Source organism: Canis lupus, chromosome 23, assembly GCF_003254725.2.
Source record: "Canis lupus dingo isolate Sandy chromosome 23, ASM325472v2, whole genome shotgun sequence".
Taxonomy (NCBI): Eukaryota; Metazoa; Chordata; class Mammalia; order Carnivora; family Canidae; genus Canis; species Canis lupus.
Genome location: NC_064265.1, coordinates 10,491,288 through 10,635,466, shown reverse-complemented (window position 1 = coordinate 10,635,466; position 144,179 = coordinate 10,491,288). Strand labels below are relative to the sequence as shown.

The window sequence follows — 144,179 nt, the reverse complement described above, 5'->3', positions numbered from 1 at the left end:
AATGTTTTGATTCAACAGGACTAGAGTGGGGCATAGAAACCTAAATTTTTAATGAAGATTTCTACAGACCACACTTTAAGAAATACCCATGTTCTCTACTCACTGAAGCTGCATTTTAGCTTTTATTTTTCCACCTCTCTGGAAACTGAGAGCTCCACTCCAGCTCCCAGGTATATTTCCCGGAAAGGCGACTTAAAAAAAATATGTTCTATCTTGGGCTCCTCCTTTGGCTAATGCCACCGGGCTCAGAAACCAGTCACTATGATATACATACAAAATATGCATTACTCAACTGTTTATGTTATTGGTAAGGCTTCTGGTCAACAGTCAGCTATCAGTTAAGTTTTTGGCAAGTAAAAAGTTACACGCAGATTTCAGACTGTGCAGGGGTTGTGCCCCTAACTGCTACATTGTTCAAGATTCAAGTGAATATGGTTTTAAGGAAAAAAAAAAATTATAGTATTGTTTCCTTGTTGATGTAAATACAAGACATTTAACCATGTTACTGGGTAAAATCTGTTTATGGGGACTGACCTATATATTTTGACCATAATTTATAATGATTCAATGGAAAAAAAAAAGCAAGTTCCTATTACAAACTTACGATATCAATTTATATGTTGGGGTCTTGTAAATACTATTATTTTTATAGTACTTTAAAATTTATGGAGCATACATAAAAATTATTCTTGCTCTTCACTACAATTCTATGTAGTGAGGGAAGCCAAGTGTCATTCCAACGGGTTGAGAAATAGAAATAAGCAGGAAGGAAAATGGGGATCTACATAATTAACAGTATATACCAACTCACTCCCACATTATTCTGCAGACAAATCCAACTTACCAAAAATATGAGAACTATTCACTTTAGAAATTTCTTTAGAAATTGAATATACTGTCCAAAGAGAAGTAGGCCAGAATCTTGCCCAAAAAGAAAGCCTTCTTCATTCTTCCTATGGACAGCACTTTCACCTCAAGGGCTGGCTCCTCTCCACCACACCCTCCCAATCATCAGGGGCCCATTCCTAGAGCTCCCAATTAACCAAGGCTTACCAAATACATCAGGAAAACCTTCAAAATCAAAGGAAAAAGTTCAAGAAAAACCAACAGAAAAACTGACTCCAGAGTAACACAGAACTTTAAAATAGGAGTAAGGGTGGGGAAGGAAACACATTCGTTCCAATTACCCTCAAAAAGACTGGAGATAATAAAAGTTCACTAGATAACCAAAGTTGAGGAAAAAAAACTCCTAGAGCATAAAGGAGAAAGATGCTCAATATAAAAAGAAACAAGATGATTGATCTAGGGGATCTAAGCTCCACCTAATAGGCATTTCAGAAAGAATTAGGGGAAACAAAAATGGGGAGAAGTCCATTACATACCAGCTTAAGATAAAGGGGGGGAAGATGCTAACGAATCATGATGTACTAAATGTTCCTAGATACAAGTGATCACTAAGTACAAACTACATTAGAATCCTCTGGGTCTTGCCAGCTTTATCCCCACCAAGTGGTGCTTTTACAAAGAAAGAGGGTGATCAGGATTGCCCATTTATCCAATTTAGTGAGGTAATGGATACATACATCCTTCCTTTTTCTTTATGTTATTTAAACATGTATTCTTTCCAGTTACCTCAAAATTATTTTTTTTATTTAAAAATCTATAAAGGTTTAACAAGATATGGGATAGAAAAAATATATATCCTCTATATATAATAATAATTTCTACTTAGGTGAAAAGTTCAACCTGATCCATACCTTTATTCAAAGTATTACTTATGAGTAATTTTTCCTTCAGCTTTTCTAACATGACTACTTAAGCATTCTAGGTTTTTCTTTTTCATTAGGAAAAATTTCAAATATGCAGGAAAGTAGACACAATTATCTAATGAACACTCACATCACCTTAATGACCATTAATAATATGTAATATTTGTGCCCTCCTACAGAATAATTATAATTAATTACATAATTAATTCATTACGTGGCTACAAAAAGGATGGTGTTTCTTGCAAACACCACTTTTATAAAAGACTAGCCTTACTAGCTGCTACTCAATTTCACAAGGAGTGAACTGGAGCCTCTACTTCACCTAGTGTACTTGAAACAGCCTTCTGTCAGTCTACGTGAGAATTCTTGACATGATACATGTTTTACACTAAAGTTTACTTCTCCAGTTTCCATTAGGACAAATTATATTACCTTATATGTCACAAAATTCAAGTATTACTAACTAGGAGTGACTTTGCTATGTAAAAATAAAGCAGCGATGCCTGGGTGGCTCAGTGGTTGAGTGTCTGCCTTTGGCACAGGGCATGATCCCAGGATCCAGAATCCGGGATCGAGTCCCATATCGGGTTCCTTGAGGGGAGCCTGCTTATGTTCTCTGCCTCTCTCTCTCTCTCTCTCTGTAGGTCTCTCACAAATAAATAAATCTTTAAAAAAAATAATAAAGCAGATCTATTATAAAGTCACAGTTTTATACTGGCAGTTCATACCAACAATTCACTTTCCAATATCCTGCACTAGAAGAACCAAAGCCAATCACTAACTGTTTTCAAGTAAGAAAGCACAACTCTATTCAGGAGCATGATAAATTTATGAAAAATCCTCAGGGATTAAAAACAGTTCTAAGTAAAACTTGCTTTGTAAATCTAAAAGCACATACATACACATTTTTATTAACTGTCACTACTAAAACCTTGCCTGTTAAAAAATGTATAATCTCAAATCTTCTTGTTTGGGCACTTTTCATTCATCACTAACAATTCTAAATCACAACTCAACTCTAATTTCCTTCCTACTTTTACTCCTCAGCTATGTCTTTGTGTATTCAGAGAGGAGTCCTCCTACACCGGCCAATAAAAAACAAAGTTCTAATGCCACTTTTGCTCCTCCAAAAGTCCTAACATTAATGCCCTTTGTAGTAGCTTTAAATACATAGGTGTAAAAATGGCTATGAGAAAAAATATGAACTGCCTGTGACTAGGAAAAATTAAGACATTTCTCAAATGATCTCTTTTCTTCATTTTATTGTCTTCTCTATTCTCTACCCTACCTATAAAGTAATATATACACTTAGCATAAAGTAATGTTTTTGTCATTCCCATAATAATGATACTCACGGTTAATGACATTCTGGTAAATTCAGTATTTTACTAAACTTACTATTAGGTATACTTTCAATATAAACATAGGAAACTCCTAGTATTTTAGACCCTTAAAATATTTTCATCTGCACTGTATAATGTATCTGTGCTGTAATTTAACCTTATCTTCCATTTTCTTGAATATTTAAGTTTGTCCTCCCCCATTTAGTTTGCTATTCAAACAATGCTGAACAAACATGTTTCCATATAAATGATTCTCTTTGTTTCTTGCACTTCTCTTCCACATTAGGATTGCTCCAACTACTGGGTTAAAAGTTAAAGAACTTACAAGGCATTTGATACATAGCTCCATAATACTGATGGAGCATAAGCAGGCAATTTTCACAGAAGGCCCTGTATGAGTGGCCAGCCTACCAAGATGTGAGCAGCATCAACCATTACCTCAGGATAGTCTGTAATAGCCACATCCAACCATCTAATGTACACCCCACCCCACCTAGAAAGTTCTAAATTCTGAAGTTAAATGCTTAATTTTTTTATTTGCCAACATGTAGCCTTTCTAACTTGCCACATTCTTAATGCAATTCTTTTATATTTTTATAGAGTACATGTATACCTTGTATGTAAGAAACTCCTTGAATAATCATTGATAGCATATTTAGGCCTCCTGTGTCTGATAATATGACTTTACTATTTAAAATAATTCAACTATGGTAATTTCTTTTGCACTTCTCAAATATCCTCAATCTCACCAATGAGGAGCTTCACACAGCATCTTTGATGAGTAACAATCCTAAAATAGTCTTGATCCTTTAGAAAAAAAGAAAATGATTTAAAACACACTTTCACTTTATCCACTCTAAGAACAAATCACTACTACAAAAAGCAGATAGTTTTTCTCCAGCCCATATTAATATAGGCAACCAAAAAGATATTTTAAAACAGTTATTTCAAAGTACATAAGAAATAGCCTTTACCTACACCCACATTTTTATAGTTAACCAAATATAATTTTATGTCAGCTAAGTTAAAGAAACAAAATGTTTAATACTGTTTATGCAGTAAAAGTACAAAGGTGACATGCTAGCTCTTTAATACCTGGATGCAAAGGAAATCAGGAAGGAAGGGTATTAAAGATGGCTTCAACTTTTCAGCATTTTTTTTTTAATCAAATAAATACAGCAAAATTACATAGGTCTCTTAATCTGAGTCACCATGATTACATGGCTGTTTGTTAAATGTAACATTTAACATATTCTGCATAGCAAAAATAACTGATTGAAAATAAAATAGGGAAATAGCTCTTACTGGCATTTGAGATAAACTCCAAATATGATTTTAAAATAAGAAAATCTTTGTACTTTAATCTTTTCAATTAACTGTCCAAAAAAAGACACAAGTATTTCATGTATACTTTTGTTAAACTAGCTAATAAACCTTACAAACTCAAGTCTCAAAGATGAGAATAAAATAAATATTCCTGTTTCCTTACAGAGGCAGCAGTCACAAAAGCTTAAACAGGCTACAAGTCTATTTTAGAAGGCTAAAAACTATAAGCTCTGCAGGAGGGTCTGTTCCCATTACTGAAAATCCTATTTTTCTCCAGTTCACAAAAACGATGATTAGCTAAATACTTTTAAACTTGAGGACGTTCTTTGTTAAGACTCTAGAGACCCCTTTTACACTCATTTTAAGTTACAGTGTGATAAGGCTGCACAGAAAATGGTTAGGCTAAGTTTTTAATAAAAGGGGCCATTATACACAAATTCCTATATACAAAGAGATTAGAAAAACATTAATCGCAAAAAGATCTCATTCATAAAAGCAACTATAAAAACAAAGTACACACAAGAGGTAAACTTTTGTATTATACAAAGACACTGTTGGTTTTCTCTTACTTAGTTTACAAATTTAATGCATCCCCCCCAAATTCTCAGATTTCTTCAGCAGTGAAAATGAATGATTCTTAAGTTCATTTGGAATTGAAGTATAAAGATAATAATAAAAAAAAAAAGACTGAAATAACTATCAGATACTAAAATACATTATAAATCAACAGCCACAGCAATTAAAGATCTGTGTATTTGGGATATGAATGGCTAAGAGAGTACTGTGATCAAACACCAAGATATAATATGGTAATTTAATAAATGAAAGGGGGTAATACTTCAAGTAATGGGAGGCAGGATTATGTATTAGGTGGGCTTATCTTCTAAAAAAATTTCTTTTATCCTGTTTTCATCTATTTTTATTTCACTATATTAAAATTAAACCTACATTCATCAAATATTTACATGTAGGAAATAAAGCAATGAGATAAAACAAGATATATAAGCAAGGGCAGTATATACAGAAATAAACAATGGTAAGAAGCCAAATATAAGCATGACTTGAAACTCTGAAACCAGAAGGATCATTTGTGTACATAAAATGTTTAAATTCTACGCAAAAAACCCACTGCATACAAAGTCATTTAAAAAATGACATGCTGATCACAAGACAGGTGAATATGATTAAAGACATTAGTAGTATACAAAAAACTAAGGAAAATTATTAAGAAAATAAAAATCAGAGGAAGAGCAGGAACCATCGTTTCAAAGGAAAAATAGAAAATAAGCAATAAATATACACATATAATTGAAACTAATTTTTTTGCTTATCCAACTGGCAAAGATTGAAAAGATTAATACCCACTGCTAAGAATATACAGTTGACCCTTGAACAACAAGGATTGGAACTGCATGGTCCACTTACATATGATTTTTTTTTTTTTTAATCTTGATGCATGTACTCTTTAACCCTCACCTCCAATTTCACCCATCCCCACCCCCCACTCTGATAACGATCAGTTTGTTTTCTATGGTTAAGAGTGTTCCTTGGTTTGTCTTTTTTTTCCCTTTGCTCATTTGTTTTTTCAAATTCCACATGAGTGAGATCATATGGTATATCGTTCTCTGACTTATTTCACCTAGCATTATGCTCTTTAGCTCTCTCCATGTTGTTGCAGATGGCAAGATTTAATTCTTTTTAGGGCTCAATAATATTCCATTATATATATAAACTACATCTTTATCCAGTATCTATCAATGGACACTTGGTCTGCTTCCATTGTTTGGCTATTGTAAATAATGCTGCTATAAACATAGGGGTGCATATATCTTCTCAAATTTGTATTTCTGTATTCTTTGGGTAAATACCCAGTACTGGAATTACTAGATCATATGGTAGTTCTATTTTTAATTTTTTGAGGAAACTCCATACTGCTTTCCACAGTGGCTATACCAGTTTGCATTTCCACCAACAGCGCAAGGGGGTTCCTTTTTCTCCACATCCTTGCCAACATTTGTTTCTTGTATACATGGATTTTTTTAATAGTACAGTACTGTAATAAATGTGTTTCCTCTTAGGATTTTCTTCACATTTTCTTTCCCGTAGCTTACTTTATGGTAAGAATACAATATATAATACATACAACAAACTTTTAATCATCTGTTTATATTATTGGTAAGGCTTTTGTTTGTTTGTTTGTTTCTATAAACAGTAGGCTATTAGCAAGCTAAGCTTTGGAGGAATCAAAGTTATACAGAGACTTTGGACTGCATGGGGTCTGATGTCCCTAATTCCCACATTATTCAAGAGTTAACTGTAGTTAAACTGGCAGAAACTTTTTGGAAGTTGGCACTACCCATTATATATAAACACCCTCTCACTCTGAAATTCCATTTTTATATATTTTTTAAGTTTTTAATTTTTAAAAAAGATTTTATTTATTTATTCATGAGAGATAGAGAGAGAGAGAGAGAGAAAGAGAGAGGCAGAGACACAGGCAGAGGCAGAAGCAGACTCCATGCAGGGAGCTTGACGTGGGACTTGACCCTGGGTCTCCAGGATCATGCCCCAGGGCCAAAGGCAGGCGCTAAACCTCTGAGCCACCTGGGCTGCCCGCATTTTTAAAATATAAATGTAATCTGCAGGAATATTCACAGAAGCATGCCAAGAGGTCTACACAGTGAAGCATTCATAGAAATTGCTGGAAATTACCCAAATGCTCATCAACAAGGGAATAAATAAAAATAATTTATCCATTAAATGAAATATATTTTAATAACTGAACAAATTTAACACCTTTCATGTTACTGGCATTGCAATAACAGTGACGAAGAGTCACAGAATCAAGCTCATACATCTAGTAAAGCTTGCATTATTAGAAATTTAAGCAATAAAAACAAAACTTAAAGAGAACCGTTGTGAAGGAAATAAAGAAGGTGAGAACAGTGACTGGTTGAGGAGAAGGGCAACTCTAGGTAAGAGTGAGGTATGATGGAGGAACATTTGAGCAGAAGAGGAGTTGCAGCCAGCCAACTAAAGAAGGGGAAGAACACTTCATGCAGAGAAAATGTGTAAAGAAAGGTATGAACTTTGGGAAAGGTACTACAGATCACCAGCATAATGAGAAGTGAGGGAACTATGAAACGAGGAAAAGACCAGATGAATAAGGATGTTGAATGAAATCCAAAGTGCACTAGGAAGCCACTGGAGGTGAATGTACTGTGATTTAGGCCTTTTACAGTTCACTCTAGTGTCTGTATGTTAAAAAGATGGTAGGGGACCTGGGTGGCTCAGTCAGTTAAGTACCTGACTCTTGGTGTCAGCTCAGGTCATGTTATCAGGGTATTGAGATCAAGCCCTGCATCAGGCTCTGCACTTAGCAGAGTCTGCTTGAGATTCTCTCTCTCCCTCACCTTTTGCCCTTCCCCCTGCTCTCATTTTCTTTCTAAAATAAGTAAATGAAAATCCTTTAAAAAGAAAAAAAAAAGATGAGAGACCAAAAGAAAAGCAGGGAAGCCAATCAGGAAGCCACTAGAAATTGTACATCATCCAAGTGAGAAGGGGTAGTGGATAACTATGTAGCCATTAGAAAGAATGAAAAAAAGATACATAGGGAAAAAAATCAACACATATTTAATATGCACAGCATTTGCAAATTTTAAGATATCTTTGAATACACTCCCAGAATTAAATTTATATAAAGAAAACATTAGTATTAGAAATGATGCCTGCCCAAGAAAACTTATCATTTAGCCCCATTATGTGTTAACCAGTGATAGCATTAAGGAAATGTTTTTAAGCATAAAAGGTAAGTGGCCTATAAAAAAGACTTTCTGCTAAAGAAATGTAGAACCTTCTCAGGCAACCATTAGTAAAGGCAAAACAACAACAAAACCAAAAAACTTAAATCAAACTTACTGCATTTCAAAATATTTTGACAAATGAAATTTAATTTTATCAATAATTTTCCTATTTTCAGTAATTTAATACAGATTTTCATTCAGTTCTTTTTCTATCAAAATGGCACTATTCTAAGCATCACAATGTAATGACAGATTTGACGGACTTATTTTAAATATATTTTACAACATAATTTTAGGATATTGCCTTGTAGTATCTGGTAAACATCTAATTCTGCCCTTGACATATTTAATATTGTATCATATTTAAATGCTTAATAATTTTAGTTCTGAATCTAATGTTACCTCACTGAATCTTCCTAGAAACCTTATAATGTCTACATCATTTGCCAAATTATCAGATTAAAAGCCTGACTAGCAGCAGTTAATTTCAGAGTATAACTAATAAACAGCTCAGTATTTCACAATGTTGCAGATCAATGCAAGAGAAAGGTTAGGAAAAAATACATTCTTCCAATAGAGATTACAAGAAAAAGAAATACATCTAAGATGTGAATCATTATATGCTTCATACTTTGACTCTGTGCCTAGCTAGATAGCACTACTGCTGATAAAAAAATGAAAAATTTTCAAACATGAGTATATTATGCCAAGGAGATAGGAGTTTCTTTCAAGAAAGAATTTATTTCTAGATGTTAATCTCTAGGTTCAGGTTATAGACAGAATTAATGGCAGGGACTCACTGACTTCTAGAAGTAATTAATGCATTGCTTTATATTCCTTAGCAATAACCTTCCTCTTTTTCACTTGTTATAAGTTTCCCACCATACAGCACACAGGCCTTAAAAAAAAAGTTCAATGTGTGAACTCTGTGAGGGCTAGGGCTGTATCTTTAGTTTCTCATTGTATCTAACAAGTGCTTAGCACATAGTAAGTTTTTAAATATTTGATGGACTGAATGTGCCCATAAGAAAATGTTTAAAAACTAAGCTTAGGAAAAATGAAATGTAATATAAGGCTATAGCCAACAATTATGTATAACCTATGACACTTCGTAAATACCTTTAGGAACATGAATTTATGAAAAGTGTATCTTATCTGAAACAGGTCAGCAAACTTTTTCTGTAAAGGGCCAGATAGTAATTATTATAGGCTTTGTAGACCATAAAACTGGACTACACCAAAATAAAAAGCTTTGGGCAGCAAAGGAAACCACCAACAAAATGAAAAGGCAACCTACTAAATGGTAGAAAATGTTTTGCAAATGATACATCCAATAAAGGCTTAGTATCCAAAATATACAAAGAACTTACACAACTCAAGACTAAAAAAGCCCCCAAACGTCTAATTAAAAACTAGACAGAGGACCTGAACAAATATTTTTCCAAAGAAGACCTACAGATAGCCAACAGACACATGAAAAGATGCTCAACATCATTAATCATCAGGGAAATGCAAATCAAAACCACAATGTGTATCACCTCACACAAACCAGAATGGCTAATATCAAAAAGACAAACAATAAGTGCTGGCAAGAATATAGAGAAAAGGAAACCCTTGTTCACTGTTGGTGGCAGTGGAAATTGGTGCAACCACTGTGGAAAACAGTATAGAAGATTCCTCAAATAATTACAAATAGAAATATCATATGATCCAGTAACTCTACAACCAGATAGGTATTCAAGGAAAACAAAAACACTACTTGGAAAAGATACATGCACCCCATGTTCACTGCAGCATTATTTACAATAGTCAAGATGTGGGAGCAACCTAAATGTCCATCCACAGGTGAATGGATAAAGATGTGGTATATACACAAACACAATCGAATATTAACTCAGCCATTAAAAAAAAAAAAAAAAAAAAAGGAATCTTGCCATTCCTAACGACATGGATGCACCTTGCAGGAAGTATGCCAAGTGAACTAATTCAGACAAAGAAAAATACCGTATGATTTCACTTTTATGTGGAATCTAAAAAACAAATGAACAAAAAAACAAACACTCATAAATAAGGGGAACTAGTGGTTGCCAGAGAGAGGGAAGGAGTGGGGGATGGGTGAAATAGTTGAAGTGGATTAAGTAACAAATTCCCAGTTATATATTTGTATTTTTTTCTCAGTTATAAAATAAATACAACCCAGAGATGAAAAGTATAGCATTGGAAACACAGTTGATAATATTGTCATAGTGTTGTATGGTGTCAAACAGTGATTAGGCTTATCATCATGAGCAGTAATGTACAGAACTGTCAAATCACTATGTTGTACACATGAAACACAACACTATATGTCAACTATACCTCAACAATAAGAATGTTTTTTTAAAAAAGATCTTTGTTGCAACTACTCAACTATTACAGTGTGAAAACAGTCACAGACAATATGCACAGTAACAAGCATGGCTGTATTCCAATAAAACTTTACTCATGGAACTGCAAATTTGCAATGTCATGTAGTTTCACATGTCATAAGATCTTGTCCTTCTTTTGACTTTTTAATCAGCCCTTAAAAAACATAAAAATTATTCTTAGTTCTCAGGCCATACAAAAACAGGTGGAAGACAGTAGCTGCCCATTCTCATCTATTTATTACATATTTTCACTGAGAATAAAAAATGAGTTTATATTTTAATTAACTATGTTAAACCTAACGTGAAGACAAGTAACAGAAAGTGGTTTTAAGTAAGTGAATAGGTTACTGAGGTCATATACTGCCTCTGCCTGTATCTTCAGAAACAGGTTATATGAAAAACTAAACTGGTACAAATGACATATGAACACCACATCAAGACCATTTATTTGGGAAAAACATCTCAGGCTATTAAAACCAGCACGGACTAAACCAGAATTTGGCTTCAATATATGTATGGCTCTTAATTTTTTTTTTTTTCTATGAAGACCTCCAAGTTTGTTTGAAGGACCTTTTAAACTGGCTACCAGATCCTTCCAAAGGTTTCAACCTGGAAATTTAAAAAATAGAGAGGACTCTGAGCCATCCCCATGGTTCTCTAACCCAGGAGAGCTGGGACAGGACTCTGGCATTGCATTTTTAAATCTGTTAAAAATGCCATACATGTTGCTCACACTGCAAAGGGCTACCACTGCAGAAGAAGCATATGATCTAACTCTTATGTATATATTAGTCAGCAACTCAACTTAAGTATAAAACGAATGTGACTTCACAGAGTAACCACTCGATGAGCTCCTTAAGAAACACCTCATCAAAAAAATAAAAAAATAAAAATAAACACCTCATCATTAAGACAACACAGATTCTTACTGTAATCTGCTTTTTTAAAAAGATTTTATTTATTGAGAAAGAGTGGAAGCGAGTGCACAAGCAGGGGAGAGGCAGAGGGTAAGGGAGAGAGAGAATCTCAAGCATATTCTAGGCTAAGCACCAGAGCCCCCCATAAGGCTCGATCAATCTCAGGACCCTGAGGATCATGACCTGAGCTAAAATCAAGAGTTGTATGTTTAACTGACAGCCACCCAGGAACCCTGATTCTTACTTCATCTTTAGCAATCTTCTATACCCCACCATGCACATGAAGTTTATGTCACTCTCTCAAACAAAGAACAGTTTTGCTGCCTGTGACAGCCTTACCATAGTAACAGGTTTCATAATCATGAGGCTCTCATATTTAGAAAGAGTAGCAAATTACAGAAAGTAGAGTGAGCTAGAAAGCTTTTACTTCCAAAATGTGACTACTTTTATTATCTCAATACAAAAAAAAAAAAAAAAATTTCAAGGAATAGCTCTAAATCTCTGTTCTATTTTTAGTCCAAAAATACACCAGTATGAGTCATAACCTGGAGGTATACAGAATGCCTCACTGGTATATTATCTTGTTTTCTTGATTTGCCAACTCGTGATGTTAATCACGAATTTTCTGTTCCACAAGTTTCCCAACAATTCCTTCATTTTCTCAACAGTTCAAGAACATTATAATATCAAGGGCATAAATATAATATATGTATAAATTTCATTTATTCAACAAATGTTTATGCAAATGCTACAAGCAAGGAGGTGTAATAGATTCTGGGTAGACAGGGGCAATTAAAACACACATGGTCCTTGAATCCTTGATAGGGAGACAGATAATAACTGAATAAACAACTGCAAAGAGCTATAGGTGTATAACTAAGCAACAAGTGGGAGAAGGGAGTAGAATGACACGAGGAAAGTGGAAGGTTCCTACTTAAGAGTGGCCAAAGGCTTCTTGACGGTAACCTTCAAAAGCAGAGACCTGAAAAAGGATGTAAAACACAGCATGTAAGGAATAGAGCAGAACATTCCAGAAACAAGAAATAACATGTGAAGAAGCCCAGAATCATGAAGACCTGATCACTTTTAAGAACAAAACCTTGAAACCAGTGTGTTTAATTATAGTGGAAAAGTGGGTACAATGAGATGAGGCTGAAAATAGCCAAATCATGTAGGGCTCTCTTGCCTTTCATAAGGAATTCATTTTTTTCCCCTAAGTGCTACTGAAAGTCCATGAAAGGTTGCAAGCTGGTAAATAAGAAAATCCCATGGAGTTTTTAAAGATTTTATTTTACTTGAGAGAGTGAGCACGTGCACGGGAAGGAGAAAAAGGGGAGGATGGGGAAAGAATCTCAAGCAGACTCCTGCTGATCTCAGAGCTTGAGGTAGGTCTCAATCCCAGGACCCTGAGATCATCACCTGAGCTGAAACCAAGTGTGTATGTGAATGCTTAATTGACTGAGCCACCCAGATGCCCCAAGATCCACTGAGTTTTTAAAAACTGATTTTGGTTATAATGGAAAAAACTGAAAGGGGACAAGAAATAAAGAAAGGAAACCTATAAAGAAACTATAACAAATAGTCCAGGTGATAGATGGTGGTGGCTTAGGGTAGTCACACAAAGCACAAAAAATACCTACACTGAAGACATACTCTAAAGTATGTCTCTAGTACTAGTACTAGATAGAGTACTAGTACTCTATCTAAAGATAGATTACAATAGGCTGGTTATAATAAATGAGAGAAATTAAAGTAGTATAAGAGGCATTAAAGAAGAATCTTGGGGATGCCTGGGTGGCTCAGTGGTTGAGTGTCTGCCTTAAGCTCAGGGTGTGATCCTGGAGTCCTAGGATCGAGTCCCACATCAGGCTCCCTGCATGGAGCCTGCTTCTCCCTCTGCCTATGTCTCTGCCTCTGTCTCTCTGTGTGTCTCTCAAGAATAAATAAATAAAATCTTTAAAAAAAAAAAAAGAATCATCATCTTGGGTTGCACAATTAGGTTGTGATACTGAGTTTATCGCTAAAGGGGAAGAGAAGGAGGAATATTTCTAGAACTCCACTGTCCAATACGTTACCTACTTGTCACATGTGGTTATTTACATTTACATCTTATTTTATTAAAAAAATGTAGTTTCTTCAGATTACCATATTTCAAATGCTCAATAGCCACATACTGGACAACCACCACAGAAAATTCAACTGGTGAGTGCTGTCATAGAAGGAAAAACGAAAAAATAAATTAAAAAAAAGATACCAAATGCTAAGCAGTCCAGCAAGACTAAAGCTAAAAAGCATTCACATAGTTGGGTCAACACGCAGGTCCAATAGGGAGCTCTATGGAGCATATTTACTGGAATAACGATAGCAGAACATGAACTAGAATGGGAGATGAAAAGTGGAGACAAATCCATAGGGACACACTGTGAAATGGAGCAGTGAAATAAATGGGGCATTAGCTGGAGGAAAATAAAGGGTGTCCAATTCTAGAACATTCCCCCAGCCAACAAACCTTTATTGAACACCTGTAACTTCCAGACACTCTTCTGGGTACCAGGGACACAAAATTAAGACAAGACCAGGAGAGGAAGAAAGAACAAACAATGTTACTTCAGAGTATAATTAAATGCCACAAACCAAATAAAAGAATATGATGAAATGAAAACGAGTGAACAGAAAGACCTAATGTGGAAGTGATATCTGAACATGAGCCATAAATGACAAGAAGGAACCATCTCTGCAAAGGTCTGGAATATCCAAATGAGGTAATGATTCACTCAGCACTCATTTACCAAGTAACTACTATGTAGTATGACTTTAGGCATTGGGAAGGAACAGTCAAGGGCACAGACAAAAATCCGTCTTTCTGGAGCTTACATTCTGGTAGGCTAAGAAAAAAGAAAACAAAAATAAAATGTGTTATCTATTATGTTACAGAGTGATAAAAGATAAGAAGAAACATAAAGCAAGAAAGGAGATAGGAAGTTAGGGAAGGACTATAATTTCAGACAGGACGGCAAGAAAAAGCCTGAAAGAGGTGACGAAGGGAACCAAGCTTGACCAGTTGGAGGAAAAAACTAAGCACAGAAGAGGAGGGGGGAAGTAGTAGGTGATAGTGCTGAAAAGAGGGGCTTGTGCCTTTCCTGAATGAGATGGTAAGCACCTGGAGGTTTCTGGACAGAAAAGTTACATGATCTATTGCTTTAAAAGGATTACTCTGGCTACTGTGTTCCTCTACATTTTAGAGGAACAAAGGTGTAAGCAGGGAGACCTGTGAGAAAGCATGTGCAGTAATCCAGGCAAATGATTACAATGGCATGGCTATGGTAAGAAATGATGAGGTTTGGGATATTTTCAAAGGGAGAACACACAAGATTTGCAGACAGGGTTTAGTTATACTGTGTGAGTCAAGGACAATCAGGTTAGAAGCTTGAGTAACCAGAAAGAATCCGTTGCATTTAGGAACCAAGAGAAGCAGCCTTAGGGGAAACTGGGAACTCAGTTTTAGATACGTTAAGTTTGTGATGTCTCTTAGACACCCCTAATTTTTTTCAAAATAGTTAGGTATTAGCATTAGAGTTCAGGGGAGAAACCCATTCTAGGGATATAAATTTGTAAGTTATCAGCAAAATAATGTTATCTGTTTAAAGCTGTGAAACTAGGTTTTTTTTTTTTTTTTTTTTAAGGTGGTCCTAAAACAAACTCTTAGCCACATAAACAAAGAGGTCGGAGAGAGAACAGAAAAAGTAAAGGAGACTAAGAAGGAACTGACAATGAAGTACAAAAAAAACCTGCTAGCAGACACGGTGGCCTAGAAGCCAAAGAAAAAGTGTTTCAAGCAACTATGCCAAATGTTACTCATAGAATAAATGAAATGAGGACTAAAATTCTTTAATAATGGTTGCTGGTAGCAGTTCAAAAGAAAAGTGTATATAAGCAAATTTTTTCAAGGTATTTTGTGTAGGTGGTGTGTGAATAGGGAGACAGGAAGAAAAATGTTTTAAAATGAGATAAACACTACAGTTCATCCACAGTGACAGAGAAAGTAAAGGGAACAGTCACAGATATGGGAACATGCAGGAATCCTTTCAATTATTCAATATGCTTAGTGAAATAGAAAACAAGGGCATTAGATGAGTGAGAACAGGGGAGGAGGTACTGGGATGTTTGAGAAAAAAAGAAATACAGTCATAAAAGAGGGTGAACTAACAGAACAGAGACCATTGGGCATGAAGCCAGAAAGGGATGAAGTTGTTGAGAGTATGTACAAGTAAGTGATTATGATTCAACATGAAATTTCAGCTAGATATAAGTGAGGGTGAAGGATACGGAAAAGCTTGGATAGATTATAGGTTCTGGTGGAGCCGAAGGACTGTTAGAATTCAAAGTATTTACCAGAGGAATAAGACAGCAGGACACTTGAAATGAGATTGGGGAGGCAAGGTATTCTAAGACCTGACAATGGCAACATGTGGACACGATTTAGAGTGAAAAATAAGATCACTGGAGAAGAAACCAAGGAACTAATAAATAGGCCAGAATATTGGAAGCATCTTTTTTATCAAGCCAGACCAGGACACCATAAGCAGCTTGTGCCAGATTATAAATCAACACACTGTTTCCTTTGTGGGGAAAAAAAAAAAAAAAAAAGACTTGCTACGAAAAAAGTCAACTGCACTCAACTAGTGAATTTGGTGACAGGTGATTTATATTCTGGCACAAACCCCTTATCATAATCCATACTAGTAACAAACAGTTCAGACCAGATGACATTTTGAGTATCACTGCTCTACATGAACACTGATATCACCAAGAATTATGACAGAAATAAAGACGACAGTGAGCCAAGCTAATAAAGTGTTCAAGGAAGGAGAGAAAGGACCCTCACTTTTTCTTCTTCTCAAACATCCCAACACTTCCCTAGGAAGTTGGTAGATGACTGAAATAAAGAGTGGTAGTGAGTAGTATAATTTGATGGCATGAGAGTCAAAGTTTGGAGTTCTGGAAAATAATGGTTAAGACGTGACAATGAGAAATAAAAACACTTTCTCTACCTCTTGGTTTAGTAGTAAAAGGTGTGTAAAAAAGGTACTGGGAGAGCTGTAAGCTCAGGGGAGAAGCCAGGTTACAGTGGGAGTAAAAAAGAGAAGGGAACATTCCCAAAATATGCTGAAAATAAAAGGGGTTTGCTGATGACTAGGAGTTATAGAAGGCACACTGAGTGAATTTCAGGAGAATGATAAAAGGTGGCAGATGGGAGACCAAAAAAGCAATGGGATTAGAATCTGGAGGGACAAGGCTAACACAGAAAAGTCAGGTATAACTAAAAGAACAAAATCCTTGAAAAGGCATGGGTCAGGACTGGCCTCTAACCAAGATATACTATTTCCTCCTTTTTAAAGATGGACACTTGATGCAGATTGACAGAGTGGTGAAGGAGTTCCTGCTTAGCTTCAGATGGGCGAGATGGGACTCACATAGAGTGGAGAAGGTTAAATAGTCTTCCTGTCTTAGAGCTTTCTAGAGAAATGTAATATGATCTGGGGTATAAGGCAGAGGGAGAAACCCGAGGCCCTTCAGCATAAAGCCAGGGTAGTCTTCAAGCATAATTAGTAAGTATTCTTAAAAAAAAAAAAAAAATCAAATTTTCATATTTCCCAGCTTCCACTTTTGGAATACCAATTTAACTATCATTACTCTGCCTCACAACTGACCCCCAATCTTCAGATATTCCAAGACTTTTAATCTCTTAAACTTTCTAACCCCTCACTTCTTATTCAATGGGAAATAGAATCAGATTGGCACTGATTCAGGACCCAGGAAAAATGACAGCAGAATTAAGGTAGGAAATAATGACATACAGGACAACTATCAGATACAGAATAACAGTTTTACTACATGAATGGATCACAGAAATATTCATAATTAGAAAAACAATATAAACTTAATTTCACAGTCTCATGTGGCTTTTCCAACAGAATATCTTCTATATAAAAAAATAACTAGAGTTGCCAGAATAGAGACTAAACTTACTAACCTATCCAAAGAGTTCTATGTTCACACATACTAGGTTTCCTGTAACATTTAATGTCTTCTCTTGCATCTAACTCAACTATTAAGTAGATTGAAGTAATGTCTGACACTGCTGCAATCTTTCAGCAGCTCAGAAGAGAATTTAACTGTCTAAGCCAACACTTTCTACATAGCGGAATGGAATACAACTTGGGAATCTCCAGTTAGATAGAAAAATGTTTCCAAGACGCCCTTGTTCCTGTTTTACACATATGGCATTCATCTGGTATCTGGGAAAACTCAAAGACAGACTCACTCCCTACATCCTTACCCCCAAACCACTTAATTATTCTTTAAAAAAAAAAAAAAAAAAAAAAAAAGCTTGTAACAACTACCCCTCAGTGTAGCAAATTACTACAATCATTTAAGATCATCTTCAAACTGCATTCCCATGAAATTCTGCAATAAATCTAACTTCTCACACTTTTACATGAAAAACGTACAATAAAATGTATGTATGTATGCACACATACATCACAGCTATTTCAGCTATCCTAAAATCCTTTTAATAAAAGCAGCTTTACAGGCATTTTTAAAAATATCTCCCCCCCCATTTTTAAAATAATTATTAAACCTGTTACAAATCAGTTAAAAGGAAACTATCAGTACAGCAATGTGTGAATTATGAAAACAAAACTGTGGGAACATTAATGAAGAAATGGACAGAAAGAAATAGGGGAGAAAATGGGAAGAGCTATGAAGCATTTTCACCCCAGCATTATCCAGCTGTTCACACTATTCAAACTGCTTTGGAGGCAGAGGGGGTAGCCTTTTCAACAAGTTAAAGAGGTAGGAAATTTCTAGAATATTACAAGAGAAATTTTACAGTAAAGTTATATAGGAATAGTGGGAGAGGCCAAGGAGTAAGCATCCCTGAGATAGCTGCTCTGTGAAAACTCCACTGATCAGTTTTGTTTGTATTCTATACCGTATCATATACATACACAACTGTAGCATTATTTTCAGATACTGCATTTTCCCTATGCACTGCATTTTCAGCCCAGACACAGTTTGATTTAAAGACATAGTTTGCAGACTAAACACTCAACTTTTCTAATTCTGGAAATGAAAAACTTCATCTTAGCAACAAAAGATTTAACCAAAATCTATTGAACTGCCTGCATAAACGTATTCTGAGTAGTAGTATGCATTAATTTAAGTAAAGCTTACATTCAATTAACCTTTCATTATCTAAACTTTGCTCTGAAGTTTTGGATTTGGTCTGATAATAGTTTATGTTAAAAGTGTAGACTTCAGATAAAAACCAGGACATGATTTAAAGACATCAATAAAACTTCAGGCTGACAGGACTACGTACACGTAGCTAGAATATGTCCAGCATTTTTAATATCATCACAGATTAAAGTTTTGGTATCTCTTTTAAAAATGCACTTTAAAAAACTATAATTAAGAAGATCGAGTTGTTAGTTCTCCTTTTCCTTGACCAAAACTATAATTCCTAAATTCAAGTGAGTTTCCCAGATTTCACGAACGAGTTAATACAAAAGTGCTTTTAAGTTCCTAATGATAGAAGGCATTTTCCAAGGACCTAAACATGGCCCTAATAGTTTAATAGTCTTATTTCCTGTTATATGAATCCACAGATTTGTATTATCCTCAGTCATTTAGTAGAATCATTACCATAAGGAACTTACTCTAAATGGGACTACTGAAGATGTTACAAACTGGCAGTAGGTATATTTAATTTGTGCTTAATAGTGTCTTAAAACATGAATTTCACTCACCAACATGTGCAAATCAAAGGATGCACATTATTCTGCAACAACAACAACAACAACACAGATGATGTGGCAACATGAACTATAGTCCACACACACAAGCTGGAACTGAAGACTGGCTACTTAGACTGGACTTACACTCTCCAATTTATTGTATTCCACAAGGTCTCAGTTACCCTATATGGTCTGATCCTAGAAACATGAGTAGCCATTCCCACTAGAATAGAAAACCAATCCTTTATGGCTTTATGAAAGCAATCTTACTTTAGTCACCTATTTGAATGTCAAAATGTTGTATATTATAGTAATGAAGACAAGCAGCCAATTTCAAGAGATAAATTTAGTTCCTAATAGAATCTTTAAGTAAGCTGTATGTACAAACTTTTTAAAAGAACTTCTACATCCATATCTCATGAAAGTCTTGGAAAACTGGAACAGCAGCTATTCGACCTTAAGAAACAATAAATGATGCAAATACTAAGAAGCAACTTGAACATTAATTCCAAAAATGATCCTTTATGAAAAAACACAATCTATTTTCAATAATTTACATAAAACAAGGCATTCTTGCTGTGTTAAAAAAAAACTCATAATAATGTATTTCTTGAATAGTAAAAAATCATCAATGTTTTCAAAAAATTAAATTTCAAAGGCAAATGGAGCACGTGATGTCATATTACTTCTCCACAGTCAAGTTTTCGATTTCACTTCAAACAGGCAACATTTTAAAGTTTTTCTAAACTGATTTTCCATAAAATTAATATCTGACTTTCAATTTCAAACTGGATCAGAATCCAGTTTGAAACAAGGATATTTATAAAATAATATTAATAGAAACATAAGAATTTTAATACAGGAATAGGGAGAAAGGTTTTCACTGAAAAATTTAAAGGGCAAAATACTGGCATAGTACATCCCGACCCACAACCTTAGACAATAAGAGCCTATAGTATAACTAGGGCATTATAGTCTAGAGTTGACATACACTGAGCTAGTTTGGTTTCTATTTCTTAACAGAAATATTCCTTGATAATATAACTGAGTTGAGCACTTATTCATGTTTTACTGTGTAACTGATTTTAGACAAATTGACAATTTTTTCTGAGTATTTTAGTTTCTGTAATTCTTTAAGATGACAAAACACATGATCTTTTACCGCCAAATTATTATAGTGAGTTTTTAATTTTATCACCATGATATATTCAACCTACTTAAAGTGGCCTACACTAAATGTAATCCCTAATTTAACTTTGATCTTTCTCCTACAAATATTGGTTGAGATGACATTTTCTCAAGCCAATCTTTTAATTACCAGTATTGATATAGATAAGTCACTCTAGAATTCAAGAGGTTTTTTGATTGATGCTTTCTCATCAGAACTATTCAAAAATATATTCCACACAAACTTGATGGGGGGGGGGGGGGAATCACAAGCATTACATTATATCCACTGGAGGGCACTCAACATGACCAAAGCATGCAATGAAAACATGCCCTAACACTACTCTCACTCAGCTGCTGCCTCAGATTTGAAGGAGACTCTAGGGGTGGGTAATGACTCTTAAAAGAAGAGGTGCCCACAACTAACAAATTCACAAAGGCAGTTGAACTCTAAAAAGGGGTTCCTAATGTGACTTTCTCTGTTAAGAGCATCTTTTTCTTTAGAGAAAGTAGACTTTATGCATACTTTTTGTTCAGACCTCCGCAGATGGATCTAGGTTTCAAACTCAAGTCAAGCTGTCTCGCATGAAACCCAAAAACAGAAGCAGCATTCTTAAGTAAACAGAGGAAATAAAGAACTTTCTCCTGAGTTTAAATGATGAAAAACTATATGAGTTAGTTCCTGCTCATTTCAAGCAACACAAATCATGTATTTTCCCTTCATGGAACCTAAGTATATACTTATTTTAGCCTAGTTCTCTATCACACAATTAGAACAGTATTACATAAACGATGGTCTGTTAAATAATGAGAACGGATTCTGCAAATCAGTATCCTCTATATAAGGGTACAGGAGGCAACAGCTACATGCTCTGGAATAATCAGAAGCAGTTCCTAGGCTATGTTTACTACTTACTTTTACGGTATAAAAATGTTTTTAGTCGAGCCTATTTCAACAAAAGATATATCCCCAACAATTCCCAGCAAGAGAGCTACTGTAACAAAACAAAGTTAATACAACTAATGTTTTCATAAACGATGTCACAAGTCAGTATGTAGCACTACACAAGAATTTTAAGGCTTTATTAGAAGTTTGTCCTACACAAAAATCATTCAAGCTGGGTTAGCAGTTAAGCATACTTCCAACCAAGCTCAAAAGCTACCACCTACCTGTCTGCAATTATTGATTATCAACAACTAGTAAACCATGAAAGGTTAACAAATTCATGTTATAACTGGACAGATTATGTTCTTTCATTTCAATAACACAAAAGTTTCATTTGACTAAATATACTTAGTCCATTTTTGGCGATTGTAATTTCACTGCTACTTGTAACCATAAAAAAGATATTCAAACTTTTGAGTGATCCACATCCCTAGCTAGATCAACGATAGTTATGCTCCTCTTCCTACCCTCCCAACAATACAAAAGGATATCTACACAGTTTCCTTAAGTGCTACATCTTCAAATACCCTTTGAGAAATCTGCCTACTTCACGTCTTCCCTTCCTATTTGGGGAGGCAAGTACCTATTAAAACAGGCACACAAAACTTTATTTATATGAACAATTTTTATTCAAGTCATAACTAGTAGCAGAAGGAAGCTCAATTCAGCTAGGTAAGTTTTAATATTTGGAGTATACATGCATTCTACATAATCATCTTAGCAAAAGACGAAGATTAACAATTAGTTCAAAAGAAGGAAAACTACAATACTTCTTGACACTTGACGACCAGTGAATGTTTTACTTTATTAACACCTTATTTTTAAAGCTTAGCTTTCTCTGAAAGCTATTTAAAATGACTTCCAGCCTCTGAAAGAGTTGCAAGCTTAGTACTCCACACAAGGGAGGGCTCTAAGTTGCATGCTATACTAAACTTCCTAGTGCATTTTATTTCCCCTTCAAGGACTTCAGACTTGAATAGTTTCAGCATTCCTTTAATCCTATAGAACAGTCTTCTGCAAGTTTTTCAAGTTACTGTTGCAATCACTTTAGGGCCTTGGCCTTGTACATGGCCTTCGGAACAAAGACTGGGTCAAAGTAATGAATACTGGGTGCAAATTAAGCAAATTTTGAGAAACGATATTCTCAAGTAAACCTTAATGGTACTCTTTGTCTTAAATCTAGAGATTGTGTGGGTTTAAACGTTAAAGTAAAATAAACACTGCAGCAGCCCTGGTTTGGACCCAAAACAAAGCCTCCAAAATAGAAATTTATGTCACTAATTTAAGCAGATACCTAACGGCAGCGTTTTGTACATTTCAAGCTACTCTACTCTTGTAGCGCGAAGACGAGGTAACACGAAGATACCTAAGGGTACTCCATGTTCACCAACTGACAATAATGCAAGAGCTTCCTAAATTCCACACAAAATACTTCATAACTTCAGCGATCTGAAAAACATTAGCCTAGACTTTATCAAAGGATAGCCGTCTCTTCAAGTTGATGTCTAGTCTAAGCCACCACTATTCATGACACAAAGCTCTCATTTCATTAAAACCACTCCTCGATTTCCTTTTGCCGACCTCTGCATACCAGCAGGCCAGTCTCTCTTCATTCACGACTCACAAACTCGGGGGGGGGGGGGGGGGAGGCCACAGATGTCTGGAAGATAGAAAGTATGGAGACAATGCTCCCTCCAAAAGGGAACAGAAAACCAAGGAAACAACTACACCCAACTGCCGAAGCTTTTTAAGTTTCGCGGATCCAGGAGCAGGCTTTTTGAGAAGTTCCTAAGTCTCGGTTCAAAATCCTCTCCCCCGAAACAAAACACTCAAAGAAGTTGCAACACTTGAATTCTATGTGGTCGATTTCGCAGCGGGGGTGGGGTGGGGGTGGGGGGTGGAACTCACCCTGCTGGAAAGAATAGTGCCCTAAAAATCATGTTTAGCTGCCATAAAAGTATTTGAATCAATCGTTTTCTACCAACGAGATCCCGAGGCACTCCGAAGCCGAATCCCGCCCTTCCCTTGGCAAGAGCCAGTAAGCCAGGCGCCCCGGCCCCCGCCCGTTCCTACCAGGGTCTCACGCCCACCGCCAGGAACCCCAGCGACCCGGGGTGCGTGGCCCGCCGCTTTCACTCACCTGGCGCGGAACGAGAAAACACACGCGCAGGGCACGGGTCTGTGTGTGCAAGCCTCACTGACGCATCGCGCCGTCTGCGCTAGTAGTTTGGTTCCTCTAAGGTTTAAAGTTGCCTGGATCTAAACAGGCACCAGCGCCAAACTCACGGAGGCAGGGGATAGGAAAACAGTAACAATCCTCTCAAGAATTCCCTTCCTTCGCCCCTTTAAGATCGAGACGAAGGAATCCGAGCAGCAAGTCCACTGGCCCTACCGAGCCGGCAGACGGGACCCGGGCGGCGTCCCAGGCCCGGCGCCCGGACCCCAACTCCCCGCGGCGGCCGGGAAGGCGGAGCCCCCGACCCGCGCCCCCACCCCGCCCCCGCCCCCGCCCCCGCCCCTCGCCCCGGCCCGGAGCATCCCGAGGCGCAGGGTCCCTCCCCCAAACTCGGCCGCGGCCCGAGCCCCCGGACGGAAGCCACAGCCGCCCCGCGCCCGCCCCCGCCGGCCCTCCAGCTCCCGGACGCGCCCTCGCGTCGCCCCCTCCCCGCGGCGGCGCCCCCGGGGCCCCGAAGAGCCGCGCGACCGGAACCCGGGCCCGGCCGCCGCCCGCCGCCCGCCGCCCGCCGCCCCCCGCCCCCCGGGCGCGGCCCGCCCCCGCCGCCTCCCCGGCGCCCCCAGCCCGCGGCCCCCGCGGCCCCCGCCGCCCACCCCGGGCCTCCGCGCCGCGCAGGGCCCGGCTCCCCGCCGCCGCCGGGACCGCGCGCCCGCGACGAAGTTTGGCTCGGAAGAGGCAGCGGGAGCAGCCGCGGAAGCGAAGCGAAGCGAAGCGAAGGGAAGGGAAGGGAAAGGAAGGGGCGCCCAAGCACCTCAGGGGGACGGGCTCCTCCCGCCGCTGGCGTCCGACCGTCCTCGGCCTGCGGTGGCGGCTCGGCGGGGGCTGGAGCTGCGCCGCGGACCTTCCTCCGTCTCCGCCTCCCCCTGCGCTGCGCTCCCAGGGCCGGGCCGGCGCGGCTGCCACAGACCGAGAGGCTTAAAATGGCGCCGCACAAGGAGCTCTTATAAGTCGCGCAGGGGCCGCTGTATCCTGCCGCCGCCGGCGCAGCGCGGAGCGTTCCGCCGCGCGAGGACAAGGGGCGGGGCGCCGAGAGCGGCCGAAAGTAGTCCCCGCGCCGCCCCGCCCCGCGCCGCCCCGCCCCGCCCCGCCCCGCCCCGCGCCGCCCCGCGCTCGCCGCCGTCCCGCCGCCCGGGGCCGAGGCGGGGCGCCCGCGCGCTCCCCGGCCGCTCCCCGCCGCTCCCCGGCCGCCCCCCGGCGCTCCCCGCGGGACGGGCGGGACACGCGCGAGGTCGCCCGGCGGCGCGGCTCCGCGGGACGGCGGGCGAGGGCGCCGGGGGCCGTGGGGGCGGACGCCCGCTTGCCTCGCGCTGCCCGCTGCCCGCTGCCCGCTGCCCGCTGCCCGCTGCCCGCGGGAGGCGGCCTCTCGGCGCTGGCGCTCGGGGGCGGGGGAGCGCGGCTCGGGCGGCCTGGGCCTCGCGCTCCCCGAGCCGTGCGCCGCCGCGCGGCCCCCCAGGGTCCGGGCCGTGGACCCCGCGCCCCGGCGGGAAGTGAGCCCGGGGCCGGGCCGCCCGCGCCCCCCTCCCCGAGGCCGTGGACTCTCCGGGGAACGGGCGCCGCGTCCGCCGCTCAACAAGTCGCACCGGAGCCCACGACTGGCGGGGACGGATGCGCTCCAGAGCCCCGTCAGTTAGCTTAATTCTTACAGATTCCATTTTTATCTGGCTCCACGGTGCTACCAGCAATAGATTTATTCGTGCGGATGTTTCTTTGGAGGAAATGCATTTCGAAGGTGATACTTTTGAGACATCGATGATGTTGTTTATGGAAGGAGTCATCAATTAGGCAGCTTGTGATTTTTTTTTATTTTTGACTAATTTTCGACTCCTCAAAAACACTTCCTAATTCGTCTTAATAGGCCGAAGTTGAGTCCTCATTTCCCTTGGAAAGGTCCCGATTGTCATCCAGCAAGATTGGCATTGATTAAAGCTGAAACAATTATGATCGATCCACTTTGTCTATTGTTGATGCTTATTTTTCCTCCAAAGCAATGGAGAGTGCAAAAAGCAACAGTGAAAGTTGTCTGGAGGCTTTTATCCCTGTAATTAATGCGTGCAAACAATAGGTCTCTATACATAGGTAAGAGCAGAAAACCTACTTATTCACCCCTGGAGTAGCATATGTAGTTTTAGGCAAGCTAACGTTTCAGGGCCAACATGTTCTTTAAATAATTTAAATAAATAGTTTCTTCCCCCGTGTTAAAGATATTTTACTACATACACTGGTAACGCTTAACTGCTATGACCACACTAGTGCAAAAAGTACACGCACTGAGATGATTTTTGGTGAGATCCATTGTCTGGAATTACTTCCTCATTTGTCTCTTTGCTAGTAATTCTGTAGCATTAAATAAGCCAGTGGCGATGAGCTCTGCTAGTCGGAATCCAAACACATTATACAGAAAAAGTTATTTCGTCAAAGCGGTGTTTCTCGTATAAACTCGAATTGTAAATAGCATTTCCAGGCACTGATCCCCCCAATTTTAATCCTCACATATAGTATTAAGGAATATGCAGTTGATTTGACTAGAGTCAGACATTTAAAATCAGATGACTGATTAATCAATAGTTGAAGAATTTTTTTATGGATGTCTCCTTTTTCTATATTCAGTTTCTGTGGTGTTTTTGCTTTTGTTTCTTTGCACTCTCTTAAAACTGGTTAAGACACATTTGCACCATTCGAGCATCTAAGGGATAAACTCTTGTATGTTTGTATTTTTCTTTATTCGGATGCCGAGATAATTGAAGCGTTTTCTATCACTTAGATATCTTGATCTAAATTTGGAATTAAGATTTTTAAATCCCTGCTAATGCTGTAAGCAAACACAATGTTATTAAAGGAAATGTAAAATTTGCAACAATACAGTAAGCTGTTTTTCCCATCAAATTGAAGTGTACTGAAGAATTAGTGGGTAACTAGCATTTAGAAAAATTTGTTGAATGTAACAGATTGCTCAGAATTTTTATTTGCTTCTCTCAAACAACAGAAATTGTCCCAATTGTCTCACCGAAGATATGACATGAATAACTTCTGTGAAATGAAGACAAATGCTAACATTAAGCCAAGGAGAAACAGAAGCATCAAAATACCTGATGAGCTGGTGAAATAAGTGGTTTTGTCAAATTGCTTTTTTCAAAATTGACCTTGGGCAATATGTTTCATAAAAACACTTGGTTATCTTTTTACACCTTTTTCTTCTAGAGCTGGCCATTGGGGTTTGACATAAATTAATCCATTTTAATGCAAAAGACTGCATTAAACAACAACAGCAACAACAACAACAACAAAAATGCAGAAGACAAATGGTTCTAAATTTCAGGCTCTGTGCCTAGAAACCCAAAGTGTCTCCAGCTGGTTTAACAGAGGAAGTATTACTTGTCATGATATTAGACCATTGGCGTATCAAGCAGTGACTACATGGAACCTGAAATGTAAAAGCGCCCCTTCACTAAAACATACACTTTTGAATCACCTTTAGGCACAGAAAAAATGCTCAGATTGTGCGCTTCCAACAGAAACATTAGTCAAGTCAGCACTGGAAAGGAGGCCCATTCACTTTTTGGATAGTTAACTATCAAATCCACTAATTAAACATTTATTGAGCACTAAGACAATGAGCTTCCTTTAGAGAGGGGAGTGAGTGACTGGCTTCTTTTGATTAGGTCCCTTAAATTAATGTATAATTGTGGCTGTTAATCAATCCAACTTAAACGTAAACAGAGACAGTAGAAAATAAGCTGTGAAACGAGGGTGTGGTCTCCTCTGGACTCTATATCCGAATCTCCTTGGGAAGAAACCTCTCCCAGCAGAAAGGTAAGACTAAATAGTATTCCATGCATTTATGAATAGTAAGTCCCAATTTCCCTAAGAAGTTCTGTTAAAAATATTTCTTCCTGACAACGTGAGAACACTGGACAATAATCAGATCAGCTTTTCATTTAGCAGCTCATCAAGTGGCTATTTATGGATTGGGACTTTTGATTTGCAATACATCATCTCAGGATTCAGTGTTATCTTTTGATTTCTTTCCAGCTGAACAGGCTAAGTAGTTGTAAATACCTCTTGTCAGACTACATGGTTGGCTATTCTCGCACACAGAAGTAATCTAGGAACCCACTGGGCAAATTCGGGCGGAGAGCCACTGTGGAAAGCTTGCATCGGGTGTGCACTGCAGAGCGAGGGAGGGGCGGTGAAGGTGGTGGGAGGCGATGGCCATGGTGGTGGCCGTGGCAGCAGCAGTGGTAGCTGTGATCATGGCGGCTTCAGTTATGCCAGGAACACGCTTCCTGCTTGGAGTTGCATGTCCTCGAGGCCTTCCTTGGTTTGACACAACAGTCCTTGCCATACTAAGGAAGCACATTTAATGGCTACCATAGAAAGTGTGAAGGAAAAGCAATGGAGACATCATCCATGATATTTAAAGAGCACAAAGGTATATGTTTCTCAGTGTTTCTAAGAAATAAGATAAATACCGCTGCATTGCAAGGAAATCACGCTTTGGAGACATACACACCCCCCCCCACCCACCCACCCCCCACACCCCTCTATTAAAAATTTCAAAATGGTTGCAGATATCTCATTCACAAGAAGGTTAAAGGCGTTTCCCATCGCAAGAAGGATTAACTTACCGGAGGATTCTGGGACTGCAGATGTATACTGCGGCAAAATCCTAAATTCATCGAAAAAAATCATTTCTGGACTCCAGCTGCTAAAAATAATAGAATTATAGTAAATCATGGATAAGATTAAAACAAGCCATTTTCACATTCCAGAGCGTTCGGAAAAAAATGATTCTTTTCTTTTAACTCATTTCTTAAACAATGCAAATTTTAAAGTAGCCTTTCTTTCCAGAGCACGCAGCGCCATGAAATCGATAATTTTTGATCTTTCGGTTAGTAGGCAACATGGTGAGCTATTGCAGGGACTGCAGGCAGCAGACATGTTCTTGTCAGCTAAAAATTTTCATATTGTTTTTGAATCCATTGAGATTTGTAGATGTGATATCACCGGTGTTTTTTGTTTTAGCCTGCACTGGGCTATGGGGACGCAAACTCTCAGTTTATCGACATATACATGTCTATTGCTTTATATATATTAAAAACAGGGAGTCTTACTGGATCTTAAACAAAAAATTATGTAAAAGGAGTGGCTGGTGTGATTATAATCCCATCATGCAGGGTCCACGGTTCCCATTTAGTGAAATTTCGCAGAGGGCAACTTCTTAAGAACATCCCTGCTGTGCAGAGTGAAAAGCATGAACAAACCAAAGACAGAATTCATCTGTGTTTATATTTTACAAACAATGAAAAACCTACTCTTTGTATGCCTCTTTTCCCCCACCTTATTATTTCATGAAAACTGCAGCATTTTCCCCGCCCCCATCCAAACACTCACCACCCCAGCATTGCAGTGTTCCGTCCCTCTTTTGCTTCTCCTTCGTCTTCTTTTTCGCTTTCACAAATTCTGCACGCGCCATCTTTGTGTGGGGTGATTCTTTGCTAATTTCAGTGACCCATTCTCTTACAAATCGGTTCAGAAATAGAAAATTATAGTGCGCTTTGGGGCTTAATTTGCCTAAATTTCTTTCAGTCTTCCCTTCTGACATAGAAAAATGGAAACGACAGGGGGGGAAGCCCCCCAAAAGAGAGATATTTCTATTATTTCCATAACCTGTTGTATACAGTGGTGATAAAAAATATTATTAACATAATAGCAACAGCTGCAGCCTAAATAGAAGCTATGAGATAATTAATGTGCTACAACAAATTAATTTGCTGCAGGTGCCTCTGCTGTGAACTGAGTAACCCATGCCATATAAAGTCTAAATACAATTATGATTCCCCCCACACACTAAAGCAAAATACGGAGCAAAATGTCTTGTTCGGTAAATATATGCATGCCTATTGTAAAAAAAATAAAATCCTCCCCAGCCCTTTTCCCCCTTGGCCCCCATCAAGCCATCTCAAATGGTTTAGTCATCAGTGGATAAGTGTGGAGTTGGATCGGGCGTTATGCGTATGTACAGAGGTGGAGGGGATGGCATTTTTAAGCATGTGGAGGTTTTGTCCTAAGTCTTAGTTGGAAAACGTATGGACCAGCTACAGATTTCTTTTAAAAAAAATTAGAGATAGTTTATAAAATTTAAGAGCTCGATTGGTTTTATTTTTTTTTTTTTTTCGATTGGTTTTATAACAAAAATTAGGTAGATTCATGTGTACAGCTAAATGAAAAATAACAGTGTTGAGCAGTTGTCCATCTGAATTAATTTTTAAAAAAATCATCTATCCTATAAAAGAAATGTGTTTGTGGTGTGGCACTCTTCATTGATGCAGAAGAGAATTCTTTTTTTTTTTTTTTTTACTCTCACTTGCTGTCAAGTTGAGCATTTATGGATAATGGTTGCTGGTTATATCACAAGTATAATTTAAGAGCTCGATTGGTTTTATAACAAAAATTAGGTAGATTCATGTGTACAGCTAAATGAAAAATAACAGTGTTGAGCAGTTGTCCATCTGAATTAATTTTTAAAAAAATCATCTATCCTATAAAAGAAATGTGTTTGTGGTGTGGCACTCTTCATTGATGCAGAAGAGAATTCTTTTTTTTTTTTTTTTTTTACTCTCACTTGCTGTCAAGTTGAGCATTTATGGATAATGGTTGCTGGTTATATCACAAGTATGTGCCAGAAATACACTGCGTCAAAGCAGCTCGGACAGGGACCTGGGGAAGGTCACAATGCCAGAAGCAAATGTCCGTTTTCTGTTTTGCACCACTCAGCAAAAAAATACCTTTGGGCCTAGGAAGGTGGAGGAACATACAGATTGAAACTTTTTTAACTTCCTGACTAAAAAATGCTCTTTTGGAGTAAGGACCTAGTCATTTCTGACTTTTCTTCCAGGAATGCCACTGAAAGAGATGACATTTTGTTTTCATTGCAGCCTTGGTTTGTTGTCTGTTAAAAGCAAGAAACTATATATTTTTATCATGGTCTAAGTATTCAAGGCTCTTGGTTATTGGAATCTATTTTATTGGATGATCTTACATTTCAATTCTAAATCTTGGAATAAATTCAATTAATTTCTTAAATAATGGACAGAGTTCTATAGTATTTTGATTTGACTTTGCAGAAATTTTAGTTCTGGGAGACAATATAAGATTATTCAAACAGAACACTATTCCAACTATCCCTAGAAGGGACACTGCATGTGCACAAGTTTTCTTTAAAATAGATTTTATTTCTCATATTTCTTTTGGGTGGACAAGAGGTACTTGTCACTATCATTCTGATGCGGAGGTGCCGTACATTTGTCCTACCATTTCTCATGCAGTGACGGGCATGCATTTTACTCCATCTTTCTTTTGTTTATACCAAAGCCATCTTCACATCTGCTCATATTTTGAATTTACAATTAGAGAATTTGAGTTGGTGGAGGGAAAGAAAAAGAAACAAAGACCCCTGGTTTTCTTTTAAAATGAGAAGAAAGAAATTCCTTGGTAAAAATGAGAAAAGTTGACAAGTATGCAATATATACATCTCCTCCAGGGTTTTCCAGTAATTTTATGTCAGCTGACTGTGTCATTCCACACAAATGTAACTCTCTGAAATCATATCGTTCTATAAAATTGTGATTTTGAAATCAATTAGGGAAAAGAAAAAAACTGCTTTTATTTCTGTGGCTTCAACTGATTGTCCATTCAAAATATTTTTCCTCCCACTATAAATTGTATTCAAATATAAGCTGTAAGAAATCAAGATAGTAAATGTCTAACATGTATTTCTCTTTCCCATTCGTGTTCTCTTTTCATAGCGTAAACCATCCCTGGTCTCTCAGCCCTGTCTCATATGACTTAGTTTTCGGAACCTGTATTATTAGATTGTCAGGATTAGTGACACTGTGCAGGTTCTCAGAAAAAAAAAAAAAAAAAAAAGGAAAGAAAGAAAGAAAAGAAAAAAAAATGTTGTTGAAAGCCAACTCATTTTGGGGTGGTTTGTTACACAAGCTAATTAATATATCTAAGATGATTCCATTTTTGGCTTGTTTTTACCAATCACTAACTGATCATTAGGATCCATTTACTAATGTTGATCCTGAGCTGGTTGTCTTCTAAAACAAAAATTTCTAAAGATTTTGCATTGAGCAATCTTCTTTGTAAAACAATTCTGAATATGCACCTTCAGATGTCTATTTATTTAAATTATACACATGTACTGCTATCAGTGCATACATGAAATATTAGTGATGCTTGGCTTTTTTTTTTTTAGATAAAAAGTAAATAAAGGAGTTGCAGTATTTTATTTTTTCATCCCAATGAATCCTCATGTGCACTTTCTGGGTTTTATTCACTCCACTCAGGACCGCTTATTAAAATTCCGAAATCTTTCACATAATCTGCTTATTTAAAGCATTATTTCACCCAATTTGAATGGGTGTGCTTCATTTTTTAAAACTAAACTCAGAGCTTTATTTATTATAGCTGCTGATTATTGCAGAATCCTTTAGGAAATTACACATTGATCTTTTCTATTAACTGACTTTAAATAAACCCTCTGGTAAAAACTGCCATTCACGTTTCTAGCAAATGTACCTAGAATATATACTGGTTGATGGAGTCTCTTGTATCACCGTTTTCTCTGAATATTTAACTCTTTTGTGTGTGGGGTCTCCCACGTCTTTCCCTTCTTTAGGGAAGGTGTTAACCTTTTCAATAAAGAGGATGAGGGTGCCTTTTCAATGTCAAAAGATTCTGAGAAAGCTCAGGTAATAGTTGTACTTTTAGTGTAGATTGAGAATCCACATAGTGATAAAAACCTCCTATAAAGTCAGTAATGCTTTTAAACGAATTTATGTTTTATTAATCCCAGTGGAATCGACATGAATTTGAATACTAATCACAAACATATGGGAAAGACTCATTTTTCAGTGCACAGACAATTCTTAGTACCCAAATGGATTTTTGAAGCTCTTGCTTAACTTGGTGGTGAGAAAACCTTCGTGGTAAGGAAAAGAGGAGACGCGATTCCTACTCTGCTGTGCCCTAGCCATGTGACCTGGAGAGGCTCTCTAATCTGAGTCTTGGCGTCTGCTCTGTGGTGGCAGTCCCAGGAGTCCAAATGGTGGCTTCCATTTGTTGAGCTTCTGCCAAATTTGAAGCCTTGCCTTTGACAACCCAGTGAACTTCACCTTTTCACCTATAAGACCTCTTTAAACCATCACAGATAGTGGGGTAGGGAAACATTATTTTTTCCCATTTCCCATTTGGAGAACTTCAGATTTAGGGAAATTAAAGAGTTTGCTCAGGTTATAGGCTAGATAAACGTACTAGAATTAGAACTCCAGACCTGTGTTGTCTGGTACAGTAGCCATTAGCTGCATGTGGCCATTTTAATTCAAACAGAAATAAATTAAAATTAAATAAAAGTAATATTCGGTTCCCCAGCCTCATTAGTACATTTTAAGCACTCAGTAACCATACGTGGGCTACCATATTGCAAGGCACAGATAAAGAACCATCATCATGGTGAGTTCCACTTGACAAGGCTGAGCTATGAACTAGACTGATGAGTTGCAAAGCCCATACATTTATCAGTGGACTTAACTCTTCCTTACCCATTCATTCCTTTGCTCATTGAATCATTGAACTAACATTTACTGAATACTTAGCACATGCCAGGCACTGTGTTGGACCCTAGAGAGTTTTCTCATTGTCTTGGTGTCCAGAGCAAATGCAATTAACATTAAAGAGCTTCTTAGGCTTGTAAGGTTCTAGATAAAAGTGAGATACTTTTGTGTTGTCCTTGCTATAATGTAGTGAGACTCCACTTCACTGAGGGCAGAGTCTATGCCACTCTTTTTTAGAATCCTTTCCTCCGTTCCTCACCCCTCTGGCACTCAGCAAGGTGCAATACCCAACAAAAGTGAATGCAGAGCTTCCCTGTAGAGGGCATGTATATCAGTTTCATCTAAACCCTTTTCCTAAATTTAGCGAATTCATCAAGTAGAGTATCGTGAGCAACATGGTGCCTGGAGCATGGGCTCGAGATCTCAGTTTATCAATCGGATGCTTCTGCTTGGGACTTTGAAACAGGAGCAAGTGAGCTGAAGAAGCTAGAGTAGATTTAATGTTCAATCGCTATACTACTGTCACTTCACTGACCTTGTGATGGGCACCCCTACAAGCAACTTTTTGCTTACCCCACCTGACACCTCCTTAAGCCTCCAGCATGGGAGTGGATTTGCCATTACCAGTGGAAGCCATATGAGATGAATGTCCATGACCTTCTTGGTCTCTGCCAGGTAACAAAGTCCTGTGGTCATTAACTTGCAAAACACAGTCTCGGTTTATCTGTGTATACTTCTATCTCCAGCTGAAGGTAAAAATTCTCCTCCCCATCCCAGCTAGGACTATGAAGAGGATGGGTTGACTCCTTCTTCTCCCCATCACATCCTCCCCACTGCCCAGCTGCTATTATTAACCTGTCTGGCGTTAGGGCTAAGAGGAAAGAGGCATTTCCTCACAGACTGGTTACTGTCGTAAACTGGCTTTTTGCTCTGTGGGTCTGACCAATGTTGAAAGGTGGCCCTGTTATGGGCATTTTTGTGGGTGTGTTGGCAATTCCCCTGCTGGAATGCTCTATCACTCTCTTGGGCATGGTGGGACTCCACAATCTTAGGGTCCTCTTCAAAGGTCTGCCTCCAATCTCAGTCTCTCGTCCCTTTGATGTCCTCACTATACCCAGTTCTGGGCCATCTGCTTTCACATTTCTGCCGAGTGACCTGCCTCATACCCTGACATCTGGAAGCTGCCACATCTTGGGCTCAATTGAAATTTCTGGTCTGACTTCCCGTTCCCTAAAGATGGCAGAAGGAACTCGGTCCAGTGGAGCCATGGCCACAGTGTAGTCATCTGATGGTTCTGCTTTTATTTCGCATACATTGCTTCTGCCTTCCTGGGGATTCAATGAAATATCCAACACCCTTCCAATGAATTATTTTTCCCCTTTAGCCACAGCCGGTTGATTTTTATTCTTTACCTAGTCCAATAAAATTTTCCATTTTGATTATTTTCAACCATTGTCTGTCTACTTATCTTCCTCGTTTGTACTTACTAGTTATATTTACTATTTTTTATATTGCCACTTAGTACATGTACCACATAAAACATTCAGAGAAATCAGAAATATGTAACAGAATGAAAAAGTGCTACATAATTCCATTACCTCCCCCCGATACCCACATCCATTGGTATTTCTAAGTTTAATTTTTGAATTAAATAATGTATTCACAATTTTATATATATTTCACCCTATCTACCAGTTATACCACTACAACCCTCACCTTTGTATTGTTGTTAATTTCTTCTGTATCTTGCCAGCATAGAGAATATGCATATATAAGTCAACATGAGTTTGGGTTACTTTGCCTCCACCACCCTTCTTATATTAAAAAACAAACAAACAAACAATATAATCTTGCCCTTTACTTTCGTCACTTACCAACATATCTTGGAAATCTCACTACATCACTACTTCCAGAGTAGTGCCTCATTTGTTTATATAGCTGTGTGGCATTCCACAGCACCTTAATTTATTTAGCTAGCCCCTTCCCATTGATGGACATTAGGCTGTTTCCAAGAGTTTGTTGTTGCAAATAGTGCTGCATAAATAATCTCACTCATGTGCCATTTGCTAAATGTGCATATCTTAACTGTAGAATAAATTCCTAAAATAAATAAATGCTGAGTCAAAGAGTATATATTTACCAGGAGAACAGAGTCAGTATTAGGTATTGCCAGATTGCCAATAATTCTTTGGCACTCCCAATTACCATAGATGTCATAACAATTTTCCATTCTCACTAGCAACGTACCAGAGTGCCTGTTCCCTAGCAGCCTCATCAATGGAAGAGGAGGATGTCGTGCCCTAGCCATGCCTTCTAGACTGTCATCTCTATGCTAGGACTTTTTTTCTGGCTTCAGGAAGCAAGCTTGGTCTGTATGAGTGTGGGAGACAGAGAAGAAATGTCTGAGAGTTAATTCCCCGTGAGCAGCCATCAAAAGTGATGGTCAAGCAGTTGGTAGATAAACACCTTGCTTTCTCACTTTTTGAGGGGATAACTCTGACATGTGTTTTGCACTATCTCCTTATTTCCCAGCTGAGCTCCAGATACCCATCTTGGCAATTGGCCTGATAACACAGCTTGTCATAACTTCTTTCCCTTCTCCTCACTTCCCTGCTGGCAATTGCAGTGATCACCTCCCAAGTGGGATCACTACTTACAAGTAAACTATTTGTCTCAAGGTCTGCTTCTGGGAAAACCTAATATAGTAGTCAGTCATCAAACAGTTGCAATTTTAGAAATATCTCAATGTAATTTGAATTTGCATTTCTCTTATAAGTGAAGTTGATATTTTCATGTATCTGAGCTATTTTTGTTTTTAATTCAATGAAATGATGGTCATATCTTTTGCCTAGCGGCCTCTTCAATTTATATAAAATTGACAGGAAAATTAGCTGTTTGTCTATGATATGAATATTTTTTCCAGTTTGTTCTTTGTCTTTAAGGGGTTTGTAAAATGTTGTTTTATTTTCTTCACTCTTTCTCTTCCTCCTCCTCCTCTTCTTTTTTTTTTTTTAATGTAGACAAATTAATCAATCTTTTCTTTTGTCTCTTCTGAATTTGGAGTCATGGTAAAATGCTTCCATTTTAAGTTATAGAGGAAGAAATTCATGTCTTCTAGTAACACTTAAAAAAATGTTTAGATTTAATTATATCTTTAATCCATTTGGAATTTATCCTAGTAAATGTTCATCAACTTTTACCTTTGTTGGACTTTTTCTTCACTACAGTCTCTCCCAGGATCACCCACTGCTCTGAAAATGCCCTTGGGTTACTTTGAGCAAAGTGTCATATTTCACTGCCCCAACCTATTTCCTCTTGCAGATGACTACTGGTTGCTTCTCTTTCCTCTTAATTTGGCCTGTACTACCTTTACTAGCAGAAGAGTTTCCCACTATAGTATTTCTCTATCTAGAATAGCCTCCCTATATCTTTCACTTTACTGAGCCCATATTTTATCTCATCTTAAAAGTGAATATTTTTTCCTTTCCCACATCTCTGCATTTTTTCTCTTATTCTGTTCAAAAGCGCAGAGCAACTTGTGTACCATTTTCATATGGAATTGGAACCAATCTCTCTTAAGATTGCAACATGTTTTTAATTGCAAGTGCAAAATAATAATAATAATAATAGTAATAATAATAATAATAATAATAGAAAGGATTGAGAGGGCCACTAACAATTTTGTAAATCCACAGGATCCTTCTGCAACTCAGCACATTGCTGCGTACATTTAAAATTTACTTTTGTCTTGACAGTTCACTCTTAGAAAAACACAAAAAACAAAACAAACCAACTAGATAGATAGATAGATATATCAATAGATCTGATCTGTATTCATCTGTAGAATGCTAAACAAGTCATGCAAATCATATCTGCACATGAACTTGATTAAATTTTATTGTTTTGGCCAAAGCAGACAAACTGGAAGAATTAAACCTTTTCTGATTTATTGCTGCCTATCTCTTTGGCCATTTCTTAGATGTGCTTCTAAAAACATTGCTCTTGCAGTTCTGGTGCCTCTTTTTGTGATATTGCAAGCCAGTTCTACCCTCCAAATTGTGGTCAAATCATACACACTGATCTTCGACTTTCTTTTAGTTGAATAACACCCATTGAGGCATAGTCTCTTCTTAGAAGGAAAGAAACTCATCATGCTCTATTGGTCTGGTTAACTGGCCTACCATTGAGTCAGAGACCCTATTGAACATGAGGAAAGGATACCAGCTTTCATTCCTTCCTCCCATGGGTGTGTTACACTCCCTTTGACCTCAAAGGATACAAAGAAAATGCATCATCTCCACCTGTTTACTCAACTGTGTATGATCCTGCTTGCTGTACCTGGGAAGAGAATAATGCAACTGGAATAATGCAAGATCTCCTTTCATGGATACCCTCCAGGGCCCTTCTGATTTTTCTTGCAGGAGACCAGGGGAAAGGAACTGGGTGGTGAAATGCCTGTCTCCCTACCTGTCCTCCAATCTCTCTACGGGTTTTCAGTGTAGCCTCTGTGGAAACTTCCATCACAGACATCTCCCCCCCGGTACCCCCACCCTCCTCATCAGAATACTCCTCCCCTGAGTGTCACTAGCTGTGGGATTGTAAGACTCCATTATAATAAAGGTGACAATGACAGATCTCAAGGAAGTAGAGCTCCAAAGTGAGGGAGGGAGGCACATCAGAGAGAACGGGCTCCGGGAGCCTGATAATGAGCATGGAGAGGACTTTTTCTGCTTATGGGTGAAAAAGACAGGGAAGTCTCTGTTTGAAGACAAAGCACATAATAATGTGATCACAGAGCTCTCCTAATGGGGCCGATGTGATGTTCAGAAAATGTATTCTTTTCACTGCCTTATTCTTACGTTCCAGTGGGAAAGGTCTTCAAATGAGTGTTTACTTAATGTATCTAACTCAGTAATACCACACTCTAGCCAAGATTTTTATACAGCAAACTTTCACACACACATATGTGTTTAATTGATTTAATGACCTTAGGTCTCATAGATTATTTTTTCTAAACTCTTTGCCTCAGTTGGAAGAATAAAAAAAAAAATGGTCAGACAGAATCTCTTAGTGGTGTTGTCAATTTATTTCTAAAGGATTTTCTAACATGCTTAGCTGGATGTTCCCTTGCCTTTCCCTTCTCCTTAAAAGAAAAGTAGTTTTTTTTTTTTTTTTTTTTTTAACAGAAGTGCATAAATTGGTTCAACCAGCATCGCCAGCTTCCTGTGTAGGGAATGCTCTGTTTTCCCCAAGCTTCAATTTGGAGAAGTGGAGCCTGTGTAGGGAATGACCTGACATCGCCTTGGTGTTCAGGAAGGAAACAGGCCACACCTCTGCCTCGTGTGCCAGAGGCGACTGCTGCCCTCAGGATAGCTGCGTAGGCAAACACTCACATTTCTCTTGGACTGTGACACTGGGCCAGATTCATTAGCTTGGCTCGATTGAGTTGATATGGCCTCTCCTTTACTTTCTTTCTGTTGATTTGCCAGTCACTGAGGCTGGGGATCAGAAAGGCACTCTAAACTTAAGACTCCCAAGCACATGTAGATAATTGAGGGACTTTCCAGAACTATGCTTTCCCATTGGGCTTTCTGGATGGTTCCTGAGATATGGAACAAGAGGAATGGTCCACCAGCCCTTCCTACTGTTTTGCTTAGCACTGGAGTTTTGGAGTGAGGAACAAGAATGACTGCTAATGGGTATGGGGTTTCTTTTTGGAGTAATGAAAATCTCCTAAAATTGATTGTGGTGATGGTTGTACTACTTGACTCTACTAAAAATGACTGAAATAGGGATACCTGGGTGGCTCAGTGGTTGAGTGACTGCCTTTGGCTCAGGGCATGATCCCGGGGTCCTGGGATCAAGTCCCCCATTGGGATCCCAGCAGGAAACCTGCTTCTCCCTCTGCCTATGTCTCTGCCTCTCTCTGTGTGTCTCTCATGAATAAATAAATAAAATATTTTTAAAAAATTAAAAAATAAAAATGACTGAAACATACACTGTAAATAGGGAAATTATATGGTATATGAATTATACTTCAACAAAACTGTAATAAAAATTTATCCATATATCTTATTGTTAATAATTAACTTGTTCTCCCAGGATCCCATCCTTAATGAAGCAAATGATAAGCATCTCTCAAGAGCAGTATGTAGTCACCCATGACTAAGTGCAGGTGTCAAAAGATATGAGCAGACCTTGTACAAAGTTTGTTCCTGTGAAAGACTCAGCAGCTCACACAGTTCCTGCAAACGTTGGTAGGCAATTCATTCATTTCAAAATAGGGAATATGAATTTTGGATTATATGCTCAGATAGCCTAAGATTAATTTTTTGAAATGTTAGGTACATAAAAGCTCAGAAATAGATAGAATCTCGCAGTCACTCTTGGCCTGTCACCTAGTATTTCCTGATTCATTGGCTGAAGCCATCACACAAGAACATTCCCAGTGGGACTTCAGGGTCATGTACTTCAGCATTTTATGAGAGCTACTTCAGGCAGAGTCAGTATGCTAATGTCACAGAACTGGGGCGTGTGCTCTGCCCACATCACAGAAAGGCTGTACCATTTGGGGACCCTTCTTCCACACTTTAGTGTTCATCTCCAACAGGTAGCATCTGCATTTCTTTTTAGAAGATTGTCCTCAGTCTATTGGGATGCGAATTGTCTATACACATAGAGACTCAGCAGTGCCTGGGAATTTATGTGCCCACCCACATTGGAAGTGGCTTTAATCAATGACTGAGGGATGCAGATGGGGAGAGTAGAAATGCGATCTTCCTTGTCTGAGGTCTGGATAACTGTCAGATGTAACTTTTTTTTAAGATTTTATTAAAAATTTTATTTATTTATTTATTTATTTATTTATTTATTTATTTATTCATGAGAGACAGAGACAGAGACACAGGAAGAGGGAGAAGCAGGCTCCATGCAGAGAGCCTGACGGGGGACTTGATCCCAGGTCTCCAGGATCAGGGCTTGGGCTGAAGGCGGCGCTAAACCGCTGAACCACTCAGGCTGCCCTCAGATGTAACTTAAACTCCAGAGCTCTTCATGGCATCAAGTGAGGCCACCCTCCGAGGTATCACACTCCTGCTTAGCTTCCTCTCTTTCCTTGTTCCACTTCCCTGTGTCCTTACAGGTCTCACCTGGCAGCACTTCCTTTACAAATCACCTGCACACTAATCTTTTTCTCAGAAGCAGCTTTTGGGGGCCTGACCTAAGCCTGCCAACATCTAGGCTAATCAGAGTACTTATGGTAAGCATGCCCAGGCATGCTGTGGGTACAACTGGCCTGAGTCTCATTTGGCTGTTTGTATGAATCCAGACAGGCCTTTCTCTCTAGAATGTTGGAGTGCAAGTGCAGGCATGGGATCAGTTGGGACTTGGTGGAACCAAGAGCTAGAGAAGAAAGACACTGGGGGCCTGGCGACATTGTTTGAGCCCCTGGCAGGGCCACCTTTAAGGGCATGCAATCTATGCAGTCACAAAAGGCTCTGAGCTTAGAAGGACCTTGAGCTAGTTTTAATGCTCTTACATGGTCATCTTGAAATTCTTAACAAGTTTTGAAAAAGGTCCTTGTACTTTCATTTTGTGCTGAGCCCTGCAAATTATATAGCTGGCTGTGTTGCCTGGATCTAACAATACCTGAAGCCACATTTCTCCTGGATTATTTCAATTTCACAACTCAGCAAATTTCCTTTGGGCTTCTGTCATTTGCAGCTTATAGAGAGCTTGGATCACAGTCTGGGTTCCCCTGGTTTCAAACATCAGAAACTCAGCCAGCTTAGCAGGACAAGAATTTGTTCAAGAGTATTAGATAACTCACAGAATCTCTGAGAGGTTTAGGGGAACAAAGCTGAAGGCCCACTGATAAAGAACCATGGCCAGATTCTATCACAAACAGAATACACCTCTGGACACAAGTATCGCATCCGTGCCCACGACTCTGGTGCTTGGGACCTGTGTCCCTGGTAGCTGAAGACTCTGCTGCTCTGCTCAGCAGTGTGGACTCTGTGTGCCACCACAACCTCTAGGGCACTGGCTTCCTGCTCAGAGTCTCTGAGTGGATGTGTCAGATTGGTGGACCCCAAACCTGCCACCTGCAACTCAGTGGCAAGAACAGCTGGGCAAAAGAAATCCCAGCTTTTATCTTGAGGAGGCATGGGGGTCTTAAGCCAGGGAATTTCTCCCAAAGTAAGAAAGGGATTTAAAGACGGTGAGAATCGTCCCAATACCTTCTGCTTACATACATCTGACTTCTGCTGAGGGCTGTACATATGGGAAGTGCTTCATAAATATGGTTGATACACACACTTTCAGCTGCTCTCAATGATTCTTGGGTCGCCCAAGGTGCCACCCCAACCAATCCTTGGGACATCCTATCCATCCTTGCCTTTTTAGGGGCTGCCCTGGGCCTGACTTCTGGCCCTACCTCCTTGGTAATCTACTATTTCCCACCTGCCTGGAATCACAACCAGGACAAGATGGGTACGTTTCTGTAAAGCAAAATATAGCCCAGCCTTAAGTTACAAGGTATTTGTTTACCTGGAGGCAGATGGAAAGGTGTCTGCTAGATTTTGTTTGCTGCCACAAAGCAAGTCCCACATACTTACTGCAGCTGGCAGGTAATAAACCTATTGCTATGCAAAAAAGATCTCTTTATTGTTAATAATTTTATGCCAATGTCCAGCTTGTTCAGAAGGAATATTTCTCAGAATCAGGGGTAAATAAAATAATGAACAAAATAAAATGTATAAAGTTAGTGATTATCAGTTTCCTTTGATGAATCAGCCCCAGCGTTTGTTATCACAGATCTGACGTAAAAATTAAATAGAAGAAAAAAGAGTGCCTTGGGCAGGGGCATGAAATCAGCATTTAAAAACAACTTTCATCCATTTTGTACCTTTGTATTGAATACATTGATTTCGAAGGAGAGGCTGGAATATAGAAGAGGGAATGGGCAGAGGGGCTGCTGCGGACATCATGATCCCCTCAAGGCGGGCTTCCTGGCTGTTCTGCAAGAGGCTCCAGGTGAGCTCTCCTAAAAAATTAGAACTCCTTGTTGTCAGAGCGGTGAGGTTGGGCAGACATCAGCAGGACCAGATTCATGTCCAATGCGTGTGTGACTGTGCCAGAGACTTAGAACTGAGAAAGAGCAAAGAGAAGTTGCTTGTCTAAACCTCTGTCCTGGGTCAGCTCTTGGACTTGGTTTTTCTGAGGCTGCACTAATAGTTGAGGAGGGGTTGGCATGAATCGGGGCCCCTCTGAGATGCCACTCTCTCTCCCCTGGCTGGAAGAATTGACAAATAGGCCTTCATTCTCCCGGAGAGGCATTGCAGGATCCTTTGGAGTGTCCTTGAGGGTGTGTGGCCCTGAACTCTGTTTATCTGGAAATCAGCTGGCAGTGTGTGATGGGTGCTCAGTAAACATTTGCTACCTTGTTCACTTTAAACCTTAATCTCTGCTATTTCCACTACCTAGAGTATTCTTTCCCTTTCCTTGCTTCCCATCAGTCACTATAGTATCCTGGAATTTTGACAGAAAGCATTAAAACATAAAATAAAGTCATAAATCTTAAGAAAGCAGTGTTTTCCTGAGTGCCAGGAGTACACATGCACCCAGCAGACTGCCCTTTGGTCAGATTCACCTCCAAATCTCAAGCATCGCTCTCCCGTACAGCACAGGGAGTGTGGATAACCTGTGTTGAATTCTGTGTTACCTCTTTGAAGGAAGAAGCCACGTCCTCAGAACCAGCTCCCGAATAACCTATGCTGTATGTTTTCACTGACTTTGAAGCCCAAACAAAATAGATGAACAGTCACAAGGATGAGAAAGGAAAGTTGAGGATCCAGTTTTTAAGGAAGTCTTAGCTCTGCTCCCAAGTGCAAGTCTTCACAACTGATACAACTCTTTTTGTGCGATTCAGCAGAGACTCTCCCTGCCCAGGATCTTTTGGGCTGTGGTCTCACCTCCTGTCATCCATGGGAAGTGATAAGGATTTTCTCCATATTGGAGGGGAGATACAGAACCCACATAACTCAGCTACTGTCTCTGAGATGCCAGAGCACTCTCTCCCATACCTAGCAGAGCCCTTGCAATGGGTTTAAATTCATAAACTCATTTCTGGGCATTTTTGGATGAGAAGTCACCTCCTGAACTGAGGTTCTATGCTTACAGCCTCTGGAATCAGAGTGACCAAATAGAGCGTCTTCCTTTCCCCCCCAAATTTGGCCAAGACAAATTCTTCACGACTGGTAGGCCAAGCTGCAACTCACCACCAAAATGCTTCTGAATCCTCTCTATTAAAAAGGATGCATAAATTCTCAAAGGTGGCGAAAACATTTTTTCAGAAGAAAACACATGCTGGAAGGACACACACAAAACACACTGTAGAGTGCCCTCCCCATTTTGAACTTTAAAGCAACCCTGGGTTCCTGAACCCAGGAAACAATATGGTCTCCTGGTGTAGGGCATGCTTGTGGTTATGAACTCCAGCTCTGCCACTTTCCATCGTGGGATCTTAGGCAAGCTACTTGACCTCTGGATCTCAAGTTGGTCATCTGCAAAATGGGGCTAATTATTATACAGTCTCATAGGGATGCGGTGGAGATTAACGAGACAGGCAGGTGGTGGACTTAGCATGGTACCTGGAACATACAGTAGGAGCTCAAAGCTCCTACTGTCCGTCAGATGTGATTGTGGGAGAGGCATGGCCTGGCAGGAGTCTGGAATACTGAGAGAGGCTCTCTTGAGGGGTGTAGGACCATGAACAGGGGTTGGGGCCAGCAGTGGATGCCGTTGCTCTGTAGAATCTGAGCCAGGAGGCTTCAACTCTGGCTTCTCTAGCATAGATGGCTTCCTCTGCATGAATGACCTTGAAAATAGATAAACTATGAGGCCAAAAAGTTTTGCCCTCTGTGACTAACTCGTCTAATTATTACTCCCTGGGGTTTGACTGGTCAAAGATGAGCTCAAGGGAAAAGGGGTCAGATTCCAATAGGACTTCTATCCACTACATAGGAATTTGGAGTTTTCTGGAAACTAGAACATACCTTCCAAGGATTTTAAGCAGAAGGGTGGAAGGAAACATCATCAGAATGATGTTTCTGGAAAAAAAAAAAAGTCACAAGGGAAGATGTTGTACATCCATGTGTCCATAGAAGGCCATACAGTCAGGTAGGAGGTAGAAAGTGAGGGACACCAGCTGGGGACCCTCCAGTCATTCAGGTAAGAGATGACCCATGTAGAAAAAGACCAGGCAATGGGAATGGAGGAGGGGGAGTGAGGAGAGAATGGACATGAGAGAGAGCAAAGGGTAAAATTAGCTGTGTCTGGTGAGTGGTTGGGTGCAGGAGCCGGGCAGGATGGAGTGTGGCTCTCAAGTTTCTAGCTTCAACACATTGCCCAAGGCAGGAGGAAGGGCAGGTTTAGGGGAAGATGAACTTGCAGACAAGCTGAATTTGGGGTAATTGTGGGAGGCTCCAGTGGTGGTTGCTCCCCATAGATGCAGGCCCAGAGCGTGGTGCAGTCTGCCCCAGGTGTTAGCTCCAGCTGTGGATGAGCTGCCCAAGAGGGCAAACTGACCACAAACAGCAACAGCTTCAGTGTCAAACCAGTCCCAGCTGAGTAACCAACCAGCATGATCTCAGCATAGCTATATATACTGCCTACCTCAAGGGTACAGGCTACACCTCCCAAGGCTGCTGCTTTTGGAGAAGCAATAGGGAGAAGCAATAGGGAGACTCCAGGTCAGGACAGAGGCTGGGGACATGAGCAGTCTCGGAGGAGTGTTAGCCCTCCCCTCTGTTCCCTGGCCTTACGTACAGCTGCCCTACTCTCCTCACGCTTCACATATGCCACCATCGAGTGGGAGGAAAGCCTGCCCCTATGAGAATTCTTCACCTGCCCTGAATCCCTGGGGATGCCTGCCAAGAGCACTGGGACTCTGGGGAGCTTTGCTTTCTTGTCTCTGAAGCTCTGCAGAGCCCTAGCTGTCAGCAGGAAACAGGAGGGCAGATTCCCTGAGGCTTGGCATTACTGTGGAGGAAGCACATTAGCTCCAGGAGCCTCCACTCTGGCCAAGGAGGAGGCGAGTGTGGCGGCTGTGCCTGGTAGCAGGTTCCCAGGTGAGTATTGGAAGGTGCAATCAACAGCTGCCAACGAAAGAAAGAACACACCAAGTAAAGCAAAGAACCAAGTAAAGCAAAGATGAGTAAAACGACTCCGTCTCCCTGAGAGCCTGCCCGAAGCACAAAATTGACCGCTGGGTCCTCTATAATTAGGGATGTTATTGATTTACTTATTGTAGACCTTGTGGATGCACTGTGCAAAACAGCATCTCTTAACTGTATCACACAATGCTGTCTCTCTACAGTTTGATGGTGCAGAAGCATCTTTACCTAATTTCCAGGACTTCGACTATGTGATATTAGAGCTTTATCTGTGTTCTAGAATCAGTGACCGAAGTTGCTGAGAAGAGCCTTGGTGTTAATGATGATCTGATTTGAGCCTGGGGAAGCAAGGCTGAAATTTTTTTTCTCCTGGTCTGGAATTCAGGACCAGTACAGTCCATGTTGCTAACTCCTTTCCTCTTGGCTTCAACGCAAGCCTCCACTTTGGTGTTGTGGTTAATTGTGTCCTAAAGCAGAGTTTCTCAACCTCAGCATTATTGACATTCTGGGGCCTGAAAATTCTTTGTTTTTCAGGGATGTCCTGTGCATGGTAGGATTTAGCAGCATCCCTGGCATCTAGGTGCTAGTAGCAGTCCCTCAAATTGATAACCAAAAATATTTCCAGACATTGCTAAATATCCTTTGGTGGCAAAATCACCTGTACTTGAAAATCACTGGTCAGAAGGAGGGCCTCTGGTTAGAAGCAGTATCTGCCTCTAATATAAAGTATGTGGAGCCCAATTCTGCCCTGAGATTTGCCCCTGAGAAAAGGGAGGAGGGTATGGACATGCGACTATAAACATCATTCCGAATAAGGAGATAGCCTCCTTGTCACATCCCTTGGGTGAGCCAGGTTTTAAACTCTGGTACCTACCTCACTGGGGATTTCTGATGGATCATAGATGCAGCTTTAGAAAATGTTGAATTGAAAGCACAAAGCTTGTTTTCTTGCTAAGTTTCTTTTAGACACACCAAAATCTCAAATTGGTGCTAGCCTCTTATCCACCTCAGCAACATACCTTTGCTATTTTTCCTCTTTTTCTTCCATTTTCTCTCTCATATTAGCTTTTCTGCTGTGTTTCACAGTATCATTGTTTTAGTTGTTACTCTAGAAATTATAAAGTGTGTCTTTAACTTATTGTAGTCTATCTTAAATCAGTATTTTTACCACATCCTGAATAGCACAAGACCCTTACAACAGTTTAAATCCATGTATCTCTGTCCTGCCTTTCACTCTCATTGTCATATATTTCACTTCTACGTATGTCATGTTATTATTACTCTTGGTCTAAACAGTCCATAGTTTTTTATATTTAACTTTTTAGTTTCACTACCTTTCTTCCTGTACTTCCTTCCTTCTAACTGGGATCAGTTTCTATCCACATAAAGAAGTTTCTTTAGTTATTTCTTCTCTTTTGACCCAGGGAGAGCAGGCCTCAGGAAAAGAACATTTCTCAGACATTAATATCTGAATTTAGTCAAAACAGTTTTGATTCCCCTATGTTTATTGCAGTTCTCCTTTATTAAAAAAACTGATTATTTTTTCCATTTAATTTATCAAAGTAATACATTGGGTTGATTTAAAGAAAAATATTGAGCAAATAATTGTCCAGATGGTACAGATCAAAAACTGAGAAGGTGGTACGGAGGTTTTCAAAAGTTGGTGCTGATAGCTTATGAGTTTCAGGTATTTGTATAGCTCTAGGTTGCTTACAGTTACCTTGTAGTTATTCTTTGATAACCGCCATTTACAGCATAAACACTAGGTGTTAGGCAATGTGCTAAAGACCCATACTAACCACAGGTCAGGTTTTTATAATTATGATCAACTGATATCCCATTTTTCTTTAATTACCAAATTTCCCATACTTGTCAGCTTTATTCATTTACTCAGTAAATGGTATCAGGCATCTTCTCTGTGCTGGTCCTGGGTTTGGTGCTCAGCATTATGTGGAGACCAAAAGCTCTCCTATAGCTGTGCTTACTGCAGAAGGCAGACATCAATCTAAAAATCCCCAAAGCTATTATGTAATTGCAAACTAGCTGAGGGCTAGAAAGAGGAACAATGCACTACCAGGGGTTCTGGCACGGTCTGAGAGATTAGGGGGGAACTCTCTGAGGTTACTCAGCTAAGAGACTCTCCTCTTGCCCCCATTTGTTTCACCTGGTCCCTCTCCCAGACCCTTTCGGTCTCCACTTATTTCCCCAGAGCTCTTCTCTGATCTCTGCATCCAGTTAGATAGTTAGGCAGCCTGGAACCTAGTGAACACTCTAGCCTTTTCCTTTTAGGGAATGTCACATCATTATAATCACAGTTGGCCCTTGAATAGCATGGGCTTGAATTGCATGGATCCATTTACCCGTGGATTTTTTTTACAGCACAGTACTGTAAATGTACTTTTTCTTTCTCATGATTTTCTTTTTTCTCTGGTTCGCTTTAAGAATAAAGAATATAATACATATAATACACAAAATATGTGTTAATCAACTGTTATTGTCTTTTTAATTTAAAGATTTTATTTATTTATTTATGAGAGACACAGAGAGAGGCAGAGACATAGGCAGAAGGAGAAGCAGGATCCCCTCAGGGAGCCTGATGCGGGACTTGATCCTAGGACCTCGGGATCATGCCCTTAGCTGAAGGCAGATGCTCAACCACTGAGCCACTCAGATGATCCCCAAATATTTATGTTATCAGTAAGGCTTCCTGGCAATAGTATATTATTATACACAGATTTTCAACTGTGCAGAGGAGAGGGGTGGTGCCTCTAACTCCTGTGTTATCAAGGGTCAACCGTACATAATTATTTGGGTCATCATTTGTTCAGTATCTGAGAGCTCATTGGACTCTAAGTTTCACAAAGGCTGAGAATATGTTTATCATGTTTGCTGCTATGTAACCTGTTCCTAGTACACAGTAGGCTCTCAGCAACATGGATGAAGCAAACCAAACCTCTCCTGACCTCAGGTTCATCTATAAAAATGAGTATAATGGTATTGAACTCACTAGCATTTGTTTTCGTTTTTGTATTTTGTAAAAACAAAATAAATGTGTGAAGTACAAGATATGTAGATAGCTTTATATGTTATTCCCTGCCTCTTTTTTTTTTTTTTTGCTTACCCACCAGAAGATGCCTGCTTCCTTGTTTTTTTGTTGTTGTTTTTGTTTAAATTTCTTCCCTGCAATTCTACATTAGCCCATTCTCAGAGCTCCACATTCTTCTCCCCTCTGCATCATAAGTCGTCACCCAGGCAGGCTTCCAGTTTTCCCCTGTAGTTAGGGAAGACTTCTCCCCAGCCTGTGGTCTCTGGCAAACATTTGCTCAATCATGAACAGATTTACAACTTAATTACAGGTCACTGACGCTGGCCCCAGTCAGACTGGGGATGCTCCAAAACTCACCTTTGATGGGGAGAAGGATTAATTAAATCCCTTAATAAAATCCTTTATCCCCACCAAAAAGAAAACAGAAATAGTTCTTGTGCACTTTTAGGAAGAGTAAACACATAGCCCATTGTCACCAAGCTGAGAAGGCCGTGGAGCACATCAGAACAAGTGCTCCATTTCACAGGTTAGGAAACTGAGGACCAAGGAGCATAGCTAGTTACTGGCCGAATTCAAACCGGCGTCAGGACCAAGACTTTTGATGTTGTCCTTTAGCAGCCACTGGCTTAAATGATATATCGTTTCCCTTCTTGCCCACATTTAACAAATGAACATTTTTCTGGGCAACTAGACTGTTTCTTTATGTCATGAAAGGGGAGTAATCAATTAATTCAACAACATTTTCTGTATACCAACTCTGGGCCAGATACTGGGCCAGGGATAGGGTAAGCAAAGATAATAGGGTAAGTTCACCAAGCCTCACCCAGGAGAATGGTTGAATTCTGGGACATCTATACATAGGCAAATTCTGGGTTGAATGTTCAGTCCAATTCCTTCCACATCTTTATTCTTGGCTTCTTTTCATCAAGAGAAAAAACAAGATTAAGGGCTTGCTAGAAAGAATTACTTAAGTGACTTTGTTTTTCTTTGTGGGTTTTAAAATTTTTTTTAATTTTTTAAATTTATTTATTTATTTATTTATTTATTTATTTATTTATTTATTTATTTTTGAGAGAGAGAGAGAAGGGGCAGAAGGAGAAGGGGACAGAAAATCCCAAGCAGGCAGGATGCCCAATATGGAGTCCAACACCTGGCCCGATCCCATGACCTCAAGACCAGGACGCAAGCTGAAACCAAGAGTTGGACACTCAACCAACTGACATGTCCAGATGCTCTGATTTTGTTTTTCTTTATCTCTGCTTCTCCCCTGACAAGTTTGTACTCAAAAGTATGAGGGCTCCCCTGGAAAAGAGAAGGTGCAGGGCAAATCTACACTTGTTCTTAGCTGCTGTGTTCCTCACTCCAGCCTTCTATTCCTATTTACCCCTTCCCACTGGCTGGACTTTGGTTCCTGCCTGGGAAGAGGCAGGCAGTCCAGTGGGATCCCCAAAACTTACCTCATTTGTCTTCCGAGGTTTCTGTAGAAATTCTGATCTCTGCCGGTTGGCCTTGTCATCTGGCATTTGGTCCTTTCTGCTTCTTATTTGCATTGCTTTGATTACTAACATGCTGTTGGGTCAGTCTGCGTGTACTTTTGGTTTCTATTAAACTGCTCTATAGAACTTACTGTGATGAAGGAAATGCTCTATAATCTGTGCCTTCCAAACAGTAATCACTAGCTAGTGTAGCTAGTGAGAACTTGAAATGTGGCTAATATGACTGAGGAATTGAATTTTTAACTTTGTTTACTTTTAATTCATTTAAATTTAAAAAGCCACAAATAGTGGCTACACAAGCCAGACAGTGCAGGTCTAAAAAGAGACTGCCTGGCCTGGATCAGTAACATATCTTTGGGCTTTCATATTCATGGACCACCTACACTCTTGACATTATCCACCTACTCATCCATCTATCAATCCATCCCAGAGATTGCCACTTGTGCCACACTCCCAGATGTAGGTTGAGAACACAGAGGTGAATCACACTGAACCTTAACCCCTAGGAAATCCATAGCCAGGGAGAGGGAGAGAGATAAATGAACATGGCCACCATTACATCCTTCCTGGTATGATTAATAGACTTCAGAACAATGGTAGGGACACAAAAATGGATGTGATCAGTTCTACTTAGGTTTGGGCAGGTGGCCGGTCAGAGAGGGCATAGCTTTTGTGATTAGTCTTGTAAGAAAGGAAGAGGAATATTTAGCAATATGCTATTTTGTGTATCTCTAGCACCTTTCTGAAATCCTATGAGTTAATCTTTTGTACCTTGAACTAAAGACCAAACTGGAGGTCTCAGGGGTGGAGGTGGATTGAAGAGTAATTGATTCTTTTTAATGTCCTGCTTAGATATTTGGATACTAGTTATGATTAACTTTTCCAGATATTTCAAGATACAAATAAGTGAACTAAATTCCACTGAAAGGAAAATTAGCTTTTTTCCAGGTGCCCTGGTTGTTGTCCAAGGAAAGAAAAGAGATGGCCAGACAGTTTTCCTTTTCTTTTTCTTTTTTCCTGCCAATGGGCCTTTATAACTTTTGGGAAAATAAAGAAATTGTTACCATTCATATTTATTCTCTTTCATAATCACGTGATTCTGTTTTAAAAAAAAAAGGGAGGGTTTTTTGTTTTTTTGGGTTTTTTTTTTTTTTTTGGTTGAAAGAGAGATCAAGTATGTATACCAGAATTATGGTAGGGGGAGAGGAGTAGAGGGAGAGATAGAATCCTAAGCAGGCTCCATGCCCAGCACAAAGCCTGACACGTAGCTTAATTTCACAACCCCAGATCATGACCTTAGCTGGATGCTTAACTGACTGAACTACTCAGGCACCCCTGTTAAAGAGTTTTTAAAAACCCCTGATGATTTAAACTATCTTTTAGAAGTGTGTAGAAAGATAAGAATTCCAAGATGTCAGAAAGAATGAAAGCCCTTCTTCCTTAAGACACATGTTGGTGTCACATAGGACATCAGTAGTATTTTGTCTGTTCCAACACTCTCCTTCCTTGGTCTGGGGGATTGCACATCTCTAGCTTCAAACATGATGGGTGGGGGCAGGCAGTCAGGAGACTCTCTGATCCCTTCATAGGGAGTCATGTGACCCAAGTAAGACCAATCAGGGTCCTTCTCAGATTTTTCAGTTGGTGTTGGAGAAGGGCCCTATCCCTGGGGTTATGGATCAATAAGGAATTGGAGAATGCTGGCCTTCTTCCTAGCCACCCAGAGAAAGTCTGTCTGCTAAGAGAAAATAAGCCACACAGAAGCAAAGAAGAGCTTTGAACTGTTCAACAGGATTAGAGAAAATGGGTCAATTAAGAGAATCCAAATGTAAGTGGTTCATTGAGAACACTCAGTGTGGTAGAGATATAAACACAAGATTTTTTTTTTCCTACTCATTGCTGTGCTCTGTAATATCTACTTCTTTGATCTCTAATTTATCTTGGCAGATTCCATAACTTTCTGGCCACGTCCAGTGATTAAACACAACCAGGTCCCATTAAAAGCACCAATTTTCTATCCAATGCCATTTCTCCTCTGCCACTGCTGTCTAGACTTGTGGCTCAGAGAACTTATATGGATGAAAAACATGGTCTTCTTTTCCCTTATTCCCCCTCCCTCTGTTTCTAGCTTTCTGCACTGAGGCAGTGGGGGAAGAATGGGAAGAAGGGGCCAACTTATATGACTCTTATGTGGTGAGGTGGTCTTGGTTTTTCTCTGGTTCAATCCGGTTCTGTCAGAAGCTTGAGGTCTTTTTGGATATGGCCATCTCTGAATAGAGTATGTGGTTTTCCTGGGAGCAATACTCAGTTTTGTTCCATCTCTTTCTACTGCTAAAGACTCTTCAGAGGTGACCATGTCTCCCCACAGGCAGTTCAGGTCCAAATATCCTTTCAGAAGGAATGTCTCCTCTCTTGCCTGGGGGACACTCGGGCAGCCCCATACTTCCTGCCTCCCCTTTTACCTCTGTGTTTCTTCTGTTGAAGTGAAGATGCCCCCCTTTTTTTTCTTCCTGGGAACTCTTATGAGTCTTTTCTTCAAATAAGATGAAGATGTTCACATGTACTCTTCACCTTCAGGAGACATTTACAAATTCCCTGAGCACTCTCCAAACATGTTCCTCTCTGCCTGTTGTCAGCGCTAGAGAAAGCCAGGGAGGAGATGAAATCTTTTCTTCTTATAGATATCCCAAATATCCATGAGTGATTTTCCTGATCCATTCTGCCCACTGGTGTGAAGAGAAATTTCTCCTATCTCCCCATCATTAGTGGGGAGGCATGTCATTTAGTCTTGACAGGGACACTGTGCTTACCAAAAAGCCACACAGAACTCTCCATTGGTCCCCACTTCCTTTCTTCTCCCCAGTGTTTCCATATAGGTACTACCCAGGGGCAGGGCTGATGATTGATTATAGAATGAACACTGCTGCTGCCTCTTAGGAAGCCATGAGGGAGGTGCCATCTTTTTAGAATGTGGAGGTCATTAGCACTAAGGGCATGAGTGTCAATTCTATGTTGATAAGAAGGCCCAGTCAGAGCATGTTACAATCATTGGTAAAGGGTCTTCCCACTAGAACAAAAGACACAAAGTAAGAATCCATTATTCAATGGCCTCAGGTAATTTTTCCTGATGAGTTTGGATTTCAGACAGGCTATGAATGTTTATGCAGATATCCATAGGTGGGGAGGACTAAAAACCTGCAAAATGCCGAATAAGATGCTTACCCTAGGATGGGTACCTTACCAACAGGCCAGTGTACAAATATACTTGAAGAGAGATTCCATAGGTTGGAAAATATATCCTCATCTATAAAACTGCCACTAATATGAAAAGATGTCTGCTTCATCCACTGACTACCTGTGTGACCCAAGGCAATCACTTTTGCTCTTCTCAATTTCATTTTCCTCATCTGCAAGGTGGACACTACTATTGACCTTGTTGTGTGAAATAGAGAACCACCATGAGTCCTGTAAGCAGTACATTTTAGTCTGTTTCTGTTCCTATTCTTTATAACAAAGATGACATCAGGGCTTTACTTCTCAAAATGAATAGGTTTAGTAGATTTCTTCCCACCAAGAGGGATGGAGTTGGATTGGTGAGGGGGAAATATCTAAGAGCTAATGTAGATACTATGGGTATAGCTGCTCAGCTCCCAGCAGTTGCTGTAGGGCCTTGTCTTTGCTATACCTCTAGTCTCTTCAGGGAATGGCTCTTCCTCCAACTGATACCTAAAGTTGCATGAGGTTTTAGTAAAGACTGTCATTCCTGGGAACCCATGCTCTTGACCTGATGTGGCCAGTCACAGTGCTTCAGCCCCTGACAACAGTGATTGGTCTTGGGTTGGAGACATAAGGGTCTTTTCTGGGATTTATCTAATTGGAGATTTCTTCTTTGATGATGAAGTTGGCACACGTTCTAGAGTTCCAGGGAACCATGGTTTCATTTCATGAAAGGAAATGCACCCTCCTAACAGAGAGCAGAGGAAAGAGATGAGGTGGGGGAATTGGACTGCCATTGTGTCCCTGGTTCCAGGTGGTCTTGCCTTCTTATGCTGTAGTTCTAATAGATAGTAATTTTTGCCTCTTTTGCTGAAGCTATTTTGAAATGAGTTTCTGTCACTGAGAACCAAGTGAGCCCTGACCAGTATAGATCTCTTCCCCTTGAGATTAAATATTGATACCAGGTTCATTGCTGATGGGTTTAGAAATACTCTGCTGGGCTAGTTGCTTTCTGAAGAGATTCAAATGATAGGTCAAGGGTGACTTTAAATTGGGAGTACTTCTAGGGTGAGCCTACTAGAATTGCCATATAAATATTTTCTTCAAATGGGTCCCTCTGAATTGTCTCCAGTGGCCTCCTAGGTATAAAGCAAGTCTCCACAGACTTTGTCTTGGTCTTAATCTGGCTCCTGTTTTCCTGGGAAAGGAGAGTGCTTTCCCATCTGTCCCCAAAGGTTCCTGACCTGGCTGTAGACTGTTCTGCTCTATTGCCTTTATAGATTATACCTTGCCCTCCGCCCCCCAGGCTAGAGTCTTTATGAGAAATTGTAACTCTTGAAAATCCATATGGGTTCCTTGAAGCTTCTTCAGGTGGTTCTTTTTTTTTTTTTTTCAGACATTTTATTTATTCATGAGAGGCACACGGAGAGAGGCAGAGACATAGGCAGAGGGAGAAGCAGGCTCCTTGTGGGGAGCCTGATGCCGGACTCGATCCCAGGACCCTGGGATCACGCCCTGAGCCGAAGGCAGATGTTTAACCATTGAGCCACCCAGGCATCCTTTCGGCTGATTCTTAAAGCTGGTTCCACTCTATGGAAATGTTTGGTTCCTTTGCTTCTTCTCCTGTCTGAGCTCTGGGGCCTGAGCTTACAGGGACAATGTGGCCTCAATGGCAGCTTCCAGTGCCTGTTTGTAACACTTCTATTCTGCTGCTGCTCTACTCCCTGTCATTTCCTTTTTTAATTTTTTTTAAAATTTTTATTTATTTATGATAGTCACAGAGAGAGAGAGAGAGGCAGAGACACAGGCAGACGGAGAAGCAGGCTCCATGCACCGGGAGCCCGAAGTGGGACTCGATTCCAGGTCTCCAGGATCGCGCCCTGGGCCAAAGGCAGGCGCCAAACCGCTGCGCCACCCAGGGATCCCCTCCCTGTCGTTTCCAATGAAGGGAAGGGACCTTGGAATCACAAAGAACTGGGTCTAACCCTTGGCCCTATTATTTTCTAGCTGGGTAAATTTGGGCACAAACTTCATCTTGCTGAACCTTGGGCTATTCATTCATAAAATGGTAATATTAATCGTACCTCCCTCATGGGGTCACTGACCCTCTAACCAAGCCCCCTCCCTTCAGTTGTATATTTGAAATAGGAACTGCCCAAAGGAAAGGCACAGAGTGCTAGACAGATGAAGCACTGATGTTCTTGTGACCCCAAATGTCTTTACTAATGGCAAGGCTCGTGGCACACTTTTCTGGAATGTGCTGTCATCTGTTAATACTTTAACATGCAATCACTTGGGCCTGTCTGAGTCAACACCTGAGCTGCTGCTGCCTCTGCTCTAGCTTAGATCATTGGTGATTTCTAGAGGACTGAAGGCTGTGTTCATCCATGAAGGTTGTAATACATCATTGTTTTTTTAAGCACCAAAAATTCTCTCTGGTCAGCTTGTAAAATATTTTCAACAATTTGCCTCAATCCAATGCCTCTTAGGGAAAAGCTATACATTTTAGGATTATAACTCCCAGAAGAGTGCCTAGTTTCACCCAAGAATGGTTGCTCACATGAGCAATTCTGAATATTCTATTTATATGAGATGATGGATGTTAACTCAACCTATTGCTGTAATCATTTCATGACATATGTAAATCAAGCTATCATGCTATATACCTTAAACTTACATGGTGATATATATAATTATTTCTTCAATAAAACTGGAAAAAAAAATAAAGAAACCACCAAGCTCAGGATGGGCAGAGAAAATGTTGAAGAAATAAGAAGTTAAAATGTAAAAGAAAAATCTGTATCTAGTTCCCAATATCCATAGGCATCTTAATTTGCAAGCAAGTATGCTCTTTGAAGAGTGCTTTCTGTCACTTGATCCCTATTTTCCCAAGTTTGAGATGGAGAATAATGATGACTTTAATTTAAGGAACCTATTCAGCACAGACAACAGATTGGGTACTGAGTGGCACCAAGGACACAAAAATGATCAAAAGACACCATTCTTACCTGATGATATTGCAAATGTTTGTAGTATCCTATGATAAATGTGGTGCTTGAGATGTGTATAGGATGAGGAGCAGCTTGGCCAACTCAGAAGAGATCGCAAGTGGATCTTACAGTCATGCACCAGGAAACCAACCATGAGCTGGGCATGCATTATGCACTTCCTGCTGTTCTCAAAACATATCTTAGCATGCTTTTACTACAGAGCCTTTGCACATTTGATTTTTTTTTTGTCCAGATTACCTTTTCTGCAAATATCCTAATGGATCACTCTCTTACTTTATCCAACATCCACATTCAAATGCTATTTTATCAGAGTAGGCCTTCCCCTGACCATCCCAAATAAACGACTACCCTCAACACATTTAGTTTCTATTTCATACCTGGCTCTATTTTTCTTCATTGTATTTATCACCACTAACATATTATATGTTTGTTTTTATCTGTCATCTTTTGACACACACACACACACACACAACTGTTAAAATTAAGAAAGCAGGGACCTAGTATTTTTTTCCTACTTCTGTGTCCCCAATACTTAAAACAGTGTTTGCCACAGAACATATGCTCAGTAAATACAAATTATAAATGGGAGAAGAGACTAAGATGCCAGGATGGTTCAAACTTGATCTCTTCATTAGTATTGTGCAGTTTGCTTGGGGAAAAGAATAGTCCAACAAAATAGAAAAAAACAAACAAACATGGTTGCTGGTTTAATTAAAATGTGTGTAAAATGCTAGTAAAACTTAGAGGAAAAAGCTATTCATTTCTTCTTTGTGGAGAGACAGTGAAGAAGGAGGTGATATCTCAGAGAAGGTCACATTTCACCTGGGTCCTGAAACATAAATGCAAGTTTGCCAGGCAAAATGGGGATTAAGAATAGTAGCAGTGTCGGTGGGTGCACTACCCATATTCCTGAGCTCACTGTCCACTGTATGGTACAGCTGCTTACTGAATGCACGTACAGCTCTTGGCCTGAGGCTTTCTCTTGGAAGTGTGCTAGGCAGGCTGTAGAAGTGCTGATGAGCTAGGACCCAGAAACAGCCCTCAGCCTGTGGTGGATGGGCATTGGAGGAGAGATGCCCCAACATTTTGCCCCTCCAGTGGAACAGCTTGGAAGTGCACATTATGCTGTTTGTATGAAGCCTCTGAGGGGGCTGGGTCTCTCTCATTCACAGTAATAGGTTTGATAACACATTCTTTATTGACTTTCTTTCCTTCCCCACCTCACTTCCTCACTCCCCTTCAGTGTTTCCTGAGGTCACTTCTCAAACAATTTCCTTTTGAATTCTTGCCTCAAGACTACTGCCAGGAGAACCACCTAAGGCAGCCATGGTCACAGAAGCAGCAGGGACATGGACAAAGGGGGCTGGACTGCACCCTGCAAGCCTGGCAGATGGAGAGACCAGAGCAAGAGCTACAACTGTGGCTAGTCAGCAGCTCAACTGTGAGATGTCTCTACACATCAGGTTGAATAGCAACAAGATTATGCTGACAAGCACATGGAACATTAGCTTGGAGCCAGCATTTCCTCCTTTCTCAGCTATAGCTTTTTAGATGCTGAATTAAATTTTTACTTTTTCATCATTCTGTTTGCTACCCTTTCATTCCAGATCTTTTCTTCTCTCTTAGTCATTGGAAGAGAAATGATAGCTCTGCTGCAGGACCCAAACCTCTCTTGTGTGAAGTGGGCCTTGGGAAATGTCACTGGGACCTCTCTCTGGGCAGAGAGTGCCCAACAGAGAAATGCTACCTGGTAGTAAGCACATCATGGCCCCAGAGCAGATACCCACAGGCGGGCAGGTATGACAAATGGGTGGCCTCGGCAAAGGGAAGGAAGATGGATACAGGAAATGGGGGACATAGTGTGGGATTATTTGTTCCTTTGGAATTGTACATTCACATCAGGCATCATCATCTTTTCAGTGAAGTCTCCTTGTCTGAGTGATCAATTGTTCTGAGAGATCATTAAATAGTATTCAAGGCAGGGACACTCGAAGAAGGGCTGCTTCTGAATGGGGATGACAAGAGTAGCAAGTGTTTTGAGATATAAATCCATTCCCATTATGGCTGTAAATCTTGCAAAGAAGGGGATGCTGAGACCTGGTGGTGCAAGTTCTTATGGCTCCCAGTGTGCTTTCCCTAGATAAGTGACCAGGGGACCTTTGTATGATCCAGTAGGCTGAGAGGAAATTGAGCTGCCAAGCCATATGAAGCTCCTGCTAGAGATTTGGAGGAAGATGAATGGTACTTAAGCAACAAGAAGAGCGTGAAATCAAACCATTAAAAAAACAATTTCAAGTCCAGTCAACTTCCCTCACCTTCTTTTCACTGTGATAAAGCCCCTAAAAGTCATTGGATCGTTCCTTTGATCTTGCTCAAGTTGGTGTGTTGACTTTCTCACCATTTTCCATTGGGACCTACAGGTACTCCTTGCATTGGGGAAATGCTGCCTCTGGGAAAGTATGGGGAGAGGAGAGGCTCTTCCATACCCTACCCCCCATTTCTCTCATTGTTTTCTCATTTCTCTGGGGATGAAGCTGGGGTTCTTGGAGTTGAAGTCACTAAGGTTGTCTGCAGGCATACCTAGGAGAGAGTCTCACTAGGCTTATTCTCTTATTTTTAAAAAGTTCTTTTATCCCATCTGAGATATCTGTCACTTTCTACCCCAGAAAATGTGAGGTCCTGAATGGACAGATGTGGCTTTTCAGCCCATAGAACAGGGTGCCTTTAAATCTGGTGGCTGTGACAGTGGTGGGTATCACCTAGGACGACACAAATCCTTCCTTCTGCTCACAAAACCCAACTTCTATTTTTTGGTTTTTAATTTAAAAATTAATTATATAAATTATAGAGAAATGAATTATCCTTGTGAGAAATTAAATCAGAATCCTTCGGATAAGACTAAAGGCCACTTTGACCAACAGTGCCCCACCTCCTCAAAGAGGTAACAGCTATCATACCCTTCTTGTCCTTTTTCTACTCATTAACATATACGTTAATGTACTTATATCCCCACAGAAAACATAAAGAATATGTGCTTAAATATATTAAAGCCATCATATTTTATATGCTATACTGCAACTTATTTTTCCATTTGACAGTCCTTCAGGCTGGTAGGATTGAACTCAGAAGCTACCTTTCTGGTCACACAGCTGGGAGGGCATGAAGGAGGCTGAAACTCAGCCCATCTCTGCTAGCTTAGCCCAAAGGGAGGGCTGCTTTTCCCTAACTTGTTTACCCAGATGGGGTATCTTTCTCTAATTCATGCAAAGGTATGGTATATAAGTAGGATATGGTGGCCCTGATGGATCTTCTATGCTCTATTTAATTGATGGTAGTATTCCATAGTGTGGATCGATTGCGTTATATGTATTCATCCCCATGGTTAGACACTTAAGTTGTTCTAATTTCTCACCATTGTAGGCAATACTGCCACAAACAGTCTTATATATGTCTCTGTGTCCACTCATGTAGCTGTTTCTCTAGAGAAGTATTGGGATTACTGAGTCATAGGAATGCACATTTTAAATTATACTAGACCATGAAAACTTGTCTTCTGAAGGTCCCTTCCAACATGCAGTCCCATATAAGAGTGCCCATTTCCATCAACCTTACCAACATTTAATGCTGCCCAACTTGGATATTTCCTAATTTTCTTCCTCTTCTTAACATACATCTGGTCAACCCAACTGTCCTGGGGTTGTTCCAAATCTATTGTCTTATTTTGCCCTGGTTTCTTCATTAGCTGGATTTCAATTTTGGTTCTCTGGCCATCTGAGCTTTACGCTCCTTGGTCCATCTACTCTGACAAGGAGCATTTGTCTCATTTGGTCTGAATTCCAGGTGGCAGATAGGCAGAACAACTCTGCTTCAACCTAACTGTGGTACATGGGCCAGTTGCTTGTCTGGGCCTCAGTTTCCCCATCTGTACCAGAAAGGAACTAGGTTACAGAAGCTCCAGGATCCTACCTCTCAAGTTTTGGCCTGAATAAGATTTTAAAATTTCACTTTAAAAAGGCACTTTTGCCCCCATCAGAGTTAGCCACTGTTTGGTCTGGTTGAAATGCTTACTATGAATGCACACAGTCAGACATGAAGCATTTGAAGAGGTAATGGGTAGGTACACATTTTATTGCTCCAATGATTTATATCACCATTCATCTCTGTTTTTCATGGGTGGGGATGGTGATGGAGAAAGAATTTTCTGGTCTGTGCAAGCTGTCAACCAGGTAGTGAATATTTCTCAGGTAAATCAGTTCCACTTTTGCCTCTATAGTCACTTTCTTCTTGGTCTTCAGGCCACAGCTTCCTCATTCATTCAAATATTTATTGAGCTTCCTTATTCATACTCAAATATTTATTGAGTACCTAAATGTCCTTTGCTTCATGGTTACTTTTGGAAGGAGTGAGAGTAGAAGATGCAAGATAATGGAAAGCACTTGTGTGAGCTCTCATAGTTTTGTTCAGTGTTGTTTAATAGAACAGTTTGAGATAGCAGAAAAGTTCTGTAAAATCTATGCTGTCCAATATGGACCAACTCCTAAATGCCTTGGAGGAAGCAATACAATGCTGGGGACTTTGCAGCAAGTACTCTAAAATTCAGTCCTCTCAATCTTTTCTTTGATGCCTCAATCTCTTAATTTGTAGAGAATTGTTTTGAGGATCAAAGGATGTAGAATGTCTATACCTGGCACAGAGCCTGGCCCGTTGTAGATTCCAATTCCCCTCTGTGTGTTATCTTGGTTCTCAGGATTCCTAATACGCTTTAAACAAGTAAAAGTTTCCACTCAGAGAGCAGAGACTATGCTTCTGGGAAGGGTAGGCTGAAGAGGCCACCTCCCCTTTCAGAGGCTTCCCAAGCCTCAGACTCAGAATCACCCAGGTGAGTTGCACAACTTTATGGGCACCACAAGTTGTATCACTCTCATTGTAGGGATTTTCAATGGTGGGAATTCACCTCCCCACTACTGCCTACCTAGACAGGTGCTAGAACGTAATATGTGCTCAGTAAACAATTGTGGGTGGATTAATCACCAAAGTCATTATAGTTGAGTGGAAGCCAGGAGCTATGAGTTTTGGACAGCCTACTTGCCTCCCCTGGTTCAGCTCTGCCCCTCCAGGAAAATGCAAGGACTCCAGTGTTGCAAGCTACAATTTGACTCTCAGCTTTGCTGCTGCCTGGCTCTATGATCCTGGCAAGTACTGACTCTGTTTGGTGTCTTGGTTTCCCTATTTGTCCCTGGGTGCCCTCGAATTCTGTGACCTGATTACATATGGGCTGCTTTTGCTAGATAGGTCCTGAGGCTGGCATAAGGGTTCAATACACATTTCTCCTCAGGTTGGGGTTTATCTAGGCTGGTCACTATCTTGCCATCTCTCCTATCACCCCTGTCTCCTCTCCATACAGCGGGAGCTTGTGGTTGGCTTCCTGCCACACCAACAACAGGCAGGCAGTGTTCTCCTTCCCTTCCCTGACCTCACCCAGCAAGCACTCCAGAGGCGGTCAAAGCAAACAGGACTTGCTCGACCTGGCCAGGAAATCCAGAACAAAAGAGGGCTTCTTTAATCAGCTGTTTCCTTTGGTCAGAAGATAAGTTGTGAGCTATAACCTTTAAAAAAAAACTGGAACAGAAGAGAAATAAAGTGTCAGACAAACTTTGATGAAATTAAGGCATTCATTATTTTTCATTCAACTAGCATGTGAGTATTATGAGAGGTATGTGGAGCTGTGGCTGTGTGATGGTGCACTGGACATGGAGCATGACCTAGGAGGGGTCACGGTTTAGTGGAAATTAGTAGTAGGAACCAGGGCAGATTACTGTGTAGTATGACTAGGGGTTACTGACTTTGCCCTTTTCATTACTATGTCCCCACTGTTTAGATTTCAGCTAGATGGTGATATGTATTCTTTGTATATTGTGTCACAAATGTTTATATGTATATAGTGATAAATCAAATTGGGTTAATGGTCAGAAAATATTCACTCTTTGGTGTTTACGTTTGTGTGTGTGCACATATTTCTTCATGTACATGGTTGGTGATTAATAATGATTTGTTGAGTGAATGAATGAGTGAATAAGGATGGGATGTTTGGAAGCTCCTAGAAGGCGGCCCAAATCCTGTATCCAAGAAATGACAGAGAGGCCAAAAGTCTTGAAGAAAGGGTAGAAGTGAGTAAGGGAGAGGAAGCCAGAGTGGGGTAGGTAGTGGAAAGATGGGGGTTGAGAAGGGGTTGGGGCTTGCAGGTTGGGGAGCAGCACACAGCTGAGGATGAGGGCTTTAGGTATGTTCAACCACATAAAATTGACAATAACTGACCATTTTTGACTAAGAAAAACAACAACCTCCTAGAGTTGAACCAGTTGCTTCAAACGTCGTTGAACAGTTAGGGACAAGATCGTATGGGGCCTAATGAGTTATGTAAAGAGACTGAATTTTCTCCTGAGGGCATGGAGACGCAATGAGGTTTTACTTTTTCTTTTCCTTAAAATAAGACCATTTTTTTCTGGTATAGCTGTATAACTTATATTTGTCATTATTTTTAAAAATTCATATTAGAGCAACAGTAAAAAGAAATAGGATAGTAATCGTCTTTGCTCTCACTAACCAGATAACCATAGTCAGTTTGAACTGACATGTCAGTCATTAACAATTTGGAATACCTTTTCTGGACTGTTGTTTTTTTGTTTTTTTTTTCTCTCAAGTTGTATATGTGAAGAGGAATAGGGCATGAAGCTGCTATTTAAAAGTTGCCAGTGGCCTTTGTGTCTAACGGAGCAGGTTATAGGTTACCATGGAAAAATTCGTTTTTGTTTTGTAGAGGATTCAGAGTGGGAGAAAGGCGTAGCTGGACTTTTTGGGCCTAGCTGCTGTATCCTTTCATATATGCCTCTTGTGAGGTTGCTAGGGACAAGCTGGGCACATTTCTACAAGGCTCAAGGAGTTCCCTGGGATGCAGGGCATGGAGATCTAACATCTTCTCTAAGAAACCAATCCAAAACGCAAACCATTAGAAATTCAAAAAATAGAGAAAAAAATCCCAAAGTGAAAATGATCATCTTTAGTCCTGTGCAGAATCTCATTATTGATATTTTTGGTATATTTGTCCCCTCTTTTTTCTTTATATAGTTCATATATATAGTGATAAATCAAATTGGAGTAATGGTCAGCAAATATTCACTTTTTGATATTTGCATATGTGTGTACACATAAATATATATATGAAACATGCATATATAAATATATGTATATGTTCATATATACATATAAAGTTTTGTATATACACCCACACAAAATAAGCAGTATTGTTTTGTATTTCTCTCCCTCTTGCCACTTTATTTTAGAATTCTAGCCTGGAAATTCCTGAAGGGATCTTGTTATCCTGAAATAATCCTTCACAACTCTTTGATGATATGCCCTTAACTCTGAGGAAGTCTCTCTTTCCCTAAGGTGGGCTGAAGCTACTTTTGGTATCTCCTCAGAACCGGAGTCTCCTCCTTTGTGTGGGGTTATGTTTCTTACCTAATTTACCAAGGGTAGGCATATCTGATATTTGTCAAGCAACAAGTCAAGTTCTGTGGCTTTTAGAAATGGTTAGTGGGACACAGACAGCTTCTCTCTGCCTCTGTGGCTGGCTTTCATGGAATGTGGGTGCATGGCCAGGATGTCCACACAGAGCCCAGCTCTGCTGCCTAGAGTGGAGCGTGAACACCTGAAACTAATCGAGCTGGTGTTTGTTCATTTGAGGGCCCTTGCATCCCTCCCATCATAGCACCATAGCCTCTTTCTTCCCTGAGTCTCCTCCCCCACATTCCAGGCTGACTCCATCTTGGGGTGGGAAAGCTTCTGTCACAGGCTGTACATTCCAAATCCAAATTCTGGGTGAAGCTCTCGGTTGGCCAGGAGGGCCAAAGTAATGGAGACTTGTGACATTTCACTGATGCACTGAGCACTGAATCCATTTTATCTTGGCTTCCATGTTTCTCTTGGGGACATATTTCAGCTACTGGAGACTATTTCAGTACAAGATGGTATAGCCCTTCTTTAAATCTCCTTTGATCTTCTAACTTTCTCCAAGTGTCTTTAACTTTTGCAATTCTAGAAAGTGTTTCTCTTTCTGAAGCTACTCATTTTGCATATGCTCCAATCCCCCTAATGCCACCAGCACCTCCTTTCTGGCGTGTCCCCAGAAGTGCAGCAGTTGCATCTTCAGTTTCAGGGCTCACTGCCCAGCCACCAGAATTCTATAGGTTTCCTTGAAACACCCTCAGTTACTGTGTGTTCATTTTTTCTTTGCTTGGGCCTCAAACTCTTCCTCTGTCTTCTCACATCCATTTTATTAACTGGAAGAAATTCAGTATTCCCTGTCATCTGGCAATTGAAACTAGAATCTTGATAATGACACCTTCTTTGTTTATTGTTTTTTTCTTTTTTTCTCTACTACTTTCCATAAGACACCTTCCAGGCTCATGACAAAGACCTTTTCCTCTTCTGATATAATATTAATGACCACTCAAGATCATAATAAAACAACAACAATACCAGCTTATGTTTATTGGGTGCTTACCATGTACCAGGTCCTGTTTCATGTGCATTGCAGATATGATCTCCTTTGACCCTAATGACAATCCTCACTCTACAGATGAGAAAAATCAGGCACGGAAAATTTAAGTAACTTACAAAAGTGCTAGCACCAATGTATGAAGGCATTTAGTAACCTAGATTAAGAGCCATAGGAAAATACCGTGTTTAGATATATCAGCATATCTCATTGGCCTCCTTCCCAAAGTCCTACTTAAGTGGTCCTGGACATTCAGATACTGTTACTGAAACACTGTTTGTCTTGAGGACATGAATTATCACACGTGCCCTCTTGAAGGCTCTGTGTCGAGACTCTTTTTTGGGTGTTAGTGTTTACACTGTCTGCAGCTATTCCCATGTGTCTCAGGTTTGTGTTTTATTGGGATTCAGTGTCCCCTCCTCAGGCCCTAGCCACACTTTCTGAGACACATTTCTGACTGTATCCCCTCCAACTGTATTCCTGATGCCTTCACTTAGTCTTTGCATGATTCTCTGACATGCTCAGGGCTCAGGCTTACGGGAGGAACCTGCATGCATCAGCCAGGGACTGACCTTCTGCTTCAAAGTCACATTTGTAAGACAGACATGGCCATCAATGTGCAGATACCTGGGGCAGCTATGATGGTCCCTAGTCCTGGACATCAGTGTCCTGTTCCTGCTGGCCTATCTTGCCCCTGGGTACTTCCTCCAAGATGCTCCCTTGACTCGGTATGCCTGGGTTTCCTATAGCCTTTTTGACCCTAGTGATATGACAGTCAGGCTGGTAGGCTCGATCTGCCTGAATGACCCTATCTATAATTTCATGGTCATTTTGGCTGATATAAATGACAATGGTGGAAACAAATAATCCTATTTGCAGGATGGCTCTGGTGGGTAGGTTGGCCTCAGTGGCAGAGGCATGGGTTATGGTTTGTGTGAAGCTTCAGTGGAATTTACACTGACTCAGCACCCTGTGTCAGAGTCCTAGGCTCCAGGAAACAAGAGGATTTCCTAAAGTAACAGTATTACCAGGGGGCCTGTGTCTGCTGTGGGACCACTCCTTCTTCCCTCCTTCAGTAGCTAGATGGGTTAGAAAAGAGTAGTGTCCCACCTGCTGGAAGTGGAAACCAGAGATGAGAAACTCCCACTGATGGTGGAGGAAGAGCTGATATGATGCCTTGGGCCAGTGGTCCCTGAAGGGGATGTGAAGACATGATGAGCAGCGCGGCCCGGGGCCTCACCTATGGGAGCGGGGCCAAGGCTTAGACAGCAGCTGACATGCTACATCAGAAGGCCTTCAAATGGTCAGGTAGCTTGGGCAAAGTGCCTCACCTCACTTAAGATTCTTGAAAACCAGATTAGCAAAGATGAAAACAACTTATGAAAATGACAGTCTCATAGTCTGCTGGGGGATGCATGAATTAAGACGTCCACAATCCTTTACCTGAAACCTATGGGGCCAGAAAAATGTTGGAATTTAGAATTTTTCAGATTTTTGAAAAACAGTGTGATGTATAAATTGTATATTATATAACACTCCCTCAGGAACCAGGGTGATACACACATTTATGTGTCTGCCCGAAATGCACGAATATTCATACTTAGTGAGATAAAAAAAAGACTATAAATAGCCTTGTGTCCATTCAGATCAGGGTCTGACACCAAATAAGCTTAGATATTCAACTTGTGAAAGCATTCTCAGTTTTCAGAGTTTTGTGGATAAGGGATTAGAGACCTTGCAACCTTTCTGCAGGGCACTTTGACAATATGTATTAAAAGTCTTAAAGTATACATGACCTTTCACCCCACAACTTTACTTCTAGGACTTAGTTCTAAGGGAATAATCATGATTACAAGCAACACCCTAGCAATAAGGATGTTCATAACTGCATGGTTTTTGTTTGAAAAAGAATGAAAGAAGAGGAGAAACAATCTAAATGTCTACCAATAGGGGATTGGTTTTTTTCTTAAAGATTTATTTATTTCTTAGAGAGAGAAAGAGTGCATGAGAGAGTTGGGGGTGGTGGTGGTGATAGGGGCAGGAGAGAGAATCTTAAGCAAACTCAGTGCTGAGTGGGGAACCCAAGGGGCTCCATCTTTCAACCCTTAGATCACAACCTGAGCTAAAACCAGGAGTCAGATACTTAACCGACTATACCACCCAGGCGCCCTAGGGGAAATGTTTAAGTAAATATAGTACATGCATGCAATGGAATATGAGGTGGTCCCTAAAACTGTAATGCTTGCTTGTTGACTTGGAAAGATGTGCACGATCTATTATTTAGAGACAAATCTTAGCTATGAGTAGTCTTATTTGCAAACAAAACCTGGAAGAGTAGACACACACCAGAAGAGTTATCTCCAGGGTTTTGCGGAGTTTTTATTTATTTATTGGTAATGTGGATTTTCTCATTTCTCTATTCTAAGTTCGAAAAACAATACTTTCAAACTTTCAAAGGATTCAGATATATCTAAGCTAATACAAGACTGCTCCTCTCACCCTTTCCTATCCCCTTGAAGGTAACCAATATTCAAGGGTGGGTATCTTTCCAGACCCTCTTCTCTGTAAATGCATAAAAACTTTTAAAGTAATTTTTCCACCCGTGGAGTCATACCATGGATATTGTTCTCTGCCTTCCTCTTTCACTGGACTCTGTCATTAACTTCTTTCCATGATGCAAGGATGTAGTTTTTTCTTTTATTGAAGTATAGTTGGCACAAAATGTTACATTAGTTTCAGGTATACAACATAGTGACTCAAGAACTCTATACATTACGCTGTGCTCACCACAAGTGTAGCTACCCCTTGCTATCATACAACACGATTACAATATCATTGACTGGATTCTCTAAGCTGTGCCTTTCATCCTATTTACTCAACCTTTTCCATCCCATTGGACATTTAAGTACTTTCTTTTATTTACTATTTAAGCATTTGTTTACTATTTCGAACAGCATTGCAAAGAACATTCTTTTGTGTGTGCTTTTGTGGACATGTGCATGCATTTATGTAGAAGAGTTTTTAGTTTTCATTTTCCTGCAATGAACATGTGTTATTTCGATTATTAAAATTTTTAACATATTAAAAGATTCCATAAGACTGTTTCTAATAGCCTGAAGGCACTCAGTTGGCCCATTTTTTTCCCCTCAGGATAAATGAGCTATTCACTAGCACCACCTTGTAAATAAATACCACATATTTTTGGGCTGTGCATATATTTTTTTTTACAGATTCATCTTCCCCCAGGAGTATCTGGTCCAGGATAGCAGACAGGAGTCAGGGGAGGTGGCTGCAGTTGCCAAACCTTGAGGAAGAGTGTAGGTGGATTGTCCTTGGATGGCTCTAGGTGTCTACTTTCCACAGACTGTCTGGTGACTGCCTTTCTGTGGTAGTCAGTGGTCACTGACCACTCTGGGAAGACTTTAGTCATTGATCCCATAGGCTGATGGCCTCCTGGAGGGTGAGGAGGAGTATAGGGGGTAGGCTGGCTTCTCTGGAGCTTGGGCCTGATGGATTTTCTATAGGTACATTTTCTTGGGCTGATGGCTCCAAAGTAGAGCTCCTAGTGTGTGTGTGTGTGTGTGTGTGTGTGTGTGTGTGTGTGTGTGTGTGTTTGGGGTGGGAAGGCAAATTGGGTCCTCATTCTGGACCCAAACCCTGCAGCCTTTCTTTTCCTCTTGTGCTTGCGAAATAGACACCACATTTCCTCAATGTTCAGATACTACTCTTCTTTTACATTATAGTGTTCCTGCAATGGGGGGTAGATGTTGAATGTGGGAGTGTCCCTCCTCTGGCTCTTTCTGAAGCCTATTATTAAATAGGGGGTGTATTGTCCTACAGTTTGTGGGGTCCTGGATATAGATACAGAGATGCTCCCCTTCTATTCCACTTCATGTCCAGCCCCATCACCAATATAGCTCTCCTGGCTCCCTAGATGAGGGATTGCAAAATTCCACTCCTTGTATGTAGAGAATGAAGGAAAGAGCTGTTAAAATCTTTTCTTGAATTCAGACTGGACCCAGGTGCAAAGCAAAAGCCAAGCTTGTCATCTTTCTCCTGCACTGCTCAGTGCCCATCCCTTCCCATAATGCTGCCTGAACCCTCCTGTGTAATTAGTGGGGGCATAATTAATACATGAGAAGATGCTTTCTAACAGATCTTAGCCAGTGTGTCCTCTTAAAATGGGATGGGAGGCAGAAACTTACAGGCTTCTACATGTCCACCTGAAATGTCTAGTCAGACAATCCCATCATTGTCTCCAGCCACGTGCATTTATATGCTTCTGGGATGGACCAGCCCGTGGAGGAAATCATGGGGTGAAGTTGAGTTCTGGGTGCCTAGAGGGGGTGGGCTTCAGTAATGAGCCAGGAAAACCATGATAGTGTTACTTGTCTCAATAGGAGTATCTTCGCAAGGTGGGTAATTGTATCTTCATAATAAATGTGAAGTATCTGCATAAAGTAGACAATTGGCCAGTGAGACTGACTAGAGGAAGACGCTGAATTTTAAGCAAGTATTTATGAAGCACCTACTGTGTGTCAGGCACTGAGCTGCTATTTCACTTAACTCCTGAGATGTGTATCAAGAACTTCTCATTTACAGGTTGCAACAGGGTTCTGCGGTGGTGAGGTGGCCAGCTGAAGGCCATGGTTACAGACTCAGGTTCGTCTGGCTCCGGAGGCTTAAGGGAAAATCATTCTTATGACAATCTAAAATTTCCTTGCTCTTTTCTTCAGTGTTTCCCAATAGTCTACCCAGCACAGAACCACTTGGTTAAACTTTCTAAGAAGAGTCTTGGTGCCAACCATTTCCTCCACAACCTGGCTCATCCCTACCTCTGCAACCTCATTGTCTGTAGATGGAAATGTGCTCCCCTTTCAAGGCTTTGCCCAGCTGACATGAAGATATTGGTCTCCATGTTCTCTGAAGTTGCTTCTAGGCCTACTGGTCAGGGTCTTATGGTTGGAAGAGCCAACTCTCTCTTAAATGTTTTCCTAATTAATTTTATATGCTTCTGACCACAAGTAGGCACACAGAAGCATCCTTGTCCCCAAATTTGTTTTACTTCTTAAACCCCTTCGATGACTCCCTCATGCCCTCAAACTCCTTAACATAACTTACGAGGACTTCATCATCTGGCCACTGTTATCTCTCCAGCTTTGTTTCCCTCTTCCCTCTTCCCACTTTTCTTGTGCCACTATATACCTAGTCATGTGAACCACTTAGAGCTCCACAAAAATACTTGTGTGTTGGGGGAGAGTGGTGAGTATTTACATAGTCACTGAGCTCAGCTGTGGAAAAAATGAAACTTAATTTTTCTATAACTGACTCAAATTATTACATGTCCTCTTTTCTGCTCAGCAGTAGAGAAAAGTAATCTTGCAAAAAAAAAAAAAAAGAAAAGTAATCTTGCCAATTCAAGGTAACTTGATTAATGCTGCTTTTTAAAAAAGTATCTTTTTTATTGTGATAAAATATATATAACAAATGTACCATTTTAAGGGTGCCTGCGTGGCTGAGTCAGTTAAACATCTGCCTTCGGCTCAGGTGATGATCCTAGGGTCCTGGGATGGAGGCTGGAGTCAGGCTCCCTGCTTGGTGAAGTGTCTGCTTTTCCCTCTCTCTCTGCCTGCCATTCCCCTGCTTATGCTCTCTCTCTCTCAAATAAATAAAATCATTAACAAAAAATAAATAAAGTGAACCATTTTAACCAGTTTTTTAAAAAGATTTATTTATTTGAGAGAGAGAGAGAGCACAAGCCAGGAGAGGGACAGAGGGAGGGGGAAATTCGACTCCCTGCTAAACATGGATGTGGGGCTCCATGGATGTGGGACCCCATAGATGTGGGGCTCAATACTAGGACCTTGAGATCATGACCTGAGCCAAAGGCAGACACCTAACCAACTAAGCCATCCAGACACCCTCCCCCCATTTTAACCAGCTTTAAGTGTATAGTTTAGTGGCAATGAGTTGTTCACATTGTTGTGCAACCATCAATATTACTCACCTCTAGAACTTTTTCATTATCCCAAACAGAAACTCCATATCCATCAAATAAATCTCCCTGCCCTCAGTGCCTGACAACTACCATTTCACTTCTTGTCTCTGTGAATTGCACTGGTCAATACTCAATGTCTTGGTGACTACTTGGTAACTCAGGGTTCTTCCCTGTTCCTTCTCCCCTGTGTCTGGAAAGATTTACGTTTCTAGGGAGATTCACAGCCTTGCTATTCTGTTGGCATGAATCTTGTCTATAGTTTATGTCCTTGGTCCTGCTATGGCTACTGGTTGACCTGTCCACATACCATCCATGTGTTCACACAGGTCTTGCCAGTCCACTGGCCCTCTCAGCCCTCTACACACTGCCCCAGCTCCAAGAGTTCCAGATGCACACCCAATCCTCACCTCAAACCCTACTTCGAGGGCTAGTTCCCAGGGGCCTGAATCACCGTTTCCTGTCTTGGGCACTTGGATCTTTTCCAGGACTCTTCCAGCAACTCTGGGTTATACCAGGAAGGCCAAAGGTCATTCATCTGCCCCTTGAATACCCTCTTCCTATCTGAGAAATCCATCACCCCCACCCCATTCTCAGAATATCAATCAGGGGTCAGGTAGTAGCTGAGCTAGCTGATTCTCTTACTGCTAGCTGTGAATCCTCTCCATTTGGGCAGAAGAAAGCTATTTCCTTCCAACCTATGGCATACATTTTCTCCTTCTATTTCAGGGCTCTTAACCTTTTGAGAACTCAGAACTTTTTTTTCTCTAGTTCTTACCATGGAAAATTTGAGTTCTCAAGACGATGTTTCTGCTAAGGATTTCTACATTTATTCATTTTTAGAACAACAATTTGTTGAGCATTTACTATGTCCCAGGCAACTTTCTAATCCTAGTGAATAAAAGAGACAAAGATATCTGTCCTCCCCATATAGTCCAGTGGAGAAAGATTGAGAATAAACAAGTTAAGTGAAATAAATGTCAGGTGGTGGTAAATGCTAAGGAGAAAAATAAAGCTGAGGAGAGGGACAGGGAGTATTTTTGTGGAGTTTGGAAGAAGGAAGTCAGAAAAGATCTCACTGAGGGGTGTTACCTGAGTAAAGGAAAGGCAGAGGTGAGGGAAACAGCCCTATCCGCAAACAGCAGATAGCTGGGGGAAGAATTTTCCAAGTTGAGAGCATGGGACGTGCAATGGTTCTGAGCGTTTAGTGGGGTTAATGCATTTGGGGTACAATAGAAAGGACGGTATGATTGCCTTGGGTGTAAGTAAATAGAATGTGAAGTCCAAGAGACAGTGGGGATTAGGGGGAGGGGAGCAGATGATGCAGAACTTTCTAGGTCATTGTAAGGCATGGGATTTTACTCAGTGAGAGGGAAAGCCTTTGTAGGGTATGAGTACAGCAGAGGAGTGGGCCAACAAGTCTTAGATGGAGGGTTACCTACCATACTCAGCCACACTTTCTCTTACCAGGAGACCTTTGCTTCCTCTCAGCCTTGAACCTTCTTCTTTCCCTCCTGGGTGGTCTCACTTTGGCTGGCACTTCTTTCAAGATGCCTTGGAGCCATTTGACCCTCAGTTTGGGATTGGGAGCCCCTCCTATGAGTTCCCATGCAGAATGACCTAGCTCATAGGGCTATTCTGTGACGTTCATGAGTTAGCATGTGTAAAGGTGATTTTAATCTATAAAGTACCATTCAAGCATATCTCCTGCTTTTCCCTCCTTCTTGTTCTTCTTGCTGTTCTTTCTTATTTTCAAACTTCTCTCTCTTCCTTATTTAGCAGAGGTCCTTCATCTGAGGGCCAGTGGAAGGGTAGGCAGCATTTCCTGTGTTTGGGTGTATATGTTCTGGGGGACAAGCTCCAGAGCGTTCATCAGTGTCTCAGGAGTACTTGACCCAAAAGAGGTTAAGAATGACTATAAATTTTCTTGACACAAAAGCAAAATAAGATGGAGGAGATTTTATTCTTTAGCTCTTCATCATTCTCTCTGCCCTGTTTAGTATTTCTAGAACACAGATACAACCTTAAGATGTTAAACCAAACTTTCAAATCTAGATTGAGGCAATATTTGAAATCTAAAGTTCAACCTCAAATCAATCTCTTCTCTCAGAGTTGTTTGTCCCCAGGAAGGCAGCTCCATTACACAGGGCCTCCTTTAAATGCTGGGCAGAGTGAAAGGCCAGGTCCTCTGTGCGGCTCCACTTTCCATAGGGGAGCAGTTGAGGCAAGAAGGTGCTGAGCAGGATTTGCACCAAGGACCAGAAGCACTGTCCCTACAGTCCCTGGAGAACTACCTCCTTGCCTTGTCAGCTGCTCTGCTCAGCATTTCCAACTGCTCTGTCCCAGTGAGAGCTGAGCCTCCTGTGAGAAGTGATCACTATCACTCAGTTTAATTCCCATTTAATATAGCGTCAAGATAAAGACTGAGGATTCGTGAATCCAGCCTGTAATGGGACAGAGCAAATGTGTGAGAATAAAACATCTCCTGACCTTGCCATCAGAGACCACGGTTTTATTTATTTTCTTAGGAGTGGAGTGTCTGGTGGGGTTTTCTGCCCATTCCCCCTTTCTTTGGTGGTGGTTGTTGTAGCTCAGTGGGGCATTAAATTTAGGGAGCTGTCTGATCTGTCATAGCCGGGCTGGCGGGACTGTGGATGATGTGACCCAGAGATATAGGCCTATGAGCTTTGTTATAAATTCTTCAGTCTGCATCTGGAGCCCTGAGGGAGGGCTCCAACCCTAGCATACCCTGAACAAGTGTGGAGTCGTAAAAGCAGTGTCATAATAACACTCACAGAGTGCATTTTGAGGCCTTGACTGCATTTGGGTATCCCCCTTAAAGCAGGTCCCAGGAAGCATCATTGGCTTAGGGAAGTGAGACTGGGAAGGAAAGAAAGCAGATCCAATGTGAGTTAATGAGCAGGTCTCTGTGGGCAAGTTGGGGTTCAGTCCACAGGGGTCCTTGAGAGACGGTGCCCTGGGAAAGGGAAGAAGATGGGATATGTATTCATAAACTATCATGTCTCACTAGTGGGGGGTTGTTCCCTGGGTCGTTTTTAGCTTCTCTGACACCCCACTCTGCTATATCTCCATTGGTTTTCAGTCTACTTTTTGGGCTCCTCCTTACAATATCCATCATTAAATCTAAAAGTGCTTTAGGCTTGGTCTCCCTATTTCCTTAGTTATCTATACCATCATCTTACACTATCTTTTTTTTTTTGTTTTGTTTTGTTTTTTTGTTTTTTTTTTTTTTTCATCTTACACTATCTTATCTGCTCCCTTGGCTTTATTTCCACCTGTACACTCATGACTATAATTGCTGGCTTGGGGAGACCACTAGCAGGCCCCCAGACCTGTTTCCCTTTCTTCCATCTTTATTCAGTTGCAGCCAGCCCCTGAGCTTCCTAGCTAGATGCAACATTCTCTACCAGTCTTGTGGCTGGCTATGGCCAACTCTGAGGTTTGACCAAGTTTGAGCCAGTTGGTTGAGAGCAGAAGTGATGTGGTTAAGTCTCAACTTTTGGTTAAGTCCAACTTAAAAACAAGTCATTTGCCTTGGACCTTCCCTCCTCCTTCCTTCCCATGGGCTGGGATGCAGACAAAGCAGTAACCTAGCTTTGTCAATCCCAGTGAGGGCACACTCTGGGGATGGTGGAGGGAATAGATAGAAGAGCCTGGGCCCCTGAATTACCTTGTGGAGCAGAGTCATACCATACTAAAATTTTATTTTATTAAACATCTGTATTTCGAGCTTTGTTACAGCAGGTTAGCCTGTAAATGAAATAATAAACTAGACCAGACTTCTCTTCTGAAGTCCTGACCCATTTAAGCAAATTCAACTCCACATTTCTACTTGGATGACCCTTGATCCCTCAATTAAAACGGAATTCTTGGGGTGGCTAGATGGTGCAGTCAGTTAAGCATCTGACTACATTTTAAAGATTATTTATTTATTTATTCGAGAGAGAGAGAGAGAGAGAGAGAGAGAGAGAGGCAGAGACACAGGCAGCGGGAAAAGCAGGCTCCATGCAGGAAGCCTGATGTGAGACTTGATCCCAGAAGCCCAGGATCACACCCTGAGCCAAAGGCAGATGCTTAACTGCTGAGCCACCCAGGCATCCCAAGCATCTGACTCTTGGTTTTAGCTTGGGTCATGATCTCAGGGTTGTGAGATTAACCCTTGCATCGGGCTCCATGCTCAGCATGGAGTCTGCTCAAGTTTCTCTCCCTCCCCTTCTGCCCTTCCTGCACATGCTGTCTCTCTCTTTCTCAAATATATAAATACATCATTAAAAACACTAAACTCTTAGTTTTCACTCCCTTCCTCCTGTAATGTCCCTCTCCAACATTCTCCTTTTCTGTCAGCATCATGTAGGCTGATTTTCTATATTACCAGGATGTTGGTGTTTATTTTTAATCCCTCCCTTTTTCTAAACTCCACTTCCAATCTATAACACAGTTCCCATTGATTCTATTTTCAAGATATATCACACATTCACTCACTTATATCTTTTCTCCCATAGACATTCTGATGTTTGGTACCTTGAAATAGGTATGTATATATCTTCAAAAAGCACATAGTATTTTTGTATGCAGTTGTTTTGGTTTATAATAGAGATCTCATTCTAACTTTTGTAATCAATATAAAGCTTTCTTAGATTTTATCTACATTACCATATGAACCTCTAGTTCATTATGTCTGTTGCTTCTGTGTGTTTTGTAATGAGTTGGCATCATATTTTGCTTATCCATTCCCCTAATTATGCATGTCTCAGTTATCACAAAACCTCTGCTAGAAAAAAAAATGTTACAAAAAAAAAATCCTCACACATATTCCTTCATGGACCTGAAGGGTGTGAACTCTTCTTGGATGTGTACCTAAGTGGGATTTCTGGGTCACAGACTATAAGCATACTTAAAGAGTACTAGGTTGCTTTCAGGATGGCTGCACCGTTTTTTGTTTTTTTTTTACCTTTAGTCAATAAATGTTCCTTCCCCCAAATATTTGTCCATTATGCTCAAGATATTGGTACTGTCTGACTTTTTAATTTTGCCAATTTCATGGATATATAGTGGTATCTCATAATCATTTTAATTCCATTAATTAGACTGTTAAACAGTTAAGTAAACTAAATCAGTGATTTGGTTAATTGTGTCAGTGTGAGCATCAATTCTCATGCTTATTGGCCATTCAACCTCTACTTCTTTGAATTGACTGTTTCTATTTTTTTTTAAACATTTTTTCCTATTGGGTTTCCTGTCTTATTCTTGTGTATTTGAAGGGAGGCGTTCCTTTTGTCATGGGAACTATCCCAACCAAGTACTGTTCCTGTTTATATTTATGTTTATGAGGATGTTGGTAAAGCTCAAACAAACCATAGGAATGAAGGACTTGCAGTAGTTAATATAGGAGAAGGAGGTGGGAGGAACGAGTCATACAGAAGTGTACCACTTCTCAGAGCCTGCGCTGTGGCCATTAGAACCATAGTCACAGCACAGGGCTGTGCTACATGGACCACCTCTTTGTACAAACCAACCTTCAACAGTTCATTAACAATAAGGGTGTTAGTAATTGTGCACTGAAGAAGTTTTCATTAAATGGTGCTTTAAAATTTTCAGCACTCTATTTGGGAATGCACCATTAAATTGATTGGCCCATTAAAAATCAGTGGTTAAAAATGAGTTCATTGTTAAAACGGAAAAATAATGATAATGATACTGACAGTGACTGAAACAATGGACCATCCTGCTCAAAATCAAAAGAAGCAAGCCATTAACATGTGAAATGTAAGACGTGCAAATGAATTTTCCCACTGTTAGGTCCAATGTTGATGATTTACTTTGAACAAAACAACATCATTAATCATGCTAAAGAAATGTGGTTAGTTTCCATTTCATTCACTTTGGAATTTTTGCTTGTGTTTATAATTTGCAAAATGGTTTTTATAGGTTTTTTTTTTTTTTTAGATTTTGTAACCATGAGAATTTTATAACTATTTTTATGTTTCTACAGTTTAAATAACATTGTAATAAAACTAATTTTGACAAATACTGGAGGTCTGTAATAATTTTTCCATTAAAGTTTGAGAAATGCTGTGTACACTTAGTGTACTGAAATGTTCATGTGTAGATTATAGACTATTAACTGTTTGACAGAGTTAGGGGAATGGTGGTTACCAAAATGAATTAAAAAATATTAGGCACCACAGACAATTCAATTATGTGTGAATTTGAGGGGCAGACCAGAGCAAGGTTAACATATATATAGATTTGTGGCAGCCATTCCACTCTTTTTATAGAGTCTTCCTGTAGAGGCTGGAATGCCAAGAACTATATTTCCTGATTCCCCTACAGGTCAAGTTCTAGATACGATCTAGACTTAGCCTATCAGGTGCATTCACATGAGTGTAGGAAGGCTGAAGCGAGCAAATGTCTAGCTATTGTTCTTTCGGTTGTCAGCATACTTATGGAGCCATATTGGTCTCAGGGTCCAGTCATTGTCTCTAAGGGTGTCAAAAGGCAGGGTGCCGTGGGGCATGCTTCCAATGGTATAGATCATGGCAGATGTGATGGTCTTTTGACTATGGGACTGATGAAGTCCCCAGTGCTCCCTAACTGTAAAAGACAGTTGCTTTTTGGTGGCTCGGCTATTCCCATGATTTTGAGAGTCATTTGGGAAAGTTCAACTTGTTTGTTGAGTACTTCCAGTTATCTTTTAAGCTGTGGGTATCCTATAATAATTCATTCCAGCATAACCTGGCTAGAATAGCTTCTCTTCTTTGCATATAAGACTAAGTGATAAAAAGTCAGACCCCTGTAGAGTGAGATTTTTCTGGTTATTAAAACCAATTTCTGCATAGGGTGTGATCACCTTTTTTGTGCAGAGGGTATGATTTTTCATCTTTGCCACCAGGTAGCCAGAGACTGTGTGTACTCAGTGGCACATGAATAGCACAAGCTGTGGTCCCTGAGTTCAGGGATGGATGAGATGTGGTGGTAGTATCTGTGGCTGGCCAGGGAAGCTTCATGGAAAAGATGGAATCAGAATTGAACTTTTTTTTTTAAAGATTTTATTCATTCATTCATGAGAGACACAGAGAGAGAAGCAGAGACAGAGGGAGAAGCAGGCTTCAGGCGGGGAACCCAAGGTGGGACTCGATCCTGGGACTCTGGGATCACGCCCTGAGCTAAAGGCAGATGCTTAACCACTGAGCCACCCAGGTGCCCCTGAGTTGAACTTAATTAAGGAGTTGAGTCTAGAGAGGAGGCAGGCAGGAAGAGAGAGGACATGGGAGGAGGGGAGAACAGCAGATACAGCATGCAGATGTGGAGGGACAACTTTTGGCCAGATATTGGAAAACCTTGAATACCAGGAAGATGTAATAACACTTCATTGTCTAAACATTGGAGAGCCATTTCAGGTTTTGAGTGGAAGTGATGTGATTGAAGCTGTGCTTCTCACCACAATTCCTTCCCTCAGCCTTCTCTTGGGCATAAAGAAAATGTTTATATGATAAGCTTTTGGAATGAATGGTTATATTTTATGGGGTGAGATTGGGACTGAGATATTCTTATGTGGCCCATTTATTTGGAACTTCAGAAAGTGGGACCCATGGGAAACTTAGCATTGGATAAATCTTACCTGGAAGGAAGGGCAACATCATTCCCAGCAAGCAGCTAGCCCATGTGGTAGCTACTAAAGGAGAAACCAAGCTTCCACACAGGTTCCAAAGAGCTATATCTCAGCTTTGGGCTATGTAAAATAAAAATAAATAAATAAATAAATAAATAAATAAATACATACATACATAAATAAAAGAAAAACAAACACCTCTGCAAAGGATGTTGTGCAACTTTAATTTCTCCAAGAGACAACGTGGGAGAGATTTGATTGTAGGACTATACTTTCTCTGAGAAAACAATGGAGGGCGGATGACATTTTTGGAAATTTTGTATTTTCTAAGAATTTTATTTAATTTTTGTGTGGAAACTTTGTGATGGTCTGATGAAAATTAATTTCATTTTTATCTTACTGGTTTGGGGTTCAGCTCTTTGCATCACATTCTCTGATGAACTAGATTGGATGATGTAGCTGGGATACAGAATGGGGGAAAATTCTTAGGTAGTAGGCTTGGGAGTTAAATGAGTGGCCTTTCTTGACCCACTTCAGAGATTTCTCGGGGCAATGCAAATGAAGCATTGTTTATGGAGTGAAAGTAAAGAAGAGAGACCACAAGAATGAAGGAAGAGGTATTCCTGATACTCTGGATTTTCTCCCCTGAGTCAGTTCAGATTTGACTAACAATAGACCTGACTATTAAGCCCAGTGGTTGGGAAAAGTAAAAAAGCGTGGGTAGCTTTCTTTCTTTCTTTCTTTCTTTCTTTCTTTCTTTCTTTCTTTCTTTCTTTCTTTTTTAAGATTTTATTCATTTATTCATGAGACACACACACACACACACACACAGTGGCAGAGACACAGACAGAAGGAAAAACAGGCTCCATGCAAGGAGCCCAACGTGGGCCTCGATCCTGGGACTCCAGGATCACACCCTAGGCTGAAGGCAGGTGCCAAACCGCTGAGCCACCCAAGGATTCCCCATTGTGGGTATGTTTCTAAATGGAGAAATATACTCATGGCCTAATCTCTCACCCATTTTCATTCCTTCTTGGAGGAGGAAACATCAGCCTAACTCGTTAGGTGAGGGTGATCAGTATGGATGCGTGGACAAGGATTTCCTTGCTCCCTCTTGACTCCACCAAGTATCTATGCCACCCTGGATGATCCCACTTCTAGATTCACACTAGACTTGTGCATCTCCCTCCAGGTATCACTGTGTCATGATAACACAGGGAGAAGTTTGACTTCCCAGGGTACCTTATTTTGTTCTATGTAGTCCTTTCTTGGTGACAACTTGATAATTTTCTTTCAATGCATGCACAAATAATGTTAAGCTTCTGTGATATCCAAACTACATGACTAGACTTAACTCCTTCCATTTTTCCTTAAAGATGCCACTAATGCAAAACTAAACTACCTATATATATTTTCTACTGTCCTTGTAATTTTGATTTTGTCTTTTTTGGTGTCAGCCCATTTTGCCTCAGATTATTTATTGTCTACTTTTTTCACAAATATCTTTTTAACCTGAGCATACAGATGCATTTTATAGACATTTTCTTCCCCCTCATTATTGTCTCCAACATCCAGTTTGGAAGGAGGCTCCCTTGTCTTATTTCTTTCAGTGCTCTGTTTTCTTCCTCTTGTTTCCTGGCAGCTGAAAGAGTAAGCACATACATTTCTCTATTCTGCAGTCATATGCACATGTGTGTCCTCTCTTCAGTCTTGGGTCCTGGGCCATGGAGAGTTTTGTCTTGAGCTGAGGGGAAAGACATCTTCCTTGTCCTTGGTACTCAGACATGCTCTCTAGTCTTTTTTTTTCTACAAAGTCCTACATTAGGATTTTAATCCTGAAAATATGAAAACAGTACCTTGTTTTTCACTTGCCCCTGTGTATAAGGGTAAACTCATATCAGAAGCTCACTGAGACAAAGGTAAAATTTGGCATTTCTGGGTTCCCTAACCAGATGTCAGTTAAATCCCATCATGTGTCTGGCAGATGATATTCCTGGGGATGGACTATGGTGGCAAGGGGCAGGAGGCTGCTGGCAATCACTGAGGCACGCAGTGATGAAGTCTCCACTGAAGGTGGTAGTGTGAGAGGAACAGTGGGTATGGGTGTGAGAGACAGTGGGGAAGAATTCGAAGGGCTTCAAATTGGTGATAAAAATTGGTCCTAAGGATGAGCAAGCAAAAATATCAGGAATAGGGAGCAAAAGGATAACTGAAAAGATGAATGACACAGATAACAAAAAAAGGAAAAGATGAAATAAAAATTATGGTTATAGGATAGCAAGAATTTAAGAAAATATATACAAAGATGTTAAAAACAGTTCTGTGGATAAGATTTTAGAACTCTACTTGCTCATGCAACTTCTCTTCAATTGGCACTCCCCAGGTAGATGTGGGGGCTGACACAGGTGTAGGGAAAGTCAACACTAGTTAGTCCAAAAGGGGGAGGCTTTTGAAAGGAGCTAGGCCAATGTTTCCAAATGTCTTCACTGCAGACCAGGTCAGTTGCTCTGAGATTACTATGCTTTCTGAGATCTCTGTGCCCTAATCTATTCTGAAGTAATGTGCAGCTTCAACCTTGTTGTCCTGGTGATGCCTTCCCTGATTCCTCCTGTCTTGTGTTCACCTGAAAGCAGAGCCTGAGCTAAGGGCTCAGGGAGTGACTGCTGGAAGCAGGAGTGAGGGACAGGGAAGAGGAGAAGCTGGTATACAGATGCTTTATGGAGATCTCGCTCCTGGGACTGTGGAGAAGGACCATTCACTGAAAAAGGAGGCAAGTGTCTCTCCAGCCTATCTCTTCCCTTCCTTACCACTGGTTGAGGGCTGCCTTAGGGAATGTCAGTGCCCTTCATTTCTGGATTGAGCTGGAGTGTGTTGACAGCTCTGGGGCAGAAAATGGAAAGACAGTGGTGCTTGAGATAGGTAGGACACAGTCAGCTTGTGGAACTGTCCACTGTAGCTGTGGTTGAAGTCATAAGTGGGATAAAGGGACATGGCAGGGCATCCAACCATATGCCCAGCTAATAACCTCCTCCTCTAGGCCCACCCTTGGCTTGCACCAACCATACCATATTGTACCAGTGCTGGTACTCAACTGATTGGCAAACACAGGTGTCCAAACACAGAACTGAGAACCCTACTCCCTAACCCCATGCCAGCCCTCAGCCTCTCTCTGAAATCTGTGGATGATCTCATAATCTAGCAAATAAAAGTTTAATTTCTGACTAGGTAGGTCCCTGTTCTGTTCTGACTGGTCAGGGACTTGTACCCCATTGGCTGTAAAACATTGTGAATATCACCTCTGATTGTAATCATCTGCCACATGTCTGTCTCTTTCATCAGATTGTGTGCCTTCCTGGAAGGACTGTTTTATTTATTTTTATATTCTCATCACCCAGTAAAGGGCATGCCACATTTGGCAACTCAATACTATAAACAGGAATGGTATCAAAATAAAAAATATCCATTTAATACCAAGGTTACCCAAGGCTTGGCTTAAGTCAGATAATGACTATTGTGCATGTGGCTTATGACTACATTGAACAGTGAATATTTCGAGTCTTACTTTAACCTTGGGCATAATCTTATTCTAAACTGTAACCTAAATCCATTATAAAGCTGGGTTTTCAAGATAATGTCTTGCAAACTTTGGTTCTTTGAGAGTGGATTTGATGTTTAGAAATGACCCAGATTTGCTCAGAGATAAGTCTGGCAAATTCCAGTAGTTTTTCAAAGTGAGAAAGACCTTTTTGGATTATAAATAAGGTATATGACTCTGAAGTAATGAGGTTTTTTTTCTTTTGTTGTTCTAAGCTTCATGGGAATGCATTTCTAAAGAATGAAGTTCAAAAATATTTTCAGCAATGGCAGATTTGTTCAAAATAAGTGCATAGCCACAATGAGATGCCACCTTCAACCCATTAGGATGGCTAAGATATTAAAAAACAACACAACAGAAAGTGACAAGTGTTGGTGAGGATGTTGAGAACTTGGAATCCTTGTACACTGTTGGTGAGAATACAAATGGTGTAGGCACTGTGGAAAACAGTATGGGGGCTCCTCAAAAAACTAAAAATAGAATTACTCTATGATTCAATGATTCCACTTCTGAGTATAGACTCATAGGAATTAAAAGCAGGAACTTGAAGAGATATTTGTATACTATGTTCATAGCAGCATTATTCATGATAGCCAAAAGATGGAAAATAAACCCAAGTGTCTATTGAGGGATGAATGGCTAAACCAAATATGATAAATACATACATTGATGTATGATTCAGCCTTAAAAATTAAAAGAATTCTGACACATGCTACAACATAGATGAACACTGTGGACATTATTCTAAGTGAAGTAGTCACAAAAAAACAAATATTGCATCATTCTGCTTACATGAGGTCCCTAAAGTAGCTTCATAGAGACAGAAAGTAGAATGGTGGTTGCCAGAGGCAATGGCAGGAATGAGTTATTATTTCATGTGTCCAGAGTATCCATTTTGCAAGATGAAATGAGGCTTGTGGATGGATGGTGGTGATGGTTGCACAACAGTGTGAATGACTTAATGCCACTGACTGTACACTTAAACATGGCTAAGATAATAGATTTTATATAATGTGTATTTTTTCACAACTTAAAGAAAAGATATACTTGAAAAATATAGGTGTACAGCTTCCCAAGGTGACTACTTTGAAAGGAAACACATGTTTGGATGTTTAAGTACGTTTAGTACGATCAGTCATAGGAAATTATGGCCACAATTCATCTATAGGTGAACACATACCACATTCCCAAATGCTGAGACACATCATTATTTTCGATGCTTAAGAAGCTATAGACTAGCAAGTGAAGAAAGCAGACCATGATGGCAACATATCCTACTATCCATTTTCTTGCCTTAAAAGTTGCTAAATATCACTTACTACTGTTCATTTCTTCCCTTGAGAAGGTGGTTTGGTATCTTCTCTGGTGCAAGAATGTCATAAGTCAGTGGGTGATTATCACTCCAGAATGTAGAATGACTCAGTAAATCCAACCAGTACATGCTGCTAAAATCAAGAAAAGAGCCAGCTGTACTTCGTGAAGATAAAAACTAGCCACCTAAAATTCAGTTTTCACTGTTAATTTGCATTTGGGTTGCGTGAAAGTAGGCAGAGTCCCTGCTCCTCTGCCTTCTATCCTCTTGGACATTTAGCTTGGTTGGAGACTTATTCCTTAAAATCAAGATTTCTCAAGCTCAGCACTATTGACACTTGGGGTTGGATCATTGTAATAGTGGGCTGCCCTGTGCATTGTAGGATGTTTAGCAGCATCCCTGGCTTCTACTTCCTGGACACCAGTAACAATGTCCCCACCCCCATCCTGTGACAAACAAAACTGTCTCTGGACATTGTTAAATGTCCCCGAGGAGCATCCCCACTCCCACCCACATTGAAAACCACTGCTTAAATGGAGGACAAACCACTCAGCACCTCTTTGAGAATAACATGACTTAAGTGGCAGAGAGCTTTGCCACGTCTACTGTGGCAGTGGAGAGCATTCTGCAAATGGTGTGGTTTTGTCAGATGCTGGAGGGAAACCCAGGCCTTTTACCCGAAGGCCATCCATGCCTCTTGTGGTGAGGAGGCAGCTGTTAGCTGAAGTTTCCTACTCTTCTGTGACTTTAGTGTGGTTTAAGGATGGAGCACAGATTTCAGGGCCATATGGTTCTGGGCTCAGATCCTGCTCTATGGGTAAGTTGCAATCCATCTGAGTGTGGGATTTCTCTATATAAATGGGGATTTCAAGCCCCACCTCATGGAAGAGCTGGGGGCAAAATGATGCATGAGGATATACTAATGACAAATCCTTACTTCTCCATCTTCTCCCCAAACCACCTGAGTCAGTTGTAGCAGACAGACAGTCCTCTGCTCAGGTCCTTTTGAATCCCTTTTACATTTCCATATACCCCTTCCCTAACATTTGTGTGCTTTGCTTTACACAGCAGCTCATGTGACTCTTCAGAGGATTGCCCTTGGGCTATAGGAGCCACTTTGTGTCATGTAGAGAGATAGGAAAGTGTTTGGTTATTCACACCTCTATGTCTCTCTGTGGGCACCAGCAAATTATTCACAGGTGTAGAAATAGGAAGGCTCCATTCCTTCTTTCAAGTTGGGTCAAACTCTCAGGCATAAACTCTAGCACTCATCTCTGGATTCAGGGTAAGGCTAGAACTTTGCCTCAAATCACCCCTGCTGGTCTTCTTCCTGTTTCCTGATGTGCTCCCCATTCTCTTACTCAGTTTCTCCTGGGAGCACTTCTTGTGTCAGTTGCTTGTACAAGAATCATCAACTCAAGGCCTCTTCTGGGGAACTGGGTAGTCTCCAAAAATGGCCTCCATCATTTCCTTCCTTCCCTATGCATGTTTTTCCTTACATTAAGAGGTAGATTCTAATTTCCCTCCCTTGAATCTGGGCAGGACTTATGACCTGCTTACCCAATGGCAAGCAGCAGAATGATGATCTGAGCCTGCTGAGACTAGAGGCCCAGCAGCTGCTACATGGGTCTCTTGCGCCCTGTTTGAACCCAGCCTCCATGCTGTGAAAACCCAAGCCATATGAAGAGGACACTTGTAGGTACCCCAGTCATGGGCTCCATTTGAGCTTCCCACCTGTAGCCACCATTGATCACCAGCCATTAGGGAGACATCTTGGATGACCAGCCCAGCTGAGCCTTCAGACAGCTCCAGCTGCCATCTGACTATCACTGCATGATGGACATCAAGTGAGAGCTACCCAGCTGAGCCCAGCTAACTCACAGACTCATAAGAGATCATAATAAACTGCTTTAAGCCATTAGTTCTCTGGATGTTTGTTTCACACCAATAGATACCTATAACAGGAACTGGACAGAAGACTCCAGTTAGAAGGATATTCTGCCAGAGGACATAAGATTGAGTAGGGATGTGCTCACCTGCCCCACTGGGCTAAGAACATTCTCAGGGCAGCTCTGCACGGGTGAAAGGGAGCGGGAAAGTTGCCAGCTACCTTAGAGATGTTGTGATGTACAGGTAGGATGGGTCCTAGTCTATTGTTTCCTCCCTGCAGGAAGGAGTAGGAAGTGAGACACTGTGTTCCTTGTGTGTTTCTCTCTGCTGAATCTCCCAGCAAGATGTTTATGTGTAGCTCCTTCCACAGCTCAGCTAATTAGCTGCTATGGAGTCTGATTAACTACTTGCTTTCTAAAAATGGGTCTGTGAAAATGATACTTCCCTGTTCAAGAGTTTTATTGGCTTTGTGAGATGCTAGCACTTCATGACAATCTCAGGCCCAAACCCCAATGATGCAAAGATAAATATTCTCCCAAAATGAGGTGTTGTTAGCTATGCTGGACAATCAATCTGCACAAGTCACTTGCTCAAGCTGCTGTCTCTCTGCCTGTGTCCAGGGGTGATGCAAAGTGAGTTAAGTTTTAAGCTGCTATTTACAATGTAGTCAGGGATCTGATCAGAAAGTAGGCAAATAGAGTAGAGGAGTGGATATGAGAGGGGGTCCTCCTAGGTGAGGTTTTGGGGACCAGGGAAGATGACTCACTTGACCTTGACTAATCTTGTGTGTGTGTGTGTGTGTGTGTGTGTGTGTTATGTGTCAGGGGTTGGGGTGGATGTGTGGGTGTGTAACAAAACAACAAGAAGTAATGAAAAACTGCAACAAAAAGAGTTTCTCTTCACTCTTTCATACCTACTAATGGCAGGACATATGCTATAGGATCAGAGGAATGGAGGCTCACTCTTTCTCTTCCCAGTCCAAAGAGCCAAGCAACTCAGATTTGTCATTGGTAGAGATGGTGCTGGCTCATTCCATTGTCCTCTGGCTTCTGAAATCACAGGTCTTGGGAAGAAGATAATGAGTGAGGGGAATTGGAGATCAGATTGAACTTCTCCCTCACCTCAGGTTCTCCATCAAAGTGCACCTCAACCCCCAGACCAACTTTGTCACAACCTAGTAAGGAAAATGAGAACTTGAACCAGAAGTGCTTAGCTTTGCTCATACACCAGGATGAGATTAAGTCTAACTGAGCCTCCAGGGGTAGAAGGTAATATAGTCATTACACTTCACAATTCAAAGAGCATTATAATAATCCATGTGAACTGTAGTTAGGCAGTACACAACTTGTGCAGCTATGCTTAGTGGCCCAGGTAGAAAAGGAAGCAGTATGGACTTCTGTAAATGGCGCTGAGCTAGGGCCTAGAAGTTGGTTCCTAATATTCCTCAAAACTGCTTGATCATGCCACTGTACTACCAAATAGCTTCTTTTTTTAAAAAGATTTTATTTATTCACTCATGAAAGACACAGAGAGAGGTAGAGACACAGGCAGAGGGAGAAACAGGCTCCACATAGGGAGCCCGATGTGGGACTCGATCCCAGGTCTCCAGGATCACACCCTAGGCTGAAGGTGGCACCAAACCACTGAGCCACCTGGGCTGCCCTACCAAATAGCTTCTTAACAAAAATTCTTAATAGAATTGCTTCATGTTCTATTACTTAAAAATTCTTAATAGTGCTTCATGTCCATATTACTTCTGTATTCATCCCCAAAGTTTCATCACTTACCCTGCTCCAGTCACACTGGCCTTCATGCTGCTTTTCAAATATATCAAGTGTCTGTCTTTCTTGGGGCTGTTTCCCTTCTACCTAGAATGCTCTTCCCACAGGTGTCTGCATGGACACTTTATTCTCGTCCTGTGCTCAAATATCAGCTCTTCAAAGAGGCCCTTTCTTTATCACCCTGTCCAAAACATTGTCCCAGGCACTCTCCACTTCCACCCCAGCTTGGGTTTATATCACAGCACTTATCATCATTAGAGAATATCCTGCATTCTCTTTGTGAAGGGCAGAGTCTTTGCTCTGTCTTTATCTTTAATCCTGAGAACAGTGCCAGGAATAGAATAGAGGTCCTCAAAATATATTGGATAAATAAGTGAGAAAATGTTCCTCAGGTCTGCCAATTGTGTGCTGCAACGAGTCATTTGGTCCCTTTGAGTAGCCCATCTGTTCCGTGAGGAGATAACAGGACCTTCTGCCTCTGCAGTCATGGCTGGGCACTTTGCTTCTCCTCTTTTTGGGGCAAAGGACAATACAAAGATACTAGACCCTGCATAGGATGTATGGAAGGATCTAGGAGTGGAGGAAAGAAACAGCAGGAATAAAGAGATGGAGAGTGAGGGATGATGTAGAAAATGCTGGCTCAAGCTGAATTCCAGGCCAGATGGCATAAAAATGTCCTCCATGTTGGCTGTCAAAAGCAGGCAGAAAAATCTCACCAGGAAGTGTGGAATCCAGCTTGGGCATGAAGGGAGGTTCAAAGGCTCCAGAATGACCAAGGTGGTGGACAGTTGCACATGGATTCCACAGATCCAGTACTGAATAACACTGAATCACATTATGATAATTATGTCCTTATCAGTACTCCCACTGATACGTGAAGGAGAAAGTCTCCATCAGACAGTGGTAAGCTTTATTCTCTCTTTTTAATCTCCCTTTGCAGTGAAGAGGCCATGAGCCTTTGGCTCAGAGCCTGAAGCAGGCAACATTTCCAGATAGAGTTTAGTAATTCTGTTTGCTTGTAATTATTTTTTGTAATTACCATCCATTTATGGCAAATGATACTGAATCCCACTTCTCTTGGAAAGCTGAAAGGTCTGGCAAGCCCAGATCTTCTTTCCCTCACAGCCACAATTTACTGGGATGAGGAGCGGCCCCCCACTTTTGTTGGACAGTTCTCCAGAATCACCCCCACCCACAGCTACCACCTCATTCACTTTATAGAGAAACAAAGGCTGAGATTAAGGGTTGGCCCCAGTCATATAGAATAGAATATGTCTGGGATTAGAGCTCAGGTTTGCTGTCATCCATTAGAGGAGGGATTATTAATTATGCATGGGCATCAGCATCACTAGAGTAGTTTTTTAAAAAATGCATATCTAAATTGTTTAGAAGCCCTCCAGGTGTTTCTGATAAGCACTGCTTGATTGGTTTATATTGTATTGGCCTGTAATAAAGAGATGTCAAGGTTTGGCTACTCACTGGTACCATTTCTTTATGGACCTGTTAGGTTTCTCTGATAGTAAGCAACAGAAAGTAACATTTATTAGTTTAATTAAAAAAATAACTCATTGGAAGGATGTTGGGTAGTTGATAGAATCACAGAAAAAGCTGATCAAATGGGCCATGGGAATCAGCAGGGCCAGGAGAATCAGCAGATCCATGAAAATCTTAGTAAAAACTGGTGAGCTCTCTTCTTTGGGATCTTTCCATGAGATGTCTCTATCTCTCCGCTCAAAATTCTAATTTCTAGAAGAACCTCAATGTTCTCAGTTGAGCTATGTTCCTATCTCTTGGCCAAATGAGGTGGTGGGACATTTTGACCCATCAGGACCCCAGAAGAAAAACTGAGTTCTGTTAGCAAGGAAAGAGGGAGAGATGCTGGGAAGATGTAAACAGTAAGTGCCTACCACATTTTGTGAGGATCTCCTCAGATACAACTGAAATTATGTAACAGTTTCCATTTGGCTTGTTTTAGGAGCTCAGGATGGAGGGTTAATTTCCTATCTACAGATGGAAGCTTGAGTCTTTGAGATGATGAGATATAATTAGATTTTCAGGGGGGAATCCTTGATTGACATTTTAATGGAACCTAAGTTTCTTGACTTTTCTCTGACTTTGGAACTGATTTTCTTGTAGGTTGAGGAGACAGAACCAATCACTCCATTTGGAAGTTTTAGTTTTTTGAGCCTCAGGTAAGGAGATTTTTATTTTGAGCCTTGCTATGGTTCTCAGAACCTGTGCTAAACCAGTAACAGAATTGTATATTTCAGGGGATGAGCCCTTAGCTGGTGGGCCCAGATGCTTCCTGAATTAGGAATAGCCTACTTTTGGGGATGAGAAATGGATCTAAGCATTTTCAAGTTGAGTTTTGTGTGTGATGCTGGATCTTGATTTTGGCACATCATTTACAACTAAACCTATGTGACTAATCTTGTTTCCTTTTTCGCTTAGGCTGCCAGGATATCTTCAATTATACCAACTGGGCAGGACTTTGTTGAGATTTTTTTCTTCTCAGTTCTTATATCCTGTCCTAATTCCTATGTTTTCCTGTTTCTGTTGCTTATTGCACTATTTTATTATGTGCATTTACTACTACCACCTTCATTCCCTTTGTGGAGAAAAACTGAGTAGAAATATCATGACTCTCATCTGATGGTTAATAGCTGGGCGTTCTCAGGAAAGACATTCAAAATCTTTACACTTCAATTGTCTATAAAACACCCTGCCAACCTCACTGGGCAGTTTTAAGGGTCAAGTGAGTTGATGTGTATGAGAAGGGTTTGTTCTGCAATATAATCCTACAAAGTATTATTAGGCGTTGTAGCAGCAGCATGATTAAGGGTAATATTTGGCTGAGGCACATGCAGATTTTACTTCAGTTCTGAAGTTCAGCCAAGCAAAAGGAAAGAAAAAACCAAGGGGCAGTATGTGCTATTTCCAAAATTGAGAGAGATGGGGGCCTTCAGCTCTGGGCCTTTCTGAATTCACCTCACCCTTGGTTGGCTCTGGCTGCTGCAAAGCTACTTTGGATCAACCTTTTCTGCTGTGAGTGCTAGTCTCATGGTATACCATGTGGGGTTCCTGAGCTGAGGAATTAGTTTTCATAGCAATGTGTCTGCCCCTGCCCTGGGAATGCAGGAGGCCTATGAGATGGACTGCAGGCTTCTCTTGCACACCAGGTCAGAGAAGGGGGAGGCTGAGTCATTGATCTAGGAGTTGGCCAACTCAGCATCCCTCTGTCATCCTACTGTCCTGCTGGTAATCTAAACAAATGCCTGGGAATGAAAGAAGACATTTTAAGGGCCTCTTTGCTTCCACAGAATCTGTCCCATTCCATCTAAGAAAACATCCCATCTTTACTATGTATGAAAGTATTGGAGAGCACATCTTTTCACCTGTAAAAATTATTTGCATTTTCCCAGGAATATGAATATCGTGTTTGTCTTTTAGGTAACTTTTGGGGGTTAGAGTTTTCTCCTTTAATTGGGTTTGACACAGTTTCAATACTTTTGAAATAAACTCTTCCTCTTGGCCTGGGCTGATTTGGAAGATGTGCTTCCATCAGTATGGATACTTCCCAAGCCTGCTGTGGGTCACTGTCAGCCATAGTATATCTAAGGGCAGGAGGGTGCTGGTGAGTCTGGAGAAGTGCCAGTGATGAGCTGGTAGGGGGTGGTAGTCTGCCCTCACTGATGAACCACAAATTTCAATATCACAATTCCTAATTCTGCTTTCCCTCTCTTCAGTTAAAACTAGCCTTTGCTGGTTGAAGTGGAACATAGCTGCTGGCACCCTGGCCTGACTGTCCCCTTAGCTGCCTTTTAGACTAGTTTTCTGAAGGATCTGTTCAATGTTTGTAGCAGGGGTAGGGAGGTATTGATTTCCTAATAATAAAGGTCCTACATAGTGACAGATGCATTTACGCATTACCACTGGATCAAGAGTTTGAAGAAATTAAACAAAAATATTTCCTTTGTAAAGGAATTAATTTAAATTTCTTGCAAGTAAATTCTGCATGTTGAAAAAATCAATAGGTTGAAAAAAATCAAATAGGACTATAAGACTTAAAATATAAAACAGGAATATCCTTCTTGGCTCCTCTGCCCTTCCATGACCCCAAATACCCAAAGGTTTTCACCTCTTTTTTTTTACCTCCCTAAATAATATATATTATTGTATGTATTAAGCTATTGTACTATTTCTTTAAAAAAATTTAATTCTTCCTCTTTAAAACTGAGATGTAATTGACATAAAACACTGTATTAGTTTTAGGTATACAACATGATTTGATATATGTATGTATTGATGACATGATTACTGCAATTGACATCCATCACTACAAATAGTGACAAATATTTTTCTTCTGATGAGAAGTTTTAAGATCTACTTTCTTAGCAACTTTCAAATATACAATACAATGTCATTAACTATAGGCACCATGTTATACATTACATCCCTGGAACTTATTTATCTTATAACTGGAAGTTTGTACCTTTTGACTTCCTTTTGTATGCTTGACTAAATATTGTACTATATCTTGATGTGTCAGTTTGTACGCTATTTGACTTCCCTTATGATGGTTGAGAATTTAACATCCCTCCACCACTTGCACTGTTCCTTTCTCTCAATCTCAACACCATAACGTTGATTAACAAGGTTAATCAAATCCTTGTTTCCATTAAAACTATAAAACTATTGCTCACTAATGGATCAAGTAGTATAATATGATCATGTTTCAATGCTTGAAAAAGTGCTCTTTTTCACTCTGCTTAATTGTCTATATATCCAAGGCGATTCCTCCATCCCCAGTGCATACCCAGTACCTCTGCAGATCTGTCAATCTTATCAATATTTCTCTCAAATCCATCAACTAACCTGTCATTCCCCTCCCACCCCCACACTGTTGCTGTCTTACCTGTGTGCACACCCTACCCATCACAACTACTTTCTAGGATGGCACAGATCCTTTATCCTGGCATATCTTGTCACTCTCTGCTCTGATTTACTGCTGTTCCTTCTCTCTCTCTCTCTCTCCTTTTTAAAGATTTATTTATTTATGAGAGAGAGAGAGTGTCAGAGCACAAGAGGCAGAGAGGAGGGAGGGGGAATCTCAAGCAGATTCCAAGCTGAGCCTGGAGCCAATGTGGGGCTTAATCTCTCGACCCTGAGATCATGACCTGAGCTAAAAATCAAAAGTCGGATGCTTAAGTGACTGAGCCACTCAGGCACCCCTGCAATTCTTCTCTTTATGGGTTTATGTTTTTGTCTTGCTAAAACACATTTTCTAGAGGCTTCCTAAAAAAGGATACATGGCAGATTTTTTTTTTTGAGTCATTGTATGTGACCATGTCTTCATTCTGCCCTCATACTTGATTATTTGTCTGGATATAGAATCAGCTGAATGTTCTCACCATTCTCACCTTTGTAGCCCTGGAGCCTAATACAGTGTCTGGTACATGGCTGCCCCTCAAATCCTGCTGAGATGCCTGAAGGGAGAGCTTGGAATTCCAGTCTGGCACTGTAGACCTCAGAGCCAATCTGCTTACGTGCTTCGCTGCCTCTGCTGAGGTGGACAGCTAGATGTTTTAGAAGTTCCTGGCTTCTTCATCAGCTGTGGCCCCTTTGCTGATGTCAAAAAATTCTAGGAAGTGTGGTTTAGTCAAGGAGAGATCAGTAGCCTTCAAGCAGCCATGGCTATGAGCAAACTTGTTGAGAATATAGAGACAGGGTGGGGTTAGTAAGATGTCTGTCTTACTAACAGACGTAGACTCTAGAGATGAATTGTCTAGGTTGGCACCCTAGGTCTGTCCCATCCTAGCTTCACAGCATCAGAAAATTTCTTAACCTTTCTGTGCCTCAGTGTCCTCATCTGTAAGTGGGGAAAATAGTGGTGTCAAACTTAGGAGGTTACCATGAAGATGAGATGAAAAAATTCATGAAAAACACTCAGAGCAAGACCAAGCAGATAACAACTGCTTGATAAATTAGGTAGTTGATATCTGTTCTCACATGTCCTGTCCTTCCTGTCCATCTGAGGCCCCATCCTTTTGTTCCTGGTTTCACCACTCAGGCCAACTGGTCAGGTAGCAAACATTTGGAATTTGGGATCAGAGAGTTTGAGCAGCTCGTCAACAGTGTGGCTGTAGACAAGTCACAGGACCTCTTGGAATCTCTCTTTCCTCACTGGGAAATGGTGAACTCCTTCCTCAGCTGCCATCACAGGTTCCAGCTCCTAGGGAAGATATCAGTATCCTTTAGAATCATCACTGCTGCCTTAGTCACATTGAGGGGCCTGTGTGGCCACTGGGAATCCCTGCTATACTCCTAGCCTGCCCTACTCCAGGGTGGTCTGCTGGACTGATTCCCAACTGCCAGAAGTTCTATTTCTTTTCCTGAAGGTTTCATCTGGCCACCAAAGTCCACATGACAGATCCACATTAAAGAATGGACATGCTAGGAATTAACACCCCCCATTTCTCCTTCCTCCCTCCCCAACTGGTTCATCTTCAAATCAAGACTGCAGGAATTGGTGTAAAAATGCCCCAGCTAATGTGCAAATAATGTACGTGAGCTCCCAGTTTTCTCAGGGGGTTAAACTCTAGTGAGCCTGTAGCCAACTTGCCAACATGGCATTGTTTATTCCCTAACATCCCCAGTCTCTCTCATTCCAAATAAACTGCTTGCACTTGAATCCTTATCTCAGGAGCTACTTTGTGGGGAGCCCATGTCTGATATAATTTACTAGATGATGCTTCTCAGCTTCTTGGAGGGACTTACATTATAAACGGTGGCTTGAGAAAACTCTGTCTCCCTGGGAAAAGTTTGCTCCAGCCCTGTAGGAGGAAACGAATTTCAGCTTTAGGCCTACTGCATGGGTATTTCTGATTAAAGACAGGATATGGCTCCATGTGGGCAGGTATGGGTAATAACTTCTCCCACCAACCCATAAGACCTGGACTACATGAAGAAGGGCCTTATTCCAAGAGGTATTGAAGGTTGGCACAAATTGGAACCATCCTAGAGCCTTCTGTCAGGGACCAGTCTTGGCACTCCTCATGCCCACCTGTCCACTGGCAAGCCCCTGAAAGCAGATGGGCCTCCCAAGAGCTGCAGCCCTTGACCTTCCAGCTCATGCTGGGCCCTTCACAATGGCCTTAAGGGGCAGGACAGCTCAGGCTCAGGAGTAGGAGGTCATCATTGTACAATTGATCACGAGGGGTGGAGTATTCTTTATTGGCTCCTTCATGGTTAATCATGGGAGTTAACAAGAGGGTATGTGGCTGAGAGCCCTGTTGTTGATTTTAATAACTGTCTTACATCTTGAGGGTTAAAACAGAGAAAGAGTTGAGTTGGGCTGGACTCTACTCAAGCTTAGCTTTAAGCCAAGTGTAGCCCATGGCATTCTGGGGAACTCGGTGGGCAGCACGGAGGCGGCCTGGGCTAGTGTGGGAAGGAGTCTCAGGTAAGGCAGGATGGGCAAGTAATTCCTGCTATCAAGATGACCTATGTCAAGGAAAGCCTCCTCTGTGTAGTCTATTGCCTGCCTAACAAGAAATCCTGACTATCACATATCTTTTGACTATTTTGCTCCTTTTTTCTGCAAAATAAGTTTCTATTCCTGCAGCATCCTACCAGCAGAATGCATGACAAGTTGTTACTCAATTCAAATATTGGGACAGTCTGATATTCGATGAATATTGCTTTCTTATGATCTGTGCAGCTGGGCTGTGTTGTTCTCAGCTCTGATGGCCAGTTCTTGGAAAAATCAGAGTTCTCATGCTGTGAGGAGCAGAGCCATTTTGTCTGTTCCGAGGGCAAGAAGGCACTTCCTGAAGTAGAAACAACCTGTCACCTTGGGTGGGAAGTGTGCCTGTGTCCTCAGTAGGTAAAGACAGAGTGTTCCACTCAGTGACCCGTGCTGAATCCTGACCAAGGAGACAGAAAAGAGTAAATATCCAGTTTTTCTCTCATAGCATCCAGAATAGGGGGACCTTTGAAGTGTTAAAAAAATGATTGAAGACAATTTAGGTGATACAGATTTTATTTAACACTTCTTGAAGAGGACAGTCTCCTCTCAGAGAACTGCAAAATGGGGCGGAGGGCAGGGTAAAAGCCTCCATGGGCTGCACGAGGCCCAGAGAGTCAGCAGGCTGGGCTGAGTTCAGCACACTGGAGAAGTGCATCCCAAAGGGCTTTCAGAGAGAAGAGGAGGGAAACATGGGCAGCCAAAGGGCTGGCATGGGTGAGGCAGGAGGGTGCGTCGGGGCTGCTGGAAGTACACGTGGCAGGCTCGGCAGGCACCAGCCACGGAATCTCCAGAGCTGGAGGCACCTCCTAGAAGCTGGGAACAGGTGGGCAAGATTCCCAAGGGATGGGAAAAGTGCATTAATATTAAAATTGCAGCTTAATCCCCAGCAGGAGTGCTTTGGTTGGACACTCATGTTTTCGGGGCCCAGCATGGTACAGTGTGAGGACAAGGCTTGTGTGTGTGCGGGTGGGTGGGGGAGTTGATAAGTAGTGCAAGGGGAAATTTGAGGTTTTAGATAGAGTCAGGCTACATATGTTCATAGAAGCCATAACTGTTGTGTGCTGTAGCTGTTCTCTCAAATGAGAAGCTTGGTCATTGTTTCTGTTGAAATAACTTTCTAGGACTGAGATAGAGCTTGTCGTGCCTGGGGTGCCATGTCAGCCAATATGGGGTTAGTCAAATAACTCATGTTTCTAACAATGCTCTGCTTGACCAGAAATAGAGTCTGTCTGGTCAGCCAACCCCCAACCCTAAGCCAACTCTGGGCCTTCTCACCCCAAAGTGGACCATGTGGCCCCAGCCCATCAGATATTTTCAATTTTTCTCTTCCTCATTCTTTATTCTTTATCCTATAAAAGTGTCCTGCCCTTCAAAACCATTCCCTCTGCTTCCCTTGCCCCAGCAGCGACTGGTATACTGATGACCTCTTACTAAGGAATTGTCTAGCTGATCTTGCCTGTGCTTTGCTTCCTCAACCAGTGAAATTTCTTTGCAAAGATTCCTTTTCCTTTTGGGAAGAGGTGTCCAAATTATCTTACTTAGGAGAGGAGATCTCTCTGGTATTATTTCAATTGGGTCTTGTCTTTGTTTAAAACAAGGGTCCACGTCTTTGCATTTGTCTATCTGAGGCAAAGAGAGGATAATACTATTGGTCCTTGAGCTTAGGGCTATGGGAGATACAAGATATGGAGATATATCAGATATATATTGCTACCTATATCAGTTATCCAATGCTGGATAATAAACAGTGCAAAGACTTGGTGATTTAAAACAACAACCGTTTGTCTAGCTCATGGTGCTATGAGTCAGGAATTCGGGCAAGGCTCAGTTGGGTGGTTCTTCTGGTTTAGTTGGGCTCACTCATGAGTCTGTGGTCAGTTGGCAAGCCTGCAGATCAAGTATGGTTTCGTGCACACTTCTGGTTTTGGCTGGCAATTGGCTTGTTTTTGCACCACAGGACCTGTCATCTTCCAGCAGCTAGCTTGGGTTTCTTCACCTGGTGAGGGGGCAGGATTCCAGGATGATGAGCAAAAACATGCAAGGCCTCTTGTAGCTTGGTTCAAACCTGGTTCATTGTCTCTTCTGCTGCTTGTTGGTCAGAGCAAGTATGAAGCCAGCACTGATTCCAGGTGGGGAATAGGATCGGAAAGATTCAGTACAAAGGGATAAGGGAGGAGTGGAGCAATCTACGTATCACACTACCAGTGCATTGCCTTTTCTCTTCATAAAAGGCATGATGATGTTTAAGCAGCACTGCTTAATAAATCCAGAATTTTTTCGATAGCTCCCTTTGTACCTCCTAGCAATGGTCCCCAAATGCACAGAGTGGGTGTTGGAGGAGGGAATGATATGAAACTTTGGAGCACTGGCATCACAAGGATCCCAGAAAGAATTAGACAGTTCCTGGAGAGGCTTGCAGGGATGCAAATAAACAAAACAAATATTCTAGAACAATCCCTCAGGTGTTGTGATAACGTGAGGTTAAGATAGAGCAGAATTTTCCCCCCATATATTTTTGACATTGTTTTGAAATAATTTCAGACTTAAAGTTGCTGAACAGTACACAGAGATTCTGTCTACTGTTCACTTAGCTTCCCTTCATGTTAACGTCTTACATCACCTAGTACAATGATCAAAGCCAAGAAATTAACACTGATATAGCTCTATTAACCAATCTAGAGGCTTTGTTCATATTTTACCAGTTGTCCCACTAATACCCTTTTTCATTCCAAGAGTCTGCATTGTCTGCCCACATTTAGCTGTCCTGTAAGCCTCCTCTAACCTGGGATATTTCATCAGTCTTTCCTTGCCTTTTAGGACTGTCGTGATTTTGAAGAATGCTAGCTATTTCTTTTATAGAATGTGTCTTACTACAGGATTTGTACGATATATTCTCACAATTAGACTGAAGTTATGCATTTTTGGCAGCAAAAGCACAGAAGTGATATTATGTCCTTCTTAGTACATAATGTCAGGAGGTACATGATGTCATCTTGTCTTATCATTGGTGATATTGACTTTGATCACTTGGTAGAGGTGATGTCTGCCAGGTGTTTCCACCACAAAGTTGCTATTCTTCCCTTTGTAATTAATGTATTCTTTGTAAGGATGAGACTAAGCCAAGTCTGTGAGACTATGCAAATATCCTGTTTCTTAGAAGACAGTAGCCCACTACTTTTAGTATTGGCATTTGATTCTTACCTACAGCCATTATTAATGTGGTCATTGCCAAATGGTGATTTCCTACTTGCATGACCTCTTGTTCAGGTATTAATTAGAATTCTAGTGTAAGAAAGAGCTATCCGTTCTCTGCCACTCATTTATTCACATGTTTATTTATATGAGTGTAAACTCCTGAATATTTAGTTTATGTTAGAATCTACTAGTGTCATTATTTCACCAGGGCAGACCCTTTCAAATGATCAGGAATCTCACAGTGTCCTAACGATCTGTAATGTGCTGATTACTTCCTCCAGAGTGTGTGACCTGCATGTCCCAGGCCACAGGCCTTGCCCGGTGTGCTGAGTGAGTGAATGAATGAATGAATGAATAAATGATTAAATAATTTTAATGCTTGTAAGTAGAGGCAATAATAAGAACTCTAGAGGTCCCAAGCTCCAAAAAGGTTGATGACAACTTTCTCCAAGCTTGATGAGCCAAAACAAAACAAAACCATAACCAAAAATAAAATTTATAAGGAAGGCCAAACCAGATCAGAGCATTTTGCATATTGGCTACTTGGCTGTCTTTGTTTTTTAGAAATATCAAAACTGTTTAAAAAGAGCTATTGGTTGTCTTTGTTTGCTGGTCCCTCAGACACTTGCTAGGTCTGCTTATTTGATCATCTTGCACCTCTTAGAGGATTTGGAAATGACTTCATGGAGGAGGGGACTTTGGAGATGAGTCTAAAGGATTACAGTAGCCCTTTAACAGACAGAGGAAAGTGGAAGAGTGTTCCAGGCAGAGGAAGTAGCACATGCAAAGCCCATCAGAGTGAAAAATGGTGACATCTTGACCAAATGGTCAATAGCCATGGAGAGGAATGTTAAACATGAACCTTGGGTGGGAAATCAGGGTAGAAAATTGTAAAGAGCCTTGAATATATAAGGGGATTTAGACCTGATAAAATAAGTCTTGGAGTAGCCAAAGAATTTCTCAATTAGGCACTGAGGACCTTCATTTAGTCATTCATTGGAGAAAGGCTCCTTGACAATCTGCCACTTAGGTCCTACGACTGCCATTCTGGAAAAGGCTTAGGCCTGACCACATGGAACCAGGATGGAGAGAGGGTGTCAGGAGACATGTCGTATAATATTAAGTGTTTCTACAAGAGCTGCATGTTTTGGGAAGAGACTCTGACATGAGGGGAGCCCTGGTGGGGAGGCAGGGAGGGAGTGACTCATCTCCTTCCTCCTTAATGCTCTGTTTTGCTTGGACATAACTCTAGGTCTACAGGTGCCAAGGGAAGGGGAAAGAATTTCTCAGCTTCAGAAAGCCCCGCAGGCGATCTAGGGTAAGGACAAGACTTCATGTCCAGGCACCTCGTTCTGCAAAAGGAGGAGAAAACTTTCCTCTAGGAAAAATTCCAAAGACTATGCTATTGGGGCAAAGACTTCCAAACCCAATGTGACTTGTTGCCTAGAAACCCAGGAGGCACCCAATGAAAAGAGGTGTGGCATGCTAAAGGCAACGTTCATCCGTCTAATTTCAATTCCCACTCTTTATTTTGAAGCGCTAGCCCCAAACATGAATGATACAGGTCACTGATATTTGCCGTGGGTGCTGACTCTCTCACTCACCATTGCAGTGTACTTCCAACAGTTAGCACCTGCATGTCTTCGCTGGAGGTGTCCTGTGCAGCCAGTGTGCACAAGCTCGGAGTGCCAGAGAATTTAACACCCTCCCTCCTGTAGCCCTCAGCCAAGGACTGGCTGGAGTCAGTAGACAAATACTCCAGGTTCTTCACCTTCAGGTGTGGTAACTCTGAGGTGCATGTTCTGCACTGTCTCTCTGACTTGTGCAGGGGGTCCCAGGTGCCCACAGAGGTCATTTGCTGGATGTTATGGTCCTTACTGGCTGTCTGGCCCTTCCTTCTCACCTCCTACCTCCCTGCAGGTGTTTCCTGGGTTCCCCTCCCAGATAAACTGCCCTCGGTGGAATCCTGGGCTCAGACTCTGCCTAGAGGAACCTACATGGAGCTAGCAGGCCACACATGTAGTTTAGAGGAAGAATCTTATCATTCACATTTACAGTCTGGCTCACCTCCTCCTCTGAGGAGGGCACAGGCAGCCGGGGTGGGGACACCCAAACTCTCTCCGCCTCCACTTCCTGATGCTGCTGCAGCCCTTGAGATCTGTCTCATGCCGCTCTCTCTGCTCCCTGACTCTGGAGATGGAGGAAGGTAGAGATCACATCACAGAACGAGCTCAGGCAGGGTCTGCTTAAAACTGGCCAGACTGACGGCAAAGGAATCCATGTCTCATCCTTTTCAGTCATTTCCCTATAAATAGCAACGAGCACCTTCGATTTTTTCTTTCTCTCTCTCTCTCTTTTTTTTTTTTTGGCAGTCTAATCACTAAGAACTCCCCTCTGGTGGGTACTTTTTTTAGAGCATAATAGAAGGTGTGATATCTTGTGAGAGGCGCCAGAGTCACTTGGAGAATGGCAGCTCAGGGATTGAAGTTTCTGAGAATATTAAAGATTAACACCAAATACTTTGTTGCTATTTAACTCTCTGCCGATTCATGTTCCTGGAGCAGAAACAGAACATTTCTTTCCCTCCCTTCTGTTTATTCCTTCCCTTCTCTGTTCTGGGGATTCAGAAGCTGTCGATGTCAGATGCCAACTCCTTAAGGGCTGAAATGGTTTTATATAATAACAGAGAGGGGGAGCCTACAAAATGAAGAAAGAATCTAATTCAGCGCTTGGGCTGAAATGGGAACTGGAAACGAGGGGGGAGCCTTCTTAAAAATAGCTAACTCAGAGGGAAGAATGCAGCTTGTCTCAAGGCAGGCAGGCAGGCGCAACCCTTGGGTGAATTATAGGAACCCACTGTAGGGCTTGTGCGTTCGCTTTTGAAATGTTGATCATGGCTAAGAGGAGGAGGGCGAATGGAGGGCTGCTGGTGGCTGAGGCTGGGAGCTGTCCTCGCAATGGCAATGGACAAGGCTGTCAGGCCTCCCGCTGCCTGGGCATGCCGCTGGGATGCTGGGACGTGCATGCCCTGTGCCCCCCAGTGCCCGTCCCTGGTGATTTAGGCAGCCCCATCACTGAAACTCCAGACCTGCCCGGAGGGGTGCACAAGTCTCTAGGAGGAGGGGGAAGGGGCTCAGGGGAGCCCGAGGAGAGGGGAAGAGGTGCAGAGAGAATGAAGAGAGAGGTCTGACAGGAGATGATGAGCACCTTAGAGACCCAGTGGCTCAGAGAGAGAGAGAGAGAGAGAGAGAGAAGCTAAACGGGGACAGAAGTCCACAGCGGGAAGAAGAGAGATGCCAGGCACGTACAGAGATGAAGGCAAGGAGGGGGATCAGCCAGGGCAAGGAAAGGAAGCAGTGGATCTCTTAGTGGATAATGAAAAGGAAGGGAGCAGCACAGCACCCTCCCCCAGGCTACAAATGATCCATCCTTCCTATGCCCCAGCTCCTCTCTCTGACTACAGGAGGAGCCATGACTGGTCTTTTTTTGTGGTCCTCTTTGCTTCTAAGAGACAGCTACCAGGAAGAGCATGCAAATTCCACAATTACTGCAAGCTTTGACTGCAGTCCTCCAGCTTGGCAAGTGGTCACCGAGGCCTTAGTGTCTGTGCCTGGTGCATTAAGGGATCTCTGGGTCTGCCCTCTTTTCTCTCTGGAAGGTCTGCCTTTGATGGATGACAAGTCCAAGTACCTCAGAACTCTCCAAAACTGGGAAGTGACACCCAGTTCCTTCTTCCCTACCTGAGATGCCTGAGAAGGTGCAGACAGACAAAGTGACCTAGAGCCCATGCTGTAGTATCATCCAAATCACAGCCCATAAGGAGGGAGAGGGGAACGAGCCCAAGAGCTCTGTCCCACAGTGGTGGTACCTGACACGGCCCCATTGTGAGGAGCACCCGCCTGTATCCCCCTGGTACTCACCATTTCCAGGCCTACTATCAGGCTCTGATTCGGGCATGTGTGTCTCTCTCTGCCTGAGGATTTTGGTCACAGGGTTTGGCTTGTCTGGGACAGACCTAAACCAACGACTGGTGGATAAACACTGCATCTTCTTTAGCACAGACTCTGGGCCATGTCCTACTGTTTCCTAGAGAGCCTCAGGTGCCCCCAGAAGTAGCCTGCTCAGGAACATCCCCTATATTCTCTTCCTCTCCTTCCCCATGTCACATGGCCTGCTGCTGCTCTGGAGTTTTCACTGTGGGTCTCCTAGATAAACCATGTACCTGCTTTTCTGTTCTAATCTCTCCAGGGGAACTTAGCCCAAGACAGGCACTGTGTGGTTCTAGCAGCTTCTCCCCAGCTCCTGTGAGCTGCAGGAATGTAGAGGGCTGTGTCATCACAGTACAAAGCAGCACACGATTCTTGTCTGGGTTTCCTGGAGACCACCCAGGGAACCTGCTGGAGCCCAAGTGTGTCTCTCCAAGGACCGCCAGGCAGAAGCTGCCATAATTAATAAACAACAGAAAAACAAGAAAATCGTGGAAAAACAATAAGCACAGTAACTTCTGAACTTTGGCAGACATACTTTGAGAATTAACAACCCAAATCAAATAGAATGTTCTTGAAGCAAACCATGAGCTTGGAGTGAGCTGACCGGGCCTCCCTTGGGCTTCTCAAACTCTGGTTGCCAGTGGTCATCAGGAGGTGGGTGTAGGCAGTGGGAATGTGGGCTGTGGCCACGGTTGCCTTGTCCTTCAGGAATGATCCTGGGGAGAATGAACCTCCCAGGAGACGGGTGGAGGTGTCTGGGAAGAGTCTGAATCCTGGAAGAGTCGGACTGGAGTTTGGACTTTGCTCCATCATGTTATAGCTGTGTTATCCTCCAAGAAAGATTTAACCTCTCTGAGCCTCAGTTTCCCCACCTGCAAACTGGGGGCCCTGACACCTCACAGAAAACAACCTAACACATGTCCAGCAGCTGATATTAAGTATAGCTCCCGCTTGCCTTCTCTTCTCCCTTCTCAAGGGAGCCACATCCTTGGCCTGGCAGAGGGTAGGCTGAGGGTAAAAGGAAGCGTGTCCTGAGAGGGCCCCTGCCACACGGCCAGGCACTGAGACGGCTGGCCACCACAGTCCCCACATGCAGCCAGTCTGCATCCGTGGGCGTGGGAAAGAGACATAAACGCTGACGGGCATTAAACACGAGTTAGACATGCCATTCCGCGCCACCAACACATTTCAAAAGTGCACATCACAAGGCTCTTGTTGAAGCCCTGGCGGCCAGCCAGGGTCAGACCACAAAAGGAAGCTGTTTCCCTGCTGGAGCTGCCGGGTGGCCGGGCGTGGCCAGGGCCTCACGTCACTGCAGAGTGTGGGGGCTCTGCTGGGATTTCCTGCCCTGGCATCCGCTCTTTCTCCTGTGGGCTCTGCTGCGAACATCCCAGGTGACGATGCCCCACCATGGGGGAAAGCCAGCTTTCACCTGAGCCTTCCCCCTGTCACCAGAAAGGCCTGCTTGATGATGCTTACACAGGGCCCCTGGGGTGGCCCTGCAGCCTTCTGGAGACCCACCTGGCATTTTTCTCCCCTCTGAGTGCCATGGAAAATTTTCTCCACGGTGGGTAGAAGTCGCATTCCATCTGCAGCATCAAGGTTGAAAGGCGATCGCAGGTCGAGGGGTGGCCGAAGATGTGGGATGCAGCTGGCCTAAGGCAGGCCTCCCTCCTGGCAGACGATCCGCAAATATTTATTGAGGGTCTGCCCTGGACCAGCTCTGTGCCCAGGTCTGCGGGGCACACAGAGGCGCCCTGTGTGACACAAGGAGCCTATGTTCTGACTGAGAAGCCAGGCGGACACACGGGAAATGGGGGGTCCTGTTGACCCCCTGAGCTATGCTTTCATGCTTGGATGTGTGGGAAGGCGCAGACTGAATGCACAGGTGCTGGTCTTACTCCGGGTGAGGTGGCATGCTGTCGGAACCCGGAGAAGGCTGTAGAACTATTGGTTTTTGGCCCGTGGGCTCTCCTTGCTCTCTGTCAAGCAGCGCTAACTGCATTTAACTCTCAGATGGGTCCTCTTACGGACTCTGGACTCTCTCCCCACTCCCAGTAGTCTTTTTACCCTACACGGTTTTATTCCTTCAAACTAAGCAGGCAAACATCCACAAAATGTTTGCTTTTATGTCAGCCTTTGCAAATACCTGGGGGGGGGGGGGGGGAGGTGTCCTGCTCTTTCCCCTTTGCAGAGGAAGGAGCTGAGGCTGGGTGATGGGTATGCCCAGGATCATATGGAGAGTTAAGCTTCTGTCCTGTGTGGTCCCTGACCCATAGGGTCCCCCATAGAAGGGATAAGCCTGATGTAGTGTGCAAAAGATAATGCTGGCAGACCCAGCTCTGTTCTTAGGCTTGCAGAAATGTTGGTCCTTGGGAGCAGGCTCCTTTAAATGTCACATAAACAGACTCTACATCCTCCCCATCTGCCATAGGTTCCTATTTGAATAAACACTTACACATATTTTCCTATGCATAGAGCCACAATGCCTGAAATGATGGATCAGTAGGGACATGTTTGTTCATTTTGCCCCAAGTCATTTGAACCCTCATTGGCCAGACTGTGTGATTGGCTTTGCTGAGGGCCTATGACTGGCCTAACTCTTTGAAGCCTACCTTTAGCCTCCAAGAGACTCCACCCGTTCTCCATTCCTGCTCAGCATGAAACAATGTCTTTTGTTGAGATTGGAGGAGGCCCAATAAACAGTGCGTCTCTTCTCGCTTGAATGCTGAGCCACTGAGGCAGGCTGAGGAACCTCTGGGTTGGCAGTGAAATATCGGCTTCTTCACAAGCCAGGCTGATGGCGGAAAGCATGGCTTAGGTGTACTGCCACTGTGGTGAATGCCACATAGGACAGAATGAATGCCCTATAGGACAGACTTACCTCCCAACACATTCCACTGTCCCATGTTGGGGTCTGACCTTGCACTGGGGAGCAATGTGGGTTTCCTGCAAGCAACCAAAGTCTCAAGATGGGCTTCTTTCAATCAGTCAGACTTGGGGAGAGGTCATGGTTATTAAGTGGGTACAGCTCCTCCTGCTTGACACTGCAAACCCATACCATAGCTACACAAATGTTGGAGTCCCTCTCTGTAAGGATGCCCTTTTAGTTCCATGTCTCTCAACTCCAGCTGTCTTGGAGACATATCATGAGTTCAGGGGTTGAAGGCTAACTTACTGGTAGCTGCCTGGGTTGTTCTTTGGACAGGGATAAGAAGGTGGAGAGAGGGACCTTGAGAGTCTGTTACAACATTTTCTTGCGCTGAGAGGCTTAGTAATATGCTGATTAAGGGCATGGCATCTTGGAGTCAGCCCTGGCTCTCTTCCTAATTTCCTTATCTGCAAAATAGAGATAGTATTTATACTTATTGTTTTTGTGGATTAAATAAAATTACAACACAAGGTTTGGCACAGTCTCTGGCCCATAATAACTGCTAAATAGATATTTGCTTTTTTATAGCAAATGGGACACTTTAAACTAACATTGTCATGCTCTTGTAGAACACCATTGGCTCTATTTTCTTGTTTGCACAGTGATGACTTGGTTCACATCTAGCCTTCCCTGGTCAAGGGACTTGGGCAAGGTGCTGGGCACATGGTAGCTATCAGTGTGTGTTAATTCCACCAGTGAGTTCCCTCTAGGCTCAGAGCTAAGCTCCCTGTGCTAAGGAGATGAGTATTTGATTAGGGGAAGCAGGAAATAGTAGAGTTGAGTCTCAGTCATGCGGGTGGGGAGAACCTGGTGCCCTGGAAGAAGGGAGAGGTGGCCCTAGAAGAATGGTGAACCATTCTTCACCACCTGAACCAGGTGGCCCTAGTTCATTCAGTCAGAGATGAACATGGAAGGGAGATGGGGGTAACCAAAAATAAGCTACTCATCTACTTCTACCTTTCTCCATGCAGAAGTAATTCCTAGGATCCAGGGGGTTCATGGACAGCCCCACCCTGGTCATTGCATTGGGTGGCTCATGGGAATCCTCTCCTCTTTTTCTTTCTCAATCTCTCTCTCCCCCTCCACCTTACTTTCCCATCCTTCCTCCCTCTCTCCTATTTTCCAGCCCTCTTCTGTCTCTGCCTCTCAAACTCCCAAACCTCCTGCTCTCTCTAATTATATTAGGCTTCAGCCTTATATCTGGCACCTGCATTTTTCAGGCAAGGAGAGCAGGCCCTGACAATGTTGTGATGTTCTTTTCGACAAAACTGCCTTTTAGGTAAATACTTTTTGGGCCAATCTTGCTGAATTAACTATCTGGGTCATTTGAATTTCTTCTCCGGGAAATAATTATGGCCTTTGGGAAATGTAAAGTATACTGCAGTCCTGTGAGTGGAAAGAAAATACCAGCCTCCCTCTTCCTGTGCCACCTCCTTCCATTTCTCTGCGACCCGGGGAATCAAATTAGCAGTGACTCCCATCTCTGGGGTCCAGTGTTGCCTTGGATCTCTCTGGGGAAGTCCCTTAGGCATTCAGGGTAGCTCTGCACGTGAGGGAGATTATCTTCATGTTACTTTTCTTGTGTGAGAGCAATGGCTTCCTTCCGGGCAGCTAAAATTTTTCGAAAAATAACATTCTATAGATGCCCTCTCCAATTCTGAAGGGTAAAATAGAGAAGTAAAGGGTGTTACCAGGCTACAGCCTCGGGAGGACCAACGCTTGCTTCACAGTGCCAGGCAAGAACAGAAGCTCTTAGACCTCAGCTGGGGAGTGGGTTGCTGGTGGGGGTAGCTGAGTAGCTTTGACTTTGGTGATAGAACAGTTGTCGTGGAAGAATGTGCCAGCCCCTTCTCTGGCTGGGGGATGCAGGAAGCCATCTTCAACCTGAGAAGGGTTTCTCTTCATCATGAGAATATAAGATAAGGAGGTCTCAGCTGTCCTAGGGGAACAAGGCTGGCTCTTCCTTCTACCATTTGGGAGGCAGAGCCGACAGGAGGGAAGATGGTGGGGAAGTTTACAAGGGATGTTCTCCTCATTTGCTAGGACCACCACAACAACATACCACAGACGAGGTGGCTTAAGCAACAGAAATTTATTTCCTCACAGTTCTAGAGGCCCAAAAGGCTGAAATCAAGGTGTTGGTAGAGTTGCCTTCCTCTGAGACCCCTCTCCTTGGCTTGGAGGTGGCCACCTCTCCCCGTGTTCTCCGTGATCTTTCCTCTGTACCAGTCAGTGTTCTGCTCTTCTCAGAAAGACACCAGTCCTACTGGGGCAGGGCTCACTCAATGACCTCATTTTACCTGAGAAACTCCATCTACAAATAAGGTCATATTCTGAGGTACAGGGGTTTTGGATTTTAGCATGTGGATTTTGAGGAGGACACAGTTCAGCCCCTAACAGGCCTACCTGGGAGGCCAGGTAAGAAGGTGGGCACTGAGTGAGTTAGGAACAGAGGGGAAATGACTGGTGTACCCTAAAGCTGCCAATGTTCAGAGACATTAATATCTCCCTGGTCATCCTGACCGAGGCATCCTGGCCAGAGGACATCAAGAGTCCCAATGGTGAGGTTGCTGAGGAGGAAGGGAGGTCTAGGTTGGTGACCCGGGCTCACCAGCAGGGTCTAGAGCCAGAGTGTGTTGGTTTGGGGAGTGGGGGGAGGTGAGGGTCCATGTGGAGAGCAGAGCTGGGGCTGGACGATCCTCTGATTGTACCCATGGAACCAGCTGGACACTGAATGCAAATCTAAAGAACTGCAACCCCAACACCCAAGTGAGGGCACCACAGGCAGTGAGGGGCTTGCACAAGCAAAGCCACTGTGCACAGTTGTGCAAGCAGTACACTCAATTCTGACATCTTGTGTCATAGGGCAGTGAATGGGAATAGCATCCCTGGAGTGGGACTGTAGCCTGCATGGCTGGACACTGTGGCTCTGACTTCAGTGCAGGAGCATGCATCCAATTCAAAGGACCAGTTTTCAACAGTGGTCCCATGTGGCAGCAACAGAAGCCATAGCAGGGGTATGTCTGGGCAGAGTCTTATTCTTTCTCTACCAGGCAGTTAAAAGCAGGACTGGCCTCTTCATTCTGAGCAAGGCGCAGGAAGGTCCGGAGATGAAGATAAAGAAGGTCCAAAAAAGGAATCTTCTAGATAAAGGTGGGAAGGGGGAAGTTGAACTATTGAACACAAGAAATATAACTGGTTTCTACCAACCAGCACCAGTCAAATTAAGATCTCTCTGGGGAGAGTGGATACCTTTTTTGAGTGAGACGTTAAAAATCTGCATTTGGGGATTTGGGTTTAAAGTTTGACTGTACGTTTGAACACACATGTTTTATTTTATTTATTTATTTATTATTATTTTTTAAGGATTTAATTTATTTATTCATGAAAGACACACACACACAGAGAAGCAGAGACACAGGCAGAGGGAGAAGCAGGGTCCATGCAGGGAGCCCCACTTGGGACTCGATCCCGGGTCTCCAGGATCACACCCTGGGCCGAACACAGGCGCTAAACCGTTGAGCCACCCAGGGATCCCACACACGTTTTATCAGTCCATGCTCATCAATAGGGCAAAGACTTATGAGCCAGGCACTCTGGTGGACAAGGAGAAAGGGATTGGCCTCAAGTAATTTATTAGTGGAGAAGAGAACCAAAGGTCATTCAGTCAGCTGTGTCCCAGACACAAGTTGGCTGCCTTCAGTGAGGAAATGTTCTGTCTTGGGGGTTTCTTGTCTTGGAAGCAAGCCCTGGGTTGAGGATCTGTGGGAAACTGATTTCTTGGGAGGTGCTTTCAAAGAAAATGATGAAGGGATGGAGGAGCAGGGCAGGGTGGAAGCCAAGCAAGGCTATGAGCTCGGGCAGAGTCTCAGCTTCCACAGGGCCCACCAGATGCTCTGGAGCATGTCCCATCTTAGAGGCTGTCCTGACTCGAGGCAACCAAGCTAGGCGTTCATAGCCTTGAAACAGTCAGTCATTGGCTAAGGGCCACCTGGGAGGTCAGAAACTTCCAGGTACTGCCAGCTTTTTGCTCATGTGAGCGGAGTGCGGTGGGAGCCCTTAGACAATCCTCTTGAGGGAGAGGCTGGGGTGGCTGTTGGCAGGGGAGGGACACAGCCCTGGGGCAGAGGTGCACAGAGAGGACAAAAGGAATCCCTCTGGGGACTGGCATTCTCTACAGAGCTGATCACTGCCTTGTGTTGGCTCCTTCTCCCAGGAACTGTTTGAAGACTTGATTCAGTGGAGCGTGAAACTTGGGCCAGCACCACCACCGAGGCTCAAGGCAATTCTTTAACTCACCAGCTTTGTGACCTTGAGCGAATGACTCTGACCTTCGCACTCCTCTTTGGCATGGTGGGAATGGTAATTCCTTTCTCATAGGACAGTCGCAGAGATAAAAGAGGCAGTGCGTGCTGAGTGCCTAGCTCCCTGCTTGGCTCGCAGCAGGAATTTGTGAAATGCCAACTCCCTTCCTCAACTACTTTTCCTCCCCCTCCTCAGGGAAGAACATTACCCATGAGCACAGGGCTGCCGAAAGGTCCCTGTGAGCCGCTCATTTTGTTTATGTACCGTCCCACAGAAGATAACAATTTAGATGGCAAATTATATTGCCAGAGTTGGGGAGTTGGTGTATTAATTCCTGACTATTTACTGTGACAGATTTAAAGCCCAATATCTCAGGGAGTGCTGGGGTTCCCACTCCACAACATACAGAATTGCATGGATGTACCTTGCTGCTTTCTGGCAATACCAAGCATCTCCTCTGTGCAGGGGGTGAAGTGGGGGGTAAGTGGCTGGGAGTAAGTTACTGAGAGAACCCAAAGGGCTGACTTCATCCTCTCCCGGCAAGTCCTGGTGACTCACCAGCTCCAGGCCTAATGGGTGTTAGGGAAAGCCACCCTTTCTTTCTCAAAAGAACACAGATAGCCCTTCCTCAATGCTGTGTAGCCCTGTAGCAGTTGGCCAGAGAGTACAAGTGCCACCTCAATGGCTCTGTTGGTGCCCATCTCTGTTAGGCCACAAAGACATGCAGCCTGGGGGTGACCTGGGAGGCAGCATTGTAAAACACTTGTATCTCTTCAATGCAGGCCTCAAGCACATATCTGTGTTAAGTGGCACTGTCTCCAAACTGTAGGCCAGCATACTGAGGCTTGAGCAACCTCTCACAGCCAGCAAGAGGTCAACTCCAGCATTTTACTGACATCTTTCTGACTTTCTGGGAGACACTGGCCCATGATGCCTCTCCTTTCTCCTTGAACTGCTGTCCCCAGGCCTGTATGTGAGGCTTCTTACATCACAGGACACTTTTCTAAGAGACTGAGGAGCTTCACACATGTTGCACGCTCACACTTTCCTAGTCCTACCCTTTCCTGTCCTCTGCTGGCTCCCTCGCAGAGAAACAAATGACCACAGAGTGATTCAATCAGCACCTCGAATTCCTTGGGCATAATCTTGGAGACTCACCCTCTATCCTAAGCACTGTCATAAAGCGTTTCTTCCCAACAAATTACTTTTAATGAATGGGATAGCATTTTTGCCCCTACTGGAATTTCTCATTTGAAATAGTTTAAATGAGATATGGGGTTGAGGGGAAGTGGCTGTGTGTAGCAGAGTGCCTGGCACATAGTAAATCCTTGGTTGCTGTTTGTGATTATTATCACTTCTGGCTTCTTTTGGTAGGGTGCTCCTTTGTGTGTTCAGTAAGTAGGAAGATATACTTCATTCTAAATCTGAATTTATTTCTGGAAAGATAATACGAAACAAAGGTCCTCTGTGATAGCTGCGTGTGAAGAGAAATTGCTTAACCAGTACAGTCCAATAGAACATTCTGTGATTATGGAAAATTTCTGCAATCCACACCATTCAACAGAGTAGCCAGTGGCCATATGGAACTACTGAGCACTTGAAGTGTGGTGAGTGCAAACGAGAACTTGAATTTTTTGTTGTTGTTGCATTTTTAATTTTAGCTAATTTAAATTTAGGGGGCCACACATATGGCAAGTGTCTACTGGTTTGAACAGTACATGTTTAGCCTTAATGTTACAAAAAAGCTATAAAAACTTTAACCATAGCACATGCAAATGCTCTAAAACAATTTATTGCTAAAATATACATCCTAATGAAGCTAAGAACTATGACAGTAGGTAATAAAGGATTTGTTGATTATTCCTTGGCAGTGATATACCTAAGACAAACACTGATAAATGATTCTTGACTTGCAGGTTGATTAAGGAGTCCTGCAGGGAGGACCATGATGGTTACACCTGCTTAAGTCAAAGCTGATAATCTTCTCAGCCTTGCATTGAAGTGGGAGTGAACACTTTTGGGTCTTTTTGAATCCAAATACTATAGGTAAGTCTTTGCAGATGTTTCTTATAAACGTATTCAAACTGTGCTTTTAAAAAAATACACTATATACAATATTCTTCTCTTTTAGATCAGTAACCTCATTTCTAGGATTTCATCCTGAAAAAAGTACCCCCCTCATAAGGAAATAATATTGTATGCACAAAAATGTTAATTACAGTGATACTTACACTAGTAAGCCCTTGGAAACAAGTCTCATGTTCATTAAAAGGAACTACACAATAAAATATTGGAAACAATTCAAATGGTCAAGAAGAAAATGACTCAGAAATTGCATGTTATCAATATAATGGAATATTCTGTGCCCATTAAAATCATATTTATAGTATAAGCTGAAATTTAAAAAGCATAATTGTATGTACAGAAAGTTTTCAGTTTTAAAAGCATAGAAAAAAGATTGAAGGAAATTAATGGAAAGTGTTCCATTAGAGTTCTGTTTCTGGGAAGGTAGAGTGGACATAGTTCTATTTCATCTACCTCTAAGTACAACTAAAAACGCTAGATATTATATGTGAAACAAACATAAGGACTCTCAAAGGTGGAGAGAAGCAGTTAGGAACTTCAGGACCAAAGGAATGATATGTTTGTAAGTTTTCTGAGTTTTCTTTGTGCCTTATATACACCAAACTTGGATCTGAAGAAGCCAGCAGCTTCCAAATACCAACAGATACAGATGTTAAAAGCTCTGAAAAAAGCCTGTTCTTTTGAGCCAAAGGACAAGGAAAGAGGCAGATTAACAAAGCAGAAAACTTTTAGACAATGACTGCTCTACTCCAGCCAAACACCGTAGAAAAATATGTGCCTCTCTTCTACCCATGCCACTAAAGATCCAACTGGGATCTTAGACCTCCAGCCTCCCAAAGGCTGTAGAAAGGCATCTCAACACCCCCCCAGGGGTGATGTCAGAGAAGGCCATTTAGGGAGCCAGTGCTTTCATCCCACAGGTCAGTGATGAGGGCCTCTCACTCCTAATCCAACTGTAGCAGAAAGCTTAAATGAAAATTGGACTTATAAAATGAATATGTCCTGGTGTCAATAGAAAATCACTTGTAATGCCAAGAACCAGGGACATCTCAACCAAATGAAAAAAAAAGATAATCAAGAGATGCTAACAAAGTCAACCAACCACAGGATCTAATAGACATTTATGGAACACTTCACCCAAACAACAAACTATAGTCTTTTCAAGTGCTTGTGGAACATGTACCAGATAGACTATATTCTGGGTCAGTAAAACCCCAACAAAGTGAAAATAATTGAAGTCTTACATAGTGTATTCTCTAACCACAATGAAATCAAATTAGAAATCAATAATAGAAAGATAACTGAAAAATCTCCAAGTACTTGGAAACTAAACAATGCACTTTTAAATAATCCATAGGTTAAAGAAGAAGTATCAGGGGAAATAAAATCATATATTAGACTGAATGAAAATGAAAATTCAACATTTCAAAACTGTGGGACACAGCTACAGCAGTGCTAACAGGAAATTTGTAGCACTAAACATATACACTAGAAAAGTGGGAAAGTCTCAAGTCAGTAATAGAGCTCTCAAGTATGAGGATCTTGAAAAGGAAGAGCAAAATAAACCCAAAGCCAATAGCAGGAAAGAAATCATAAAGATAAGAGCAGAAATAAATGAAATTGAAAATAGAAACAATAGAGAAAATCAATGGAATAAAGAGATGATCCTTTGAAAAAAAATCAATAAAATTGATAGACCTCCAGCAAGACTGACAAAAGGACAAAGAGAAGAGATATCAATTACCAATATTAAGAAAGAAACAGGAGCCATCTACAGACCCTAAAGGCATCAAAAAGATAATAAGGCAACACTGTAAGCAACTCTCACACACAAATTTGACAATTGGAGGAAATGGATCACCTTGCTGAAAAACACAAACTATCACATCTTATTCAACGTGAAATACATAATTTTCAACAGCCTTTAACTATTAAGGAAATTGAATTTCTAATTTTAAAGCTCTTCAAAATGAAATCTCCAGGCCCAGATGGTTTCACTGGAGAATTTTACTAAGCATTTAAATCAATTCAACACAAATTTCTTCCAGAAAATAGAAAAGGAGGGAACAGTTCCCAATTCATTCTATGAAGCTGGTATTATCCTGATACCAAATGAAAACATTACAAAAAAGAAAACTATAGACCTATATATTCATGAATACAGATTTAAAAATCTATAACTAAATATTAGCAAAAGGAATTTAGCAGTATATTAAAATTATATACCAAGATGGAATGGAGTTTATTCCAAGGATGGAATGATGATTCAATATGCAAAAATCAATCTGTGTAATCCATCACATTAACAGGTTAAAGAAAAAATTACATGATCATATCAATTAATGCAGAGAACTTGACAAATTCCAAGTTCATTTATGATTAATAAAATTCTGAGAAAACTAGGAACAGAGGGAATCTTCTCAATTTGATAAAGAGCATCTACAAAACCCCTACGACTAACCTTATACTTTTTGGTGAAAGACTGAATGCTTTATCCCTAGGATCAGAAGGCAAAGATGTCTACTTTGCCACTCTAAAACAACACTGTATTAAAATTCTAGCCAGCATAATAAAGCAAGTAAAGGAAATAAAAGGCATACATATTGAGAAGGAAGAAATAAAGCTGTTCCTATTTGCAGATGACATGATTGTCTATGTAGAAAATCCTAAGGAATCTACCAGAAAAAGAAAGAAAAAAAATCTCCTAAGTTTAATCAGTGAGTTAAGTAATAGGATACAAGATGAGCATATGGAGAAAACAGCTATATTTTTATACACAAGCAGTAACCATGTGACTCTTGAAATTAAAAATACAATATCATTTATGATCACTAAGTAAAAAAAATGAAATATGTAAGTGTAAATTTAACAAAACCTGTACAGGACTTGTATGCTGAAAACTATAAAACTCTAATGAAATAAATCAAAGAGAATCTAAGTAAGTAGAGAGGCATATCAGATTCATGGATTAGAAGACTCAACACAATAAATATATCAGTTCTCTACAAATTAATTCTATGGGTTTAACATATTTCCAATCAAAATCCCAGGATGATTAGTTTTTTAGATACAGAAGATTATTCTAAAATTTTTATGGAAATGCAAATAAACTTACACTAGCTAAAAGAATGTTCAAAAAGAAGAATAGTGTGTTAGGAGTAAGTCTACCCAATGTCTTTTTTTTTTAATATTTTATTTATTCATGAGAGACAGAGAGAGAGAGAGAGAGAGAGAGAGAGAGAGGCAGAAACACAGGCAGAGGGAGAAGCAGGCTCCAGGCAGGGAGCCTGATGTGGGACTCCATCCTGGGACTCCAGAATCACGCCCTGGGCCGAAGGAAGGCGCTTAACCACTGAGCCACCCAGGGATCCCCAAGTCTATCCAATTTCAAGACTTACTGAGTAATTATACTAATAAAGCCTGTCTGGGAATGGTGGGGGGATAGACACAAAGATCAACGGAACAGAATGAAGAATCTAGAAATAGACCTACACAAACATGCCTAACTGATTTTTGACAGAGGTGTAAAAATGATCCCATGGAGGATAGATAGCCTTTACAACAAATTGTTTTGGAGCAACTAGGCAACTATAAGCAACAAAATAAAACAAAACCTTAACATAAGTCTCACACCTTATAAAAAAATTCAAAAATGGATCACAAACTTAATATATAATGTGAAACTATAAAGCTTTTGAAACTAGAAAAAAAAAACAAGGAAAACTAGTTGGAGTTAGATTTCTGATCCTGGTAATTTAAAGGTCTTGACTAATATTCTTGAACAAAAACAGGCGTGGTTTTATGGCAATGATACTGCTTCTCTTCAATGCCTTGTAAATGGTCTCAGAAGGTCACCCCAGGAGGTTTCTCAAAACATCTCCAGCAATGGCATTGGCCAGACATAAGTTGTGTGTGGTTTTCCAGAGTGATGCTTTTGGGGGACAGAGTTCATTTGGGTGTAGAAGTCCTATGACCTTAAAAACAAGAGAGCCTTTCTCCTTTATAATCCAGTTTGTATAATTTTGCACTTTGGTGGTATTTGTCCTGCAATCTTGAGAGCCTCAGGCATTTTACCCTTTAAAAACCCAGAAGGGCAGGAAAATCTCTGAGGTGTTGTCTTTCCTGAGGATGAGAGGACCCCTCCCCAAGAAGGTTCTCTGGGGAACTCAAACACCTCATGAGGCTGGTTTGGCCTCAGAGGACTTATGTGGGTGCAGGAAGGAATGTCACTCTCTGTCCCATGCATGAGCTGACTTTTCCTTCCATTGGATGATACCATGTGAAATCTTTCTCCCTCTTTCTCTCTCTCTTTTTTTTTTTTTTTTTTTTTTTTGGTGGATACTCCTTGTCAAGTATCTATAGGCGCAGGAGGTTTCCAGGCCAATTCTGGTCCTCAGGCTAGAGGAAATTAAGCAGCTCTTTCCCTGTCCCAGCCCCTGCTCTGGTCGCTCTTTCACTCTTGCAACTGGGGGACGCTGCCTATGCCCCACCCTTACAGAGGGGCTCAGCATCGCCCTTGCTCTTGTCTGCCCCTTTCCCCAGCCCAGATAAAGCTATCTGTTCTCAGGAGTGAAGCCCCAGGCTCTGACTCAGCTCCTGACTCTAAGCTCACTTAGCAGGGCCCAGCCACATACTGGGGCTATCTTGCTTTCTTCATGCCCTGGCTGTCTTAGTATTTATTGCCTTATGTGGTAGCTTCTTATTGCCCCTGGCTGATACCTCCTGCCAGGCACCCCACTTTCCCCAGTCATAGTTCGGTTAGTCAGATGGCTCTGGAGCACTCCTAGAAGCAGCTCGGTTTGCTGGGTCATAGGGTACAACTTTTGTTGTAACTAACTTTTGTTGAGCTAACTCTCCTCCTACACTAAGGTACTAGATTATAGCCAGGCTTTATTCCAAGGAATTCTATGGAGGAGCCATTGACCCTCTAGAAATTAGAAAAGAATCAGGCCTAGAACTGGACATGGCTGAGGGTAATGGTAGGGAAGTCTCCTCAGGCTCTGTGTTCTACTCCAGGGACCAGACTAGCTCTTAGAGGGTCTATTCAAACCCCAGGTGTCTGCCTAGGTGGATACAGGAACCCTGGGAAGATAGTATAGTCTGGGGTCAGTATCAGTGCCTCTGAAGACCATGGCCAAAGGCCCACAGCCCCAGGAGTGCTCTGATGCCCTGGACCAAGTCCACCTGTGAACTGTGTGCAGCTGGTTCACTAGGTGAGTAACATCCTGCAGCCAGACCAGGGAAGGGGGTAAGTTCCACATCTGCCCCAACTTTTCTCTCTCCTAAGTGGAACTTGTTCAGCAAGCAAGGCATACCTTGCTCTGTGCTTGAGTCTGAGTAGTCACACTGGAGTTTCCTGGTGCCTGATAGTGTAGACCTGAGCTCAGTCTTCCCACAGGAGGGACCCCCAGCCCTCATTCTCAGGCAATCCTACTGCATTCCCTAAGAGCCAAGAAGGCAGGCTTTCTGATGAATGCTAGCCAAGGGGTTCCTGGCTGATTGCCAGGGATGAATTCATTTCAGAATGGCAAATCTTCTGGGGTAGGTTGGAAAAGCCAATTCCTATCTCTATTTTTGAGACTTCTTTGTCAAACCTGTTAAAAATACCAAGAGGATTCTTCAGCCAGGAGGCTGGATAATCTTGTCTCTACCCTAAAATCAATCCATAAGAGGAATCTTTTAGAAATCTGAATAGCCAGAGACATTTTTGAGAGCAAGTGCTCAGAAAGTGGTATGTTTGATGACACAGTGACAGATGACTCAGTAAAGTGACCTGCATCATAGAAACTGCTAGTGCTGTGCACACTGTCCTTTATCATGTGGCCAGGGAGCTTGAACAAACCGGCCTAGTAAATGATCCTGGCAGCAGACAGGGAGGAGCAGCAGGGAAGAGGTGCTTTGGGAACCAGGCAGGGAGGGACAGCAGAAGGGTGGCATTGACCCAGGCAAGCATCGGAGCATGGCAAGAGGAGACAACTGGCCAGTTCATATGTTCCAATTCTCCCAGTCTCTTGAATGAAAAACTGATCTTTACATTAAAAAGGGCTTTCCCATGAACAATTTAGGGAAATTCTGACAGTTACAGTCTTGTTGGGAAGGCATTACATGTGCAAACCCAGTCTTGTATGCAGGGACACAAGACATCAGGGCCAATAGAGAGCCTGACTTCAGCCAATAGTCACAGAGTATGGGCTGCACCCCAGCACCGTCACATAGATCAATTTCCCTGGTTACCTGTCCTTGAATCACTTAGCACACTACAAACATCTCAGCCCTTCCAACAAACATCCATTGCTACCTAGATTTCCAAAAGACTTCTCTGGATCACCTCACCTACTGACTTAATCCTGGCCATGTGTTAGCAGGGTTTGACTCAGGAACCTCAAGGAAGTAGATAGGAGTGGGTTGGAGAGATAGTGGTGAGAGGGGCATGGCTGTCTTCTGGTGGCTCGTGACAGAGCGAGGGAGAGAGGTACGCGTGACCAACAATTATAACACCATGTGGTGAGGTTTAAATGAAGCTGAACCCTGTGTGTCTGGCACCCACAAGTAAGGCTGACCAACTGGGGGGCAGGAGGCAGAAGGCAGGATAAGGAGAGGCGGGTTGTGGAGTTGCAGCAGCTTGGCTGGTCTTATAAAATAAGTAGTAGGCATAGGGCAAGGAAAGCTGGGCTTTCTGGAGAGGGCGCAGAAGGACGGGTGCAGAGATCAGCGAGCCATGGTCTATCTGTGGGAGAAGGGGAGCACTGTGGTTCTGGGGGTGTTGCAATCCTGGGAGCCGATGCTGCAGAGGGAGGTGGGAATGGGATCACGAAGGGTCTCGTGTGCCAACGGAAGGAGGCCAAGCTCTCCTGTAGGTTATTGGGAAAAAGCAGAGGGCTTTGAAGAGGAAGTTTTGTAATTAGCTTTGCTTTTTAGGACTAGAACTGGGTATTCTTTCTTCCTTGCCAGCCTGTGGGGATAAATGAAGTTACAGTGATCGGGAGGTCATGTTGTGCTCCCATAATTTCATTTTCTCCTCCCAACTACTGAACCGAAGGACCCTATCCCAGCGGCGATATCTCAGGGAGGCCCTGAGGGGGAGGCTCCTCCTGGGTCTAACTCTGAGGTCTGCGGCTGCCAGCCTCAGGCTGAAGTTGGCCTCCCTGCCTCCTACCAGCTCTCCTGCCCCCATCCACACCATCCATGCTCCCCTCTTCTGAAGGTAGGGTGTTCTTTCTTCTCTGTGTTCTGTCTTGTCACGGGGCCCCACGGCAGGGTTACCGAGGCCCAGGGGTATCACAGGACTTTTGTCAACCTTCTTCTTTTTGTTTTTAAGACTTTATTTTCTATTTATCTATAAATATTTTATTTTTTATTTATTTTTAAAAAATATTTTATTTATTTATTCATGAGAGACCAGAGAGAGAGGCAGAGACACAGGCAGAGGGAGAAGCAGACTCCACGCAGGGAGCCCGACGTGGGACTCGATCCGGGTCTCCAGGATCACACCCTGGGCTGAAGGCGGCGCTAAACCACTGAGCCACTGGGGCTGTATAAAAATATTTTATATATAAATAAATAAAATATGTATATATGTACATAATAAAGATGAAGATTAAGGTTTACCATTAAACTTTTACTTTGAGACTCATCACTTTTTTCCCAGAGCACAGGGGTGGGGGTGGATTTGAGGCTCACTTTTAAAGAAACGTTTGCCTGTTTGGCCTTTTGCTGGGATGCTTTTCAGCCTCCCCTGAGGCAGGTCATCAGTGCAAGTTTACAGTTGTGTTTAAGTGAATTCCTAGCAACTCAGAAATATTTTAGGAGGCCAATTGAATTTTGGAAGCTTCTCTGTGGTTAATGCAGTGCTTCTTTTGTTGAGGGTCAAAGTCATGTAGAGGAAAGCAGAAGACACTGTGGAGGTAGGTAGGTCCAGAATTAGACCAAAGAAGCTCAAGCCCTGATCCTGCCACTTACCGTGTGACCTTGGACAGGTTACTTAGCTTTGTTCTGCCTCAGTTTTGTCATCTATAAAATAGGGATGCTAACAGTATCTACGACATAAAATTGTGATGATTAGTTGAATGAAGCATAGAACTGTGCCTTTAGTACTTCTGATGTGCAGCCGTTTTTTGCTTTGAGGGACAAGGAGGGGGGCAATGTGATTGGTGAAGTTGCAATGGTGTAGGAGCGGTTACATTAGTGGCACTTTCAGATGGCCAAGCTGTGGGACACTGCTTTGCCTTGCAAATTAGCATAGTCCTAGAAGGTTGGAGACTATTTTTCTCTGGAGAAGATTCAGGTGACTGCTGCCAACTGTTTTTATGGGGGATTTAAAGTGTTGCTTTGCCCAGAGTCAGGGGAATAGATAATCTGACCCTGATGTGTATGGTCTCTGTGAGATTCTGTGGCTCCCATTGTGCAGTGTGGAAGAGTTTGGAAAAGTAAGCTGTTAAAAAAGACAAGTTGCAAGAGGAAAAAAAATATGCCCCTTGGACTCTTGCACTCAGGGGGGTTCTGAGACCAAGGTACGGTGGCTCAGAGACTAATTGAATAATTGCTAGAAGCCCCCAGCTCCCCGTCAGCAGAAGAGGCTCCAGGGGCAGAAGTTAACTGAGCTGCTCACGAAGGAAGTCTGGGTCTTCCCACTCTGGCCGCAGAGCCTTGGGCTGCTGCTCACTGCTTAGCCGGGAAGGCAGGAAGTGTCCTCATGAAGTTCATTGTCTCAAGCTGTTCTTCTTGTTGATAGGCAGGAAATGCTGTATGACTGCTGAAAGCCCAAGAGGCTGCACAAACCCAGTGTCACAGCAGTTTTTTGCCCCAGACTTAGTAGGTGGGACAGATGGAGTGCTCACTGTGGCCAGGCGAGATGGCACTCTGTGCAGGGGGCTTGCATCCCCATGTTCTTTGGCGATTTCTGGTGCTAGTGGATTTTATGGGGCGGACCAACCACCAAGAGAAGGGATGTCTTTTCTCCACACTCCAACCCTCCATTTTTGTGTAAAAATAATTGTCTGTTTTCAAAAGCTTATTAATATTAAAACTTTAGGGATCCCTGAGTGGCGCAGCGGTTTGGCGCCTGCCTTTGGCCCAGGGCGTGATCCTGGAGACCCGGGATTGAATCCCATGTCGGGCTCCCGGTGCATGGAGCCTGCTTCTCCCTCTGCCTGTGTCTCTGCCTCTCTTTCTCTCTCTGTGTGTGTGACTATCATATATAAATAAAAATTTAAAAAAAATATTAAAGCTTTAGTGATTAAATAAAGTTGATTTTAGAAAAGAAAAAAAATCCCCTTTCCACCAAAATCATTTTTGCACATTTCCTTCAGACATAGCCTTGTTGTGAATATAATTTTAAAGATTTGCAACTATTAGTCAACTATATATAGTTTGGTCTTCACTCAACATTGTGTCGTAAACATCATTAGTATTGCTATATGATTTCATAATTATTCTTTAGAGTTTTATGACAAATATTCCACTGAGTTACTAGATCATCATTTATTTAGTCATTTCCTATTAGTGAACATTTAGATCATTTTTGACTTTGGCTATGATGGTGACTGCTGTGAGAGCATCTTTGTATTAATAGTTGGTTTCTTCTATTAAATCCTTCCTCTGGGTAAAATACAGGTAATAGGCTTACTGAGTTAATTGTTATGAACATTTTTTTTTATTCTCCTTACTACACCTAATTTTCCAAAAGGGTTGAACCAATTTGTAATGTTACCAGCTATATACGCTACTACCATTTTCTGTTCAACTTTATTCACATTGCCTGTTGCCATTAAAACTTGTGTTATTAATTTTTATAGCTAAGACAGTACCCCACATCTGCTTCAATTGCATTTCTTGGATTATTACTGTCTTCCCTTTATCTGACCCTTTTGTCCAGGAACCCTTACCAATCCACCCACCCTGCTGGCCTTAATCTTCTATATATTCTATATGAATCTGTTTTCACTGATTCTTAAACCCGGGGAGGATCCCCCTGCCTGCCCCGGCTCCTGCCAGATTTGATCCTCTTCCAGGTTCTTCTAGTGTGCACATTCTCTGTCGAGCCAACTCCTCCAGTTGTTTCAATTAAGGAATTACTGTTTCATGCTCTCTGGACAGCATTCCTCCCTCTCCTGATGGAAGGCACTAATTTAGACAATTAGTACAAGTGGGGAAGAGCATTTCCTCATACATTTGATGAGAATGTTTTCTCTTGGGGGAGTTGCCATATCCTTCCTTCATTTATTCATTCATTGCAAAAAATATTACTGAGTGCCTAAGATACTCTGGATAGTAGAGCTATGAAGGTGAAGTTATAGTCTCTGCCCTCATCCAACTCAAATTTTACTGGGGCACACACACCCACTATTAATAAGCAAGTGAGTGAATGAATAATATATCATGTGATAGGGACAAAATAACCAAATAGGTAAAGGGAGAGAATGCTGGGGAAATGTGGGCAATGGTAACCTGCAGCTACCTTGTACCAGCTCTTGAAAACTGTGTGCATCCCTCCTCCCAGCCTTCGTTCAGTGACCTCATGTTTGCAGCTAGAAATTGGTCGTGGTGAAATTATTTATATCACACATGTAAAATGCTACAATTCAAGGGCAGCTGGTGTTAAGCTTTTATCAGCACACAGCTGGATATGGGGTGGCCACTTTGCGTGGATGAATTAGGGAAGATCTCAGTGAGCAGGTGGCATTTGACAAGGAGGATATGAGGGCAGGAAACATCTGGGTTTTTTGGGGAAGAGCACTCTGGTTAGAGGGAACAGCCAGTGTGAAGTCCTTGGGGTTAGGTGTGATTGGAATGTTTTAGAAACAGCAAGGATCCAAGTGTAGCTATAGCATATTTGGAAGGAGTGGGGAGCAGAAGAAGGGTGACAAGTGATGGGGCCCAGGGGGAGACTGGTAGGAGACAAGATCAGATGTAGTCTTTGTAGGTTTTTGTAAATATTTTGTATTTTACTCCTATTTGAGATGGAAGTCATTGGAGGATTTTGAGCTGAGAAGTGACAAGTTCTGATTTATGTTTTAAGGGATTACTCTGGCTGCTGTGTTGAGTATGGAACTGTAGGAGGACAGAATTCGCATCATTAGCAGGCTATTGAAATAAGCCAGGAGAGAGTTGATGATTGTTTTGATTGGTACTGGAAGTGAAGAATGGTTACATTCTGAATACACAGTGGAGGAAGAACCCACAGTATTTGCTGATGGATCAGATATGCTGTGTGTGGGAAAGGAGCCAAGGATGACCCCTTGCTATTAAGGCCTTTTCTTATATTAACTTTAAAAAGAATGTCTTAGTTTAGAAAGATTTGAGGCATAGCAGCAGAGTCTATCATTTACCTCTTTGGCGTTTCTTTCTTTCTTTTACACAAATTTTATTCTGAGGAAAGATTTCTTTTTAACTCTGTTTGATTTTGAGCAGTCCAGTCCTAAGTAAGTCAATCAAGCACAACTGTGGGGAGAGTGCTAGAGGTTCACAAAAATCCATTCTCCTCCTTTCTCATACACAGCAGTAGGACTGACATTGGGCATGAGCACCAAGATGCATCTCTGGGACCAAGTGTGGGCCAAGGGGAAGGAGTGAAAGTATCAATTCCAGGTGATCCCCACACACAAAAGAAGACATCTTTCATCTTTTGAGCTCATAAGCTGAAACACAGATGTCAACATGCTGATGACTTGGCTTTGACGATAGAACCAAGAACCATGGAGTAATAGGATGGAGAAAACCGAGGTTTTGAGATGACCATGAAGAGCAGAGCTGCTGCCCCTCATTTGCCTCAAGACTGCTATGTGAGAGAGAAAACGCAATCTTTTTAAAGTCACAATTTACTGGAGGTATTTTCGGCACAGCAGCTTAACCTTTACCCTAATATAAGAGCCCATTCCAAAACAAATGAATCAATCAACAGAAAATCAGAAATTTGGAAGCAACATAATTCAGGTGAGGAGTGAACCTGCAGGATCATAACCTTTAGGTGAGTATTAAATGAAGGGAGACCAAGGGCAGAGACCATCCAGGAGCTGGGAATACCTACAGAAGGCTGGCCATGATTTTGGTGGCAATAGTGAGAACATTTTTATACTGGAAACAGTGAGGAGAAAGATATTGGGTGAAGGGGAGGATAGAATGCTGTCATTTCAATGCAAGAAGATTTTCCCATCATGAGACCTGCGTGTACTGGAAGTGGGGGCTGAAGTCAATAGCGTAGAGGGGAAGTTGTTCTGTTGTGAAGAAGGCAAAACATGAGAAATCGTCCTGGGAGAAGACGTCTTTGCAGTCACTGAGGAGGAGGGTAGGAATGATCCAGTAGGTCTTTTGGAAAATATGTCTTTTATTGGTCATGCACTAACCTTGATCTATGCTAAGGGAGGGGGAAATAGACACCTAACAACCTTCCACATTAAAGTTAATGGGGAATCTCCTATAAAGTCTAAGGGCAGAATATGGCATGATGAATCTGTATGATTATTTCATGAAGCTTCCCAAAGATAAATAAGGCTCTTAAGAGACGTGTTTATTGGTGAACAATTTATATCGGTGTACGTAGCATCAGCTGGAATGTAATACACAATTGCTGAGGATAAGGCAGGAAACGATTACCAAGTTTGGCTCCAGCTGGCGCTGCCCCCGTGGGAATGCAGTAAATAACTGCCGAATCACAATGAAGATAAATTGGTGCACTGGGTGAACACTTCCAGAGAGCCCGCACGTACCTCTTTCCTCTCTTTAAGGAGCTGGTATTGCCTGGCCCTTGGGGGAAGCAGCAAGGCTTCCCTCGAAGACCAGTCTGGAGGCCAGGTCATCATCTTTGGCAGGAGGAAAGGAGCCATGCCCCAATTCTCCAGGGTCCTATCCAGGCACCTGTGCAAGCCTGTTTCACTGGAGGGACTGGGCTTCCATCTTCTCCATAGCCCTGTGGGTGCCCACAGCTGGAAAAGATCCGTCCACTTTTCTTCTCTCTGCATCTTCCATGTTCTGTCATTCCACAGGGACATTCCTATGGTTTTATTCTTCACCCCCCTCCAAATATGTCTCTGTCTTCTGTGGTTTGGCTTTTACTCCCCGACTCTGCAGAGGCTGCTGTTGTTATCAATGCCCAGTGTGGTGGTCAATAAACATATGGGCTGGGAAGTGGGCCTGCTTGGGTAGATATCTTGGTCATGCCATGTGAGGACTTCAGTGTCAATAGATACCCAGAGAACAGAACACTCAAGGTTATGGATAGTTTCCAATGCATTCCCATGAGATGAAGGCTGGAAAAAGTGCCCAATTGATTTGGTGTTTTGGGAGGTAATCAATTACTTTAATTAACAATGGAAAACAGTTATCCAATGTTTCTGCATCTTAGACATCAAGCTAAGCTTTGTATTTATGTTTTTCAGGTAATCTTTAAAACACCTCTTCAATTAATAATACCTAACATTTATTGAGTGATTAACATGTGTCATGGGTCAGCTAACTCAATCCTCAGCTCTTTATGTCTACTTATCTCACTATGAACTCCATGAGGGCAGAAATTGACTCTAGCTTTTTCCTTATATTCCGACATGCTAGAACACTATAGGTATATTACAGGTACCCAATAAATTCTTTTTCAAAAGAATGGGTACATGGAAAAATGGATTGGGATCCAGCTGAGATTAGGTCCTAAGAGGCAATGGGTTTTTCCACCCTCATTATTTGGGTGCGTGTGCAGGGGTCTGTCTTCTTAGGTGAAAGTTTCTAGAAGAATTAAAAAAGACTATGAGATACAAGATACAGAAAATGGGGTGAAAAAATGAGTGTTAGCCTCTACCTGGTTAGGATTCTTCAAGGTAACCTGAATTGAAGAGGGTGGGGCAGGAGCAAGGACCATTTTGGGGAAGCCAGAAGTAGATACTACTAGGACTTATGTTAAACCAGTTGTGGTATATTATTTGTCACAACAATTATTCCTCAACCATGCCTCTTTGCAATATGACTTTGCCGGTCTTCCCTTCAGGAGGTGAAGTCTCTCTACTTCTTGAATCTGAGTTGGCCTTCTGACTTACTTTAGCCAATAGAAATTGGCAGAAGTGACACCCTTCCAGTTCTGAGCCTATGACTCAAAAGGCTTTTTTCTCTTGAAAACCTGTACAGTCATGTGAACAAGCCCCAGGCTAGCTTGCTGGATGAAGACAGACCAAGTAGACCAGAGGAGCTAAGTCAGCCCAGCTGTCGGGGCAGGCCTCAGAGACATGAGAGTACAGGAAATGTCAACAAAGCCAACCAACAGCTGACCCATGTCTGCCTGCAGGTGCATGAGGCAGCTAAGCCAAGAACAGAAGGACCACCTGCTGAGCCCAGTCCCAGTTGCCAGGACACAGTATCATGAGCTGGATTAATGGTATGGTTTTAGGCCACTTAGTTTGGGGTTGTTTGTTATACAGGTATAGATAACTAATACATCATTTAACAAAATTTGGGTGGAGGGTGGGAATCTGAGTATCAGAGTAAGCAGTGTGTGTCCCTTACTCCACACTCAACTTTCACTGCAAACAAATGCCATTATTTGTTTACACTTAACTTGCCCAGGTGTTGCTGGAAAAGATTTCTTTTTTCTTCTTTTTTAAAGATTTATTTATTTGAGAGAGAGAGAGAGTACAAATGGAGAGAGGGGCAGAGGGGAAGAATTTCCAGCAGACTCCACACTGAGCATGGAACAAAATGAAGGGCTCAATCCCACAATGCACAAGATCATGACCTGAGCTGAAACCAAGAGTCGGCACTCAGCTGACTGAGCCACTCAGGCACCCCATAGGGGAATATATCTGGCTAATGTCTAGTCAGTGGCAGAGCCAATAAATCAGTTCATCTACAACCTGTCTGCAAAGGCTTAGTTCCGGAGCTCCCTGCATCTTTGGACATTAGCCCCAAGGAAATCCAGCATCCATGGCTACAGTGCCCACAAAGGATATTTGTCAGTTCCTGCTGCTAGCTCTCTGGAGGTGTGCAGTGATGGGTGGGCACCATAAGGTAAAGACTGTGGCACTGACTAACTATGGGACTTAAAGTCCTAGAGCCTCAGTTTCTTCATCAGTAAAATAGGGACAGTCCCGCTTGCCTCCTAGGGATTACTAGTAGGATGAAATGAAATAGTACATTTGTGGAGCCTATCTCATTATAGGATTGGGGTGAGTAGTGAGGGAAATCATGCAAGGGTGAGACCTAGCATAACTGACCTTGGGAAAGATGTCTTCCCCCACATGAATGAGGAGATAATCCTGGTGCGCCCTTGCCGGCCATAAGCCTAATGTACAATGATCTCTGAGCCATTGGAGGAGGCCTGGGGCAGGGGGGACTTCCCCTTTGCCTCAGAAATCATGTGCCTTGCAGTGGAGCCCTCCTTTAAAGACTTAGCTGACGCCCCGATCAGGACGGGGCTGTACTCTTGGCAAAACTTCTCTGTTCTTTGTGCTAGCAATGTAGTGTTTAGTGAATTTCTTCCTGTTTTTGAGCCCAGAAGTGATTGTGTTGGTGGCCAGGGCACGTGTTTTCCTCACAAGAGAACATGGGAGTGGGAATGGTTTGCTCATTTGCAGCCAGTTCCCTCCTGCCCCCCTCAGTCTGCACCTCCACCCATCAGCATTGCTCCAATTCCTATGGGTCAGCAGGCTGGGCCCAGGGGTATAGATTTATGTCTATCAGAAGTTTGATTGAGGGCTAGCAAGAGTCATTTGAGATGTGATGACAATCACAGGGCCAGACCCTACAGTTGTGGCTGCTGTTTCTTTTCACAGACTTTTCTCAGGGGCCTTCTGTCTTAAGCAGTTGCCAATACTTGCTAAAAAGCTTCATATTTCCCCATAGCCCTAGGAAACTTTTTTTTAAAGGATTTTACTTATTTATTTATTCATGAGAGACACAGAGAGAGAGAGAGAGGCACAGACACAGGCAGAGGGAGAAGCAGGCTCCATGCAGGGAGCCTGATATGGGACTTGATCCCAGGTCTTCAGGATCACATAGCCCTAGGACACTCTAAAGGAGAAAACATTCAAGCTTTGGGTCATCTACTTTTTTTGTCACCCCTTCGCATTCCATATTCTTCCAGAATTTTTGTACACACACACAGGCCCACACTGATATACATGCATACATACATATATGTATGTAGTTCTCCAAATTCATGTGTGGGTATACATATGACAAGACAATACATGTATGCAAATGCATACATACATGTATATATGTAAAATGGATTGGACTGATTAGTGGCGTCTTGTTTTCACTTAATATATCAAAACATCTTTTCTGATCAGTAAACCTTTAGTAAAAGATGACAACCTGGTGCCATGGAGGGGAAGTCTTGCTTGACATTATCTTTTTCTTTTTTTAAAGATTCTATTAACTTATTCATGAGAGGCACAGAAAGAGAGGCAGAGACATAGGCAGAAGGAGAAGCAGGCTCCATGCAGGGAGCCTGATGTGGGACTCGATTCCTGGATTCCAGGATCATGCCCTGAGCCGAAGACAGATGCTCAACTGCTAAGCCAGCCACCCAGGCGTCCCTACAGTATCTTTTCAAGAACTGAATTTGAATGTCTTAGGAAGGGGCATGTCTCCTTCGGTCCCTGACTGGCCCTGAGGGTGTTTGAGATGGCCATCTCAAGTTTGATTTCCTTATTGATGATTATTAGTATCCTACCATATCAATCGTTATTTCTCAGTAGTAACTGGCATTTGGGATCAGGCAATTCCCTGTTTTCCTGGACTATTTTGTATATTGAAGGACACTTAGCATCTCTGACTTCTACTGACTCATGCCAGGAGTGCCCCTAGGTCAGTGTGACAACCCAAACTGACCCTGTGCATGGCCAAACAGTACCATCTATTACTATGGATTGTCCTTCATAGATATGTCTGAGTATAAAGATCATGCATTGTAGTTTATCTGGGGGCAGTCCCAGGCACTCTTGTAGTCCAGATGTACTTATTAATAGTACCGCTTTCCTCTATGAAATGTCCTTGTTTGGGTGATAAACCATTGGTCACTCTAAGACTGTATTTTGGAATTGGTTAGATTTGTCAGAGTTCTGGACAGGAGATGTTAGACATGCTACATGTGTTCAGTATGTCTTCCCAGAATTAACCCATTTGTCTGATGGTGGATGGCTTCCACTGGGCAGTGCCATGGACATATTCAATCCCTGCTCCAGGGCTCAACATCAGGGCATTCAGTGACAAGGGCACATTAAAAAAAAAAAAAAAAAAGAGTGAATAGATAATTGGCTTAAAGCCAGAACTAGACTGGAGAAACAGGATGTCTGGTGATCCCTTGGATTCAAGAAGACCCGGAACTTGCAAGGAGGGACAACTTCTTTTATCCACCCTCTGTGAAACCCCAAACAATGAGACAGGCTGTGAATATGTTATTAATCTTTATGTTATGCACTGTGTGGATATCTGTGCTTTACATGTAAAGATTAATAATTTCTCACTGAAGCAACTTTTGCCTCTGTAGGGGTAAAACCACTCCTGTTGAGAAGGCATGGCCTAGAGAGTTCAGCTCAGGACTGACGTTTTATAGACTAAATCCAGAGAAAGGAAGGGGAGTAGGACCTCAGTGTGTCAAGGGTTTCAGGGCCCTCTCACCCTCTCCACCTTGGAAACTGGCATTTTCCCTGAGCCCATCCACAGGTGGAAGGTCAGCTTTGTTTGCAACCCCCAGCCATGGGTTATAGAGATCACTCAGGCCAGAGCCAGAACTCAGGGTTCCCAAGTCTTGGGCTAGAGCTCACCACTTTAGTCTCTTCTGTCTCTCTCTGGATTTCTTCCTAAGATGCTTAAACCTCCATTCCCATTTACATCTCAAAGATGGAATAGGTTTGTTTGGAAGGACCAAATATCTCAGAGAGAAGGCTCCCAGAAGCTTCAGGATGTGTGTTCAATAGTCACATACAAGGCAAACATGGTGGAGTGAGACTCTTTCTATGGGCTGGTTGGAGAGATAGATTCCATCGTATTTGACTTTAGAAACTTTGTAATTGACCTCCTCATGAGAGGACACATGCTTCACTCACGGTGGGCTCCAGAAAGGTTTTCCCCAGGAGTCATGCCTGGGAGCAGCTGGTTATCTGGGATATGGAAGAGGATTCACCCCAAACATCCTGAATGTAAAGGAGCTGGGTTCTCAACATGGAAGATAGCTGGAGCTGACCTGGCTGCAGACCCTGCTTCTGCCTAATGCTGTTTCCAGCTGGATCCTTAAGCATTTAAAGCCAGCCCCATGCAGGAAATGTGTCTTGTGTTGAAAGCTGAGGTTCTTGCTATTGTTCATTCTTATTTATGGCCTTTTATGGAATTGGTGCTCCTTTAAAGAGACCTGTCAGCTATTCCTTGTGGGCAGCTCTGTTTATTGACACACAATATGCTCTGTGTTAGTTATGCATGAATCATCGGCATTACTACAATCTGGAAGACCACAAAATTTTATAAGAGGTGGTGCCTTTCCTTCTCTCAGGTTTCTCATATGTCCCCTTAGAACTTGCTCATCTGACCTCACTTTGGATTCATGCTTTTCACTAGGAATGGTGTATTGCTACTGGATTTTAAAAATTAAAACTATTCTGAATATATGTGGTAAGAAATATTTTAGGGACCATTTACATGTTAGTATCAATAGTAATCTACATAATATTATTTATTGGTTTCCATGGGCCAGATCTATGCTGAGCATTTCCACGAACAAACTCATTTAATCCTCATAGCTATATTGTGATATATGAATTCCCTCCATGATAAAACCGAGGCTCAAAGAAGTGAAGTAACTTGATCATGAGTACACAGCTGCTGAATGCCAGAGTATTATACTGGCTTAGAGAACTCAGAGGAAGAGTGCCCCATTTACCTGTTCTTTCTGAGATGGAAAGAACTTTTAGCATGTCTGCTTACCAGGAATGCAGCATGAGGTCGCAAAGTCAGATCTGGATGTGAGTAGCAGCACCTACCCTGCCTATATTAAGTATATAAAGATTGAATCTACAATCTGCATGACTAAGGTCTTTTTAATTGTAGGTTGTGATGGCTTTTATAAAAGATGGCCTAACATATATACATACCTCTCCCTACATGTCTATATACAACACACACATACATACACATGCACACATGCAGTGTTGATAGGCTTATATCAGGTTGCTCACAGTTGGACAAGCTGTTTTGGGGATTAGGATTTCTGGATTGGAAGAGGCCTAAGAGATCACCACATTTACAAATGAGGACAACAAAGTTTGGTGAGAGAGTTCTTTGTTACTTTCCCCAGGGCCAGCGAAATGACAGTGAGGTTAGGTAGAAACCAAAAGAGTTGTAACATGCAAATGTGATGTTAGAAACTTGGATCATCTGCGAGAGGAACACAGTCCAGACTGGGAGAGGAGCAGACTGGAACCAGAGAGATAATCATGATGGTGGGAGGAGTGGGAAGGGATTGTTCAGGGGGCTGCACAGTGCTATCTGAAAGGCAGGGTATTCAGAAAGCTTTACACCTGAGTTGACCTGATGCCGTTTCTTCTTCGTGTGTCCTCATTTTTCTTTCCATAGGCAATGTATAGTGCCCCATGGCTGCATATCTATGGGTAATTTGGTTTCGCTGTGTTCAGGGAGGCTGGCTTAAGAGTATGCACTTGACATCTTGCCAGGACGCTGAATTTTGAAGTGTATTAGAAGGTATCTCCAAGGGGAAGTCAACTTTCAAGACTAAAAGTGGCCTGCACTGAGTTCACCAAGTCTCAGGTAAGATGAGAGTGAAGGGTTTGATTCCCAAAGGAGGTCAGGGCCTGTTGGTCTTTATAGAGATGACTTCAGGAGCCAAATTCTATACTAATCTCACCCACAATCCTCCCACACTCCACATCGTCTACCCATTCTTCCCTCAGATGCTGAGTTGACCCCATACTCATCTTTCCCCATCTTCCTGCAAATGCCTGGTCCCAGTCCAAACTAGATGAAAGAGTACTAACAAATAATCCAAGTCCACAGCTGACAAAACAACCCACAGCACACGTCCTGTGCCCAGATGGGGACTGGGGTCAACTGTGTCATCTGTCTTTATGGAAGAGAGCATGTTATTATGCTAATTACAGTGTACTGGGCTTTACTGGGAACCAAAAATAGAGATATGTGGCTTCTAGGGACAGGCACCAACATTCCTTTGGCTTCCTTTGCTATGTGATTTTTGAAAGAAATCTTTGCCATGATTAGAAAAGGTGGGGAGGGGGCTTCCAGAAGATATGCTGCCTTAGGCATTTTGGGAAGGGCAGGTGCATATGACCTATGCCACTGTCACATTTTGCCCTCTTCATGATGCTGTTCCCTGTGGTCATGTGTGATTGCAAAAGAAATAAAACAGGCAACCCCACTCTGTCTTCTACTCCAGCCTTTCGATTTCCAGGCTCTTCACATCTCTTAATGAGGAGTTGCACACCACAACCCAGCTTGGGTGGGCCCCAGAGACGTTTTCCCTGGAGAAGAAATTGGAGAGAGTTTCATGCTGACTCTGCAACAGGATAAGAGAAGGAATTAGCATTTATTGAGCTCCCGCTGTGTGCTCTTCTGCGCCAGATGCTTTTGCTGAACACCGCAAAATCTCTGGAAGGTAAATGAAGAATTGAAAGCTCTGGATAAAGAAGCCAAGGGTGGAGCTGGATTCTGGGGCCAAGTCTGTTCACTCCAAGCTCAAGTTCTTCCTGTGTATATCCACTGCAGAAAGAACAGACTTCTTAGTGGCTTAGCTGCCTGTGTGATATCTCTTGGGAGATACAGTGGAAGTGCAATGGGACAGGACAGGAAACATTCTTACTATTTCTGTTCTTAGATAGACATAATCAACTGATGTTCACAAACTCAAATGCCTTTGGTGGCTTGGTGAGATGCGTAAATGTGAGTGAAGTATGGTGAATAGGGAGTTGGGGGGACAGATCTATAATGGAACCAGGGCACAGACGTCCCATCAGAAGACATCAGCATTCACATTTTTAAAAACATTGTTGGCCAAACCAAACATGTCTGTGAACCAGTCAGGACCAAGGACTGCCATTTCAGGACTGCTAATTCAGATGCCCCTCTAAGTGTCAAAGGCATTGTGTAATGTTTGATTTCTTAATTTTTTTTTAAAGGAGAATAAATTTGTTACCTACACAAATTAAAAACTATATATGCATACATGCAGAAATACACATGTGTATGTGTGTATTATATATTTATATATATCTTGAGTGGAAGGAATATGATGAGTGTTACATTATTATTTGTACTTTCTCTTCAAATTCCTTTTACATGTTAAAAGAAAATATAGCATGTGAGAACTAAAAGCAACCTTAGTGCTTTAATCTAACTTCCTCATTTTATAGATTAAAAGAACTGAGGTCCAGAGAGAAAGAATCTTCTCAGTTTCACGTAGCTGCTGGGAGAGCCAGACCTGGGCCCCTGAGTCCTTGTCCATCATCCCTTTCACTACAGGCTCATCCATGCAGAAGTGTGTGTGCTAGACAGGAGTCAAAACAACATGAATGGATATATTTGCAGCAATGGTTTACACTGCTTTAAGGTCAAGTCTAGGTAGCGTGACTATGTCCAGTTGGCAGAGGAGGACCAACAGAATTTGCTTTGAGGCCTCCTGGCTAAGTGCACTGTATGAGGGAGTAAAGATGTGAGCCTGGTGTTCTAACACAAATCCACTTGGCTTGGGTTATTTATCTGCTATGAGAGTCTAAGTGGAGCAACCGTAAGGAGGATGTCCTTGGTCTGAGAATGGAGCAGTGGAGTCTTTTCTCTGAATGGAGCAAGAGGTTCTGAGTGGACAAGTGAAGGGAGAATTTTCTTTAAACGAAATTTAAAACCCCACATCCACTGGGCTGAAATTTGTTCTGACTCTAGATGAAAGGTGCTTTGAATTCCTTGGGAAAAGAATCAGAATATTAGAGCTGGAAAGAACTATGAAGAATAACCAGTCAAATTCCTCATTACCAATGGGGAAAGGTGCAAGAAAGGAAGACATGATCATCCTTAGAGCGTGTGAGTTTTGGGAAAATAGTTCATGCAGGGTCCCTGTCTATATAAAAAATTTGAAACAATAATAAGAAAGTATAATTTTAAAATAATATAATACATATTATAATAATAATAAAATTATAATTAGGAAATAAAATCATTTTCTAATAAGGATATTATAAAATTCATGGACCCATATAAGGCATAGTAATTTATCAGTGAAGATTTGGAATAATGAGTATAGAAGAGGCACATGTGTATTTGTTTGTTGTCCTGTCAGTGCATGTGAATATTCCTTGTGGACTCCAGGCATTGTATCTTCCTTTTTTGGTTCATAAACCATCTCTTCACATTCTTTATTGTGAAATACACCTGGGTAATTTAATATCTCCTACTATGAGAAAAATATAGCAACACTCATAGTGCTATGTCTCCTTGGAACCTCTTTGTATTGAAACAAAATAGATCTTCTTGCTTCTGTGGTTCCTTAATGCCATCTATTTAATGCTGGTCTTATCATTACTCATGGCATTGCATCATGTTCTGCGCTACTTGTGAATAATGGCTTCCAGTGACTCTCTCAGAGATTGTGACTGTGCTTCATTGATGATGATCACTGTATCAGTCAGGGTCAAAGAAACAGAATCAGTAGGATATGTATACATTAAGAAATTTATTGTAAGAAATCAGTTATGCAATTGTGAGACCTGGATAAGCAAGTATGAACTCCATCGGGAAGACTGTTGGGAAGGTGGGCTGGAACTTGTAGGCATGAAACAACACTCCTATTCACAGGTAGAATTTCTTCTTCAGGAAAGCCTCAGTTCTGCACTTAAAGCCTTTCAACTGATTGGATGAGGCCCATTTGGATGTCAGGATAATCTTCACATGAAGTGAATTTATTAGAGATGTTTATCATATCTATTTAGATTAATATTTACTTGAGAATGTGGGACTGTTGCCATGTCAAGATGGCACATAAAACTGACCATCGCAATTATAAATGCGAATTTTACCTAGAATATTCTGGAAAATATGAATGATACCTCATTTTCTGGTCATGTTAAATTTCCTGTTTAGAATTTTATAGCATAAATGTAGAATAACATATCCTCCAACTATATCTTCTACTGAATTCTCTAGGCTGTAATCACTGCATTTCTAAACTGTTATCACTCTCAATGTTGATTGTACCCCTGCTTTCCACACTAGCAGGTAGGCCAAGGCTCATTCATGGAGCTATTAGCACAAGGTATAGTCATCTGTTCTCCAGCATCATTTAACACTGACCTGATGTACTGTTGGATCCTATTGGCCAGTATCTTGTTGAGAATTTTTGCATCCATGTTCATCAGGGATATTGGTCTGTAATTCTCCTTTTTGGCGGGGTCTTTGTCTGGCTTTGGAATTAAGGTGATGCTGGCTTCATAGAACGAATTTGGAAGTACTCCATCTCTTTCTATCTTTCCAAACAGCTTTAGGAGAATAGGTATGATTTCTTCTTTAAACGTTTGATAAAATTCTCCTGGGAAGCCATCTGGCCCTGGACTCTTGTGTCTTGGGAGGTTTTTGATGACTGCTTCAATTTCCTCCCTGGTTATTGGCCTGTTCAGGTTTTCTATTTCTTCCTGTTCCAGTTTTGGTAGTTTGTGGCTTTCCAGGAATGCGTCCATTTCTTCTAGATTGCCTAATTTATTGGCGTATAGCTGTTCATAATATGTTTTTAAAATCGTTTGTATTTCCTTGGTGTTGGTAGTGATCTCTCCTTTCTCATTCATGATTTTATTAATTTGAGTCTTCTCTCTCTTCTTTTTAATAAGGCTGGCTAATGGTTTATCTATCTTATTAATTCTTTCAAAGAACCAACTCCTGGTTCTGTTGATCTGTTCCACAGTTCTTCTGGTCTCGATTTCGTTGAGTTCTGCTCGAATCTTTATTAACTCCCTTCTTCTCTTGGGTGTAGGATCTATTTGCTGTTTTTTCTCTAGCTCCTTTATGTGTAAGGTTAGCTTTTGTATTTGAGTTCTTTCCAGTTTTTGAATGCCATGGACTTTCTTCAGAGAGTTAGAACAAATTATTTTAAGATTTGTGTGGAATCAGAAAAGACCCCGAATAGCCAGGGGAATTTTAAAAAAGAAAACCATATCTGGGGGCATCACAATGCCAGATTTCAGGTTGTACTACAAAGCTGTGGTCATCAAGACAGTGTGGTACTGGCACAAAAACAGACGCATAGATCAGTGGAACAGAATAGAGAATCCAGAAGTGGACCCTGAACTTTATGGGCAACTAATATTCGATAAAGGAGGAAAGACTATCCATTGGAAGAAAGACAGTCTCTTCAATAAATGGTGCTGGGAAAATTGGACATCCACATGCAGAAGAATGAAACTAGACCACTCTCTTTCACCATACACAAAGATAAACTCAAAATGGATGAAAGATCTAAATGTGAGACAAGATTCCATCAAAATCCTAGAGAAGAACACAGGCAACACCCTTTTTGAACTCGGCCATAGTAACTTCTTGCAAGATACATCCACGAAGGCAAAAGAAACAAAAGCAAAAATGAACTATTGGGACTTCATCAAGATAAGAAGCTTTTGCACAGCAAAGGATACAGTCAACAAAACTCAAAGACAACCTACAGAATGGGAGAAGATATTTGCAAATGACATATCAGATAAAGGGCTAGTTTCCAAGATCTATAAAGAACTTATTAAACTCAACACCAAAGAAACAAACAATCCAATCATGAAATGGGCAAAAGACATGAACAGAAATCTCACAGAGGAAGACATAGACATGGCCAACATGCATATGAGAAAATGCTCTGCATCACTTGCCATCAGGGAAATACAAATCAAAACTACAATGAGATACCACCTCACACCCGTGAGAATGGGGAAAATTAACAAGGCAGGAAACAACAAATGTTGGAGAGGATGCGGAGAAAAGGGAACCCTCCTACACTGTTGGTGGGAATGTGAACTGGTGCAGCCACTCTGGAAAACTGTGTGGAGGTTCCTCAAACAGTTAAAAATAGACCTGCCCTACGACCCAGCAATTGCACTGTTGGGGATTTACCCCAAAGATACAAATGCAATGAAACGCCGGGACACCTGCACCCCGATGTTTCTAGCAGCAATGGCCACTATAGCCAAACTGTGGAAGGAGCCTCGGTGTCCAACGAAAGATGAATGGATAAAGAAGATGTGGTTTATGTATACAATGGAATATTACTCAGCTATTAGAAATGACAAATACCCACCATTTGCTTCAACGTGGATGGAACTGGAGGGTATTATGCTGAGTGAAGTAAGTCAGTCGGAGAAGGACAAACATTATATGTTCTCATTCATTTGGGGAATATAAATAATAGTGAAAGGGAATATAAGGGAAGGGAGAAGAAATGTATGGGAAATATCAGAAAGGGAGACAGAACGTAAAGACTGCTAACTCTGGGAAACGAACTAGGGGTGGTAGAAGGGGAGGAGGGCGGGGGGTGGGAGTGAATGGGTGACGGGCACTGGGTGTTATTCTGTATGTTAGTAAATTGAACACCAATAAAAAAAAAAAAAAAAAAAAAAAAAAAAAAAAAAAAAAAAAAAAAAAAACACTGACCTGAAAAGACACAATGTCACTACATTGATTGATGGGAAGAAAGGACATTGATCCAATACACCTATTGGCTTTGTGGAGTAACAGCTTGAAACTCTTGGAAGAGATAGGTGCAGCCAACTGTAGAGGGAGCAAAGCCTGCGGTAGGTAAGGGGCAGCTGTCCTATGTACCCATGGCAGAGGGTTCACAAAGTAAAATATCTCTGCTACCCTCGGGAACTATAGACTAGACATGGCACTGTGGTCAGAACACAACTGAGTTAGAGCCCAGGGGCACATACACAGGGCCCAGAGCCAAGAGTTGATGGTGAGCTATTGTAAGCCCAGAGCCCTGACCTCATCTTGTGTCTGATGTGATGAGAATCACCTCAAATCAGCATATCAGCACCATTCTGGCAGCCCAATCTCATGCAATGCCTCAATAGAAATACCACGTCAGCCAGCAGGGGCAGTCTGCTTATCAGGTCACCCTAGAACAACCTCATATATATGAGTCCTGATGTCCCTCAGGGCATTAAGTCAACACTATCCATGGGATAGGTCAGAGGGCATTTTGACAGGAGAAATGGGGATGAGGCCCACATGGATCCCAATCTGTGCTTAGGATACCTTGCTGAAATAGTAGTGTTGGCCCTGGCTGGTTCCAAGTACATAAGTGTTCTTAGGAATGCTTTGAGAAAGATATTCCAAAGCAAGGGGAGCAGAGTGGGGTGCCAAGGCATAGGGATTGGAGTAGGGACTCCACTTGCTTGCCCAGATCTGAGAGTGGTGCTAGAGGAAGAAAATTGTTTAGGATCACACAGCTGGTTGCTGGCAAACCTGTGGTGTCGGTGAGGTGTGACCAAGAAAGTTGCTACTAGTAATTATTAAGGAACTGAAGCTTATAAATGCTTCACTAAAAAAGTAGGACAGATGTAATCCCTATGAAATCCCCACTGTTACTTGTATTGGTATGCTTTCTTGAGACTCAGAAAATGAGGGCTAGCCCAATGGGAATGTAATCCGGCTATATCTATGAAGGTTTTCTAGAGCTAGGTAAGGAAGGAGTGGCCCATTGGGCATACTGGCCTAGAATGTCAGTCTACAGAGGGTGCTAAGACACTAAACCATCACCAAAGTGTAACATAATGGAGAAAGCTGCAGTTTCCAGAGTTCCTGCAGGGCCAACAGTCCATATGTGCTCCAGGGATGGAGGTGTAGAAGTGGTGAAGAGTTCAAGGGGCAAGCAAAACAAATACATACAAAATCCAGAAAACATCAAGGTTGTTGAAAATATAGAGCACCTGATATTCTCAAACACTGCTGATGGGAGTATGACTTGGCACAATCTTCTTTTCTCTGCCTCTTGAGAAGGTGCCTTCTTGAGAGTCAGAGAGAATAAGGACCAAGGGAACGTGAGTTACCTGGATATCTGTCTTCATAGTCTAACAAGAGAAACTTGCAGAAACATCCATTTCATTTATTTTCTGTGTTGCTCATCTGTATAGCACCAATTTCTCTCATGTTTTAGGCATTGTCATATTATAAAACAGTGATGGGAGACCCCTTCCTGTGGTGTTCCACACAGATCCATGCCCATTCTGTTATGCTAATCTGATTATGCTATAGCCCTAAGACCTTCTACATCTCTAGTCTAGGATTAGATGTAGTTTCCTGTGCCTGGTGTCCAAGGCCACATATGGCCTGTTCTGGCTCTTTTTCCAGCTACATTTACCATTGTTGCTAGGTGATGGACTTCATGTGGAAAGCAGGAGTATACTAGACACCTGGTGCTATAAAGATGAGCATGATAAAGTGTCAGTCTAGGTGGTGGACTAATAAGCAAACTGACAACTCAATGTGCAGGGTATCAGAGAAGAAGCAGGACTATTTAAGTGCTCAAGGGGAGGGTGAGCTAGTGGTAGAAATTTAAAACATTGACTATGAACAGAGAGAATGGAGAGACCTGATCTTGGAGTCTTACAGAGCCTGGGGCTTAGGGTTACTAGCTGAATGCCACTTTCTGAGTCTTGTTCTCTATTTTTTCAAATGAGGAAATGTATTCTTGTTCTATTCCCTTCACAGAACGATTTTGTAGGATTTAGATGACAAGCAATAAGCATTCTAGAAATGGAAAGCATTATTGAGGGTAGGGAGCTGGCAGGCTCTGCCTTTAGGAAATCTGACCTAAGAAGGTGGAAATCCAGTTCCATTTGTGCATAGAATCACATGACTCTAGTTAGGCTCTGCTACCTTGTTATGCAAAATCACCATAAAGATGGAGATAATACTAGTGGGTGCATAGTTTTAGCCCTTGACACCCAGAATGCAACAGATGATTTAAGGGGTAAACAGCGTGGCCTATCTGCAGAGGTTGGCTGGCATCCTGTTTTGTTTGTGGTTCCCCTGTAACCTCAGGATGAAGGGCCGCTGCAACAATCAGAGCCCAGTATTGATTGTGTTTGTATTTAAACACTTAGAGACTAAGGAATTGACTGCTGGATGTTTCCTGATGCTTTATGACAGGTGTGGCTCAGGGACCACTCCTTCAAGGCTGGGAGCATCATCTACTGCTGTAAAACAGCTCAGTCATTTCTCATCCCTGACATCCTCACTGCTCTACTGGCTCCTCTCTCCCTCCTCTCTTACACACTAGTGCTGCCAGGAATGGCTCTCAATACCGTGAGCCTTAGGCTGCCAGAGTCAGAGTTAAGAATAGCACCGACATTTATGGGATGTCTTTTAGAGTACTAGCATGGTTATCTCATTACCAACTTTTCAAAATAGATATTATTGGTCCCATCTTACAGATGAATATGCTGAAGCTGAGGGTAACCACGTGGGGGACCCAAGTCAGCCTCACTTCACTCCCTACAGAATGGGCTAGAAGGAGAGGGGGAAGGGGATAGAAAATAGAACTGCTCTTGGAGTGGAATAAATTAGAGGCTGGGAACAATGTTTCAGGGGTCCACAAGCCCGTACTTGAGATGACTCAAGATGCAATAAGTGGAAAGAAGGGGTAAGAAGAGAGTAGGTAGTTTTTTCCTAAGCTGCTTTAAAACAAAGGCCCTGGAGAACCGACATAAAAGAGTCTGCATACATCTACCTCATCTATATACATATCACCTGTAGGTTACTATGTGGAATTCTTTGATTTCCTTGGGGATGGCAGAGCTGGCTATGTCTCTAAAAAGGCCCTGGACATATTCAAGATACTTCAGAAAAAGAGCTGAGTAGCCTGGATCTCGGCAAGTCAGGAAGAGGGTCCAGAGTTCTGGGTCTCTGGTCCAGGGCCACTTATACCTGTCCCTTCAAGCCCTGTCACACACTTAGTCCTTCTTGGGCATTCTAGCAGTTGGATTCTACTCTCTCTTAGTCTGAAGATGATCAGATAGTCCCAGGCTCATGGGTTAAGGAGCCTTTGTGGGTAGGGGCTGGCAGGGCTCACCGACCGTGGGGAAGAAAAAGAGTGGGAGCATCCCCAAAGGGATTTGGACAGGCTTTCAACAATTTTGCTGTGTGGTAAGCATGAGCTTACACAGGATTCCACCTCATTTTGTTGGCTTAGATTAAGCCAAATTCACAAACACTGGATACGTGACCCTAGGCTATAATGGCCAAGATGAACAAGACATGCTCACCAGTAACCATCGGGCACTGCAGAACAGCATAAAAACTCAGAAAAAGATCCTAACAAAGGACTGAGGGAATCTGAGGGAGGAAATGGGTCAACATAACAATTGCTCCTTCAGTAATTCAGCAGACATTGGCCAAATCTTACCCTTCTCTAGTTGCTGAGGAAATCAATATAAAAGACACATCCTTGTCATCAGGGAATCACAGTGTATGCTTACAAAGACACAGACCACTATCAAGGAGTTAGAAAAATTTGAGAATAGATGCATGCCCAGGGGACTCTAATACCTAATTCATATGAGGAAGAGGAGGCTCCTTGGAGGGTGTGACCTTTGAACTAAGTCTTGATGGACCAAGAATGAGTAGACCCTAGTGCTTGACATGTCCTGTGAGCTACAAGCAATGAGACATGGTGTGTCTGTACAGTGGGTGTTTACGTGTTGGGGACAGAGGCTGGGTGGGGAAAGGAGATGCAACTGAGAAGCGATCAGAACGTAGCATAGATGTATCGCGTCCCCTAGTGCTTTGAAGACTCGGAGGAGCCAGTGAAGGAAAAGGTGGTGGATTCCACATGCATTCCAGCAGTGTTGCTCTGACTAGAATGGAGCCTGGGCTGGGGGAAGGCAGTAATGCAGGCAAGAAGCCATGAGGGCCTCATGAGTCATGGCTTGCACTGGCCTCAGATTTAGAAATATAGGACTGCAGGTGACTCGAGGAGGCACTCGTAGGGAGAGGCCTTGTGAGCTCCAGGCCGTGGCTTGATTCCATTGCAATGTGGTCGTATCAGTCATAGTTCTTAGCTATAAGCTTCAGAAGCCAACCTTTGCTGATTGAGGCAGAAGAGAATTTGATGAAAAGGACACCAGGTGCCTAGAGAATTAATACAGAGACAAATGACCGAGCTGGAGAATAACAGCCTGGAGCAACACTCACAGTCACACGGCAGAAGGAATCTGGAGAAGCTTCTACTCCTTGTGGCCATTGAACCCTCAGTGGCATTGCTACCACTCCCATGCTGCAAAATTGAACCTGCAGCAGAGGAAGAGAAAGAAGTCCACCATCCTTGCTTCCAGCTTCTGGGTCAAAGCCCAGCATGGGCACAGGGTTGGTGGGTCCTGGAGCTGGTCTATGCCCTGGCTGCAGAGACTGCTGCAATTTCTGTCGTTGCCAGCATCTACAATGGCAGGTTGACACTGAAGGCCATGAAGGCCCATAAAGTGGGGAGTTTTCAAAATACAACAGGAGTTCAGGTAATTGGACAACCAAATAAAATGATCAATATTCGCAGTTGTAGCCTTAGCTGAAAATTGAGAAGCTGTGGGCAGGGTCAGGGTGCTGATGGTAATAATGTTCTCTAGTGGGTTTTACTCTATGTGCTAAGTGGTGTAAATGCAGAATTTCATTTAATCCTCCTGACAGATCCCCTGGCAATTACTAATATTGTACCTATTTTACAAAAAAGGCAAATGTATTATAGATATGTCCTAGGTACGTTAGTAGGTGGCCAAGCTGAGATTCTAGCTTAGGCAGCCTGTCTTCAGAAACCATGGTCACAAAAAAAAAAAAAAAAAAAAAAAAAGAAACCATGGTCACACTTCCATGAGTGAGGCTGGGAGGTGAGGAACTGTAGGTATCTTTGTCTAAGTTACAGCCTTGTAACAAGCTATCTCTAAGCCTTACCATTCATGAGGACAAATTATACCACATTAATTGTTCATAGGAACTCTAGTTTTTTGCAAGCCCCATCTCAAGGTGATTCTGGGAGTCTCCAAGAACAGCTTATGGGGGCTTCTGAATCAGAGCAGGTTATTGGTGGCCACTGTGTTGTCATTATCCCCTGCCCAGCCCGGGCTTTCCATGGGGGCTGCTGGCCATGCTGAGAAATGCCAGCTCTCCTAACTAGGCTGCTGGTGGGCAGCCACTCTCCTGCAGCCCTTCTTGGCAGCACCAGGGGTCCTGCCCACTCTTCTCTCATCTCCAGACTGAGCCACCTGATGCTACATGGCCCTGGAATCTGCCACAACTGCCCAACAAGTCAGAGACCCTCTGAGACTGCCAGCCCTCACCCAGGCAAAGTCTTCAGGAGCAGGTCTCTGCAGCTTATTATAGACACTGAGGTTCTCAGCCCTTGGGGTGCCTGACTCCCCAGAGGGCAGAAGAGGATAGTTCCTTTTGACTGCAATCTGTGATGGGGCAAGTTTGGCAAGGCTACTCGGGCCCCCAGGAGCCTCAGATTTCAGGAGGAGGCAAGTTGAGTTGCTCCTACAAGCCACACACGTTCTGCCTCGGGGACCGGATAGATGTCTGCACAGTGAGGTCAGGACACCCTCAGTCCCAGGGGCACAAACCACACTGATGATCCCACCTTTCCTTTTTGGTATTTGGCTCAAACCATTCTTCTGCCCCAGCCTCACATTCATTAACCTACTTGGTCAACAGCAAATATTCATTGTGGACCAATTACCTATAAAATAAAAAAATCTATATAATAATAGTATCTGTCTGTCTTGGTTTGGGTCTCTGACAAAGTTGAGACTAGGACTTGGGTAGAGTTTGTACATTTGGAAAGTGACCCCAGGAAACAGAAGTGAGAGAGTAGGTGGATGAGCAGGGAAGGAGGGAAGCATGGATGCCTTAGCAGGGTCAATGCTCCTACAGTGGGAGCCCCATTGCACTGGGGCCTCCGAAAAGTGTGCAGGGTTCCCCAGGATTGTCCTTGTGAAGAAAGAGCAGGAACATTTATTCATAACTAACAGCTCTGCTTGATGGAAAGCTGCCTCGAGTTGGGGCCCAGCACCAGGTGTTACCCACCTTGCCTTTCAGAGGACTGAGCTGGCTTCTGCAGTTTCAGTGATTTTGTGAGTCATGAGGCAGGCCATAGGTACATACCTGGGGGCCCTGTCCTAGGAGGGAGCTCCCCATTGAAGCTGAATTAAAATCGAGGATTAGATGAGGTATCATGATGTGGGACCCAAAACATAAGCTACACTTTCCCATGAGGTTGTTATGATTGAGTTAATTTGTGAAATGCCTAGAATAAAACCTGGTCCTGTAAGGTTATCTATGTGTTTATTATTATTATTTGTGACAACTGCAATGTGCCTAGCGCTTCTCTGGGCCCTGTAGGTATGTCCTCATGGGACCTACCTCCAATCCACAAAACATGTTTATGTGTCAGAACTCTGATTACTGACACTGTTCAAGTCCTTTTGCCATGAGGTTCTTGGGCCCCATGTAAATGGGTTGTTTGGGGATAGGCAGGTGACATGGTCCTGCCTGCCTGTTAACCTAGTCTGTATCTCTGTTCCACTGTGGGCCCTGCTACTCAGGATCCAAACAGGTTTGAGAGCTAAGGTTTGAGTCCTAGATGTGAAACAATCAAACCCGAGTTGTCCACCTTCTGAATTATACCCTGCTGGGAAGAGAAGACTGCTGGAGACCAAAGTCACTTAACTTTTTAATAATTGATGGATAAGAGATTGCAGCATGTTCAAAAACACACCTTCTAGATATACCACTAAGTGGTTCAGAAAAAAGAAACCACTCTGCCATCCCCTGAGTCCTGACATTCCCTCACTAATCTGATGACCTAATCCTTTCATGTGGGGGAGGACCAGAGCCTCTGTGTCCAGAAAACGAATGCACCTTTTCACTGGAGCCTTTTGGAGGGAAGTCCAGCTCAGCCACTGTTTGTCTGTCCAGGCCAGTTGACTTGCCTGTGGTGCCTATGCCAGTGCCAAATAGGAATGTCTGGTCCTCTTGCCTTGTTCCCAGCCTAAGCCTTGACCATACCATTCCCATACTTGTCCCTAAGATATGACACTTCATTTTTCTCTTTGAGGACTGCCTTGGCCACCTTCTTGCTGGCTGGCTA

General features: G+C 42.1%; 1 protein-coding gene and 2 long non-coding RNA genes across 7 annotated transcripts in view; 1 reads left to right on the top strand and 2 right to left on the bottom strand.

Annotated features, from left to right (window-relative positions):
* CTNNB1 (catenin beta 1) overlaps positions 1-24,692 on the bottom strand; it is a 39,183-nt gene extending 14,491 nt beyond the window's left edge. For 2 of the 3 annotated variants that reach the window (XM_025461197.3, XM_025461199.3), the window contains exon 1: positions 24,469-24,692. The gene's annotated coding sequence lies outside the window, so the exon portion shown is untranslated. Of the gene's footprint in view, positions 1-23,621; positions 23,738-24,468 lie in introns of those variants that run through there. The other variant, XM_035704683.2, reaches the window with a different exon arrangement.
* Positions 24,693-26,032: 1,340 nt separating this feature from the next.
* On the bottom strand, positions 26,033-29,302 carry LOC112668717 (uncharacterized). The gene is made up of 3 exons (XR_003141824.3): positions 29,109-29,302; positions 28,343-28,422; positions 26,033-28,081 (listed from the first exon to the last, which is right to left on the bottom strand). It is a non-coding gene; the product is annotated as an uncharacterized LOC112668717 (long non-coding RNA).
* A 22,405-nt stretch (positions 29,303-51,707) lies between these two features.
* On the top strand, positions 51,708-133,093 carry LOC112668718 (uncharacterized). 3 transcript variants are annotated; one of them, XR_004808572.2, is made up of 7 exons: positions 51,708-51,877; positions 89,176-89,231; positions 110,363-110,595; positions 110,905-111,034; positions 125,183-125,429; positions 130,622-130,813; positions 131,457-133,093. It is a non-coding gene; the product is annotated as an uncharacterized LOC112668718 (long non-coding RNA). The 3 variants fall into 3 exon arrangements; XR_003141825.3 differs by lacking the exon at positions 89,176-89,231; XR_004808573.2 differs by lacking the exons at positions 89,176-89,231; positions 110,363-110,595 and having other exon boundaries at positions 131,457-133,092.
* Positions 133,094-144,179: the final 11,086 nt, after the last annotated feature.